We start from the raw sequence: 144,179 nt of genomic DNA on the forward strand, positions 1-144,179 counted from the left end.
TTCGCACGATGTCTTACAGATGTACCAAGTAATTCGTGATACAGAAATACATATGCAAAGATATAAATACACACACACACATCTGTATGACAAATCATTTGGTATATTTATCTATCATCCATACATATTAACAGAGAAGCTAACCAATCATGTTATTTTGTTTACATTCAAGTACAACTAATATCTTAAAAAAAGAATCCAACTTAATATTTGCCATAAAGGATTTATTGTTTTCAGTACCATTACAGTAGTACAAGCTAGCTAGACAAATCACTTGTCACCATAGAAACTGGTCTTTCTGGAACATATCTTCCCCAGAAGAAGGATTTTCTTGATGTTACTATGGAAACCCCTCATCATCTTCATCTGCCATTTCCTTTGCATACTCTAAATCCTGTTGCTCACGCTCTCGACGTTCCTAAACTCAAAGAAAAGCCCAGTTTATTCAAATTATAATACACTATAAAAAACAGCACTTGACGTAAAAATAAATAATAAAAATAACACCTCAAAAAGAAAACTAGCTCGTATACGCGAAATGAAAAGACCGTCTGTCGTTTCTGGGCTCGGCGAGACAACGCCATTTGATACCTGGCATTGTAGCTCTAGAATCTTAAGAATTTCCCAGGGTCGAAAGCAGCTTCTATCTTCAAGCTTTTAATACCGATAAAAACAAGAGGAATGAAACAGAGATGACTTAACACTGTCATGTCCGTGATTAATTATGTTGTAGCCCGTCAAGTTAACGAAAGCGTCTTTACCGATCGGAGGAACAAGCCCGTCCTTAGTTTTATCAACTTCTACAGTTACACTTAACCAAAGGTCCCATGACGCCACTAAAGTGGGACTAAAGAGATAACAGACAGGGCAGAGAAGTGCACGAGCAGAGTTTAATTGTCTGGCCTGATACACTTGTGGCTATGTTCAACGGAAATAACAACAAAAAGTGTTCACATTTGAACAAATAACGTATTGCATGACCAGTCTGAGAAAATGTATTTCAATATCTTAAAAAACAAAAATATTCTAAGTTCAATAGGTTTTCATCTAAAACGCACAAAAAAAATTTGCTTTATAAATTACGTAAGATCTACTTTCCACATATAAGTGGTATATTTTATTTTACGAATGACAGAGAAATACTTTATTCCCCAAAGGCGTTATCGCCTTAAACCGAGTTTAATACGAACACAAAATCCTGGATTAGAAGCTGTAATTCTCGATGTACACTCTCTTACCAAACATTATATAGAAGAGCATAACTTAAACTTGTATCTTATACCCACGGCGTATTATTAAATAACAGTCAGTGAGAATTGATTTATGGGAGAGGCGATCTATTCCACCAGACATGAAGCAAAAGTGGAGGTCATCAATAGCCTCAAGGAAAACCCTTTCCCTACTACAACAGACTTCTATACTCAGAAATATGAAAATTCTAATCAAGGTATACTGACCTAATAGTTTTACTGATTAGAATTTTTGTTTCAGTTTTGCTTATTATTCATACAGACCATACAAACTAGAACTTATCAGCATTACGTTCGAATGATAATAGTCTGAAACATTAATTATATATTGTATACACCTAAGGTTACTCAACAAAGCTAGTGAATACAAACTGAGAAACGCTGTCTTAAATGAGCAAATACAACACGAATGAAAATTCAATTATTCCTGTAGATAGTTATGACCACAATATTTTTTTTATCAACAACCCAACACTACCAAACACCCATCGCAAAACCTTTAATTCTAAGAGAGAGAAACCGCATTGTCTTGAGACGTCGTTCGAGCCAGTGAAATAAAATCAGTTTAGATTCCTCTTAACTCAGTATTTTATGGAATGTCTAGATAAGGTATGCTAAAAAAAGCATACAGCAGATATTACAAAGTTAAAGTTTATTCGTGAAGCAAATAGAATCGGGAGAATCAATATGTTGCTATAGAAACATAAAATTTCCATGAACAACAGGTCTGTATATAAAGCAAACAAAAATGCAACATGTTCTGTTCCATTAATACAAGTTATTTGTTTTTAACATGGAGGGAACGAGCATGGACTTTTAGTTTGTTTGTATGCAGTTACTATTGGCTTAAGAAAGAAACGAAAAGATGTTCGATACATACAGAATAAGCTATCAAGGCCCTTTCTATTATATTTTATTGAATAATAAAAATTGGAATTGAAATGTTACAATGTATTTATCACAACTTAAATCGAAGTACCGATTCCAACTGATGAAATAGCATACGATGTTTTGAGTCCGTTTTATTTCGTGAGCGTGAAGTAGATAAATGTTTCGGTTTAGGCAAAAAGCTATAGAATGGGCTATCTATGTTCTGTAAATCATGAGTATCGAAACCCGGATTCTAGCGGTATAGGTCCGCAGACATGGGACAACTTGAAGTAAAAAAGACTCAAAATCCCATAGATATTACATAAACTTCGCCATTTTAAGAGGCCTAATGTTATTTATTTGGTTTGTTAACCCAAGCTGTGTTGGTGAGCTTCGAACAGGCAAAACTGCAGTCCACAAGGGTACGGCCAATCAAAGACTACAATAAGTCTCTTCGTCACAATTTTTTTTTTTTTTTCACCGGAGGTTATTTTAACACATACAACAATATATTTTTCTATTCCAAATTCAAAACTCTGTTATTACATAAATGTAAGATCGTGAAGACAAGAGAGCATAGGTGTGTTTGTTTTGGATAGTCGTGGACTAGGCTGTTTGCGCTTGCCAGAAAGTTGCTAAACAGCACCTACTGTCAATTCTTGGGATACTGTATTCGATAAGTGGGACTTAATATTGTCACCAGTAATGAATCCATGACCACAAATTTCGGAGCGCAACTTTGCACCATCTGAAATATAGTTCGACATTCAATCCACTGGGCCACACCTGCCACAGCAAGAGAATATAACAAGCTTTGCTAAAGATATCTACAGAAAATAATAATTCTTTGTCTAACGTTATTGCCACTTTAAGACTTGTGGAGTTTGTTTTTTTAAATTTAAACTGGAGCCTATATTCGAAAAGTACTTATAAAGATTATCTCGCGATACAAACACTACTGCGATTAGCTGGTAGAATTAGTCAGACGAAAAGCCTAATGTGATTTTTCGGAGTTATAAGTGTAGAAGTTTACAATATTAAATGGACATACTTAAAAAGAAACCTCAGCATTCCCAACTTTTAGTTATACCAGTATCATCTCCTTCTGTTCTAGATAGGTGCTTTAAGTAATCTCAAGCTTTCTAGGGCCCGGCATGGCCAGGCGGGTTAAGGCGTGCGACTTGTAATCCGAGGGTCGCGAGTTCGCATCCCCGTCGCGCCAAACATGCTCACCTTTTCAGCCGTGGGGGCATTATAATGTGACGGTCAATCCCACTATTCGTTGGTAAAAGAGTAGCCCAAGAGTTGGCGGTGGGTGGTGATGACTAGTTGCCTTCCCTTTCGTCTTACACTGATAATTAGGGACGGCTAGTGCAGATAGCCCTCGAGTAGCTTTGCGCGAAATTCAAAACAAAACAAAATCAAGCTTTCCTTTCTTTTTTCTTTTTATTCAGGTAAATACTGCCTGTAGAGAAGGCAAATCATGAAACAAAAACGTACCGAGAGCTGATTCTTATATCTAGAGGTTCTATTACCAAATATTCAAAGAATATACACATCGCATCATTGCGATACAAAGGAAGCTAATTATGGTTTGCAGATGGTCCACTACTAACTTTTACTTCAGAGAATACAAGCATCATACCAATGAAAAATGGAGAAAGCTAATTCCTGTTTTTAAGAGGTTATTCCACTAGATTTTATCTTCAGAAAACAGAAGCATCACGCCACTGAAACATGGAGGAGGCTAATTCCTGATTTTAAGAGGTTCTACTACTAGACTTTATTTTCAGAGAATACAAGCATCATTCCAATGAAACATGGAGAAAGCTAATTTGTGTTTTTAAAAGGTTCTACTACTAAATTTTGTCTTCAGAAAAGACAAACATCACATGAGTGAAGCACATCAGAAATGTATTTACGTTTGTTATGGGTTTACTACTGACGTAATATGTTCAGTACGAACCACGCGACTGACAGATTCTTTGGTATTCACTGCTACAGATAATAAAAAAGTACATTTTCCATGGGCAGTTTTATTTTGTTTTACCCAGTATTTGTGTGTTTTAAAATATTGTTAAAGATGCATTGCATCATATTTAATGTATACAGCGAGTGTACATGAAGTTATCCTATTCCAGTGAAAGCCTGTCAGACTAGTCCTCATTTCTGTCCCTCAGCAACGTTGAAGGCGGGGCCTGTATTAATATACATACACATGTGTGACAAATAAGGCGATATTTCCGAAGATAGGAGGCTTCTTCAGAATGAAACGGGCCAATGAAACCACAAGAATGTTTTAGATTGATTAGCGGAAGAAAGTGTTCATTCATTGGAGGAATCTCTCGTAAATAAGAAACTGTTAAGTACGTCTTCACCCATGAACCGAGTACCATCCTTAATCAAATTGCACTTAAATATTTATACTTTTCGTTATTATTATTTTTGGTGAAATTAAGTTAGATCTCGAAAAACAATGTGTAAAGAATAAAAGACAACTTGGTTAATAGTTTGTTTGTTTTTTTAATTTCACGCAAAGGGCTACCTGCGCTAGCCGTCCCTAATTTAAGCAGTGTAAGACTAGAGGGAAGGCAGCTAGTCATCATCACCCACCGCCAACTCTTGGGCTACTCTTTTACCAACGAATAGTGAGATTGACCGTCACATTGTAATGCCCCCACGGCTGAAAAGGTGAGCATGTTTGGTGCAACGGGTATTCGAACTCGCGACCCTCAGATTACGAGTCGAACGCCTTAACCACCTGGCCATGCCGAGCCCCTCTATTTATAGAGCAGTGTAGTTTCTTACTATTAGGAATATAGAGTATTAATACATTTTAAACTGGTGTTTAACAAGAAACGTTTAACCATTGCTGACATTTGCAAAGTTTGGGTAACCTAGCCACATAAAGCATAATCTAAGTTGCATATAGTAATTAAAGTCTTTGTAGTCCTTGGAGAGTTAAAAAAAAATCTAAATTCTACAATGTAGGGCTAGCCCTAAACTGCAGCAAAGATTTTCAGTTTAGGTGTGCGAAAGGAGAAAAGGATCACGGTACGAACGTAATTTTATGTCATGTTCAAATGTAACAATGCATAACGTACAAGATCATGTGGCCAATGAAAATGGAACATTAAAGGTCGAAACACACACACACACACAAAATAACCTTTTGTGAAGTGATTTTCATGTCACGATTAAAAACAATTTTTCGTCCTCAAAATCTCAATTATTATTTAGTTTGTTTTGAATTTCACACAAAACTACACGAGGGCTATCTGCGTTAGTCATCACCATCCACCGCCAACTCTTGGGCTACTTACTTTCTTACCATTGGGATTGAACATCACATTATAACGTCCACACGGCTGAAAGGACGAGCTTGTTTGATGTGATGGGAATTCGAAACCACGACCCTCAGATTACGAGTCCAGTGTCTTAACCAGTTGGCCATGCCGAGCAGTACAATAAGTATTTATATTATAACTTTTAATACTGTGTGATTACAAGTCTTATTTATTTATTTCTCTTTTGCACACAAAATTTAGATTTTTTAACGAAATATTTTTACTAAAGATTTGCTTGGAAAATATCGAGTCTGTTAATACTCCGAGTGCGAAGTGATTTTCATGTCACGTTTAAAACATTATTTAATTATTTTTGTAATCTCACAAACCTCCTAAATAAATTTCAAACGTTTGTTTTCAGTACGACTTTATATTTGTCTGTTATTTTGTCTACCCTAAGTATAGGTGTCTATCAATCTGACTGAACCCATAACCACAATAAAAAGTTAAGAAATAATCATAAATTATCCCTTTCCAACAAGACTGAAGTTACAATGATGCGCACTCACGTTACCGTATTCCATAATATAAAACCGACCTTTAATCTTTACAAGTGACTGTTGTGGTTGTGCGTTTGTGGACTAGTATTTTGTAAAATACAGCCTCATTTAAATTATTATACATTTGTATATATGTATGTAGATTATTACTATTTACAAACAATTTCTTAAATTTATTTTTCTTAAAGCACAGAACAATAAATGTTATAAAGCAAATAATTATTTCTTTTTGTTATGACCCTTGTAGCTTAAAATTTCGCACGCGGAGGATGTGAAACGAAATTTTTTTGAAGGATTTATATATCTAAATAACCAAAAAAATTATAAATTTGGTACCATATAATTTTATTATAATTTATCAAGTTTGGTAACTAAGTTGTATTTCGGTCTAAACAATATGCAATTTCGAGCAATCTAAAGACACAACATACCTTCTTGAAGTCTTGTTACAAAAGAATGAGATGTCATCCTAACACATGAAAATGGTTGAGGAAGACACAAGGGGGAACACTGAACTTTCGATTGGTTATTCTTTTGTCATATACACAAGTGTATATAAAGGATTGTTTCACAAAAATGGAAAGATATAGGTCAAGCTACTGTGTTTGATTAAATACATGAGCGATATCCCAGCATATAGATAAGGCTGGAGGTTTTTATTTCATATTCTAGACAGTTAATATCAGTAATTTGAGTTCCTAATTCGTACGAAACAAAAAACATTGTATTTTGACATCACAAATATTTAATTCGAACCAGTGTTGCATCCAACATACCACGTGACACGCAAAAATTGGCGTTTAAGTGCTTTTAATACTCGCTTTTAAATTAATAAACTGAATAATGTATAGTACCAAAAATTTTAATCATAATTTACAATTTGATACCAAACGTATTGATATAAATCCATAAAATAGTGGTTTAATAAAATTTTGAATGCAAGTCAACAAACACAGCGACAAAGCCTTCGACCCCTGACCCGCAGCAATAGGGTTAAGGTAAAGATGTATGAAAAAATAATATAATTTAGATGTAACACCAATCGTTTTATGTTCAAAAATAATTTATGATTACACTCAAAACCTGCTCAAAATTATATATAACAGCTTATTTCCTTATTAAAACATATTATAAGTTCAAATTACATATCTGTGTTGGTTTTAAACGCAAACCTGTATAACAGGCTATCTGCGCTGTCCACAAAAAGGGAGTGAACCCAGAATTTTAGTGCTACCAGCCCTGCTGGCCCGACATGGCCAGATGATTAAGGCGTTCGACTCGTAATCTGAGAGTCGCGGTTCGTATCCCCAGTCACACCAAACATGCTCGCCCTTTCAGCCGTGGGGCATTATAATGTTACGGTCGATCCCACTATTCATTGGTAAAAGAGTAGCCCAAGAATTGGCGGTGGGTGGTGATGACTAGTTGCCTTCCATCTAGTCTTACAGTGCTAAATTAGGGACGGATAGTGCAGGTAGCTTTGAGTGAAATTCAAAACAAACAAACCCTGCTGAGATACCCGGGAACCCACATTTTTATAGCGTCGCACTATGCTGTATGTAGTACTGTAGTCTGGATACAAATGCAAACATCTTAAGTTTTAACTGAATGAATTATCTCGACCAAAGTAAACTGTTGAATACGTAATAGTGAAGAATTGGAAGAAAATAAGCGACCTACAGAGAAACCCTAGCAGAACTTCTAACTGAAACTGTTACAACCTTTAAGAAGAGTAGAAGGAACATTTGTAGATACGATATAGTAACATATAACAGCCGGAGAACATTCGCATGCAAATTCCAAAGCAAATATCATGTTCAAATGTTAACTACGCATAACAGAAAACAAAATCAGAGTTTTACTGGATATATTAAAAAGCGATATTGAAATAACTTTTATTATTATACATACTATAATTCTGAGAGCAAATAAATGTAGTGTTGGAACTCGGACGAATATACGCATGTCTCTTTTCACACACTTTAAACATGCAACTGCTTGAAATTCTCTCTTGTCTCATATCGTCTAATAATTATAGAAATATTCTGTGCACGTGAGAAGTGTCTAGATTTCCTGCCTATCTGTAAAACTAAAATATATTAAAAGAAAAGAGAAAAAAGAAGAACGTTGATACTACACGTGGAAAGATTGCAAAACGGTAGACAGCGATAAACAGTAAAAAAAACAAAAAGCAACGACAAAACTGAAAATATATTCCACAGCTTTTATATGCAAATGAAAGGAGGATCTGTGAAACGATATTAAAACTGGCATGCAGAAGGAGATTCGAAAGCGTCAATCCCATAACTCCACACCGTGCATACAAGAACAGTGAAATAATACCGAGATAAAAACTCAACTTACAGAGGAACGTGTCTGCATCACATTACGGTGCTTAAACTTTTTTCTTAATGTCTCGCAATTTAATTTATTTCTGTACATTTTGAGCGTACGTCTATACATAAACAGTGCACGTTTAAGGCGCCCCCTACCAACAGAGAGAACCGTATATTCACGAACCTTTCGGTGAAAACAAAAATAAACAGTAGCAGTATAAACTCCTTACTTACACAGATAACACATTCTTCACAGAACAAAGAGCGTATAGAATTTTGAATACACGTGCAAGACTAAACTACAGTTTTATTTAACCCTAAATACAGTAAATTGAACGCCACCTACAGATATTACAACAAACTGAAAACTCTGCCGTAACTACTCTTGCAGAACTGGTCAATATTTTGTGTTCTCAACATCTGGTGTTTTATTTGGCAAGAAGGAATATTTTTACAACCCAATGGAGTAAAATAAAAATTTCATGATTTTCACGACACAATTTAAAAGTAATTCATCAATTGGTCCTAAACGGTCGAAAAGTGTTCCAACTGTACGAGTCCACTTACGAATAAAAGTCGCGGGCGTAATCTCACTGAAGTGGGTAAATAACTGACAACTTGAAGCTTGACTATGTAACTGATACTGACTTCACTCTACCCAGTTTAAAATTGCAAGGAATCATTTCTAAATGTATGTATCATAATGCATTAAATAACAGTTTATTTCTTTGTCTTGCATTCATAACTTTAAGACAATATTTACATTTCTTGCAAAAGACATGATACGTTAGGAATGTTTGTATTAACCAGTCTAGATAAGTCACACCTCAATGGTTTAATTATCGCACCTGTTATTTAATACGAGTGGTAACACAAACACAACGTTAGCACGAATAGAGAAACAAAACAAATAAAATGCTAAGATATTATAAAACTAACATAGTGATATATATAAACCCCAGACTAATAATTGTAATTAAAATAAGTTATGTAAATTCGTTGTGCGCCTGGCACCGTTGCCTAGCGATCACAAAAAACCCACAAAAAACAACACAAACAAACAAAAACGAGATAGCAGATTTCGAGTTGGGTGGACGCATCACTACAGTGTTACAATTAATGGTTATTACAATAATTACATGGTTGCTGCTGACTATGGTAACAGTGAGTTAAAATTTGTTTAAATAATTTTTGACATTTTTTTAAGTTTCCCATAAAATTATGAATCAGTTACTTAAATGTAGCGTAATAACAAAGTGCGGCGAAGTGAGAACCCCCACTGAATCAGACTCAAAAGTTGGAAGTTTGGAGCACGAGTCAAAACATAAAAGATGTAGATAATGTGATGAACATTTTGGGTTTACCTTCCACTAATTCATTATGTTAGGAAAATGTAACATTTATCTGTAGTGAATGTTCAATTATTCAGTGTTTCCGGTAATATCACACGTTAGGAATACCTCTTGTTTATTTATCTATTAACGTTGATTTCTCAGTCTATCCACCAATACATTCTTTTCAGAATACTCTACATTTACAGTAATTTACACAACTGTCTTCAGACTTTCCACTAATACACTGATCTATAATTACAGCTAATTTATCCAGTCCTTCCTGTAGTTCGTTGTGCAAGTCATTATCATGACCTATGGTATATCATAACGTACCAAACAGTCTAACACAAAATTTACTGTGCCAAACCAAACACTTTGGACATATAGATATACTGTACGATAACAAAACTGATAACGACTTTAGCCCCATTTATCTTTACTTGTCCAAAAACGGTTTTCATTAATTGACAATTCTTTTCAATTGTCCCAGTAGAAAACTAAATGTGGTTAATCTGTTATCTGTCGTACTGTTTTGTTTACACAATATAAATCAAAAGGTGTTAGTGCTGAGGCATGTGTTTTAACTGTGGTGTAACTACAATACATGCCCATATAAAAAGTAACTCAATCTCAATCCACTTGTAGTTACAATTCAGGGTCCCTTTTGTTGTAACCACAAAGCCATGCCAGGCCTCAGACAGGTTGACAAAGGTAAAACATCTCTTCAAGTAATAACTGACACCACTTAATCATTTTCAAACAACTATCGCCTATATTACATTGCTGGGATATCAAAAATCTTATTTTTTTTTTTCGTAATTTGACGTAATAGTTTCTAACAAATTATTTTAAAATGTTATCAAAAAGACAAAAGTGGAAACGTTATATGCTATAGGCTGTTTACATGAAGTTTAATACAAGTTCTAAGCAAAAGGCAGTGAATAAAGTTTACAGGAAGCTTACTATACATACCAACATTACACTATATTTTTGGAAAACATTTTATTATGTATTAATTAATTCACCAATCCAATCAACATAGAAATGTAAATATTACTTGCCCTATTGACAGGAAGATATATATACATACATATACCCGACTAATTTTAGCGTAGGAAATGAAAATCGCGATAAAAACTAAAACATACCGAAAATGGATAACACCTTATAACAAATTCTGTTTTAGCGGTTAACAGTCTGTTTGTTTTTTAATTTTGCGCCAAGCTAATACGAGGGCTATCTGCGTTAGACGTCCCTAATTTAGCGGTGGAAGATTAAAGGAAAGGCAGTTAGTCATCACCACCCACAGCCAACTCTTGGGATACTCTTTTACCAACGAATAGTGGGATTAACCATAACATCATAACACATGTTTGGTGTGACGGGGATTCGAACCCGCGACCCTCAGATTACGAGTCGAGCTCCTTAACTAGCTGGCTATGCCAAACCCACCGGTTAATAGTATTTAATACTTGACTTCAAGAGTAGTATCTGTGTTTACAGTTTTAAGTCTGATTACAGTGGTATATTCACCTCAGGGTGGTGGAATCAAGTAACAATAATGGAAAGTCAACCCCCAGACATACGCACTAAACAAAATATTTCGAACAAACCGTATAAAAATACGTTTAATTATTTTATTTTTCACTTCACAGTTATACGGCTGTTGTCTTAGGAGAATTCTCTATAACCTGTCTCATAAAATATCAGCTTCCTTTGAACAAACATGTCGAATAATAACAAACAAATCACATTCCTTTTCTTAATACCAAACAGTTTCACGTCTCTGCTTAACCGATTCAGGTTGATAAGCTTTCGTTATCAGGTTCATAAAAAACACATATTAGGAATTACGCTGACATTACGTTTATTCGGTAGTCAGGGCCCTGGTTCTCACCATAGTATATTATATTCTAGTTTTAAAGTGATGTGTTGAGAAGAGTATCAATCAATAAAATTATGCAATTTTGTGTAGTGGTGCCCTCTATTGGTATGCAATCGTCTGGGAGAAATAATTCGTGTTCATGAAAATTTCTTACAAATGAGGCCATCTTCTGCTATCTTTTAGGGTAACAAAATTATTTCCATATTAATGTGGGATGGCTAAATACCTCACAGTTGTTTATGCCACTTTCCAAGTAAGTGGTCTAAATCTATAACAACGTACTGAATTGTAAAAGACCTATTAGATCGGATGCTAAATACGGTCCTACTATCATCTTATCCTTCAGTTTTTTTTAAAATCTATAATTTAAGATAAGTGAAGTAACGACAACTTGTATCATTATAATAGTTACAGTTTTGTTTATTATGCAGTGAAACGTTTTAGATCAAAGCTAGATAGGGCCATCTGTTGTGTACGCCGAGGGGTATCGAACCCTGGACTTCAGCATTGTAAGTCCGTAGACTTACCGCTGTCCCACAGCAAAAAAAAAAAAAAAAATAAAGGGAGGGGGTGATCATGCCTGCAAGAATAGGATACAGATAAGAAGTCATAAGAAAGTTTAATGTCAACACGTTAAATTACATGCACATTAACTGTCAGTTTATCCAGTTATAATATAATCTCGTTTGGTCATTGTCAAAAGCTGTTAGGTCACTTCGAACTTAGCACAGGATCCAATCTAATAAAAGAATCCTAAAAGAAAGCTCTAACATCTACTTAAAACACGTGTCCTTGGCACATTAAATAACAAACGGTTTAATATGTATAGGTTAATCATATGACAAAAACACTCATATTAATGTTTTTCATATACATTGCAAGTTCACAACGTTATACAAAAACGACAGACTACATTATATAGTAAATTTCATGCTCATAAACTGTAGTTTGGTTTGGAACTTCGCGCAAAGCTACTCGAGGGCTATCTGTGTTAGCTGTCCCTAATTTAGCAGTGTAAGACTAAAAGTGAGACAGCCAGCCATCATCACCCACCGTCAACTCTTTTTCTAATATTTTACTAACAAATAGTGGGATTGAGAGTATCATTATAGCGCCTGCCGCCTGGAAGGGCGAACATATTTGATGTGATGGTGATTCCACGACCTTCATACTGGCCTATTAAACACTACCTGAATATTGTTTTAGTGCTTTACTACCCTTTAAATTAAAACCACGTTGACTACGTAGGAATACAACATAAAGGCATCACAGGTATTTTCTCATAAATAAAATATGTAAAAAATGTCCTGGGTTAGCACTTTTTCATATTATCTTATAACTAATGAAAACGTCAATACAGGAAAAGTTTATTAATCTAAATTATCATTCGATTCTGAATCCTATGAGAATGTTTCTCTGATGTAAGAATCAGCTGGTGACACGAAACGTTTCTTTCTTGTCACTGGTTAATATATGATATAAACTGCTGGCATGATGAGTATGCTAATGTCATGGACAAATCTGATGTACAATGATATATTTCAAAAATCAACATGTTCCTGGCAAATCATCTGATATAACAATAATATACATTGAAAATTAGAATGTTCTAGAATACCATTTGGTGTAATAATGATAGTTGCCGTTTCAATAATATATACACAATTACAAATACAGTTTCCACCTACTCTATTAAAACGTCTGTAACACAAATAAAAACAACACAGATCGCTATTAACATCAAAATGGTGTGGACATATTTCAAGAAGCCCTTTTGTTGAATGAATCTTTACAATGTTCAGATTTCTAGTGGTTTCTACACAATACACATTCCACTTGTCCTATGTTCTGTACTACTACCATTTTAAATAATGAAAGTACACCGTGAAACATGGTCTTGAGAGCTTCATGTCACCACCACCACCAAAGGATCACGAGTAAAACTTCTACAAACAATTTTATTTTTACGCAAGACTATATAAGGCCATTTCTAAATGCATACTAACAACATTTTACTCTGAGATGTCCTGTTTTCGATACCTTACTCCACGCCGGGGGGAAATTATTGACTTCAAAAGATGTCACATTCTAACAGAATCTGTACAACTAACTCAAGAATGTCTTAGACACCTACGTACGCAACTCCAAAGTGTCTCAAAAACACCTGTGTATCTTGTAAAATAACATCTCAATGACCTCTGTGAATCTAACTCAAAGCTTATCAAAGACATCTGCCAAAATAGTTTTTGCACATCACCTACTTAACGAATCTCTTCATGACACAGGGAGGGCTAACTACTGTTTATCAGAACTATTTAAATATACTGACGCAGCGATATGTCGCCATGGTTGCGAGCTGTAGCACCACGGACGACTTGTTTATGGGCAGCTATACAGTTTCATACACACGCGTTTTAACTTTCACAGGCATCATCAGTACATTTGAAAACTGAAAATCTGATGTGTGGGTAAAAATATTAATATAAATTATAAGATACGCGATACACAGACGAACCAATACGCTAACTTCCAGATTAATACCATATCTTACCCTATAGTTCCTGAAACTCCTAATATCCAACGTCCTGCTGACACCCAGCTGTTTAAATCAATATAATAAGCAGATTTCTTTATCTGTTGTTGTCACAGAATGCACAACAGGGATCAGCCCCCAAGTTCACTACTGAGACATCGAGTATTGAAGAACATCCAGAATCGACTTTGCTTTCAAACCACTTAGGTTTCAACATATCGCTAGCTGCATAATAGCATCGTACGTTTTCAACTCGTTACAGTTGCTCACATCTATCTCTCTTATAATTCGTGGTTTTCAGTGCTTCGTGATCACCCTCACTTTTTATCTGTCTCTCTCTCTTACTGTTTCCTATTTTCTTATTGTTTCTAAATGTTTCCTGTTGACTCTGCTAGAATTGTGAGAGACAAATAAAAGGAATAGCGAAGCCAAACGCCTTGTTGTGTTTCAATTATTATGACTGTATATTTTCAAGACTTGAATCTGAGAACTCGCAGTCTTGTTGACAAAATCAGGATGAGTTCGATTATCATGAAATCAAACTTGAATTTGATCAAAGGGTTAATTAGTGCTGATTAAGTTAAGACCACTCCTTTAGATCTTCACACTCGGTTTGTACTTTTTTGTCGCACTTGTATTATTAAAATTAGGTAATCAAATATTATGAGTACACGCAATACGAAACAAGTTTTCATAACCAACAGTAATATTTTCTTTATATACAAAATTACAAATACAAGTGCTTTAATGTGAACACACAAAAGAGAGAGAGAGAGAAATCGATATGAAATAAAATTTTCCAATATAAAAAAATACACATCATGAAATTGCTGGATACAGAAAGGTTCGAACATAATTTATTAAATTTAATTTAGAAGAATAAGACAACAGAGGTCGTCTCGATCTCTGAACAACCAAACATAACGACTACAACAGCTGGACGCATTTCTACATTAATTTATGCTACTTAATAGACTATGCATTTTTTTTTTTTTTTGGAAATGTACAGTTTTTAGATACTTATTTTCAACTTGGAATGGTGGCCATTATGCGGGTTGTGCTGTCAAAAAAGAGACATCAAAGACTGGTTTTGTTAAATAATAATATATATTACATACAGCCATGAGTGTGTGTGTGTATATATATATCCTACAAATTTCAACCCGGTAATGAATAATGACAGCACCAGGTGCACAAACAATGGGGTCCTCACATTGATCCTTCTTTAAAAACAAAACAAAAACTAATGAGTGAGTCAGCATTATTCAAAAATACACATACACACATGCAAAGTGTTGCATGTGATGCATTTTAATTTAGAAATATGGTCTCAACTGATACATACATTATGGATCAACAACAGAAAATAAAGTTGTTGCGTTGTATACGTTGTAGTATTTCGTACCAACACGGATATACTAAATAAACACGAACGACTTTCTTGATTGTGTATAGCGTGACAGGATGAAACTTCGTGAAGGTTTTAAGTTTCATTTTATACAGGATCTCTGGATATTACTGTAAAACAGATCTGGTCCAGCGTTGCGAGTATAAACATCAAAATGATAGTAACGCCTAATTCTGGTGTAAAAATCTGGACTTTTGTGCGTCGTTATTTGAACAGTTTTGCTCGTCACGTTTTGAAGTTCAAACAACAAAGGAACAATTTTTACCCACCGTGTTAACATCAGCCGTTCTGAGGTTGGGCCAATAAGAACAAAACAAAAGTGTGTGACGTAGTTTTTCTTCCATGGCTGTTTAATTTGAGGTAGGAGGAGCTTTAATATCGACCAGAAGACAACGCTCTCCTCTTCGACCACTCACGGATTTCCAACAATTCCTTCCCATACTGCACGGACTGTTCACGCCTCGACCTTAATGAGCACGACCAGTTTAAGAACGCTAACTAACTACATTCCCTTGTGTAATGTGTGTAACAGCAAGTACAGACAACTAATCGATACAGAATTGAACATTTTCTTGTCTTGCTGGTAGTATAGTAATCAGCTTCAAGTCCAACGATAGAAATACGTGCCATTTATCCAATGGATGTGCCCATCATTGTGACATTAGTTTGCCATAATTTCAAAATTTCAATGCAAAAATATGCTTATTCGGTTACTCAAACTAATTTCCTAACATCCATAATCTTAACGAGTTTTATTGATTTCATGTAAACAACAGACTCAAGGAATATCGTAAATCATCATCATTGATTTAAACAAAGAGCCCTTCACCTCATCACACGAGCACCCCTACCGTTCACAATTTAACTTCCAAAAGATTCAAACTATGTAAACACGGACACAACAAACAGCAATATTTACACGAATAAAACAATAAAGTATCTATGAACAACAACTCTGGTCTCAAAAATTCTACTACTAAACATGATGCCTCCTGCTAAAGTACACAGCCCATGGCCAACACTACTTTGAGCTTTTAGAACGTATAAACCAGAGTTTTAACTCTGTGCATGTTTAGACATGCACATCTCTGTCACTTCTTCACTATTTCATCTGCAAACCTATTTTTTCTGGCATTTTAAACATATTATTTACTAGATAGTAAATAATTATAAACAAAATTATGTTACACTTTGACATTGTGACTAAATAAACATTAAACTGTATACACGTTTCAACTTCTAAAGGATGATTCCCTCAAACCATCATCTGAATCACGTTGTGTACTTCGACACAATTGTCAACTTCTGTTAACAGATAACCACCTCGTGTACAATAATAAAGGAAGGGAAGAAAAAACAAAAACGAACACTCCTTCCCTGAAACACTCAAACTCGTTTACAGTCACTTTCTTATGTGAATTACGTGGAGCAAAGAATTATTTTATTTTATTTTAAACAAAATATCTTGGTAAATCACTTGTTTATGTTATTCAAAACGTTTCGGTCAATTTTTCGTTTGATTTGAAACAGTTCCAATCGTTCGTTTGATCTGTGACAGAGTGCATCTTAATCATTTACCGTTTCTGTTACAGAAAGTATTTTAGTCAGTTGTTCTTTCATATTCCGGATTATATAGTCATCAATTATTCGTTTCTATTATAAAAATATCTTATTCAGTTGTTAGTTTCTGTCACAGACAATATCTTAGTCGGTTATTCCTTTATATCACAAGATATATCTTAGTCACTTCTTCCTTTATTTTACACAGAACATCTCAACTAGTTATACATTTATATTACAGCGAATATCTTATTCATTTATCTGTTACAGAATATTATGTAATTTATTCATTTAAGTAACAGAAAATTTAAAAGTAAATCATACGTTTAACTTGCTACAAAGAAAAAAAGCCTCAGAAAATCATGTAATTTATTTTACAGAACATTTCCAGTTAATAATTCATTTACATTAAAGAAATTTTTCCATCAATTACTCATTTGATTTATAGAATTTTCAATAATTGGATTACGTTTGGTAAAAAGGAAGCAACATATCCTTCGTTTAATTGTCAACTAATATCTTTAAATAATTCGTTTATTTTATGTAAAATTTTTCCACCAATCATTCGTTTGTTTTAAAGAAATTCATTTTCGTCAGCCATTTTTACAGCAAAATATTTTTCAGTTGTTATTCAGTCGTTTGATTTACGTTACACAAAACAGGATAGCTAATCACATGTTTAACTTGTGTGTTTTCTTAGAGCAAAACCATACTGGGCTATCTGCTGAGTCCACCGAGGGGAATCGAACCCCTGATTTAGCGTTGTATATCCGTGGACTCTCCGCTGTAGCAGCAGGGGACATATGTTTAATCTGTGACACTGAACGTATCAAATTGTATAACTAAATTTCACAATACTTGAAAAAAATACAACTTTGTCCATTACTTAATGCAACAACGTTTTTAAAAGTATGTGCTTTTTATGGTTGATATTATGCGATTTAAGTTCGAAGTCTTATTTTCAAGAGCTACAACCTCGACCACAGTTGAGCCATCTGTCCAAGAGGCGAGAACCATCTTGGTTTTAATAGCTCGCTACTGCTTCATTCAAGTAAGTATATGGATACCTGAATGGTGGTGTCGGAAAACCCTTATTTTTTAGCTCTAAGAGTTTTGGTAATAAAGAAACAGCAAGAGAGAGAGAGAGAAAAAATGTGTATGGGAAGAAAGCCACGTGTTGTAAGGGTTAGGACTAGTTTCCCGTCTGTCCCCTTAAGAACAGAAAGCAATGCATGACTGCCTGAGGCCTTCGCTCGTTATTGAGAATCGACTTTGGTGAAGAAAGGGTTAGGTCTCGTGGCTGTAACTTCTAGCAGGCGGCGTTGTATGAATCAATAAGTGTTTACCCCTTTCCTTCAGCGTCAACGATAAGCTCTTCTGAAAGAGCTAGTTTTATTTATATATGTTTTTTTTGTAAGAAGACGATGATATGTAATAATAGTAAACGTGCTGTAGTTTTATTCATATCTTGTACACACAGACGACAAATATAAAATCCAACACAGAAATAAATAATCCAAAAAACGTGAACCGATGACCGTAAAAATAAGACGCATATAAAGGTCAAAGTATAAACTATACAACTATTCTCGTTATTACTGTAAAGGGCTTTCCCACGGTAGGAGCCGTGAAGCTTTTACAGGGGGGCCGCCACAGAAATGGACCGAAAACAAAGATGCTGAATTAATTTTAAATAAACAATTAACCGATAAAATTACGTTGAGTTAATTAAATTACGGATCGCTTCGTATTTTAAAATGAAAATAAGATTGTTTGTTTGTTTTTTGAATTTCGCACAAAGCTACTCGAGGGCTATCTGTGCTAGCCGTCCCTAATTTAGCAGTGTAAGACTAGAGGGAAGGCAGCTAGTCACCACCACCCACCGCCAACTCTTGGGCTGCTCTTTTACCAACGAATAGTGGGAATAGCCGTAACATTATATTGCCCCCACGGCTGAAAGGGCGAGCATGTTTGGTGCGACCGAGATTCGAACCTGCGACCCTCAGATTATGAGTCGAACGCTTTAACCCACCTGTCCATGCCGGGCCAACGAAAATAAGATGACCCTTCATAAAATTAAGTGTATTTAATTTTTCTTCAGTCTAATTACAAAACATATAAAGTAACGAGAAAAAACCACGTTAAATTACAAACATACAATTTAACAGAAAAAGGATTTCATAGATGTCAATGAAGTTCATTAGAAATTATTTTTTTTTACGATGATAAATCACTTTTTAAGGCATTTTGAAAGGTTGGAAGGATTCGAACGTTTTTATCCACATCAAGAGAACTTCACACTAAAAGAGTTTTGGAACCACTAATTTAAAAGATGAACTCATCCACATTGTCGTGTAGTTCTCATAAACAAGAACGGGGTGAGACCGCTACAGTGACATCTTAAAATTAACATAAAAGAAAGCAATGACCAGGAGGCTAAACATTGTTTGTTTGTTTTGGAATCTCGCACAAAGCTACTCGAGGGCTATCTGTGCTAGCCGTCCCTAATTTAGCAGTGTAAGACTAGAGGGAAGGGAGCTAGTTATCACCTCCACCAACTCTTGGGCTACTCTTATCAACGCCCCTACAGCTGAAGGGAGCGAGCATGTTTGGTGTGACCCGTTTAATGTGACGGGGATTCGAACCCGTGACTCTTAGATTACGAGTCAAGCTCCTTAACCACCTGGCCATGCTGAACCACCCAAAAAATAGAGGAAAAGCAGCTGGTCAACACTGCCCATCGCCAACCTTTGACAATCTTTTACCAACGAATAACAGGATTGACCGTCATATTATAATTCCCTTACTGCTGAAAGAGCAAGCATGCTAGATAATAGGAATTCAAACTCGTAACCCGCAGGTTGCAATTCAATTACCGGGCCATGTCAGGCCTGAAAAAGAATAGGTTGGTTGGTTGTTTGAAATTAAGGACAAAGTTACATAACGGGCTATCTGTGCTTTGCCCGTCGCAGGTATTGTACTTTGTATTTAGCGTTATAAGACCGCAGACACTCCGCTGTGCTATAGGGGGGGGAGCAAAAATAATAGGATACGGCCTAGAAATTGAACAACGTTAATGTATCTCAGAACTTCTGGTATGGGTATTAGCACTTTTATTGATAAGGAGAGAACAACGTTTCGACCTTCCTAGGTCATCTTCAGGGAGAGACTTTACAAGAGACCGTTGCCGGACACTTTTTTTTTTATTTTACGCCAAACTACTCGAGGGCTATCTGCACTAGCCGTTCCTAACTTAGCAGTGTAAGACTACAAGGAAGGCAGCTAGTCTGGCATGTCCGGCAACAGTAACTTGCAAACTCTCTCTTTGTTAGTCTGAAGATGACCTAGGAAGGTCGAAATGTTGTTCTCTCCTTATCAATAAGTGTTAATAATCATACCAGCCGTTCTGAGATACATTTTTTATTTCAAGAGGGTTTTCTCATCATCAAAGAGGAACAATGTTAAGTACAAGTTTTATATAAAAGTATTCTCCTTCGTCTATACTATGTTCTTTCTTTCGTAAACCTATTTTATGAACACGAGTAATTATAAGTCGTTTTCATCACAAAAGCAGAAATACGGACAACGATACGTAATATGGTAATGTAACTGAATTCAACTTTTTTATATCCTCTCTCCGAAAGCACATGTGCATATACTACTTCCAGTAACAACTACTACGAGGTCCAATATATATTTATAGTTTACACAACACCATTTCTCGCAACAGCTGTTGAACGCGTATTTAATATGCAAGAAATAGGGGTACATTTCTATGATATATCCATTATCTACCTTCAAGAGTAAATTCATGTAATTCTCCAAAGATGAAGCCCAGAGGTCTGAAACTTCGGGAGTTAATAATAAACCCGCAAAGTGATAACTTAAATACTATATATTGTTTGGTTTGTTTAATTTCGCGAAAAGCTACGCAAGGGCCTGAATTTAAAAAAAGTGAAAGGCTTAGACATTTTTGTGCGACCGACTTGTGAGATTTGACTGTCACTATTACACCATACACATGGCCCCACATTGGGAGGGAGAACCAGAACTCCACAGTCTGACACTCTAACTAGACCGGACTGGCCTAAAATAACACTGAAGTAACCTCACACAAAATTTCAAATTAACAAAATTCCACATAACCCACTACAACCCTTAAAATAACGAATGCGGTAAACTTTTTTTTTCACATTCAATTTGTATAAGTTGTATTTTCAAAAATCTTTTTTTATAAATCGTCTTACAAAAATACCAGCTAGGAAAATTACATTGGTGATAAAGTGGACAATAGGTTAGTTTGTTTCTTTGTTTAGGTATTACGCACAAAACTAAAAAAGATCTGTGTTCTTCCCACCACGAGTATTGAAACCCTGTTTCTGGCTGTACAAGTCTGCAGTTGGGGGCCTGGATGGTTAGATAAGAAAAACAAAATGATGTTATTCATGGAAGTTCTGTAAAACTTTGTTGCTAGCTAAGTATTTCAGCGCTTGGACTTTAGCTTTTCATTATTTACATTTGAAAATAACACTAATTTGGACATAATGAGTAAATTAGTAAAGTACACTAACGAAATTAAACAGTTAGGTATTTCTAGCTGTTTCAGGGAACTGAAAAAATGTTAAAAATGACTAAGATTAATTTTGATATTGGACAAATAGCTGAAAAAAATATTTCTTAATTACAATAAGAGCAAGGTAGCACTTGAGCTATCTCAGTGTGGATGATGAAGTGTTTAATATAGACAAAAATCAACTTAACAGCGTGACTGAAAAAAAAGAACCTTGGCACAGTGGCAGATGACTCATTCTAGCTACCACGGTTAATAGAAATTCTGATATAAATTTGTAATATTTATTACAACTCAGAAGAATTAACTAGCTTTTCATACAAATAACTAATTAGGCTAAAATTGAAATACTTTCTATAGTTTTGGTTTCCTTATTTAAGAAATGATATCACCTCATTGAATGGGGTTCAGAGATAGGCATCTAGGATAATTCTGGGAATAGAAGTGTAAAGATCTCTTATTATATCTTGAGGATAGGCCAACTGTTGATCTTAATGAAGTTTACAAGATAATTTACGGAATGATAAGATAATCATTCTGATGCCATTGTGCAATGTTGCAAAGACAAATAAACGACATGGCATAAGTTTAAGATTCAGGAAAAACATTTTCATTTGTCTAACACCAATAGACTTGTAGATGAACTTACCACCGCCATTTTATAACAATTTAAAAGAGAAATCAACACTTTCCTGCTAAATAAATGGTAGGTTTCAGTTCTTACTTTTTTCTCTAAAAAACTGCCTTGATGACTCATATGGTTCCTTACTATCCATACGTTACATCAACTTTGGATGTGGATGGTTTGTGTAATATCACTGTGTTCAATGCAACATATCTCAGGATGTATTAAAGTGACAGCTCAGTTTTCTATATTAGAACATGAGGTATTATGATCGCTATACATGAAGACTAGAAACCAGAGATAACTATATACACCTACTTCACAAAACTTCATTACAATATCTTTGAACTTGTATTATAGAACGAATTTTTATGCGTAATATTACAGAACCTTTAGTTTGTTTGTTTTGAATTTCGCGCAAAGCTACTCGAGGGATATCTGCGCTAGCTGTCCCTAATTTAGCAGTGTAAGACTAGAGGGAAGGCAGCTTGTAATCATCACCCACCGCCAACACTTGGGCTACTCTTTTACCAACGAATAGTGGGATTGACCGTCATATTATAACGCCCCCATGTTTGGCGCGACCGTAATTCGAACCCGCGACCCTCGGATTACGAGTCCAACGCCTCAAAACGCTTGGCCATGCCGGGCCAGACCTTTAGTCTCAGTAAGTTAAAATAGAGGATATTTTCTATTTATCCACAACCACATAACAAAAAAAACAAAAAAACTGACTTCATCTATAATACATCGAAGCTTTAGTGCAATAATATTAAAGAGAGAGAAATAATATCGTGTTGGGGCAAATGCATTATGAAAATGAGAGCCAGTACACCTCGTGTTCATACCCCATCTCCCAAGTTTGGTTTTCCCATCAAACCAGTTCTCTTTCGGGTTTTCAATTATTCATGTACCTTTTGATCTACCCATATTTGAGGGGGGAGTCTGTTATCTCAAAACGAAATAACAATAACACTCATTTACTACAGTACTCCTATTTGACACTAATTAACTACAGTCCTCTTATTTAACACGCTTCAAATATTTTTACACGCCATTTTCAAAAATGTCGTACTCGAAATCAATTTTAACATGTTAAACATTTATTTACCTCAGATTGTTCAAGTACTATTTTAAAAATTAAATAACCCGCATACAAACTACTAGTTTCACAATTATATCTCTTTTTACTTTTTTACATCTTACACTGTTACCAGCAATTCACACAGTAATATTTTTTTCAAATGTTGTGGTACTTCATAATTACTTCCACAAGAAATTACTCCGTTTTATCGTTTAACAAAAACTAGTATACAACAGTGTCCATGTACAAAAATAGGGTATCTAATTAGACAACAGAGTACTGACAGGCAACAGCTTAAAAAAACAACCTACGTAGGGTACCCCTATCTACTGAAATTAAAAAACAACCTACGTAGGGTACCCCTATCTACTGAAATTACAATTCCTCTTAGCGTCTCTGGTTCTGTTAAAAATCATAACAGCTACAACAACCTTGTTATGATTGTCCTCATTCTTACACATCTCTGAGTAAAACTTTTCTTTACTACAGCGTTTAACTGGCTTATGGCAACTAATTTTGAGCTTTACCCTTTACTTTGTTTGTTTGGTTTTGAATTTGGCGCAAAGCTACACGAGGGCTATCTGCACCAGCCGTCTCTAATTTAGCAGTGTAAGACTTGGGAGAAGGCAGTACATTTGAAACCAAAAGTTTTAAAAAGATATCTAGTAATAATATATGGATTTTAATAGATAAGTAGTGGTAATCTAAGGATTTCAATAAATATTTGGTAATAATATAATGGTTTTAATAAATATATGGTTGTAAGCTACGTGTTTTAATATATCTATGTAGTAATAATATAAGTATTTAAGCAATAATAATCTAAGGCTTTTAATAGATAAGTAGTAATAACCTATGTGCTTTAATGAATATCTGTTAACAATTTATGGGTTTTAACAGATGTGTAGTAGCAATATAAGGGTTTTAATAGAACATCTAACATATTACTCAAAGAATAAGTAATATTATTAATTATTCCTACAACAGGTCTGCTTGAAACATCTTTAAACATAGACATTTAGCATTCTGCATACGAAAATACGTTTATAGCTGTCACTCAGTTTGGATACACCTAAAATATTGAAATAGAAAAATACCTGTAGGACATTTCAGAATACATTCATTGATTTATTTCATTTGGTTTAAATCTACGTATTATATCAGTTTACAATAACCTTATTATTTAAATATTTAATCATTCAATTATCATTTCTTTACACAAACCCAAATCAACGAAAACCATTTGTCTGTTTGTTCGAAGTTAAAGCATAAACCGCGAGAACGGAACATGATCGGCTTCCTGAATAAGCAGACCTACAGAATTACGAAATCTTGTAAATCCGTTCTTCTCTTTGTAAAGCTCATGCTTTTAACAGTTTCGAGACGTAGAGTATACATTAATCCTAGGATTATTCACGAAACCGGTATCCCACAGAAGCAAAGAAATCGCACAATAATGTTAAGTCCAAACCCCTTTTCTTCAACTTCACGGTTTCACTTGTTTGTTTGTTTTAAAGCAAAGCCACACTAGGCTATCTGCTGTATCCACCGCGGGAATTCGAATTCCAAAATTTAGACTTAGACTTACCGCTTTCTCCCCACCGGTTTCGTAGATACCGTCGCTACTCTTCAGTAAAGGATTCGTTCTACATTGGTAGAAATTAGTTTAATACAAAATATTCCCAATGAAACTTTAAGAAAACGTAGTTTTGAATAACGTACAAACAGAATGTATCAATCACAGAGGGTCCTAAATCACTAAACCTGGTTCATAAATGTGTAGAAAAACTACATACAATTTGTACCTGTTTCAAGACACGAATATACTAAAGACAGTAAAAACAATAACTTTTAAACTAAAAACAAAAAACGCATGCTCCCTTTTATAGGGCCCTGGCACGGCCAAGCGTGTTAAGACGTGCGACTCGTAATCTGAGGGTCGCGGGTTCGCATCCACGTCGCACCGAAAATGCTCGCCCTTTCAGCCGTGGGGGCGTTATAATGTTACGGTCAATCCCACTATTAGTTGGTAAAAGAGTAGCCCAAGAATTGGCGGTGAGTGGTGATGACTAGCTGCCTCCCTCTAGTCTTACACTGCTAAATTACTGACGGCTAGCACAGATAGCCCTCGAGTAGCTTTGTGCGAAATTCAAAACAAACAAACCCTTTTATAATCAGTGACGTCGAGATGCCTTTTATAGACCGCATGCGTGACGAAATGAAAGACTTGGTTGTATTTCACCTGTATGAAGTCGATTTAATCAAGAACAGCCATCCCTCAAAAACCAGTAACAAATACTAAAAACCCCAAAGTACTCCAATTCAATTAACATCGATAGGATGACATTTCTTACACAAACAGAAAATGTGCAAGAGAATAAAAAAAAAAAAACACGTTTTGTTTCTTGGCTTTTCTATCAACACTATGTACTATAAACAACTAATAGCTTTCCGGCTATTCACGGGAAACAAATATTCATGTTGCTGCAAGGTGGTCCTCAAATTAAAATCACACAAAGTACTGAACAACAAAGAAATGTTGCGTTTAATTGTTCACCCTTCTGTCCAACAGATTTATAGTATTTGTGCTCTAGGAAGTATTCTGCTTTACCGTATTTTAAAATAATAACAGGAACAGACGTATTTAAAACGTTAACCTCGTATAGATCAGTGTTTATGAATACGTCATTAACTGCAGAAAGTGTTCGTTTAGACGCGGTTATCTGACGTTAGTACATAGAAGTCTCGTCTAAAACTGTATACAGGTACACTGTTCTCATGCCCAACAGGTCTTGTTTGGTCCAAGGCGATAAAACATGTAAAATGTACACACACATACACTCATGTTGAAAAAAAAAAGAAAACTCTTCACCCTTTGTGCCCGAAAGTTGCTCGATTGGTAAAATAAGTGGCGCCACCTCCTGACAAAAGTCATAATAGCTTTCATCCTATTACGTCTAACAAAAGACATTTTGGGTAATGACGCTACAAGCTAAGTTTAATTTGGATGGTAGATCAAAAGAACCTGGTATTGTGACAGAAACAGTGGTGAAGGTTTTAGCCTAAACAATCCACAAACGCACATTCAAAATTAAATGACAGTGATACAAAGAAAAACAATTTTATTCTTTAGCTCCGAGTATCAAATACATTTTTCGCACGTACATTTACAAACCGTAAAGTAACTGACAAACTTCGTATATACTAAATGAGAATGGTGCGTATGTGACAACAGTGAAAAAGAAATAAATTAAAATTCACTTCTTTGTCACTTTCTCTCCAAAAAACGCGTGCGCGCGCATACACACACACAGTTGTTGACAATTTTAGACCAAAGCCACATTGAGCTATTTGATGTGTCTATCGCAGGGAACGGAACCGTGGGACACGCATACACAAGAATAATAATTTTGGCCTTCAAATGCTATACAATTACAAGATTGTTTGTTCTGAATTTCGCGCAAAGCTACACGAGAGCTATCTGTGCTAGCCGTCCCTAATTTAGCAGTATAAGACTAAAGGGAAGGCAGCTAGTCACCGCCACCCACCGCCAACTCTTGGGCTATTCTTTTACCAACGAATAGCGGGATTGACCGTCACATTATAACGCCCCCACGGCTGAAAGGGCGAGCACGTTTGGTGCGACCGGGATTCGAACCCGCGACCCTCAGATTACGAGTCGAGTGTCTTAATCATGCCAAGCCCAATTAGAAGGTTTTATAAAATTTAAATATTTTTTTGAGGGAAAAACACACACACATATATATAACCGTTCTTCGACATTAAACACTTTTTATCCAATTTAACTGTACAATGATGTATATTTTGTCAATTAAAGATTACTTTAAGTATTTGGGAAGACGTGCATCTTTTTATGGGTTTATATTTCCATCATTATTCTCTCTCTCTCTCAAATCATAATTGAAAAAAAAAATTATTCTGCAATGAACATTCGTTACAATATCCTAAAAACTCCTACGTTGAAGCCAACAATAAAGTCTTTCATTGCTAAATTAGAGGCGGCTAGTTCGAATTTCAGTCATATCAAACATACTCGCCCTTTCAACTGTGGGAGCGCTATAATGTTACGATCAATCCCACTATTCGTTGGTAAAATGAGTAGCCCAAGAGTTGGCGGTGGGTGCTGATGACTAGCTGTTTTTCCTCTTGTCTTATACTGTTAAATTAGGGGCGGCTAGCACAGATAGCCCTCGTGTAGCTCTGCGCGAAATTAAAAAAACAAAACAGAGACGGATAGCGCAGACAGAGCTCGCGTAAAATTCAGAACAAACAAAAACATAAGGGAAAACAGGGTTGTATCTGTGGTTTAAAAAGAAAAAAGTATTAATATCTTGATATTCGATCTTCGTTAAATGATTGTTGTTCTATCCACACGAGAACCATGACTGTCTAGAACCAGTTATGACCTTAAAATGTTATCAGTAGCTTAATCCGTTTAAATCCTCTTATTATCGTTATGTAAACCAGGAATTCATCACTTGATGAAACCTTGTTTATAACCTCCCTAGCTTGTCTTTCAGTAAAGAGTAACCCTAAAACCAGGTACGATCAGCCTACCCGGTAACTGATGATGCTGCATTAAACTATTAATCTTTAAGAAACACAGTAAAATGAAAACCAACGAGCTAATATAAACACACACGCTTAATTTTATCCTGCTATAGTAAGGGTCGACATTTTGTTTTGTTTTTCTGTCATTTGTCGACTAAACAGCTTGTTAAACTACTGTCGTTCAAGGCAAACAGGCCAATAGTCCTTGTACCCAAAGATGCCCTTCTTAATACAGCTTTGAATGTTTCCGGATAGAAAATTGAAGAAAAGCATAAATATCGTTTAGCTTCGTTCTTCTAATCTCGAGTAGAATATTTAACAAGCAATTCTCATGATGGCAACGCAATTTTACTCAAAGTATTAATGAAAGTACTCGACCGTCAGCTGATGAAAAAAAACCCTGGATATGACACGTGATATGGCGCTCGTGCTCTAGAACTTTTGCACGTGCATTTTGCAGTTAAAACACATTAATCATGATTTTTATTATCCTGAAATAACTGTGAACGTAAAATTTGGTAAGGTCTACTTTCGAAAAGGGCCCGGCCTGGCCAGATGGTCGGGGCGCTCGAGTCGTTATCTGGGGGTCGCGGGTTCTTATTCTCGTTACACCAAACATGCTTTTCAGCCGTGGGGGCTTTATGATGTTACGGTTAATCCCACTATTCGTTGGTAAAAGAGCAGCTCAAGAGTTAGCGGCGGGTAGTGATAACTGACTGCCTTCCTTCTAGTCTTACCCTGCTAAATTAGGGGTGACTAGCACAGATAGTCCTCGTACTAGCTTGGCACGAAAAACAAACAAAATTTCGAAAAGTATATCAAGAGAATAAAACCAGCATCAAATTTTCGTTTTCTTTTATGTGTTTGTGCATGTGTAGAGACAGTGTGCTATAGTGAAATATTTTCAATAAATACATCAACGTAAATAAACACATTAAAGACAGTGGTGGAAACTTAGAACGTTTGTAATTTTTAATTGACTCGCTGTGCATTGTAAATACAGCTTAACTGGGAAATTGTTTTGTTTGTTATTACTTGTCGTCGAACATTCTCAGTTGTAAGTCTGAGGCCTTATAACGCTTAAAACCGTGTTTTCGATACCTGTGGTGAGCACAGAGCAAATATCTCACTGTGAAGCGCTGCGCTTAACAATAAACTTGTGTTACTTGTAGTTTCGTTTTCCCGTATTTTTATTTGAAGGGGTCTTGTGGTCCACCCTGTATGTACAAGTCTTTATAATACTTTGTACTAAACATGTAGTCGAAGTAAATTTGAAAATCACACATCACCTAAATATGTCACAAATTTTGTCTTATTATTATCACGTGATACAAGTTTGAGAACCAAGACATTTCACGAAATATATCCTTTTAATAGTTAATAAAGCATGAAGCTTAGCTAATAATTCTGTGTGATATTGCATCATAATAATATCAATTGACAATAAATCACAACGTTCTTTATTCGTCTATTAAGGGTTCGCGGTAAGAACAGTGTAAAATAGCGTTTCAACTCGGACTTGTATGTTGTAGTCTAATCTGCACAAAGAAATCTGGTATTATGCGATTTGGTCTCCTCGGTAGTGGCATACAAAAAATAATGTATAATTAAGCTTGTTTTATACATTCTTTGTCTTGGGAATTTGTACTGCATCAATATGGTTTAATGTAATTTTGAAACTTGTACATGTCTTATGACAAATTACAACAAACAGTGATGCATATTATGTAAGCTTATGGCCAAAGTTTTTCACGTGGACATATCCTTTATGTTTTATACCAGAAATGTTTGTCTAATTCCTACTGCAGTTCATGCGTTTTGTTTATTGAATATGTTATAATTTATTTATTTAATTTTCAAGGCAAAAAAAGCTGTTGCTAGGTGACACTTTGTCAACTAAAGACCAAAATTGTGCACGTTTAGGTCGAACTTTATAGAGTTTTCTCAGAAGAGTTTATCTTCTGTGAAATACACAGAAAGTCCTTTTTTTTTTGCTATTGTTCTGTGTACTCAAAGATATTTATATAAATATCACTGAAATAACACAGCAAAAGAAAAGTTGGAACAAAACAATGACTTCAATTTACTCACCAGCTCAAAATGCTTATTTTTAAGTGTACAGTTAAATATAAGTATGTGAAAATATAACTATAGATATTAACTTATATTTCTGCCCAATTGTCAATCTGTTACTAGAAGTGGAAATAATAAATTCTGGATTCGTTGTCTGGGGGGACTGAATCATACATATGGCATACTAGTATAACACTTGCATGGAAATATACAAAATACAACCTAATGTCATGTGCTATATAGCATACTAAAAGCTGAACCTGTTTGACTTTGCTAAGAATTTGTATTTTTCAATGACTTTACCAAAACTTCAATTTATATATACGTCACATCTTTATGGTTTCATTAAGTTTGTTTTGAATTTCGTGCAAACTACACAACAGCTACCTGCACTAACTGTCTCTACTTTAACAGTGACAGACTAGATGGAAGACAGCTAATCAACACCACCAATCCACCACAAACACTTGGGTTGCTATTTTACCAACAAATAGTGGGATTGACCATCACATTATAATACCACCATGGCTGAAAGGGGCAAGCTTTTCTGGAGGAACAGAGATTCAAACCTGCATCCGACCCTCTGATTGTGAGTCAAGTGTCCTAACCACCTGATCATGGCAGGTCATTCTCCTTATGCACACAATGGTTTAAACGAACAGGACAAAAAACCTTATGGTCCAGGATGAGTCACCCTGACTTTTGATCAGCGACTCAGATGAAAAGGCAACGCCTATGCTAGAAGCAGCCATTCTTAACCTAATATTAGGATTGATTGTCATTGTTATATTGTGCTCACAGATGAATGTGTGAGATATCAAATCCCAAACCCGACACCTTTGGAAATCAAGTTCGATACTCTAACCCTCATGCCAGGTTCAGAGACCTGCCTTGCATCTAATTCTTGGAAGTGTTTACTTGAAGTAGGTTTTGTTATTTGCTTAGTTTTATTATCGTGGGTATTTAAAAAAGAATATTTCACCTAAACCCTTCAGAAGTGCACAGTTTGAGAGAAAAACAACAATTTCATTAGTTTAGCACAACAGGCTTTTTCTTACTGCTTTCAATAGCATAAACTATGAATTGCAAAATGATTTTAGCATGTAGTTATTTTGGCTAAACTATTATACTAAAATACATGAACAAATTTCACTGTCAAAAATTTTTTATCTTTCATTGTCCATTCCATCAGTTGGAATTTCTTATCCAGCAAATAAACCACATTTTTTTTGGCAGCGACTTCTATATTTATTCTTGCTATCTTGTTAATTATAGAAATATTCTTCAAAATGTTTTTTTGAAAAAACGATATTATATATGTGTGTACATACACACTTATACAAAATTCACAAATCTACAAATATTTCCACTACAAGTTCTCAAAACTGCTTGATCTTTAAATAAATTTTAGGCTTACAGGTGATTTTCTTCGAATAAAGTAAAAAAAAAAAGAAAAAGATGGCTGAAGTTGGAAAGCTGCAGTGCCGGTAATGAAAAAAACAACACTGGTTGAAATTGACACATTATGAACACGTGCTTTGGCTGTTAGCCAACCATCATTTCTTTTCGTAATAACACCTAACACACAGAAAGCTCATACCATACTTAAACCTCTAGTTAGAAGTATACCAACCATAAATTCGTTTTACAAAAAATGTCAGGGGGTAAGAATTTTTTTACTACAGACAGTTCAGATTCTAAATAATCATAAAATAAAATTACTATCTTTTAAAGTGGCAGGATAGGGCTGTAAAATAAAATTGAACAAAAGAGAGAGAAAAATAGAAATATAACTGAGACCAGACAGACATTTTGTTTCCCTTGGTGTGTGTTCATATATAACTCCTCCAGCCAACTATAGTAAAAAATTTAGAAAAATTACAACTTACATAACAATCCATACATTTACAAAAAAATTAAAACACATTAATTATAGGACCTCCAACATTCAAACACTTCAAAATTAAATGTGTATATGCTTAAGAATTTTTATTTTTTCTAAAACCGAGTCCACTTACTACGGTTGGGGTATCTTAGATGTTAACCTATCATCGATGATTTTGGAAAATTACATTTTCTCTCCAGGTAGCTGTCCATAATTTAGCAGCTAGTCAGCATACACCATAACACTTGGGATACTTTTACCAACAGTTGAATTGACAGTTATATTATAATGACCCCATGGCTAAAATTCAAGCATATTCAAATCCACAACCAAGCCATATCAGGCCACCTGAGACATTTATTATTATTAAATTTAGAATTCTATCTTTTTTACCCAATTTTTATCAAATAAAATTTCATAATTCATATACTTTATTGCTCACCACATAATAAAGCTTTCATTATCTTTTCAAATATTCCAGCCCTACGTTTTATGAAAGGTAACGTTTTGAACTATATGCTCAAACTTTCTTTCTTTTTTTTATGAATAATATATATATCAATATATATTTATGAATGCCACATACCAATCTTAGACAAGTCTAAAGAACAAACCTTAGATACAACCTTTAAAAAACAATATAATGCTCACAGCACGCTGGTATTTACTAAACAGGTTTAGAATTACAGACTGCAGTGAACCTGACTAAAATAATTGTAAAAACTGTCCACTGTGCTTGTTATAACATCAATTCTAAAAGTTCTCAACCTGCTTAGTTTTCTGTATACATTCTTGTGAAAACATACAGATGCATAAAGAGCTATTTGCACTATGCCTTTCACAGGGATCAAGTCAGAAAATTTTGTGTTGTAAAAATAACCCTCAATAGCCACTGATCTATCAGGAAGGAATTTGTAGAAGTGAACTTGTGAAATACTTTTATCAAAATTGAATTTAAGTGTTTTTATTACACCCAGAGAGAATTAAAATCCAATATTATTCTGTTGAAATACGTGCCTAACTTTAACAGTACCACCTTAATTTAAAAAGAAAAAAAATGTGTCAGTGGGGGGGAGAGAATCAAGGAACAAGTTCATTCATGCTGACATTACCACCATGAAAATTCATGCACCATCTGTAATATATATGTCATTTAACAATACGAAATATGGATAAATGAGGAAGGCAAATAATTTGAATACTTGCTTTAAAAGAAAGCAAACTGTTCTGTAAACTAGTATAAAACTTGGTAATTCACTTGTATGGGAGTTACAGTAATATATTTTGCATTACACATTTGACTGAATAAGTCCTTGGTTAATTAACTGGGTAGGCTAAATACAGATTTCTGTTAACTGTAAATTTTGTACAATTAAACATACATGTATAAAAAGCCACTACCATCTGAAGAACTAATGAATGGAACTAATGTTACTGGTAGGCTATATATACATTACAGATTACATGTACATTTTATTGAAATACCTATAAGTAGACATTTTCCAGCTAGTCTTGGAGTTAAAATCTTGAATTTGTCTAACAGTGTTTTCTCTTCTTGATGAAACATTTTTAGAATACTGAAAATATTATTTAAATTTTTAAAGACTATAAAATATTATTCACTACTTCTAGCTCTTATTACATAATAAGATAACTAGTCTTTAGTCCCAGTGGGATGGAACATTAATTACAATCTAAATATTAACATAGTATTTAATATGAACCTGTTACTTTAGAGCAAAGTTGTGTTGGACTATCTATTGTGTCCATTACAGGGAATCATATCGTGAATTTTATCACTGCAAGTCCATTAATTTACTGTTGTCCCAACAGGGGACATTTATTTGAAATGAGCAAGACTAGACTCAGTGGCAAGGTGCTTGCAAAAACAATGTACAAAATGCTGCAAAAAAGGCAGTACCATCTTCACTGAAACACAAACACAGTTACACAAGTTAAAAATTAATGTAAGTTGTTGTTTAAATAAAAAAGAAAAGAATAAATTAGCATCCAAAGAGGATATTAGGATTTGACGTTACCTTTAATACTTGATCTTACAAATATATATATATATATGGATTTCTTAATTATCTTTATGCACTCATATAAACTTGAATATTACATACTACACACTCAAGATTTCTGAATACCATACAATACTGGTACATACAATTATACAGATTAACCTGTATGGACTGTATGTCTATATATGTATACACACACACATTTTTTTTGTCAACTCTCTGCACCAGCTGACCTCTTTCAGCCTGTAACAAAATGACAAATTTCATTGTGATTTATTTTGTTTCTCTCCTTCCTGTAGTTAACCTAAAAGAAACACTAAATTAGGGACAGCTTTCACACAGTGATAAAACTCAAATTTTACTGGATATGGAGAGTCAGATGTACATCTGAAGCTTTGTTTTTGTGGGGAGGGGGGTTAATGTAGAAGTAATAACTCAATTATGACTAAATTCCTAAGGCTCTTTAAGAGCTTAACAGTTTACAGAGACTTTTAATTAGGTGATTTAATTAGGTGACTAAATTCCTAAGGCTCTTTAAGAGCTTAACAGTTTACAGAGACTTTTAATAAGGTGATTTGATAAGTGTAAAATCATTTTGATGCCACTTATCACTTCCATTTCTCACAATGGAGGTTTCTTATTTATCATCTTGGCTGTCAAAGTATCTGGAATCACTTTCACCAATACTACCTTTCCATTCTACCTAAGCTACCTGCCAACATAGATTTTTCTCATTACCAGCTGTTTGTTTTACAGCAAAGCCACATTGAGCTATCTGCTCTGTTCATCGTGAGGGGATCAAATCCTGGATTTCATCAACATTACAAGTCCATAAATTTAATGCTATTTCAAGGGTGGGAAGCATGACCACTTGAAACACTATTACATTTCATCCTTCTTATAAGGCTTAATACTACAGTTTCTGTAAAAGCTTCAAACAGAAACCCAGATGAGAGAAAATTTCATATTATCCACAGCCTGGAATCCTCTATTGTTATATTAGATCATAGTTTGCAGTGTATCATCCCTGGTGACATTGTGAACATACATTTAACCCATCTTTGATATATCAGATTAGGTGTGAGCAACTAATAAGTGTTCAATAAATAGAAAAGTAAACTGAAAATAGTAAAAACAAAACAAAACAAAACAGTATTTTTACGGTATTTTACTTTTAACTCTATAACCAGTAAAAGTGTAAAACTCGCCAAAGAATGCTGTTCCCTAATAGCATTTGTATGGATCATTATTAGTTTACTGAGAAATTAGAAACATTTAGAAAGCAAAAAAACAAGCAGTGAGGACATGAATAAAGCTTGTGAGACACCAGTATGGTCGCCCCTGTAATGTATCACTAATAACTTAGGCCCTGTAATACATCACCAATGAGACAGATCATAACCCCTGTAATACATCATTAACAGTATAGGTCATAAACATCTGTAATACATCATTAATGGGTTACATCATAAAATGAAAATTTGTTGCACAAAGATAAACTGAAACATTGGTATCAAAGCTTTCCTCATTCATGTGACAGTTAAAAATCATAAGCTGACAGTTTAAATACAACATTTTAAACCTTACATACAGACACAACACAAAGGGTAGAAATGAGAAGACTGAAACCAGTTATAAACCACATTAGAAATTTACCAGGAGAGGGATAGAAAACAGAAGTTCAAAGTTTTATTACCAGATTCAAAACCTTTTAACAATATTAATTTATGTTTACTTAGCAGCCCTACATGGATCTACATATTATCTATGTCTCTTTTCATTATGCTTTGTACACTCCTTTGCAGGGTACCAAAGTATAATAAGTGATTTTTAGTTATCATAAGACAATGGACTAGACTGCACTCATGAAAGAATGTGACTTCATGCAAAAATTATGGGTACTTAATGAACCTATGTTCAGCATGTTGGTAAAAAATTGTGAACATAATAAGTTAGAAGCAAAAAGCTCATAATTATTATTTTATTTTAATACAGTACAAAATAGTAACACACTAATAACGCTGGAATGAAATATTAATGTGTAATATTCAAATAGTTTCAGCACTCTCAACATGTCAAAATACTTTTAGAATACATGTTAGTACGTTAAAACAGCATGACCTATACAATACACGTGGTCTGGTATGTCTGATTTTAATCACATCACCCGTTGACTCAACATATTAGAATACTCCAGGCAATAAGGTAAAATAGAATTAATTCATAGGAATGTTTTCTGCATAGGTTCGTGCATACATTTAACACGTAAACATGAGATTGTTATTCTGAAAAAAAAAAAGTATCCACATTTGCTTATGAACGTAAATTCACAGCAAATAAAATGTTAGCTTATTTGCGATAGATTATATTTCATTTTCAGCGTGTTTTGTTTTTCATATCTGTCTCAATGAGAAAATGAAATATTTACGACAGACTGTCTGACCTTGGGTTTCAACACCGCCGTGCACGCGAGACGCGTACACAGACATACGACTGTAGCTTTCCCTACCCACAGACACTTATGACTTTTCAACCAACTTCATTTTCGCCTTTACCACTATACTAAAGCTGATAAATTACTGTCACTTGCGGAAGTCTTTAAGCATCACTACAACGTACCGATACTTTTAATATCATGCACATAGAAACAAGTTAGTTTCTTTTTTTTCTTGTCCAGCCAACCACCTCACTTCGAGTTAAGTGAAGTAAACAAACGTGTTTTAACAGCTGTCAAACACTTAATTATATATGATGAAATATTCAACGCACGTGACTTATTCGAGAACCACTGACGATAGGCTTCACGACGGCATTAAGAAGAAAGAAACAAGATGGCAATTCTGACGAGATATTTGCAGAATATTATTATTGGATAAGGAATGAAACAAGAGACCAATCCGAAAGCTCATTGCTGTTACTACTTTCTTAACCTTGCATAGCACAAAAACAAATGATAAAAGTAAAGAAATCACAGAATTGAAAAATTAACAACATTACCATCAATATTGTAATTAAATTATATTAATTGCTTTAAGGTCTTACGTTCATTTTTACGTATAAAATAAGTTATTTAACTCAATGATTTTGGTGAGTTTTTCACGATGAATGTTGTATTGTAAAGTTTTATTATACGATACGACACGTAGGTTTCAAAGGTAGTAAATGGTACGAAAACAAATCGGAAATTTGAAGAGTAAACATTGTATTCGTGGAAGCTTCAACAGGCGCTAGGCTACGTGCAGCGCACAATAAATCAGTTTTAATGCACAACCACTGTTTTAGATGTTTAATCATCGAATACAAAATAACTAAAAATTAAGACCATAAAGCACATTAAACCAACAACTAAACTGTAACCCTGCTTAAATTGAACATTATATGAATTATAATGGGTTAAAAAATTCATAAACACAAAGCTTTTCACACAATAACATTTCACACCATAAGAGTTACAGGATAATTTGTTGTCAGTAAAAGTTGAAATCAAATATATTTTAATCAATAAACTGATTAAAAAACTCAAACTTCTGCACTTACAATAGCAATAAACTATAAAAACAGAGGATTAGAGGATAGGGATTATTATCAAGATAAGCTAAGAGTATCTTAACCGATAGATGATTATATGATATTCCCCATCAACCTTGAAGAAATTTAAAATATGCCCATCCATCTATCCACCATCTCTCTTTCTTCTAATATCCATCTATATATTTATTTACCTACCTACATTTTTTTTTCTCCTGTTGATAGAAGAATAGCAGTGTGGTGGCTTAAATGACATGTAATTCTTTCCCATCACTTAGTTTTGAAAGTTTTTATTTTCACAAATTAAAACCAGTAGTAATTTTTTTTCTACCTAAAGTTTATAAGGCTATTATTTCAAAGCTAATACTCTTCAACATTCCACACTTGGTTGCAAGAAATACACTAATTTCTCAAGTAATGCAAAATGTTATCTGTGTTGTTACATTATTTTTTTAGTAAGTGCCAATTGTTATATCTCAGAGTTCACATCCACTTAAAAGTTTCTCTCCTATTTGTAGACTACCTGTTTAAGTAAAAAGACATCAGTAATTTGATATAGCATTCTTTAAAGAAATGCCAACCAATTTTTATATTTTCAATAACCACATTAATTTTGTGTAACAGTTACTTGATCTTATCAGTGACTTTTCAAAAACAATAAGTTTCACAAAACAAGCCTATGAATTGTGAACTCAGCTTAATAGTGGACAGACATGGTAAGATGATCCCTGCATAGAAAATATGGCTGTGTGTAATAAACCACTGTGTTGTGTCATAAATTTGCTGAATTTTATGAGGAAAAGCATAATCTTTTTCACTTATTAGTTAGGGCTAGCCCTGTAAGTTATACACATTTTTTTTTCTAAATTAAGAATGATTGTTTACAAGGATTAAATTCACAATCCTAGATAATTTATGTTAGTTTACATTTGACAGCTCTCTGTTTAATACACCTGAAACACAGAAATAACATTTTCATATATTTTGAGAAATAAAATATTGCTAAAAAAAACAATCTCACCTCAGCAGATTCCAGATCTTTGTTGTAAGACTTTGGAGGGAACCTCATTGCCTAAAACGAATGTAATGAAATTTAACATTAAAGAAAAACAAACCAGTTATTAAGTAAAACTACCTAAACATCTGATTTCTGTAAATACAAACAGTCTGATTTATGATAGCACAAGTTATATACAGAATAGCAACAAATCAAAATATATCTATTATCCTAAATATCAAAATTCAAAACCAATGTAATAAACTAATGTACAGAGTAGTGAGTACATTATAGCAAAATTATTCTGGAGCCTTGCCACATCGTAACAGTTCATGTTTCAATACCTGGTCATGCTTTCCTTGACAACAGTGACTCTTTGACAAGATCTGCTGCATAATTTCCATTGCAAAAGACTCTGTTGCAAATATTTTTGTCTAAAGCAAACCGTTCTTACTTGCAGGCTTTCCATAATCCATCTAATAGGATGACAGAACCTTTCCAGCTCTTGTTTCAAAAGTCTAATGTCACAGAAATCAATAGGAGGTGTGTTTAACAATGTCACTGGTATATCTTCATATGTAATAGCACAAACAATAAAAATTTCCTAAAAGGAAAATGTATTGCTAATAAAACTTATCTCCCCTGACACTATAGCTATTCCTTAAACTACAGGGTTTTCATTCTTTGTCCATCTATGCATTGAGAATCCTTGCTCCAATCTTTCATACCTCACTTGAACGCCTAAGGAAAATTCTAATTCACAACTTTCTCCATCAACTTCAATTAGCTCTCTATCTAAGTACTGTATATAAAGACCTCATTTCAGTCATATAAACACTTTTTCAAGACATACCTCAACTTTCAGTGGGAAGGTACGGAGAAAGAGCATCAGCAGTTTGTTTGGTTTGTATTTATTGGTGCAAAGTAACTAGACTAGCTCTGCCAAACAACTGGTAAGAAAAATAAAAGTAAATTATTAAAATATGTAAAAAGGAATTGTGTTAAAAGAGTGTTGGCAGAGGAAGGTATTATTGAAAATGCATTTTCAGTTTAGAAAAATGATAATTTCCAAAACATACACACCATCCACTAAAACTATAGCTAGAACCCTAAACTGAGACAGTAGAGGGTCCAATGCAGGCATGGTCCATCCAGAAGACATCTGTATAGAACAGGAATGTACCAAGAGAAAAGCAGTACATGAGTGCGAGAACCACATAACATCCAGAACAGATATGCACTTCACCTGGAACTTAGTTTCTGTATCAAAAAGTAGAGCAGAATATGAGTAATCATCAGTACAGGCCAGCCCCAACCAGGCAGCCAAGGTTCCACAGCTTGGGGTTGGAACATATATCCCATGTTGGTGGCTAGGGCTTTGGGGCTGCAATGTTTTGTGTGTTTACATGTACATATACACTTTGATTAGATTCCAACCTGCATCCATAGAGTGATACATTTCACAGAATCATGACAAGAAAGAAATTGGACAAACTTTCCTCCCCATCTGAGGAAGTCCAAAAAGCCACACCCCAGGTTTAGAATGATGGGATCATATATGCTGTACTCAACCAAAGGAACAGAATTCATCTAGTCGGGAATTATAAACATTCATCCTCACTCTCCAATCATGTGAATGAAGAGTATTCTGCTTGCCTCTTGAATTATTGGGAGGACATGAAACCTGTGCTCAACCAGATTTATGATGTGACCACATTGCATATGGAATTATGAGAAGATAATGGACCATCTCCATGAACAATTTACTAAACCAACGATGATCAAAGATAAGGGTCATACACTCCACAGACAGATAGCTACATGTCAAATCTAAACTGGAAGAATGAATAGGCTTCTGCAGAGACTGGTGTTACTCCTACTGACATCCAGGGAAAATATTCAAAGACTCTAGTAAGAGGGCCCCAACTTTCCTCTCTTCTGCAAGAGTGGAGAAACATACTTGAACACTTTGGAGGAAAGGCCTCTGTCCTCCACCCCAGCAACTGGAAAGTAAGGATGTAGGGGCTCCTGAGCTCATCTTGTAGTCAGGGAATGGGGTACAAAATGCACTGAGGAGCCCTGAAGAACAGTGCTCTGGAAACTGTGCAATAGATGAACTAAGTCCTCTACATTTTTAAAAGCAAACTAATCTTGATTTATCCAACTTGAAGATCAGCAGGGAAGGGTGGCATCCCCTTTAGTTTTACTCATGACTGTCTACGAGTAGCAGTCCTAATATGGAATGTTCTACCTTGACAGAGTCTGTTACAACCTGTATTAATTATAGCAAAAGTGGTTGCTAGTGCAGAATTGAAAAAGAAAGCATACCTGTCTGGGAAACACTCACCACAGAATGAGATCCAGTGAGAAACTGGAAATAAAAGAGTATATGATTAAGGATAATAGTGTTAAAGTTACAAATGTAGAAGAATAGTCACAAGGGGTAGGCAAGCCCTCAGAAGAGGACTCTGTCAGACCCCACAAGTAATGAGATAGGAAAGTATTAGTAGTAGTCCAAGTGTCAGCCCAAACAAGATCTTCTAGAGAGCAATTCAACTGAGCAGTTAATGGCATAGAGATACAACAACTTTGGTTAAATGTGGCATGCAAAAGATTCCTCTCCTATAATAATAATCCTTTACATGCCATGGAAACCAACTTGTGAAGGAAACAGAAGATATTTCACAGGAAATATAAGCATCACAATGAATGAACAATCAGTTCCTAATACTTTGAAATGAGTTTGTACAAACCACATAAAACTTGAAAGCCCTGACAACATAACAGATGACTAGGATTGGAGTGGTCAAAAAGGTGAGAAATTGCTGGCAAATTGACTGGACAGAAGAATCCTCCCCCTTCCCTGGCTGCCAGTCCTGAGAAAAAAGACTGACATATTGGGGTAAAGCAGATTAAATGTGAAATTATAAAGCATTCTTTGCATATGGATTTCAAACAACTCTGACTTATGACATTCACAGGCCAACAACAACAAAAAATACAATTTAAGAGAAACATGAGACAAACAACATAAAGTTAAGGGCTCAAAAGTAGGATGAGACAATGCACATAAAACAAATGTAAAATCAATTTGGTAACTGAAAAGATAATCTGTTCTGAAGAAAATAAAGGGACTTCAGTAGACCTGACAGAACTGGGGATTCTAAAAACCTTCCAATATTTAGAATACCTTAAAATAGTGGATAAATATGTCTTATATAAAGCCACTGTATATGAAGCAAGACCCTGCTCAAATACCTAAGTTAGAAAACAGGATATGACAGATACTTTTGGATGAAAATGGTTTACATTCTTTTTAATACACTACTGATGATAAATATCCCATTTCTGTTAATAAATGATCATGGTTGGCCTGTGGAGAGATTTATAGAAACCACAGAAGTTAAATCCTCACATCAGGCAAAGCAGAAGACTGAGTTTGGAACATCTGGGTAGAGAATATCTGATTAAGGTTGACTCAGACTTTCAATATGGAAGAGGTAGAGGTGGACATTTCTGCAGATACCACACTATAACTGGCCAATGAGGTGTAACCCAGAGAACTCAATAGAGAGTAGAATAGTTGAATTTGGAAAAAAGCATACAGATATAAACCTGCACACACCTGACTGAATGTATTTACTCCCAACAACTGAGGATGAGATACAGGAGACCAAAACAAATGCAATTAAGAATTCCAATGAGAGTTGCAAAGGCATCAATCATAGACCCAAAATGAGAAAAAATCCACTGAAAAACCTTGTGAAGTGGCTTCTGTTACATCAGAAAAATCCAGATGAATTGAGACAAGTGTCCTGCAATTAAATTCATCACTACTTAAACACACAACACGTTAAAAGACTGATACAATGAGAATGAACTCAGTTGAGAAGATCTAAAGTAAGAAAACAAAGGTCTAAAGAATGTGTGCCTCCTTGATAAGAAACCTGAGATACAATGGACTTGTCAGAATGTATCATGACAATTTTTTCCCTCAAGAGAGACAGACTTTGAACCATTGCCTGATGTACTGCAAGACGTTTGTGAATGTTGGGACGGAGGGTAGACTTGTCTTCTGTCCAAGTACCTTGGAACTCCTAAACCTTGAAGATAGCTCCTCATCCCTAAAGAGATATGTCTGGGAGCAGATGGTAGAATAGATAACCCAATACTAGTGTTGCTCCAAAGTAATGAGACAGAATGATCCAAAGGATCTGAATGCATGAACCATTGGTTGTGTAGTGACCACTGAAGGGATATAAAATGTGCTCATCCTAAAAGAATAAGAGACTTGAGGAATGCCAACATCCCAAAAGAGATAGACCCATCTGCTCAGTAGGAGAAGGAGACATGTTGATAATAAACCAAAAGGAAGATCTCAGAACTGTGGCACCTGAACCTTTTGCAGAAACCTGTAAAACCTCTGTGAAAATTATGTGATAAGAATATGGAGATATAAGCATTGGTAACATTGAACTTGGTCATCTAGAGCCCTGATGCAAAGTGCCATTGTAGGGTGAGAAAAATTCCATTGTGAAGTAAGGAGGATCTAAAAATTGGTTGAATCAAGATAGAACAATAATTCGATGCTAATCTCCTGTCTTCTTGGGTACCATGAATAAATCAGAATAAGATCCCAGAAGAATGGATAAACCCTCTTTATTGCCTTTTTGACTAACAACTCTCTTTTAGACTGAAAACAACTCTACTCATGGTGGATCTGTTGGAGGTGAAAATACAATGATACAGGTGATGTAAATTGAATAACCAACTCAAACCAGAACATGAAGTACCTATGAATCCCTGATTAAAGAACTCTAGATGTCCAGGAAGTTATGTAAACATGCTCCCACTGCTCTCCCACCACCAGGATAGTCACTAATGCCAATTTCATTAGTCTGTCCAAGCTAAAAATCCTCAAGAATATTGATGGACTCTACTTACTAATGGGAACCAAACCTGGGAACCAAAGTAGTCAAGAAACCCTACATGCAGATAATCCCAAATCAAGGTCAAGAGTACCCAAAGCCAATGATGATAAAGAATAATGTAAATAGGCAGTATCAATTCAGGATTCTAACATCTCTGGACCTTAAGCAACTAATGTGGGATGGAGAAAAGAAGCTTCCCATAACTCCCTGAAGACAGAAGAAGTAAACAAACACTTTCTAACAAAGCATCTCCACCCAATAAATTCCAACAGCAAACCAGAAAGGAAGCTAAAGAAAGAATAGAAAGAAGACAATCTGACTGATATACATAAACAAAATCTCCAACTTGTCCTCAAATTGCTGAGAGAAACATTGATAATCTTCCAACAAAAGTTAAATTAAAGAGAAATACTTCAGGAAAATTGTGAGAATAAGAATAATTCATGAAAACTGATCTGCTTATAGTGATCACAGGTTTCAATCTAGACCCCCCACAGGGCCAAAAGGGGAGTCTCCTCCATAGAGAATCTTAACAGACCTCCTCCTGGCTAAGACATAGCTAACCCATCATGTAACTAAGCTGCAAATCTCCCACCATGAACATCAATATCAGGAAAAAGAAGAAAAATCAAGTAGAAACTTGCTGTCCTTTATACTAACAAGGAAAAAGTAGGGTCAAATCCAATAGAAGAGATCTTGCAAACCTCATGAACCTGATTAAGCAACTGAAGAAAGGAGGCTGAAGATGGATGCCCAAAATGATGCTCTGTGAAGGCTTACCTAGTAAAAGAAGGAGATGGACAAAGTGAGTCTATATTCTTAGCTCTCATTCCTGGTTCATATGCCTCCACATAAACAAGTTATATCTTGCTAATTTTCTCATGATAGTTTAAAAATGTACCTTAGAGAATTTAAGGCACAGTTATTTATAGCAAAAGTTACTTCTTTAGTTTTAGTAGTTCTGAAATTAAACTACAAATCATCCATACCATTCAGCTCTGGATTATCTCACACTTTTTTTGTCATAAAATACTTCACAGAAGGTACTAATAAAAGTTTCTCCTGTAATTCAAATAGGTTGTATTTCCATTACTTTACTTCAATGATATTTTATTAAACTTTATCTGACTATATTATAAATAATTTAGTTTCTATCTACTTCAACAGCTAATTAGAAAACAAATGGAATGTCTCAGCAATTCTCAACTTGCTAAATTGGAATCTTTAGTAGTGGTCAAGATCCTGTTACTTAATGTTGAATTATGTATTGTTTCCATCAACCTCTGAAGCAGCTGATTAGCCAACAAATGGCGTGTTTTAACCATTCTCTAATTTTACTCGTTGCTCGGTGTGAACTTATGAATTGAAGATAAAATTAAATGAAGTCATAAAATACAATTTTGTTTTTTAACTAATTTGCACTTTCATTTAAAAATATAGTAAGTAAGTTTATTCTAAATATAGCTCGCAAAGTTCTGTGTATTGTACTCAGGAAAACAAAGATGAAATTTTAACCTAATATGAAAAAAGTTACACTTGATATTATAATGATGATTTGGATATCTAATCTTTCATAAAATAAATTGGTGTAGTGGATTTACCTTAACAGAATGGTTATGAATGTCTAAGCAAAAACTGATTCTTTGATGAAATGCAGCTTGAGGTTCACGAGTACAATAAATATCAATGTTTTCTTTGGACTGCATACATCCTTTTTCATGGTCAATTGTTGCTTCAATAACACCATCCCTGATGGCCTATAAAATTAAAATCTTCATCTTAGTTCAAAGATAGGTAGCATAAAATTGTTAAAAATTTGTTTTCTATATGACACTTCTTACTAATAATCACAGTGCATTAAATGAAACACTTCTTACTAATAATCACAGTACATTAAATGAAACTAAATAAAAATCTTCTTAGTTTACTTCAAGAATAATTAGCATAAAATTATTCAAAATTTGTTTCATGTAAGACACTTCTTAGTACTAATAACAATACATTATATGAGACATAATATTACAATATTCTTAGTTCAATTCAAGGATAGTTAGCACAGAATTATTCTTGAATTAAACCATGAAAATTTCGATTAGCATAAAATTATTCAAAATTTTTTTTATGTAAGACACTTAGTACTAATCACAATATATTAAATGAGACACACATCATATATTATTCCAACAATTTTCATATCAAACCTTTATTATAAAAATGGAGAGCATGAAAACAACAGTTCAACAATATCATTAACAAAACTGAGCATTATGGAAAATATATATTTATTACCTCTAACACAAAAAAATTACTGAGTACCAGCTTCAGAAAACTAATTTACTAAACTGATTCATACATATTCTTCTTTCTCTAAAAATCTAAGAAAAGTTTTAACAAGTAAATTATTGTCATAATACATTATGAATTATCATGTATCATAAAATTACTTTCAACAGACTCTGCTGTATGTAAATATGTCTCCAAGACCACAAATATGCAAATCAGAAGAAAAAAATATATTTCCATTGTATCTAAGGTTGAATAAAATTGCCAGGAAGTGTTCATGTTAGGAAAAATGTTTTTACAGTCCTGATGATGAAAGAATTTGGAAAAAAAAGTATTCCTTTATATTTTAACACAAAATATGAGAAAATCAGAATTTATATATATTTTTTCACTCGTTTGTTACTTACTAACTATATTAAATTTTGAACATGTTTCACAATGCATTTGTCTGAAAATGATGCTTTCCTTGCTTTTCCGCTATGAATTCTCCCTTTTTAGTTAGAAAATAATTTGAAAGACAGATGGTGCTAAATTCACTTCAAATTTCACAGAACATTTCTACCCACAATACCACAAAAAATAGCATGGATGTTGCAGTGTCAAATAAAAGCAAAATGCAGACCAAAGATTTCATTGAAAACTATACACTGGTGAATAAAATTTAAATAACAACATTAACGTAATTCAGCCTGTGGCTCCAAAATGCATTATAAGGCACTTTCATGATCTCCAATGTTCAAATTTGTACATTTAGATGTAAAAAAGTCCGTTCATGCAAACAACACTAGTGTCGAAGTATGGCTGGAAACTTGTGAGCCATTATCAAATTAAAATCCTTGTTATAATCCTGTTAACCCTATCACTATGGGTCATGTGGTCATGTTTGTTCACTTGCATTCAAAATTTAATTGAACTACTATTTTATGAATTTATGTCCATAAGTTTGGTATAAAAATGTAGATTATAATTCAAATTTTTGTATTATACATTATTCAGTTTCTGAATATCAAAGTAAATATTAAGAAAGACACTAAAACATCGATATTTGTGTGTTGCATAGTATGATAAATGCAGCACTATTTCAGATTAGATGTCTGTGATGTCAAAAAACAAAGTCTATAGTTTCATATGAATTACTGACATTAATACAAGCTAGAATATAAAATAAGAACCTCCAATTTTTTCTATTTGCTGAATCAACTACAGAAGCCTCACACCATCTCTTCCATTTCAGGAAACAGTCCCTTATACACACTTATTTGTGTACATGACATGTGAATAACCAATTGAAAGCTCAGAATGTCTTCTTTGTGGCTTCCTCAGCCATTTTTAGATGTTAGGATGACATCTTATTCTTTTGAAACAAGACTTCAAGGAGATATGTTGTGTCTTTAGACTGCTCCAAAATTTCATATTTTATTAAACTGAAATACAGATTAGTTACTCAACTTGATAAATTACAATGAAATTCTATGGAATCAATACAGCAATTTATTGATTTCTGGTCATTCAAAAGTATAGATATAAAACCTAAAAGAAATTATTTTGTTTCACATCCTCCACTTGTGAAACTTCTTAAAGCTTAGCAAGCTACAAGAAGCAGCAATCAAGTACAAAGGTCATAACCAGAAGAGATAACTGTCTGCTATACTTCTTCATTTACTGTTCTATGTTTTAAGAAAAATAAATTTAAGAAACTGTTTGTAAATAGTAATAACTTATATATGTAAATGTATAATAATTGAAACATGTTTGTATTTCACAAAGTACTAGTCCACAAAAACAAAGCCAATACAAGTAACTTCATAAACACTAAGAGCCAGTTTTATATTACTGAATACACAAGTGCATGTGCACCATGTCATTCTAACTTCTGTATTGTTAGCCAGGCATGGTTGAAAAGTCAATATAATAAATTTGAATACATGTATAATTTTATGAGATTTGAGCCATTTAGACAAAACATTTGTTTTTGTGTTATAATTTATAGTTATTGTGGAAGAAAATAAGCATAATTTATATTTATTCCCTAATTTTTTATGGTGGTTATGAGGTCTGTCAGAGTGATGGACCCCCTAAATTTAGGGTAGAAAAATGAACAGACAAAATATAAAGTTTCATTTGAAACAAACATTTGAAATTATTTTGAAGGTTTTACAGATTATACAAATAATATTTGAGCTTTCTGAGGCAAAGAACTATTATTTAATCATGACCAATAACAAAACAGACTTAATATTTTCAGAAACAAATCTTTAGTAGAAATACTTCATTAAAAAATCTAAATTTTTGTGTTCAAAAGACTTGGAATAATTAATAAACGTCTACCACATTTTGTGAAGATACACGTTACACATACTTAATCTGTGCAAATGTGTATACGAACTAGTGTATTTTATTCCAAGCCAGTTGTGAAAGAATTATTGACACCAGAAGACATGCATAATTTTATTGCATTGGCTAATAATAATCTTCATTTATTTTATGCAGGTGCTACTGAAGATTGCTTTTGGGGGAGGGGTGATTAGAAATTCATTTATTTCCCAAATGCTTTGCTGTGCTTCCATGGAAAATAAGGAAAGCTACCTTCATATTTACATCATTTAACAATCTGATTAAAGATATATCCTTCTCTGAAAAAGGACTGTCACATATTATTCTACCACAAGTATAATCATGGTGTCATTATAAATTGAATTGCTAAACTCATTATGAATCAAATATATATATATACACAGACACACAAAAGTTTACACTGGTGATGTGCCATGTACACAAATTGTTTATAAGGGCAATTGACTCTCTTCGCTGTCATGAAAAAAAATCCTGCAAAAAAACAAACAAACAAAACAACAACACAAATTTAAGTTATAATTTTATACTAAAATTTCTGTGCAAACTGATACCTGAAATGTACAATATTTGACAATTGTCCAATATGAAAATATAAAGAATCTCTTTTTGTTTTACTTAGTATAGAAATTAGTAAATTGTATTGATTATCAGTAATAATACAATATATATCATTTAACAATTTTTCAAGTGTTATTTTTTGTTTAGGACCATCAGAATTGTTTTTTTCTATCTCAAAAGAAAAAATGGGATCTATACATTATGTTGCTTCTTCCTTTCCACAGACCACTTTGCCCCAAACTGAGAATCACTAACATATCATTTAATGCTACTTAGTAATGGATGATACACAAAAAATATTTTTCATAAATGTTACCACACACAAATCTTACCTTGGCAACAATAAATTCAGCATCTTCTGAGCTATCCAGCTCTAACTTTTGTGCTATGTCAGCCAAGGAGATACGCGAGTAGGAGAGGTTAATCATTCGCACTCCAGTTTTAATGACATTGTGACGAAGTCGAATTATAAGTGTATAAGTATGGTCTGCTTGAAACTTTGCTCCAAAGTTTTCCAGAACCTCATTGAATCTACCCAAGTTGCCCGTACGTACAGCTGAATGTATAAAGAATTATCTGTAAGTTATATTTTATTCAAGTTAAATTATAATTTAAGATGATGTGGTAAATCAAATTTCATCCTAAAGATACACTAATGAAGATATCTGGTAATTTATTTTCTTATCTGCCTATTTTCTGTCTTAGTCTTACAATTAAACAGAGAAATATTCACCCATAAACAAAACATATTTTGCAATAAAATATAAAAAACTGCAAAGCCTAAATTCTGTCACATTCACAAATATTAGTGACTTTACCTTGGGTCAACTGAAAATATGGAGCCAAAGTTCGACGGAGGGTGGGTTGGCGAAAAATTGAGCGATCTGGTATGTCTCCAAGCAAAAGTTCTACAGTAATTGCCAACTTGTTTACCTGAAAGACAATATTCCAAACAATATCTGTTATGAAGCAAAAATATATATAAATTTTCAATGAAATATTTGTAACTTAATGACTGCATGATTATCATTAAAAATTTATTTAATTAATAAGAATTACAGATTAAAAACAAGCAAATAAAATCACCATAAAAATTTAAGGTGATGAAATAATTAAAACAGTAATCCTAATTAATTAATAGGATTTACTCTTTATTATAAACAAAACTCAATATAAATGTACATTTACTAACAGTTATTTACCATAGATAATAGTACATGAAGCAACATTTTAATAACATATAGTAGATATGTTTTATTCTACATGGAATAGAGTGAATGATGCCAAATTAATTACCAACCATGAGGTAGATATGTCTTTACTAAGTATAATAAAACTCTATAAAAAAAAAAAGAACTGTCAGACATAATAAAAGAGTAGAGTGGTGGCTGATAAGTCTGTTTACACTAAAGCTTGTTGTATCTAAGATATCTCAAGACTGCATGGTCTACCAAACTCAAGACAACAAAGATGTAGGCAACTGAATATTAAAGTTACTTGTGACTTTTTTACAGAACCTGTATGTTTGTGTGGTGTTGGGAAAAATGTCACAATAGAAATTGAATAAGCCAACACTTAAAAAACACTGTAATGATACTAGCTAACTGAAAAAAAAGACAATGCTTTGAGAAAGTTCGTTATATTATGCAAACTTCAGCCAGACTTTAATACAATTAATGATTAGCACAACTGATTGAATAAGCAATTATTTAATAATCACATGTGATAAAGTCCTTGCTCGATTTAACAGGTGAGTTAATGTTCATATATTACCAATTTTCTACTAAGAGTATAATGAATACAAAATTATTTTAGTGTAACAAATACAAGATAATTGAAAGTCTTCTTATATAGAAAGTGAGACTTAAGTAGCTGTACACATATTTCTAATTGTGTTTTAATGCTTAGAAGAAAGGAAACTATCAAACTGTCCAAATACACAAAATCATTAAGGTTCTAAATTATCTGTTAATCTTAAAAATATGTTATTTAAAGTAAAATATATAATAGCTCTTTCAACATGGGCTTGGTCAATTTGACCAATCACATGACTTCTTTGTACTCATTTAAAGTTGTCATAGAATGAATGCTTCTAACTTTCAGTATAGCATGTGTATCTTCACAAAATTTGGCAGTCTTTCACATACAATCCCATATTTTCAGTGAAGTATTATTAATAAAATTAAAAAAATATATATTCGTCCATTAGCATATTGAATACTTGTTTTGAATAGTCTGTGTGAAAAGTAATTTTCATGTTAAGATTAAACATACTTTTTCTAATCCACATTTCCTTTTAGTCCCTAAAACCTCCTAAATACATTTCAAACATGTTTTTTTTTTCAGTAAAACTTTATATCTGATGTGCTATTTTCCAAAGATGATTGATCAATTTGACCAATTTCGTAACCACAAATAAGAAAATCTAAATAAACCTAAATTAGATTTTCTTATTTGTCTAGCATGACTTCAAATTGTAACATGAAACTTAAGTAGATTTAAGCTTGTAATAATATACATCTGTTTATAATTACATTTTATGCCTCTTTTGATTGCCTTTGAACCATGTCTAACTGCTATCCATACTAGTTTTGATACTTGGGACACGTGCAGCTCATGTTACATGGTTGAATTAGATTACCAACTTGCTTGCTTCATGAAACATTTTTCATCATATTATTTATCTAACCTAATCTTAACTAGCCTAAAAACATTCTTATTTTTACATATGAGTTACTTTTATAATAATTAATAAACAATAAAGATGAAAAATAAAAAGTAAAGTACTTACCAAATCTTTTTTCTTGTCATTGTTTGTTGAGGACATTTAAGCCTATTGTTTTTTTATAACAACTGTAATAATGCACTAAATAATTTTTGCTTAATTAAATAATGCACCAAACAATACAGACTAACAAAAAGCAAAAACATACAATTTCTCCTACCTCTCACAATTTTTCTGGCTTTCTAACTATATGACAAGAGGCATTATAAAGTCATTCAATGTAGTCATTAAATTTCCCAATAGAACATTGCTTGTACTCCAAGTGAAACTGACCATTATCTGTTCAGAATACATTGTTATGCAATATGTCAGTTGACAGGCGAAAACCTTGGCTTTCTGTCAGTTTTAGATAATGTATAATTAAACATAAGAGAGAACTAAAACAAGCTCTGAAAGAGATATGGCAGGAAATGTTTGATTTTCTATTGATAGCTCTAGAAACAAATTAAACTGAAGGCTATAAAATTATGGTTTGTATGAACAATAAAGATTCTGTAATGAGTAATTTACATTTAATTTCTTACTCTTTCAAAGGTTGGTGGAAAAAATATAGGAAACAAGATGCCTAGAGAAAATATTTCACGTGTTAAAATAGAGGAAATTTAAGATATTTCCTTGTAAAATTAGAAACTTAAAACTTATATACTATTAAAATATGGATTGTTAACTGCTATACTAATTGGCAAAACATAAACAAAAAGTACTTTAATTAAAATTTGAATGTAAGACACTACAACTATCTGTCATGCATAGTAAAGCATACCCAGGTTGAAAGAGATAATGCTTCAACATTAAGTATTAGATTATGTAATGTTGATAAACAGCAGGTCAACACTAAACCTAACTATATGTAAAACAATACAAATTTTAAGTAAAGGCTTTTACACAGTTAGAAGTTTGTTCCAATGAAGTTAATGTTCATAAATTATAACTTATACTTTTGAAATGGTCGGAGGATACAAGGTTTCAAAATGTTGTGGTTATAATGTTCTTAAGAATACAAGTTGATTTTAAAAAAAACACATTAATATTAATAAATTGTGAAGAACTAATGGTCTGCAGTTTTGTTTTGAACTCAACATAATTGTTTATACATAAAAGGGAAAACATTGTTAACCCATCAAAATAACCTATGTAGGTCAGTAAAACACCAGAAAATGTAGATTATGATTCAGAGGTGAAAGGACAGATAAACTGTTTACAATTATTTTCAAATTGTTCAGATTATTAAATACAGAGAATATTCATTATCTCAAAAGTGAAATTTAAAAATGCACTTCCCTACCATAAGTCTCCACATACCAGTAAGAAATGGCTCACCCAGTATATACAGAAATCCTGAATTACATTAATTTGATATGGAAGAAATATATGTACAGAAATGTGAAAATCAGTGAATGGAAGTTGTAATACTTGGTTCTACCCAAGTTGACTGTGTGTGAAACAATTCAGACTAGAAGAGCAGTCAGATATTAACACATATTCATTTGTTAAGCTCACAAACACATACCAGATATAACATTTAAAAAATATTTCAAGCAACTCTTCTAACCCTAATGAGATTTAGTACAGCATGCTCTTCACAAGAGAAATACTTAAAAAGGGCTGGGATATAGAGCTTGCACATTTCACTAAGGATGCTTAACAACATCTTGCTTGTTGTAAAATCCCATCAGCATTAGGTTCTTGAAGACTGGTCATCAATTCTGGCAAGTGGAGTCAGGCAAACAAATAATTTAACCATGACTATGTTGTGGCAGTTGTAAGAATATGGATGGATTTTATAGAAACCTAAACAATTTGTGTATTGGGTATCGAGTACATCTGTGCAGTACCTGCATGTCTAGATGACCACTATATTAACCCTTTCATGAAAGGTCAGGGGTTAAATGCCATGTCATTATATTCATTGACTTGTATTCAAAATTGTATTAAAAACTATTTTATAGATTTATGTTAATAAGTTTCAAATCAAATTGTAGATATTATTTCAAACTTTAATATTGTACATGAGCTAACTTCTCAATTTAAAATTAACTATTAAAAAACATTTAAATTTAGATTTCAGTGAGTCTCATGGTATTTTTGATGCAGCACTGTCTAAAATTAGATTTTTGTGATGTCAAAATACTAAATCTATAGTTCCCTACAAATTAGGAACTCAAATTACTAATATTTACAAGCTAGAATATAAAATGAGAACCTTATATATTTTTGTTATTTTGCTGAAATATGACTTGTGTACTAAATCAAACACAGTGGCTCCCCCTTCAACTCTTTCCATTTTTTTGAAAAGGTCCTTTATATATTCTTACTACAGTATATGACTTGTGAATAACCAATCAACAGCTTAGAATATCTCCAGAGTGGTTTTCCAAGTCATTTTAATTTGTGAAAAGGCTACCACATTCTTTCAATCCATGTTTTCAAGAAGATAGTTTGTGCCTTTAGTCTGCTAGAAGTTTCATATTTTTTTTTAAATCTAAATACATCTTACTAAATTCAATGAATTATAGTGCAATTCTGTGGAATAAGTGTAGTTATTTATTATTTTTTTCGTTATTCAACTTTATGTATAAAACCTAAAAAAATTTTGTTTGATATCCTTCATGTGCAAAATTTTAAAAGGCTAGCAACCTATGTCCAGCAACAACTAAGTACAAAAGTTATAGTGAGAAGAGATAATTGCTTGCTTTACTTCTTGATTTATTGTTCTATATTTTAAGAAAAATAAGTTCAATAACTTATTTCTAAATAGCAATAATCTACATACATACACTACATGGCCAAAAGTATGTGAACACCTGACCATCACACCCACATGTGCTTGTTGAACTTCTCATTCCAAAACCATAGACATTAATATGGAGTTGGTCTCCCCTTTGCTGCTATAACAGCCTCCACTCTTCTGGGAAGGCTTCTCACTAGATTTTGGAACATGGCTGCAGGGATTCACTCCTATTCAGCCACAGAAGCATCAGTGAGGTTGGGCACTGATGTCGGGCGAGAAAAGCTAGGTCGCAGTTAGTATTCCAATTCATCCCAAAGATGTTTGATGGGGTTGACCATCTGTGCAGACCAGTAAAGTTCTTCCACACCAACATCGGCAAACCATGTCTTTATGGACCTTGCTTTGTGCATGGGGGCATTGTCATGCTGAAACAAAAAAGGGCCTTCCCCAAACTACTACCACAAAGTTGGAAGTACACAATTCTCTAGAATGTCATTGTATGCTGTAGCATTAAGATTTCCCTTCACTGCAACTAAATAGCCTACCTCAAACCATGAAAAACAGCCCCAGACCATTATTTCTCCTCCACAAAACTTTACAGTTGGAACAAGGCATTCAAGCAAGTAGTGTTCTCCTGGCACCTGCCAAACCTACACCCTTGTGCAAATTAATTAAAACAAATGGTCATTTTACAATACTTTCAGAATGGCAGCCGGTGTAGGCTCACTGGACCTGCTGATTTCCTTTAATAGTCATTTTTTCACACAAATGGCATCATTAGCTGTGTTTTGCAGTACAGTCAATATAGTTTTGGGATATATGATGAAATTTTGAGGAATATTACATCATTCGAAATTGTGTTAGAAGGGCAAGAAGACCAGTCAAAAAACAACTTCTTACCAACTCAATGAAGAAAAAACGGTATCAATGGGGTCTGACATACAAGAACTGGATGCAAGAACAATGGAGGAAGGTGTTATTCAGTGATGAGACTCGTTTTCGTACAGGGTCAAAGTCTGTATGTTCACAGATCTCCAGGTGAGAAACTTCAAGAACCTCACATCAATCAGTTCATGAAACATCCCTTGAAGAAGATGTTTTGGGGCTTTTTCAGCTACTGTGGCATCGGAGGCTTACATATCTTAGAAGGTATGATGCAAGGACCACAGAACATTGAAGTTTTGCAGAAAAGAGTCGTTCCAGAATTGAAAAAGAGATTTCCAGATGGATCTGGCATTTTTCAGCAAGATCTGGCTCCGTGCCACACATCGAAACTTGTGAAGAATTTTATGACTACAACGAGAATAAAGGTGCTGGACTGGCCTGGAAACTCTCCACACTTAAATCCTATTGAAAATCTTTGGGCGATTTGTAAAGAAAGACTTCTGGAAAAAGACTGTACTATAAAAGATAAGCTAATTGAGGCCATAATTGAGGTGTGGTACCACGATCCAAAAATTAATAAAGATTGCAGTCAACTCGTGGACTCGATGCCAAAGCAGATTAATGATCTTCTGAAAAATAAAGGTGGTCATATCATGTTTTAATTTGTGAGTAATTTTTTAATTCTGAGAAATAAAATTCAAAAAATTGAAAAAATCATAATTTTCCTTCTTGTTTCAATTAATTTGCACAAGAGTGTAGATTCATCCTTCAGACTGCCAGATAATGAAGTGTGATTCATCATTCCAGAGATTGAGTTGCTACTGTTCCAGAGTAAAATGGCAGTGTGCTTTACACCACTCCAGCCAACACTTGACATTGCACATGGTGATTTTAGGATTGTGTGCACCTGCTCACCATGCACACCCCTTCCATGAAACTCCCGACAAATAGTGCTTGAGCTGACATTGCTTCCAAAGGCAGTTTATAACTCGGTAGTTGCAACTATGGGCAAATGATTTTTATGCACTAAGTGCTTCAGCACTTGGCTGTCCCATTCTGTGAGCTTGTGTGGCATACCACTTCATGGCTGAGTTGTTATTGCTCCTAAATATTTCCCTTCACAATAACAGCACTTACAGTTGACATGGGCAGCTCTAGCAGGGCAGAAATTTGATGAACTGACTTGTTGGAAAGGTGGCATTCTATGACAGTGCCACGTTGAAAGTCACTGAGCTCTTCAGTAGACCCATTCTACTACCATTGTTTGCCTATGAAGATTGTATGGCTGTATGCTTGAGTTTATGCACCTGTTAGCAATGGGTGTAGCTGAAATAGCTGAACCCACTAATTAGAAGAGGTGTCCACATACTTTTGGTCATGTAGTGTATATATAATGTATAATAATTGAAATGTGACTGTATATTACAAAATATTAGTTCAATAAAACACAGCCAAGATAGAAAAGGCTGAAGGTCAATTTTATATTACTGGATACATAATATGAATGCATGTACATCATGACAATGCAAGTTATGTAATGTTTAGCTAAGCACTGATGGAAAGACAATATAATAATAAATATACAGCACTATGTTACTTAAGCTGCTTAAACATTTTTATTTTTGTGTAATAATATGTAATAATTCTAGCACAAAAAGTATAATTTATATCAGTATTTCCTACTTGTTTTTATGATAGTTACAAGGTTGGTTAAGTAACATACTCCACATAGTTGTAGAAAATAACAAAATATAAAGTCTTACTGAAAACAAATATTTGAAATATATTTAGGAGGTTTTAGGGGTTAGGCAAATAATATTTGAGATTTTTGGGACAAAGAATAGTTTTTTTTTTAATCATAACATGAAATCACTTCACACTCTGTCTAGTAACTTTTCAGACTCAATTTTCACAAACAAAACATTAATAAAAATATTTCATTGAACAATCTGATTCTTTTTTATACAAAATATTCAATCTTTATAAAAAATCTACCAATTTTTGTGAAGATACACATACTGCATCAAAAGATATAGTGCAAATACTTAACACGTGCAAACGTATAAACAAACTTGTATATATTATAATGAGCCTATAACGAAAGGGTAAAATCAACATGCTCCAGAAATAAAGGGAGAATTTTCTGATCAAGAGATTAATATGTTATTCCAGTGTGATAATACTCACTGCCACAAAGTACGCACAATCCAGGAATCAGATATTAGTCTTATACCACTAAGAGCATCTAAAAAGAATACGTTATAAGGTCAGACTATGGCCTTTCAACTGTCTTAAACAAAATGTTAAGACTTTGCACAAACCACATGTCAAAACCTTGTTTGAAGCATTATACCAACTTACTCTCTTAATATAGTGGCCACTAAGATACTTCTTTCTCTATGACTACTTATCCTTATTTTGGTGATGTAAAAAAACTATGCTTATATAGTTACAACACAGCTACCTGTGATAAAATTTTGTGCATGGTCTACCTTTTTCTGATAAAACATCAACATTTTTGGTTTGAAACAATCACATTCCCCCATATCCTTAAATTATTAGCACTCTTGGGCATGCTGATCATGTTGGATTTTTAATCTCTTAAATTACAACTCCCCCCTTCTTTTAAACATTCTTCTTGTAAACCTGATAAGTATTTAACCTTTTTCAGTCACAACCATGTAAACAGTGATTTTGCAAGGTGAAAAAATAACTTCCATTTCCACATTCTTGTAACAATAAGCCCTCCATATAATTCATGTTGCAAACTGCCCCAGTGAAAATGTTGCTGATTAAAGAATCAAAACATCTGAAGTAAGATTAGGCTTAGAGAAATTAATGGGTTAAATACATATACTCAGGTTCTCAAGAACATGGCAGTCAATTAGGAGATGCTAGTTTTAAGAGAATATGGAAGGAAAGATTTGTTCAAGCATAATATGACCATCTTCAAAATGTTATTATTTTAAGTATATTAACTGCACTTCCACTGTATATATTTGTTTCTCTTACCGTTTGTTTAAAACCTACAGCAGTGTGCTGTGGAGCTTTCCTGATTGCTTGCAAAAGGTTTTTATGAGCTTCTGAGTACTCCAGCTGGATGGCTTTAATACATCCTGAAAAATTACTTCAAAATTAAGATGTATGAAACAAATTTTCCTCAAAATGTACCAACATTTTGGTTTTGTATACTTTAAATGTATTAAGTCTTTAAAAATCTATGGAAAAAACTTTATGTTTTTTTTTTTTTTAAAAAACAGAATTCTTGTAGTTGAAAATATTCTGAACACAAAAACCTTTTTAACAGAGACTACAGTGAAATGAGAAAGACCATCACAAACTCTATATGTAGCTAAATCATATCAAACACAAGTTACTCAATCTTCTACAGACAACTTCTAAATACTGATGAACCATTTTTGCTTTCCTTACAGATTTTATTTACAAAACATAGAAAATATTCTATTAATGGGTAAAATTATGGACCTCTATACATAACAAAATTTTTAAATTAAAAATATTCTTTTCAACAATATTTCAAAAGTTAATATTAATTTAAAAAAAAATTGAATTACCTACCACCTAAAAATCACTGTTACAGCAACTTCGATAAATACTGCTGGGAAATACTGTCGACAAATTTAATAATTGTGATTTATGTATAAATATCTACTTTTTTCAGTAGCAGTAATATCACAAACAAAGCATTGCCTTTTTAAATGTATCCCATATTAAAAATAACAAGTACTGCAACCTTTTATAGAACATAGCAGGGGTTTTGCTAAGGAAAATATGTGAAAAATAAAGTGTTTACCAAATTTCTAAATAACTGATCTATTAAAACTGTTACATGCCAAGACAACATCTGAGAAATCATAGCAAGTAAAAAGAAAAAAAATGCAATAATTATTTACAAATAATATCTTATTAATCCAACTTAAGTCAGTTTGATTGTTGGATTTTCTTTGTGAGAACCTGTTTATTCAAAAATGACTTTCTCAGAAAATACATGTTAATTACGAGTGAGAAATTTGACAATTTTTTAAATTCACTGAAATTATGCAGTACTGAAAGTCGAGTTGTCAATAGAGTATTCATTAATAACAGTCACTGCATAATCAGTAAGTTTACATACACTGTTTCTAGTTGCCATTCACATTTATTACAGCTAAAATATAATCCACTCTTAAAACTTGTGATACAGGCTGCTGAAAGGATATTGTTTTCTATTGGTCAATTGTACCTACACAGTTCTTATGTGGGTATATTTTGACTTACTATTCTTATGATAAGTTCAGAAAGTTGTTGCAAAATTCTTTAGAAAGAACATCTTTTACAAGCATTAAGAGTAAAGCTAATACAGTGAATATCCTTCAGTCATTATACTTCTGAACTTCAATAACACTAACTGTCAACTCTGATTTAGTTAATAGCCATTTTATAGCACAAAGCAATGAGGGCAATCTGCACCAAACAACTGGTAAAAATTTCAAAAGTAAGAGTATAAACTGTAAAAAGATAAAGTTAAAAATTAAACAAAGTTTAAAAATCAGTTAAAATAGATTTAAATAAAATTAAAAAGACTTAAAACATGTAAAAATATAACAACACAGTCAAGTTGGGCAATGTCACCATTGCCAATGACACTATATAATGTCAGGGGTAAACCCATAAAAAGTGTATGTCAAAAATTGTGCCCCTGCTCACATTCATAATAACAGCACAACAGTAAAACATAGGCTACTGTAACTTGAGTGTTACAAAAGCTCAGTCTGATTTATAACTGAAAAATGGCCACAACATAAAACGTCTTTCACACATCATAACTTTATTACTTTAAAAAAAAGACTCACCAAGATAGTATAAAAACCTTGCCCATTCATTATTGGAGGCTACGTCTGGAAACACAGATTTAGATACTAGTTTGGCTGCTTGTTCATAAAGGTTGTAATGAAGATAATTTCTCAGCAAACAGTTCAGCAAAACTGCCTGCCCTTCATAATCATTTCTTAAAGTTGCTGTTCTAAGACGGCTATGTAAAAAGCTATGTAAAATAAGAAGAACCGAAATGAGGTAATTTCTATTAAATCTAAGAATTAATTAGATGAATTTTTAATTATCTTTCTAACCGAATAAATTTTTTCTTTAATCTGAAATAAACAGCATTCCTTCTTGTTTAGGTACATAATTTTACGCACTTGAAAAAATCACAATCTAATGCTATCATGACCATAACATTTGTTGTATCAAATACGTAATAATTATATATATGTATGTTTATTACTGCAATAATATATATCACTAGTTTTAATAAAGATAAATTAAACATAAAACAAGCAACATTACCTTCTTATGTCTTTAAGGTGGTCAGCGAGTTCATAACAGCGTGAGTGGTAGAAATAGCATTTTGAAGCAAGTAAGTCCAAGGAACGCCTGTTGTTGCCTTGTACTTTCTGCATTAGTAGATTTGAGCATTTAACAGCCTAAAGGAAAATAAAATACACAATACAAATTACAAGCTTGAATGCACTACATCACAACTTTTACATCCTACATAAAAGTTCAGTGGAAAAAGTCAAACTACAGATGCCTTTATGACAGGTAAGCTCATCAGAGCTCCCATGCTATTACCATATTTTAATCATTATTTTAAAATTCTATGAAAAACTACAGGAAAATAAACATCCCAAATTCTTTCATTTTCACACCAGCAATGAAAATAAACATTCTATACATTTTTTTCACACTAGCAATGAAAAAAAACATTTATACATTTTCATTTTCACACTAGCAATGAAAAACTAACTCAAAATTATTTTTTTGTGACAATACCGATAAAAAAATAAATATTCTAAGTCTAAGAATTGGAAAATTTCAAGGAACATTTATGAAATAATAGGTTTTAGTAAAAATGAAAGAACTATCTTGTGCTATCAAATTGTGCATTTCTTTATTATTTTTATTATTACTGTTACTACTATTGTAAACATGATCCATGTTAACCAGTAGTATAAAGAAACACACATTAGATTAATAAAGCAGTGTATGCATTTTACTTTTTTACAGTAATGTTTATAATATTTCATAAGTTGAATATAATTGCCAATTAATTGCACATTATGTCAAAATTTTTTACTTATTTATTTTTGTATAAGAATTGATAAAAACAGAATTAAGGTAAAAAATATTAGTAATGAATGTGCCAATCTGATGATGCAGTGGTTTATAAAAAAAAAGTCTGTAGAGGAAATGTTTTCCAATAATTTTTGGGTGGATAAATAACAAGGTGATCATGTTATATTACTGATAAGAAATTTCATTTCAAACTATCTCTTTTTTTTCAAATAATAAAAATGTTAGTAATAAAATTAGAGAAAAATAAATATAATTTCTCTTTAACTCTGTCAGAAATTCAAAAAGGCAGTCAGTGTTCAAGTGATGTTATCTTATTTTCTACAAAATTCTGAATAAACAGAAACTCATTTCAAAAGTTATGGAAATTTTTAAACTTCAAAGAATGTGTAATAACTTAAGAGTATCTCTTACTTATAAAAGTTTAAATAAAAACACAATCATGATTTATTTTTTTATTTCATACTATCTTAGATTGTACTGATTAAAAAACAAACAGTTAAAGAAAACTTTATCATTGTGAGTGTTTTAAAGTAATTACATTTTATTTTTCTCGGGAAGACAATGATGGCTAAGCCTAATCTGACAATTTCATTTTTCATAATTTTAATCTGTCAAATAATTTTTTCTAAGGTTTTCTTAAATGCAATAAATTCTGTCTCCAACACTGTTCATAACCTGGAAAATCCTTGAAACAAAAAAGTTGTTCATTGCGACTGACAGGGATTAGCTAGATTTGACAAGATGTTACATACAAGTTTGATTTTAAAACTGTTAAGAGCCATTTCTTTTATTTTTGCTGCTCTGAGCTATAACTAATTTGTTTATAATAATGATATATACAAAGGTTGTCAAAAATGTTTGTGGCCTGACCTAAAAATAAATGGAATATATGATTTTTTCTGATAAACATTAAATTTGAACCTTTTTATGATTAAACAACACATAACATATAACTTAAGTTTATTTTATCTGTTATTGAGTTTTGAAGGAAAGAAATTGGTCAGTGTTAACTTCATGGAGAAATTCATGCTGTGATCAAATATTTCATTTAAAAAAAGTGACACTACGAGAAATTCACCAGGACATCAAAGCAACATTAGGAGTATGTGTTCTGGTACATTCAACAATAAAAAAAGTAGTGTGCTGAGTTTAAGTATGACAGAGAATCATGTGAAGATGATCCAAGGTCAGGTCAGCCCTTGACAATGCCCACAACAGAAACTGCATATGAAGTTCATAATATAGTTATACGTGGTAAAACAATTACCATTACAAAGATGATACAGGAAGTGGAAATTGGTGAAAATACTGTGGTAAAGATTTTGAATAACAATTTGTGCCTGAGTAAGGTCAGTACAAGCTGGGTTCCAAATATGTTGTCACATTAGCAAAAATAAATTTGAGTTGTTGAGAGTTGTTTACTCAAAAGATTTCAATAGATTCATAACTATGGATGACAAGCATGTTACCACCATGACCTAGAGACAAAAATACAAAGTTTGCATTGGAAGCACTCATGTTCACCCACTACAAAGAAGTTCAAGTCACAACTCTCTGCTGGAAAGGTTATGGCATTAATATATTGGGATGAGTTTTTTTACCAGATGATTCTTTGAAAAGGGGTCAAACCATTAAAAGAGATAACTATGCATCCATAAAAAGCAATTTACATCAAAAAATGATGTAAAAAATAGGGATTATTCAAATAAATGTGCTGTTTCTTAAGGACATTGCTCAATTTACTTTGAATGTTATTCATGATACAAGCTTTGAATTACTCAATTGACCTGTTTACTCAACAGATTTAGCTCCAAGTAACTTTTTTTCTTCACCAACTTTAATAAATATCAGAACATATCAAAGTTTATCTTGAGATATGATGATCTTGTACATATCACCCATTCATGGATGAAAGACCGAAAAGAATTATTTCAGAAGAGCCTGAGAGTATTTCACTGCAAGCACAACTATATAGACTCTGGAGGAAACTGTGTTGAGAGATAAATCATAGTTGAATCCACATCTTTTCAGATGTACCTCATATCATCTCCAATTGTGTTTACAAGGAACAATGTAATTTGCAAAACAGATTTTATGGCAAATATGTCCAAATACTTGAAAATACTGCTACCAAAATGAGTAGAACTGTTAATTTTTTCTCCACATAAAGTTATTTTAACTCTGCCTTATTGAGGTCACTTTAGGTTCTTATGTGGTCAACATTGATTAATCCAAAATACTATACTATTATAATGGAAGTTTCTTTCATGTAAAAACTACTGAAAATTTGGTTACCATGTTATACAATGTCCAATGTGCCAGGTTTTTTACATCTATCCATTTGCATAATAAATAAAATGACTTATTACTACTTGTTTCCCTTTGTGAGTAAAAAAATCGCTTAAGCAACTGGACAATTATAAATACAACACTTACAAAATTATAAAACAATATTGAAACATTCTAGAATAAACCTTCTGGAAAAATGTGCATATTATCATCACAACATTTCACTTATAAATAAATATATCTTTTGTTGTTTCTGAATATTCAATAATAATAAAACTTAATATATAGCTTGAGATATTCATTATTCCAATTATTCTTGTATGTGTATGCTGTTCAAGCATTAAGCACTGTAGGTAGCACATTACATTTTGCATGTTAAGTAAATTAATCTAATGTTGAACCAGAAATTAACTAGTTTGACATAATATGTTAACCAGTATGTGCATTATAGTTTAAAATAAAATTTTTATAAAACATGTTTAAAATATGCCAATTTTAAAAGCTGACACATTTCATTTGGTGATACTATACGAATGTGTAAAATACAAGCACTACCCTAAAAATTTGAATATGATCAGAAACATTTAGTGTTGGAATTTACCAGATAGGAAGATAATTATTTTATTATTTTGTATTCATGTTTAAGCAATATATATTTCAAGTGCTACATGACTGTCTTAGAATTATAATGGTAATGACACAGTAATTTCAAAAATTGTTTAACAGACAAAGTACAGTGATAAAAGCTGTTGCCTCATGAGTTTAGAAAACTAGCCATCCCTACACCATATGTTTATATTTACGTCAAAATTAAAAATTACAAACTTTAACATAGATTTGACCTTCGTGAAAATAAGAGCAACTGTGTACAACTATTCACAATTATAAACAAACATTACCAAACAAGATGACAAACTTAAATACTGAACAAAACATAATTTTTTAACTTTGTCAACTGACAGTGTCTCATTTAAAGTTTAACACTGTACAAGAGTTTATCAAATGACTACTTTGACATTACTATTCATGTCTACTTGTAGAAGTAAATTTTAACAAATTCCAAAAATTCTAAACACTTTCTGATATCCAAAATCATTTTATTACATATATGACAACATATACCTGATCAATTCGCTGCAAGTCAATCAAGTGTAACAAGACGAGCAAGTGGAAGTACACATCCAATTCAGGAAGCAGTGGCAACTGAGCTGCTTTTCCAGTACGAGCCTTAAAAGTAATGGCTTGCCCCTCAGTGTCCATAGGCTTGAAAAAAGTATGTAAAACATTTAGGAAAAATTTAAAATAAAGTTCTGAAATTCTTCTATCTTATTATGAACATGGAGCAATATGCGAGATTGTTTGTTTGTTTTGGAATTTCGCACAAAGCTACTCGAGGGCTATCTGTGCTAGCCGTCCCTAATTTAGCAGTGTAAGACTAGAGGGAAGGCAGCTAGTAATCACCACCCACCGCCAACTCTTGGGCTACTCTTTTACCAACGAATAGTGGGATTGACCGTCACATTATATCGCCCCCACGGCTAGAAGGGCAAACATGTTTGGCGCGACTTGGGCGCGAACCCACGACCCTCGGATTACGAAGTGCATGCCTTAACGCGCTAGGCCAAAATATGCGAGATATTCAGTTTGCTACGTTGACAACAAATATCACACAATAAGTTGCAAGAGTTAAGTTGGAGAGACTATCATACGAAAAATAAAAAATACTAACTGTGTAGAACATTCTAACAACAAAACACTTAAACTGATGTTCTTTCAAAATGAAACATTACACATATTAATGTTTAATTTTAGTGATACTATATAAATGTGTAAAATATAAAAGCTGCCCTAAAAATCTGAATCTGATCAGAAAAATGGGGATTACTTAATTTATGTAGTTGCTTTCCTGGCACGAGCAATGCTGAAATACACAGAATAAAGTGTACAAAATGTATGGCCTTTACTTATTTTGAAAGTGAACAAAAAGTTAAAACAATATAAAAACAAAACTTGGCCAAGCGTGTTAAGGCGTGCAACTAGTAATCTGAGGGTCGCGGGTTTGCATCCCCTTTGTGCCAAACATGCTCGTCCTTTAAGCCGTGGGGGCATTACATAATGTGACGGTCAATCCCACTATTTGTTGGTAAAAGAGTAGCCCAAGAGTTGGCGGTGGGTGGTGATGACTAGCTGCCATCCCTCTAGTCTAACACTGCTAAATTAGGGATGGCTAGCACAGATAGCCATTCAACTAGCTTTGTGAAAAATTCAAAAAACAAAACAAAACTTATCCATCTTTTGTTTACTTCATTGGTATCATTTAGCTATTAAACTTAACCCTCGTATTTGTTCTTTTGTAATACTTTCTTTTCTTTGTGTTCCTGAATTTTATGGTATTTTGGCATTACGATTGTGTCTTGATATACTATAGTTCCACATCAGGATACAATCTACTCTTATATTGTAACTATTATACTTTCCTCCTATTTCTCATTTTGAACATCATTTTACTTTACAGATATTTTTTTTGTACATCAGTTCTTTGCTATAAGGGTAACATTCTGATATATAACTTTTTTTCCTTGAGTTTTTTTCGATAAAAATTCTTGGCTAGATGGCTTACATTTTGGTATCTTTCCAATGTAAAACGAATATAGCTGTTCCAACATCTGATTGGCCAACATTCTACTCAGTGTTAGCAAAGCTTAAGAGCACAGTTGCAGAAGAACAAACACTTAAATAACTATGATACTGACAGTGTTATTACTTTATTTCACCATACATCAAAGCTACCACTGTTTTTTTTGTGAAGTTTGCACAAGATAAAAAAATAAAACTCAGAATTTGAAGGATGTGATGCTAAAGTGTGATCTAATGTTACAAAATGGAATGATTCCATGAGAACAGACATGGTTAGCATCATTGTATACATTTATATTACAAACAATGTGAATAAATTCAATAATTAAAGTTTCCATTTTTAATATGTATATACACATATACAAATTTATAAACAAATATTTTTATTCAACAACATATACAACTTGTAGTTTGTTTTCCACTGTAAGTCCTAAAATACTCATCTGAGAAAAACAAATCTCTTACTTCATCAACAAATGTCAACAAGCTATCTCGCTGCTCGACAGAATGGGTATAGAAACCACAGATGATCTTCCTTAGAACTTTAGCATTTAATTTTTTTCTTGTTGTCACTAAAGCACGAAGTACTCGAAATATGAAGCGAGGTTCCTTGGAGCTGACTGACTTTTCAATATGCCGAGCATGTTCCTTTAGGTCTACAAAAACAAAGTTTAAAGCTAAATATTTAGATCAACAACACAGATAAAGTGCTTTGGAAAGAAAACTAATATTCACTGTGTTCAAGAAGAGATAGAAAAAGTAATCACAAGTAAACAACAATAAAAGTTTAGATAAAAACACAAAACAGATACTTCCAAGAGGAGTTTTTCTTAACAAGACATGTTACTGTGAAATATAAATCATTACATGTCAGAGTGAGAAATAAATTTAATAACATACAACTGTTCTTTCTATCTATCTTTTTGGTACCCCTCAGCAGCTTAGCAGTCAGCTTTAATTTTATGTTTATAAATAAATATTGTCATAAAGAATAACCAACAATTCTAAATTAGGACTAAATTGATTAAAATCATAAAAGTGATCAACTAATCAAAATCAGTGTTTCAGTTTATTACAGATATACAGGTAATCAAAATAATATCACAGTGGTTTCACATTATTATTTCCAATTAATTCAAAGTTGTTCAGTTAATTGAGGAAAATAACCAACTAATCAAAATTAATGTTTCCATTTATTATTTTTTATTATTTCAACTATCCACATCTTGTGAGAATAATTGGTTAGTTGAACATAATGGATAAATGAACCTGAATATAAACCAAGTAGGAAAATTTCATTAACTTCCCAACTCAAGGAGGAGGAACTACCTCACTAAGATACAGATATCCATGTAGGAAAATGAATTCTGTGAATAACTTTGCATAAATTATATTTATCATTAACCTAACAGCCAAAACCCAATCCAATGATAATCTGTTGTCATTCACCTCTGAACAAAGCTCAATCTCTCATATTTTGGTTGTAGATATAAAAATTCCTCTTACACCATGTCTTTTGACTGGTATAAAGTCCAAACAACTTCAAAGAAAGAGGCATATCTTTCCTACTTCCAACAGAATGACAATTACTTTTGGTCTAATATGACAATATAAAATATCTTCAGAAAGTGTTCAAAAGAAAATACAAAAATAATCATATTAGATTATAAAAGCTAAAATGTTTTTTTTTCAGCTACTGCTAATTAAAAAAATATAGTAAATATCAAAATCTAAGTAGAAACTAGATGGATATGAATATCAAAATCCAAGTAGAAACTAGATGGATATGAATATCAAAATCCAAGTAGAAACAAGATGGATATGAATATCAAAATCCAAGTAGAAACTAGATGGATATGAATATCAAAATCTAAGTAGAAACTATATGGATATGAATATCAAAATCTATGTAAAACCTAGATGGATACAATCCTGTTCCTAACTTTTCATAACATTTTAATTTTCACAATCAGTTGATACTTTCTTCTGCACTTTTTGTATTGTGCTCTGTTTTAATATTTCATATTTTTTCCAACATCTGCTACTGCCACATCAAATGGTCTGAACATACTACATAATTCTTCTCATGGATGAAATAGAATAAAAAGCATCAGTTTCTTCCAAGTAAATACTTATATACCAACTTTTTCTTGAAAGATTGATGATAAAATTCTAAAGGTTACATTTAAGTCTTATCAATCAAAGTAAGTCACAAATTTTGGAGAATGTTATCATTATTGTTTAAGATTGACCAAATACAAAAAAAAAATACTGCCAAAATACAGTGCAAGTGAGAAGAAACTTTCACATTTTTCATGTACGTTTAAACCAAATTTATGGCATTTAGTAGATACGAAATTGTTTGTTTGTTTGTTCTGAATTTTGTGCAAAGCTACGTGGGGAATATCTGCACTAGCCGTCCCTAATTTAGCAATGTAAAACTAGAGGGAAGGCAGCTAGTCATCACCACCCACCACCAACTCATGGGCTACTCTTTTACTAATGAATAGCGGGATTGATCATAACATTATAACACCCCCACAGCTGAAAGGGTGAAAATGTTTGGTACGACGGAGATTCAAACCCCTGACCCTCGGATTATGAGTTGAATGCCTTAATCCACTTGGTCATGCTGGGCCTAAATATGAAATGCATGCCACAAATGGTAAGCTGGACAGAACTGTGTGATTTAATTGACTAACTTATTACCTACGAGCAGCAATCACATCATACAGTTCATGAAAACTGTTTGATTAAGACAAATTATAATTAAATCTATTGATCAAATTTAGTGATTCTGATTATTATAGTATTAAATTATTCCAGTAACTCATTAATTGTAATTACAATTAAATGAATTGTCAGAAAAAAATTAACTAATCAAAATTAGGGCTTCTAAATATTCCAACTATCCAAGTAATCAAAATATTCCAATTACATTTATTACTAATAAAACAACATAATGTGCTCTACCTATTGTAGCCTTGTAATTTGTTGTGTTTTTACATTTCAAGTTAATTAAGCTTTGATGATTCAGAAAGGAAACTTCATAATTTGAGGGTCTTGGGTGCAATATTCATTGCCACCAGAATTTCCACCATCTTTAGTACAAGCTACAAAAGTTATTGTTACCATAACTAATTTTGAAGTTTAACTACATGGAATATAACTGCCTGGTGTCACTGCACATTTTTTGTTTTAAAGCTCTGAAACCCATTTCACAGGTACAGCAAGGCTTGTTTATGAGAAGTTATGCTGCATATAGATGTTAATAACCTATGTTTGTATTTTCTCACAAAAAACTGTTACTTCCCTCTCAGCTGGGTAGTATATCAGAAAATAAGCTTCTAATTATAAACAAAAGTTTACCTTTCATATGTCTTCATTATTTTAATGTCTGGTAATTATTTCTATGGGTTTCTATTACACAGTGAAAACAGAAGCCCTCCCCTTAAACTCATTTCCACTAAAATGTTTTGAAAGTTTGAGCCAGAGCAGATTTAAAATACATTAAAAGTTACAGTTGTGTTTTTATTTAATTTGGCAACAACATCTGTTCAATAAGAAAAGGTTAGCTGCGATAATAAAACCAAAAGAAATGTGCTAAACATGGGATTTATTTTTCTGACTTTTAAAACACCTTCAGCATGAAATGAGCTCTATCTAAAAACCTTCAAGAGCACACTTCCTGAATGCCAATGAAGAAACACTATTGTAAACATTCCTCTTCTAACCATTCTTTGGACCAGTGTCACAATAAGTGTAAAAAGGCATGAAGTGAACAGAAGTTATATTAAATCAAGTGTGGTTTTGGTTTATGAACTTCTAGATAAAGTTAAAGCAATAACATATACTTAACTCAAATTGCTTCCTCTAGACTAATGATAAGAGGATATTTATTATGTAGAGGTAACTGATTGTTACCGGTAGGTTACAACATTATATACTGTACAGATGACAGCTGCTTCCCTGTTAGTTTCTGTACTGAATTGAAAAACAAAGTTGGATTACTTCTTGGTACAGTACTTCTATTTCATTCACCATCTCTGATAACAAATGCAATGTAAGAGTTTTGTCTTTGATTGACCACATTTTGATTTTTTTGGTCTGATAAGGTTAGTAATGGTGCATTTGATACTAGCAATACTAAACAAACACTTTAGTTAACTTTATGAAGCAGTTTGCCTGACAATGAAAAGTGCCAGAAAATTGGATTTCTTTAGGTTTTTGCTTTTTAGTCACGTGGAGTTCAAAGGATAAATTTATTGGAACTGATCATTTACGGATCAGGAGTAATCTCAATAGGCCAAATGACCAGCTTTACTTTGAATATTCTTAAGAATCTGATAAAGTTTCATAGATTTAATACATATCAAATATAAAGTTGTTAAATGTACCAGATGAATACAAACACCTTTCACTAATATTTGGAAATGAACCCATATATTCTTTCCAGGATTATAAAAACTGTAATAAAACACATATTGAATTACTCAGAGCTTGAAAACATGACTTTCTCCTCTTCCATGGTTAGTGGCTTTGGTGTAGATTAGATAAATGAACAAGAAACTACATATTTGTATAACCTTCACAATAGAAACTGTGATGAACTTTCAAAACATCTTGGTTTATACCTTAGAAAATTCATATTTTTCAGCCATACATTTCATTAACCTGGTCATTACATTAATCACCTTACTAAAATGTAGCCAAAAAAAACACAACATTAAATGTTAAACATAGAACCAATTATGTATTGACCTTCTATCGTCAAAATATCTGTGTCTTGTTTTACATTCTCTCCTTCAGCACTAGAATTGCCAGGTTGTTGGTCTTCAGCATTTTTCATTTCAACATCAGTTCCTTGTTGGATAATCATAATTTAAACTTCAGTCTATCTGAAAATACAGTTACTGGTTTCATTATTTTATTCATACATATAAACTTAGAGAAAATAACAAAATTAATCTGAATATATACTTTACTAAATGCATTTCTGACTAACCACATTTTTTGTACATTATTTTTACTGTTTATTTGTAAAAATAAAACAAAATCAAAATACTGAAAAGGATTTCTCTTAATAATTCCAAAAGGCTGACTTATAAATGTTTTGGAACTTTAAAAAAAATTTTACAAAAATGTAAGAGCAATATTCATGTTTTAAATGTATAATCTCTCATACTTAATTTGTGGAGATAAGCTTATTTTCTTAAGAACAAAGAACCTGAGATGGCAAATACTACTGTCCAAGGGTTTTTTATAATTTTTAAAGTATCTAATTCACTTATAAATATATTTAAATAGAGGTGGACATTCTTACAGACAAAAAGTTAAGCTTTCTTCTGGTTTAACTTTTGTTTTTGAAACTGGACTGCAAACAATGGTAAAATGTCATTCTTTGTTCAAATTTGAAGTGACATTACAATAACACATTCATGTTTCAACTTTATGATGGCCATTAAATCATTCTGATGCAAAATATAAAATTTTCACATGCCTTTTTAAAGATGTTAGATGTTGTCTGTCAAGTACTCTATGATACATAACTGTATTTATATATCCTCCATTATCAAATATCAAGTGGACCATCTTACAGCATGATGCTGTTTTGAATATTAGACAGTTTTGTTCTATTATCTATCAAGTTATACCATGGATGAAGACCATCATTTATACAAATGTTGACCATACTGATAAAGACATTCTTTTCCTTCAGAGTCTCATATGTACACCCCAAAGACTTTTGCACTATAACATTGATGCGTGCCCATGTCAAGAAACTGTGAAAAAAAAACCTATTTATAGAAGATGGACAAGTTTTCTATTAGAATGTATACAAATCTCAAAAGATGAGGTAGTAACAAATGTTTGAAGTTATAGTTTCTGGCATATGTTTAAGGCTGTGTTTTCATGATAAGACAGGGTATCTGCCAACTCTCCCTTCTAGAAGATTCAACACTTTCAAAGCAAGACATAGTGGTAAGTTTTGTAAACCAGCATGCATACTCTTTATTATTAGTAATACTTCTCTTTCTATGATTGATTTATCAACTAGTCTGTTATAAAATTATTATAAATATAGTTTGTTTCTCATTAGCATGTTACATATCACTTTGTTAAATGAGCATTATGAAAATATTACTTAAAGAAGGTTTGAAGATTTTACATAGAGAGTCTGTAATTAAAGCTTAAAGAGTAGAAGTTTCATTGTTAATAAGTGGACTAAAGCTTAAACAAGGGTTGTAAAAATGTAGTACATGCACAGGATTAAAAAAAAAAACATTACTATTGGAACTTTCTGCAGGCTTAGTGATAAAGGTCACTGACACTTAGACAAGTATTTTCAAGGTAAGAAAATTCCTGAGGACAAGACAAAAAATGTGATCCCTTGTTTTTTCTTTCTTAATTGATTTAGAAAGGATCACACAAATTAATAGTGTAAAGCTTATTCACTTAAAAACAAGTCACAACTTATTTTTACTAAGTGAAACTTTCATTCAGAAATGGCATTGTGTTATTCTGAAATAATATTATAATACTAACACTGCAATGTTAAAATATGCCAGGATAACACAGGTAAAAAACAAAAATATGGTAACTATATTTCTTCTAATTTTTGATAAACGTGTGAAGCTCTACCAGTTAAATTAAATACACTCTTGAACACCTTAAGTTATTCTCACCATTATTTAACAATTACAGTAATGTACCTATTACACTTTATACTATCACAGTAAGAATAAATCACATAAAATGTGAATCACGATTTATCCCTTTAAAATACTGAACTATATTCTTCTATAAATGATTTCCTCTACTAAAACTATTACAAAGTTCGCAATGTATTCTATTCAAACATTTTACGTGTAATGAATTAACGTTATTTTCAGAAGAGGGCACGATATGAAAAACAGTAACAGTATATACTATGCAGTTTATATTCTTCAAAATTATTGAATGGTTAATTTCAAGAATTCATTATTGATATTAATAATGTATACCATGAAGCATAAAGTGAACATCACTCTACATGTTATTTACAACTCGTCACTTAGATATTCATAACTGTTTTAAAATTAAATATGTAGAAATGAATAATCAAAACTTTAAAATTTTTTCTTCGCTTTAAGGTTTTGCCTTCTTTACGAAGTGTAATATAAATTATAATGCCATATTAATTGCATTGTCCTGCAGTAAAAATACTAAAATGACTAAACACTCACAATAGAAACCAACTTTTACATCGTGAATACTCACATAAATTGTAGTTTAATTAATCACAGTACAAAATTAAATGTTATACTAATTTCACACAACTAAATACTCACCTGAAGATTTTAAACTTTTTGATAAATCACACCGTACAGAACACAATTACAATATCAAACAGTATTTACAGTAAGTTAGGCCTAATTATAGATAAAAGGTTTCTCTCATAACAAGTTCATATGTGCATCGTCATACATAACCTGTAGGTGGAGTCAATTACTAAAAGGAAAAAAAAAAAATCTTAACTGCGATTAGGAGTCATAATAATTCCTGATTACAGAAAACTATAACTTTAAAAAAAAAAAACAGTATAAAATCACGTAGAATCTTAGTTATTGCTTATTTCCATTCAAAACAGCGAACTGCAATTCGATATTCATCCCGGCAAATGATATATATTCTTCATGCAAGTATTATTGTGAAAAAATAATAACTGATCTTAAAAACACAATTATTACGAATCAAACATTTTTTTTTCTACTTTTATAAAATAATTATAATAATCGAAAACCGGATATCAGTTATATTATAAAACAAAAAATATTCTTACGGTAATCACATAGATGCTACGTTTTAAACTTTGTAAATCGATACAGTAGTCGTACTGTAGTGATCACAGATACACCAATGCGCTTTGTTACAAAGCTTTTATGTTTGGGCACAATATTTCAATCAATTACTATAAATTGGAACTGTGGCAGAAGTTATTCAGAGACAGCCGTCACGTTTTAATATCAAAAACACTTTTACATCGGTGCACACTGAGTGATAGATTCAGAAAATATCGATATATATATGGAAGAATGGTTAAATTACTCAAGTTTGCAGATGATATTAAAGTCTTGGATGTTGCTAGCTGTGTAGAAGATGCAGCTGATTTGCAAATGAATTCAGATAATTTAGTTGTTTTGGAATTTCGCACAAAGCTACTCGAGGGCTATCTGTGCTAGCCGTCCCTAATTTAGCAGTGTAAGACTAGAGGGAAGGCAGCTAGTCATCACCACCCACCGCCAACTCTTGGGCTACTCTTTTACCAACGAATAGTGGGATTGACCGTCACATTATACACCCCCACGGCTGGGAGGGCGAGCATGTTTAGCGCGACGGGGGCGCGAACCCGCGACCCTCGGATTACGAGTCGCACGCCTTACGCGCTAGGCCATGCCGGGCCAGATAATTTAGTGATTTGGACTAATAAATAGCAAACGTATTTTAATTTAAATAAATGCTAGATAATGTATGTGAGTTAGCGTAATTTGAATTATAAGTATAATATGGATGGGAATAATCTTAACAGGGTCCTGAAAGAAAAAAATTTGGTGCAATACTTGATCAGTCTATAAAGTCAACTAAGCAATGTGCTATTAATAGTGCTAGAGCAAATAGGATTTGGGGTTGTAACTAAAGAAATATTAAATCTAAATATAAAGACGTTATAATTTCATTGTATAAGTAGCTGGTTAGGCCATATTTAGAACATTGTGCTCAGTCTTGAGCTCCTCACCTTAGAAAAGACACTAAGTTAATGGAAAGGGTCCATAGAATGGGTACTAGATTGGTGTCTTGGATATAGGAGTTGTCATACGAAGAAAGGTTGAAATCTCTTAATTTGTTTTCTCTGGAAAAAAGAAGAGTTAGGGGGAATCTGACTAATGTGTTTAATATTGTAAAAGGAACTGATAGTGTTGATGCATCGTATCTTTTCATACTTAACAATAAGAATATTAGGACCAGGGGACATAAATAAAAATTTTGTCAGAGTAGAAGTAATTTTTAGCTAAGGCAGCTGTATTTTTCTAACAGGATGGTTAACCTTTGGAATTGGTTGCCTTCACTATAATACTTGTAGAAGCAATACATTTAAGTACGTTTAAGATAAACCTTGATAATTATCTGAATTATAAGGGCTGGATTTTACATTTTTAAACGTACTTATTAATAGTTTCAGCTTAGTTTAAAGGATGGAAAATCCGAGATGGACCAATAGGTCATGTTCTATGTTATGTTATGAGAAAGCTAAAAAGAGATATATTAATATGTGCCTCAGATTTTCTTGAAGTAGTAGGGAAAATATTGAGGTGTAGTACACAGAAGCATATCTGGTGATTCTTATCTTTTTCATGTTAAAAACCATATTTGTAATGTATAACGCTTCTTTGTTGGAGGGAGATACGAGGTGTAATGGCGATGCTAAGATTGAAAAGCTTAATAACGCGGGCCTAGAATACGTAGGAAGTTCTAAGTGATTTTGATGTCATACTTTTAGTAACTTTGAGGTTCAACGAAGATAGATAGAAAATTATTCAATGTGTTTTAATTTCATCCAGTGTTTTGTTTGTTTGTTTTTGTACTTCGCGCAAAGCTACTCGAGGGCTATCTGTGCTAGCCTTCCCTAATTTAGAAGTGTAAGACTAGAGGGAAGGCAGCTAGTCATCACCACCTACCGCCAACTCTTTGGCTACTCTTCTACCAAAGAATAGTTGGATTGAACGCCATATTACAACGCCCCTACGGCTGAAAGGGCGAGCATGTTTGATGTGGCGGGAATTCGAGCTTGCGACTCTCAGATTACGAATCGAGCTCCCTAACCGCCTGCCCATGCTGGGCATTTTTTTAAGGGGAATATTGTTAGTCATTTCGATGCACGTAAAACCTAAAATAATTTTCCCTAAGTTGGAATTCAATATCCTGTCTCATTGGAAGTTAACTCGATATTGCAAGTAAGAGCGCAAGACTTAAAATAAAGGAACAAGATGGAGTGTATAGATACGAACAGAAAAGACGAAGGCTCAAACAGGAATATTATGCCCGTTTATACAGACATAACTTAACTTTAAAATAATTCACTGTAAAATAATTCAAAGTAATGCACCGTAAACATATCACAAAGCTAAAACAAATCAAAAGGAAGTCGCCCTTGAAATTAAAGTGAAGAAATTACAGAAAGACGAGTCTTTGATTAGCTTGTTGGATTTGAGAATTTTACACTAAGTTATATACGAGTTATCTGTAATTTTGAACTAGCAGACTAGGGCAAGGGCAGCTATTTAACAGAATGCGAAGCACAACTATTACGATATGATTGTCTAAACGAATGATGTATGTATTTTTGCAGCAGTGTGCCACGAAGCATAAGCTTTCACATTCACATTCTGAGCATGCTAACAATGAAGTCACACTTAGCCTCATCTTCAGATTGTTAGTTATTCTGTAACAAAAGTCGTTTTTCTTTATAAACAACTACCAGAACGAAGCAACTTCTAACAATAGTTGCTTATTTTGTGTTCACTTTAATAATGACGTTCGTTTACTGATATTTCTTCTCTTTAGCATCAAAAATGACTAGTTAAAATTATGAATACAAATTTGGACTTTCAGTTGCTTTTAAAAACTTCTTTTAACTGTTTATTCTTCCCATTAGCACATTTGGGGCGTGTGCTTGAACTTTCGTTTGATTTTTTTTTGGATAAAGTTATGCGGTAACAGTATTTGACACTTACTGAGTTCTGATTTAATATGTATGAATACAAAGAGGTAAAGAAGCGATACTCTCAATGTTTTTATTAAAAACATTTTATTTTACTGTTGTTGAAAGTATTTCCCATTTTCCATCTCAGTTTAATTAAGTGTCTTCTGACTAATTAAGAATACCAAACTACATCTTTCTTCACAGTATTTTATAATGCCCCCAACCCAGTGGTACAGCGGTATGTCTGTGATCTTACAACTCTTGAATCGGGTTTCTATACTCATAATGGGCAGAGCACAGATATCCCACTGTTTAGCATTGTGTTCAACTTCAAACAGACAATTTTTTAAGAGGCAGAATATGAGTAAATTATCTGCGAGTCGAGGGATCAAAACCAGTGATGGAGCATGCTCGCCATTTCGATAGTGGAAGTGTTATGATAAAGCAGTCAATCTCACTATACGTTGGAAAAGAATGGTGCAAGAGTTGGCGACGGATCTTGTTGACTAGCAATATTTTTCTAATTTATCATTGCGTGATTAGAGAAGTATAGTGCAGGAAACCTTGAATAGTTTTGCGCGAAATTCAATAAACAAACAAACACATCAACGATAAAGAAACAACAACCTTGGTACAACAACGTAGAAACAACTCAAAAACCTTGCACTGTCCGGAGGTATAAACAACTTTTGCACAACACAAACCACATACAAGTTAATCCACGTGACAAGTCTTACTATATCTTACATTTAAAATCCTCGTAGTCTAATCTGACTTATCAAGGACAAAATCAGGTGTTTTTTCCTTTTGTTATTCTACCTCTTGTCACGCTACAAATATGAGTAACTTGCAAACGTTATCACGAATCAAGACATCCTTGAACTAAACATAGCGAGTCTAAATAACAAACATAAATGGACGTATGTGTAATAAAAACAAGTTATACTTCATTATAATTTCTGATTAAAAGCCAAAATATAAAACAATTAAACTAATGAGATGTTGAAATAAATAACTTGCAACCATATTAAGCTTAAAATTATTTATTTCTTCACAAACTTTAAACAGCCTTGAATTATTAGAAATGAGAATTTAGACCTACATTTAATTCAGAACAAAATATTGAATTGATCTCAAACCGCAGATGCGACTGCAGTTTTGATATTATTTTACAATTATCCGCGAAAAACTAAACGCAAAGTATACTCATTTCTGAATTTGAAGACAAATAATCAACAACATTTGTCACTAACTTTTGCGCTGCTTTTGCTTAACCGAATAGTAGGATTTTACTATAACCCATAACCTCAAAAAGTAGATCGAGATTTTTGTGACTACGGGATGTGAACCATGAGTCTTCAGATTCACATTTTGAGCCTTTTAACCTTTGTTTTACCTAGATCTTTTCGAGTGACAGAATTAAACCAAGAAAATCAGTCACGCTAAACTTTTTCGTTTATTATAGTTAGAAACAGACAATTATTTTGTTATAGGATAAGTTTGTGAACTGGACGTTTTATAAGTTTGTTCGTTTATAATTAAGCATAAAGCTTCACAATTGACTATCTGTGCTCTGCCCACCATGGGTATAGAAACACGGATTTTAGCGGTATGAGTCCGCAGACATAGCGCTAAAATCCGTGTTTCTATACCCATGGTGGGCAGAGCACAGATAGTCAACTGTGAAGCTTCACGCCCCATTGGGGGCATTTTACAAGAGAAAGTTTTAGTATGTGGCATTTCGACACTTGCAAAGCGTGAGAATAAAAGCACAAGCCAGGAAAAAGTATCTGAAGTTGAACAAACCTTATATTCAGTTTATTAATACCTATAATAAAAAGGTCCGTTGCAGAAGTAAGAAGAAAAATAATATTTAAATGTTAAATAAAATGAGAGTAGATACCATCGTTTTCCAGTAAAACAAATACTTCAAGACCAATTAAAATTATAAATTAAAAATTGTCCTGCTTTAAATTAAAAATTAAAAATGACAAAGCATACTTTTCACACAAGTTTTTATCTATTGTAAAGAATAAAATATTTATGTAAAAATGGCTGGATTGGGTTGAGAAAAAAATTTTTATGTAGAGGAGCGATGAACGTTTCAACCTTCTTCGGTCATCGTCAGGTTCACAAAGAAAGAAAGAGGTAACTGACCGATCGCTGACCACATATTTGAAGGGGGTTGTGTAACTGAGTGTAGGAATGTAGACGTTGTTCGCTCATAAAATTTTTTTCTCAACCCAAATCAGCCGTTTTTACATATATATTTTTCTCTACAAGTGGATTTTCTCGTCATCACTGAATAAGATATTTATTTATTTTGTCCATTGAGTTTCACCAGATTTAACTGGCATCATCGAGTGAAATAGAAAAAGGAACCACGTGAGAATCTATGACAATACTAATCTACAATCGTATGACTAAGCGATTGCAAAACAATTAATAAAGTAACTTGTCAATAAACTACCAAATTTTGAAATATATATTTAGAGTTTTTAAGCAATTTTTATACAACGCTAGAAACCGGGTTTAGATACCCGTGGCGGGCAGAGCACAGATAGACCATTGTGCTTAATTTTAAACAAATAAACAAACAAACGTTTAATGCTTTACGTTCTTGTGGAGAAACAATCGCTTTTTAGAGTCTAGGCTTGTCTAGAAAATGCGAAATTTGTGAACAGTTGGCATGAAAAACAAATAAAATTTGAGGAAAAGACAGAAGAGGCAACTGTAGGTTTCGGGAAGAGAGTAGTTTGGTTATTTAACGATAGATCTCGATTCATTATACTTTCATGAATTGTGTGAATTTTAACATAGTTCCTACCAATATTTATAACACTTTTTTGTTGTTCCTGCAGGCTTCATTTATTTTGCTTACTTATACAATATTTGTTTCAGGTTGTGAATCAATGGATAAAAGGAAACAAAATTATATTATTTCGTTATTTCAGCATATACATTAGTCAAAATTATTTCACACTTGTACTCTCTCTTATTTCAGTTACATAGATCAACACTATAATATATATTGACTGCTTCATTATTAAGTTTAAAAGAATTATCTCCTCAGTAATTTAAAATAAAAACAACCAGCTATTATTGCTGTTACAATTAGATGCCCCCTACCCTCAGTGACACAGTTAGTATACTCTAAAAACTTCTGAAAGTGTTTGAGTTACGGTATTCTTATGGAGTAATATCCAAAGCTGCCAAAAGTTTCCAAAATAGTGGGGTTAAGGCTGTTTAAAGCAATTAATAAATCGAACAACAAAGAAAAAATACATCATCGACTATTCCAAATAACATGCACAAAGGAGAAAATCACTCAGCTTATACTAATGTGTTAAATGCCCGGCATGACCAGGTGATTAAGGCTCTCGACTTCTAATTCGAGGGTCGCGGGTTCGAATCCTCCTCATACCAAACATGCTCGCCCTTTCAGACGTGGGAACGTCATAAAGTGACGTTCAATGTCACTATTCGCTGGTAAAAGAGTAGCTCAACAGTTGGCAGTGGGTGGTAATGATCCTCTGCCTTCCCTCTAGTCTTATTACACTGCTATATTAGGGACGGCTAGTGCAGATAATCCTCGTGTAGCTTTGCGCGAAATTCAAAAACAAACCAATGTGTAAAAACATTTGTGCCATCCCTTTGAGGTAACTTCGTTCCCCACATCCTAGGACGTGAACTCAGATATAATGCCATAATGATGCATGCATCTAACTGCTGCCGTATGAAACCGTTAACTAAAACAAATAGGTTTGTTTGTTTTTCGAATTTCGCGCAAAGCTACTCGAGGGCTATCTGCGCTAGCCATCCCTAGTTTAGCAGTGTAAGACTAGAGAGAAGACGGGGGTTTGGAATTTCGCACAAAGCTACTCGAGGGCTATCTGTGCTAGCTGTCCCTAATTTAGCAGTGTAAGACTAGAGAGAAGACAGCTAATCATCACTACCCACCGTCAACTCTTGAGTTACTCTTTTACCAACGAATAGTGTGATTGACCGTCACATTATAACGCCCCCACGGCTGAAAGGGCGACATGTTTGATGCGACCGGGATTCGAACCCGTGACCCTCAGATTACGAGTCGAAAACTCACCTGGCCATACTGGGCCAAAACAAATAGGTTAACAGGTTTGCGATTTTTGGACATGAGGTTGAAGAGAATGTCATAATTAGGTAAGTAAAAATGATTGTATTTGTTCATTTCATATGAACTACTTGTTTATGTCATTCATTTGCTTATCCGAATTATTTATTTATATTAATCTAAACTTTCTCATTGTTATAGATTTAAATAATGTTAAGTCTGTCGAAAACCAATGCTTGTTGTATCTTTGTATCTCAGAACGGCTGGTATGGGTATTAACACTTTTATTGGTAATCAGAGAACAACGTTTCGATCTTCAGGTTGTGTTGTTGTGCACTTGTCCCACGCGATATATTTGCAGTGAAATTTTCTAGATGGCTGCTTTATTGTTTGTAGTAGAGAATATTTCGAAATCATCTGATGGAAATGAAATTTTGTGGTCGTTCTCTCCTACAAATACCCTAATATTAGTTTTATTGAAAGTAATAATTGGACTGTGTCATATTTTTAATACTTCTATAATGTTCAAGTACGTGTAATATGTAAGCAACATTTCAATGTTGAAATGTATTTATAACACTACACTGTATTCGTAAAAGTGAATAAATTATTTCTAATGCATATAAACTGTACTTCGGTTGATGTATGAACAGATTTATTTAAAAACATTATTTCACCATAAATACAAATTCAAGAGTTTGAGATATAAATTGTCGGGATGACGTCATGGAAATAAGACGTCTGTCTTCGAAAATAGCACAATATTGTAATGATATGGCGAGAAGATAAGGTTCGTATTGTCAATTCATGTTAAATTGTATTTGTTCAAACATCGTTCTAATATTAAAGTTAATGAAAGTTATGCGTAGTCATAAAGAAATTGAACATTGTGTTGTTGATATTAGTTAACTTTGAAGAAATGGTTGATTTTTCATGCAGACTGTAACTCCGCAAAGCTCCAAGGCTAAGCCTAACTAACAACAGGACAGGGAGAAAGATGGCTGATAAGGCAGGTTCGTTTACGAAAGCAGTTCAAAAACATGCTGGGCGTGCTAAAGAACGTGTAAGTTATTTATTTTTCTTTTAACTTTTACAGTTCGTTACTTAATTCTCAAAACATTTTACTTCAGTTGAAATGTGGATGAGATAGAGTATTACTACTACTACTAGGCTATTCTTGACATTCAAGTTGAGTATATCCCACTGCAAATTCAATTAGTACTAGCGCTGAGTTATAATTTTAAGGTTTAGTACAAAATGTATTTTGCTATATAGTATACTTGATACTGTTACTAGTAGTACTCAGTAATATTATCTACAAGGATGCGAGTTCATAATATATACACACATACACACACACTAGAACAACATGAATAATTCTAATATTAGAAGTAGTAATAGAGTATTGTTATCAACATCATTACACATTATCAGTCATGATCATTAGGCCTGTATCTTTTTGAAACCATTTGTTCAATTAATTAATACTGAAAAAAATAAGAGCATCTCCAGTTTACTTCAAGAAAGCAAGAAATAAAAATAAGAAACAAAGATAGTTATTAATTATGAAAACATGAAAAAATTATGAAAATTAATGAAGCATGGAAAGCTTATACTTGTATTACAGCAGTTAGGGAAGCCAGAAGGAGCATTTTTGTTTAACAATTAAATTACAATGTTTTACCTTTTATTAATCCCACAATTATACATAAAACTAGTAATAAGTGACAAGCCATTTTTACCAAGTTGTTTTAAAATGTTTTAATTTCTATTTTTACATGTCTAACATTGTGCAGAAAACATTTTTATAAAGCATTATAAATGAGCTTGTTATGTTGTAGTGGTATTGTTTGGGTGTAGAACATTTAATTACAAAGTAAAATTATCTTAAAACCCTTTCTCTCAAAAACATATACCTGAGGCTTTATGATGAGTGTAGAGCTAAATTGTACATGTGCCAACTATTTGGTACTTGTTTCCTACAGATATGCAGGGAGTGATATATTGTTACTATAAGAAATTGACAGAGTAAGATGGTGAATAGTAGGGTGTAGGTGCAAGTCTCCACACCTTTTGTAAAGTTAACCTTTTATTATATCTATCTGTTGATCTGTCTTATAATGAATTGAGTGAAATTTACAGTTAATTGATTTTTCAAATTATAAACATGTATAATGTGCTCTTATGCTTCTTATAACAGCAGTAATAATATTTTAATATGTAATTGTAACATTTATTTCACTGTTTCCAACTGTATTATGGTATGCAAACTGTTTATTTCCTGTATTACAATTTTTGCAATATTTAAGTTGTGTTTTCTTTGTATATCTCATTTGCAGTATTACATAATTTTTGGACATTGTTGAAGAAATAGCATATCTTGTATCGAGTCAGTAAAATTGATTAATAGAAAATTGCAAGTACTTTGCTAAATTTTGAGAAATTATTATATTTCTAAGTTTTAAGGGACCAGTCTTGTGATCAAATTTGTTAAATTATGTTTCAACCAAAGACAATTTTCTTAATAAATAGGTCGGGGAATTAAATAAAAACTGCAAGCTTTAAAAATGTTAAATATATTAAGTAATTAGCAAGATTATGAGGTGTGTTAAAAACTACAACAAAAGATTTTGGGACATTGGTTGTTCATAATTTGAGCAGTAATTTCTTTTGCAAAGTTTGCTTTTGATGTTAACATACTGGTAAGAATTTATTAAATTATAAATATTTGTTATACCATATCATCTGGAATGTATAAAAAGGAGAAATACTAGATTTAGTTGTGCTTTATAAATCTGGATATTGTTTCTGTTGTTGGTTTGTTTATTTGCTTATTAGAAATATGAATATATAAGAAGAAATTTGAAAACTCAAATCTAGATTTATGCTTTGAAAACTATTTCTGTTTTAAGTTATGGTTTTGTGTGTATAGTTGAATTCAAATTTTAACTTTTATTACATAAACAATCAGATGTGAAGGACCATGTAGTTTAATTTGGACATTTTGATCAGTTGTTCTTGGTGTATAAGGAGTAATCTTGATTATGTGAATGGCTTGTGTCATTTTCCTCTTTCTCTTCAGTTATTCTGTTAACATGATTTATTAGTATCAAAGTGAAATTAATTTACTTAAATTTTAAATAGCTGTAGAAGTGTTGATGTAACATGCTAGAAATTATATATATTATAATGCTCTTGACATCCATAAGTGATTTTCAGGACAAATTTTGTGTTGTAAAGACCCTTATACTGCAGAACATTATGTTAAATTGATTACTTTGTATCATATCAGTGACTACATGTCCATGAAAAATAAAGGAAAATGGAGGTTGTTTCCAGTGATACCTGTATACATATTGTATTAAGTGAGAAAGAATCTTTCTTATATGTATTTCTATTTAGATGTTTTTTTTTGTTATTTTTCTCTTTACGTAATCAACTGATGAAGTAAAGCTGTTTAACCAAAAATTGTGGGATGATTTCAAAATTATGAACATTTGTCACTTGTTTCTTTTCTGTAAAATGACTTCACCCAACAAGAATCAGTTTAATCTTTCAAAACTATTTTTACACATCTATCATTAAGAAAAATAATGTAAATGATGTTTCAGTGGCTTGAGTATTTTATCTAAATGCATTAACTTATATTTACTTCAGTTAAAGCTAATTTGAAGTTGTGTTTCCAACTTACCAACTGATCCATGTTGTGCTTTAATAAATCAGTCTCCTAATACAGCTAGAAATATTCCAGTTTAATGCCATCAGCAAACTTTATTAATTTACTAATGCTCCTGTCAGTATTATTAATGTAAATAAGAAAAAGCAGAGGCCTAAGCATTGACTCTTCAGCACTTATTTTCTAATCCCTACAAACATGATTGTCTTAGCAACTTTTTTGTGTGAAAATCTCAGTATGTTAAACCTTTATTCTTTTATTTCATCCAGGGTATAAGTAACTTCCTCAAAAAATACTTTTCCAAGACAAGAATTCTTTTTAGTGAATCCATGTTGGCCATCACTTAATAACAACCTCTGTTCACATGATATATGAAGGATTTTTTAAAAATTATTTATTCATATAACTTAAATAACAATTTTCTATTTGGAAGACTCCTCACACTTCCTACACAGGGTCATTACACCATTAAGTTGAAGTATCCATTGTTACTCCTCTAAGACTTAATCAAGTGGGACTAAGAGAAATGAAGTTTCTGAGTGCCTCTATAAAACCAAAACTACTGCCAAGATAAACTAAATTGACTGGACAGTTTTTTATAATCATTTTAAGTTTTTTTTCTTAATTTATTTTGGTAAGTACAGATGAAATATGCAATGCAATATAATACATTTAGTTGAGATTGGAATAAGCTTTTAAAAACAGTATTGAGCTTTTTGCACAATTAAATTTTTTGTTAAAACTGCATTTAACTTGTACACTATTATTGGTCTTTTTTAAGCTAAAATAATTTTATAACCTCTTAAAAATACTTATTCAGTATTTTGCTGGTCAACAGTGCAATATTACAACAACTTTGTCTTATTATAAGAAATTGCAAAAAAATGTACTCAGTTATACTAACTTTTTTAATCTTAATTTATAAATTTTATGAAATGTATTCAACAATTTTAAATGTTTTTTTACAGTAAAAAATGCTATATATAATAATCATAGGTAAAAAATAGGTATGTTACATATTAATAATTTTATGAAAAAAATGTGTGACCTCTTACATGTATGAATTTCATGGGGCATTTAATCTTTCTTTTTACTTGTGCCGTATCTATATGTAGTTGGCCTAGATCTCAGAATAGTCCTGCAACTGCAAAGTTGGCACTATGCCTGAGTATTTCTTAGTTAAGTCTTTATTAGGTTCACTGTGCTCTCATTGGGATTATTTTTGTAGGAAGTTGTTTATAATATACAAGTTAATGTTTTTTTAGCTTATTGGGTTAATCATATATTTAGTATATTCATTCATATGATTTTTTGTCATAGGTTTTGTACAAATTAAACATTTGCTGAAACTGTAAAGGTGATTTTTTATTTAGACGAGCAAATTGAACTAAACCAAGTTATCAACATTGGTCATGAAATTTATTTTCAGCCAGTGTATTACCCCTATAGTGTTTTATTGTTTGGTACTGTATGCTTTGACAACCATTTGTGTAGAAGAGATATTTTTTTAATTTAAACTTTGAATTCAGGTTATAGTTTTAGACACTTTGAGAATAATGTTTATAACTTCACATGATACTGATGTATTCAGTACAGAGCTTTAGGGTATAGTGTTATTCTGTAAACACTGAAAATACATTCCTTATATGTTTATATAGCATTTACTTTGTAGATATTCTGTACTTAGTGCATGCTTGGGACAAACCTTGAGGCTTCTGTGAGGTGTTTAAGTGGGAAACCCATTGTACAAATGAAAGCATAGATAATCCAATTTTTCCCTTCATAATATACAGCTGCAGAAAGTAATGCAGTGAATGTCAGAGAAGATCCCTGATTTACCCCTAAACTTGTGTGAAAAACTATCTTCTTGTAGATATAGATAGTCATAAGATCCACACTATATATATATATAACCACCAGAAAAATTTGGGATTTCTAAGTGATGCAGATAAAGAAGGTTAATATGATATAGATTGTATGACACAATGCCATCAAGATACCATCATGAAAGATGTTATATTTGTTTACATCTGTTTACTGATTATCACAGTGCTTCACAACATTTTTAATTTCATGAAAAATATTTCTGTATAATGCCATAATGACATTTGAGAATTATGTCACTGGTAACATTTGATCCTCATTAATTATGAGACCTGCATTTTTTTTAAATCCATTTATTAAATGTTTGACATGTTGAGTCAGTATGGAATAAAATAAGTTATTTGTTAGATTTCACTTTTGACATGATTTAGATCACACATGATATCAGTTTTCAAGCAAGTTTGAAAAGTTCTCATAAGTTATTGTTAACACAAAGTATTTTCACAGTGTTTGTTAGTCTACAGTCAGTCAATTGACATTGAAGACTTTTTGTTGTTTTTTTCTCTTTGCAGTAGGTAAAAGAAAAGTTATATAGTCATATGACACTAGTGGTCTCTTTCTAAATATGATAAACCATGTTCTAACACAAATAAGCATTTGTTAGGTTTCATTAATTTTTATTGCACTGTTTATGAATAAGAGAAAATCTGCTTTTTATTTTTGTTATTGCCAACACAGAGCACCTAAGTAAGGAAAGATTCCACTTTTAATACTGTAATTTTTTTTATTCCTTTTAAATTAGTGTTAGTTTAAGTATTAGAGCCAAGAAATTGTTGGTGTTTATTGATTTGAGAGTAATTTTACGATTTATTATTAGCCAATCTGATCATTTTGGAAACTTGTACTAAAAGTATTATCTCTTAATTTAAGTTAGGGACACCACAATGACTAAGATAACAAATTATGATTCTGTTCAAGTTTGTGTCTACTTCAAAATATTCCTGTCCCCTACTTGAAACTATCTTTTCTTATTTTATACATATTTTTTACAGAGTGGTTGAGTGCGTTATATTAAAACAAGTCTGAATATGCCAACTGAGAAGTTGCATAACAGCTACAGTCACAACTGAGTTGAGATGGAAGGGAATGTATCAGAACTACATTTTGACATTGCTTGATGTTTAGTATTCAAACATTGTTTTTGAAATAAATGTAACAGTCTTAATTTTAGAGAATGTTAATTCTGCCAATAGAGTTGACACTTTTTGATATTTATGCTTTTCTGAGCTTGTCATCTTCCTCATTTAGCTATAGATATGCATAGCTTGACACATTCATCTAGATTATGGGTTTATCATGCAGTTGTTTTACTTTTGGCATCTGTCTGGGACCATTTACTCTGAATTTTACACAGTTACTACCTGTGAATCAGTCAAATATGATATTGGTGGCATTTTGTATTTGCATTTCATTTATGACTTCCAACTTCATCCCTGTGCTGCCTTAGGGAGTTTGAATTATATTGATCCTTAAATTAAATGTTCTTACTCTACAAATTGATGAATTCTGAACAAGCTGTTTAATTATCCATGGTGTAAGAACCATCTGTGGCTATGGTGAAAGGTAATTATCCACATTAATCTGTATAAATAACCATAGAACTATCTGTGGCTATGGTGACAGATAATTGTTCACATTAATCTTTAAATAACCATAGAACCATCTGTGGTTATGGTGACAGGTAATTGTCCACATTTGTCTCTATAAATAACCATAGAATCATCTGTGGTTGTGGTGACAGGTAATTGTTCACATTAATTTTTTCATGCTTCACCTTCTGCCACCATATCAATGTTTTCTGACTAGACTAATTTTCACAGAACTTGTTGGTGCCAGCGTATCATGAGATTTCTAAGATCTGATAGTGACTAGTTATCTCAATGTTGACTGTATTTTGCTTGTTTCTTGAGGTGTTAGTTAGGCAAACTTCTGCCTTATTAATATCCTTGGAGCCATTGTGAGACTAGAAAGTCCTATTTGAAGAGAGAAGTTACTCATTTGTAGAATGCATAGTCTTTATAATGTAAAACTCTAGTTTAGAATTTTGGTTATAAGTGCTTTTAGTATTCTGCAATACTTCTGAGGATTATGAAGCATGATAGAACCTTGATTGGGATGGCAGAAGTTCATCTTGTGAGTAATCTTAAACAGGGGTTTTGTATCAATGTTGCTACTTCTCTAACACATTTGATCATCAGTAATACACAATGTGGGATGGAGAAAATATGACTGGTAGAACACAAGCAGACAATGTTCTTCAGCCTGTTTTCTTACTGCAACTTGTACATTGATGTCTTTGGTGGTAACATACAGTGTTAATTAGTTACTTAACAAGGCTACAGTTTTACTGTATTAATTACCATTCCTGTGTTATTGTATCATTTGTTCACCGTGTTGAGAGATATCTTGCTTTTGATTTCAGCTTTCAAAAGACACCACCAAGTGATCAGTAAAGGTTAACACATGGCATCTAATAGGACTTTCAAGGTAGGCTAGATCCATGATGAAGATGCTTAAAAAAGACTATCAAGAGTGCTGATGATCAAGGTAGACTGGTATTGATAGTGATCTTGTTGTGATGCTAGTTTCCATGATTTATGATGCATCTTCTGGTAGTAATGCAGCTATGACCAAATTTACATGGTCACTATTACCTATTTTAAGCATTTTGTCAGCAAGAATGGGAAGCCAAGCTGGACTCAGTTATAGGCGTATTTCAGACATAAAGCTACTTTCAATGTTTTCTGATAGGTTTCAGAGCCTTGTGTCACAATATGCAGCTGAGTTGATATTCTGATGCTAACTTTAACAAATTAGTTTCTTTAAGCTTTTTATGACTAGTTTTAATCACAGTAATGTAGTATATTGCTCAAAAAATATGTTGGTTTAGTAAAGTTTCTGAAGATTTTTCTTTGTCATAGTTTCTGTGTTAACCTAATAATGCAATCTACCTACATTTATCAGAACTAAAATTGTATACCTTGTAATTAACTTAGCTAATGAAATATAATGCTTAAAATATTTTATTTGTATCAGTTACCTTTCTTTAGCTGGCATTATTTAATCAGTTCTGTACCCTCACTGTTAAGTGTATTTTTGTTCATGAACCAAATAATTTGTAAGCATTCAACTATCCATCAGGTTTAGGTTAACACTAAATCTATATACTAAATTAACAATGCAAAATGAGTAATCATTATTATAAAATAATAAACATAAAATAAGAAATAATAAAATATAAAAGTGGATATATTAAACATTCTAACCAAGACTATCTGTGGTAAATCTTTTGTATGTTAGCTTAGTAAATTTGGGTTAAGTCTAAATTCATAAACTAAAGTGAAGGCATAATGATAATAAATAATAATAATTAATATTTGTTATAAGTACAATAACCAACATTGTTGAGGAAGAAGATACTATAATTTAAATATTTTTGTTGGAAAGTGGATAGTAGCCAGTGCCTGGAAAATACGAGACAGAGCTGTCCACTGTTCTAATAGCAGCAGCATCTTTTGAGAATATGTGCAAAACTTAAGTCACTATTTCCCTGTTGATCATTCCATTTTGTTGTCTCTCTATTCATCATATTTTTATACAAGTTATATACATATTTTTGGACTCTTAGATTTTGTGGAAAAAAAATGTTTTGGTGTATTTTATTATAATGTACAAAAAATGGTATACAGAAGCTGATAAATAATAATTTGACATTATTGATGACTTGTACTTTTTAATAAATTTAAAGATAACTGCTGTAGAAATATGTTGGTTCATACTACAGTCTAAATTATTTTATCTTTAGCTCTTGCAGAACTTGGGAAAAGCTGACAAGACCTCTGATGAACTTCTTGAAATCTATATTCATAATTTCAAAAAACAACAAGTGAGTGAAATTGTATATCTGTAGTAAACAATATAATTTAGTAAAGTTAAAGTTAAATCTAAGTTAATCTGAATAACAACTTATTTCTGTTATTGTTTGAAATTAGTAATCTGTTTGATAAAATAACATAGTTAACATGTAGTTTGGTGTTTAAAAAGTGAAGGTACAGTGGATAAAGCAGGCCTGCATAGGTTTATTTTCTTGAAATATTTGTATGTTCTATAGTAATTCCTGCATGCTGGATATGAAAATATCCATTTTTCTTTGTCATGTACAGATTTGGGGCAAAACATCATATGTACTTTTACACAAGAGAATAATTTGGAATGAAATCGGGTCACATTTTGTTGTGCTTTAAATGTTGATAGCCATTCTACAACCCAAACATAATAATAAAAATTGTTCATTGTGGTAAACAAAATAATAATTTGATCTAAATAGTTTTTCTTCATAAGTTGTAAAAACATCCTCACACCACAGGAAAAAATGAATATTAATTTCAAAATCTCTGTAGCTGAATTATGGAAAATTCTGTATTAAAACCAAAGCAACTTTTATGAATTTTAAATTTGCAGGTCTGTGTAATCTGATAGTTGACAGAACTAGCTATAGCAGATATTTAAGGTGTAATCTGATTAATTACCTGTTGTACCTCAGCTTTTTTGTATTGTAGTCTGGTGTTTAACAACAGCAGCAAACAAGTGACATGTAGTCTGGTTTTTAACAAAACCAAGATATTAGATAATTTAGCCAACTTCTTTTGGTAACAGTTACCATCATCAGGGCTGTGGTTGAAGTATTTAATAAATATTTTATTTTACCAAAAATAGCTTTTTGTTTTTACATTTAATGTAGTAGTACAATGTGCTTGAGAAGAGATTATACAACAAACAAGTAAGATGTGGTCTAGTGTTTTACAAAACCAGGATACAACAGAGTAATACATTTTTGTCTTGTTTGTTTAAGTTAATGGTGATTAGAAATTCCAAGTCTGTAAAGTTAAGTGCCAGAGAGTTTATTTTTCAATGTGTTGATTTTGTATAAATCTAATTTGAATAGACTAGCATAAACATGGCCTTTTTAAATTTTAGAATGGGACACACAAGCTTAACAAAGAACTCAAGAACTATCTCTCCTGTGTTCGAGGTAAGGCTCTTTGATCTTTTATTCTCCATACAGAGTAACTTATAAATAATTCATCAAGTGGAAGATGATATTTTTATGTTAAATACCAGAAACATGAAAATACCAAAAAGAGTCGTCCTTAGTTATGGATGTTTCAGAATTATTTGAACTCCATTATCAGTTTGCAAACCTTGAAAGTTAATTCAAGTAAAAAACCTGGAATATTTGGATCATTTAGGTCTTGTGATGTTAGTATTAATATGTTAGCAAAACTTAAATAATGTATAAACAATTATGAACATTTTTTACACAGAAGTCAATCATGTGCAAGATATCATAATTTATTAAGCTTAATCTGTTTTTATTGTAATAAAGATTGGATGATGTGCAATAAATTATGGAAACAGTGAAACCAAAATTATGCATTGTTCTCTGTGTTTAGTAATGATACTTAGTGAATTCCAGGTATATGGTACTTCTGTTTCACATAACATTTATTTAGTGTATATGTATTCTGTCAGTGATTTCAACTGACAGAAAGTAAACTGAAAGTTTACCAACTTTAACATTCTGTGTGTGTTAATGGTAGGTGCTTTCCAAATTGAATAGAAAGTAAAATATAAATTCATTTTCTATACAAAGTGAATTTTCTGCAAATTAAAAGAGTTGCTCAATCTTAAGTATATCTGCTTCCATCATTATAAATTAAAACTGTACATATATATGCTGTGTTTAGTATAATCACTGATGGTTGTGTGGAAAACAAAATAAACATACAAGTCTTCAAGTAGCAAGATTATGGAACTTGATGTGACATTTTAAAAATTTTTCATTTAGCTAGGGTAAGGAATTTAACTTCTTTTTTTTTTTATTATTCATGTCAGCCATGCAAGCTGCCAGCAAGAGTCTTTTGGATACACTCAATGATATCTATGAACAAGAGTGGATAGGACATGAACAAATTGCTGTCAAAGCTCAGGTACTATCATTACGAAGGTTGTAGTTATTAAAGTGTAAAATTCATTCTCTGCAGTAATTGTGATACATTTTTCTTCCTTTGTGTATGAATCAAAGTTGGGTGAGGTTACTGTGAATCTTATGGTCCTCCTTTCTTATGGGTAGAAAAATGAATTAGGACTTTGAAGTTATTTGTGCCTCTCCATGAACAACATAGTTAATTTTATTATGGAAATAATGAAATTTGGTTTACATTAGTTATAATACTTGAAGAAAGTTCATTATCTTTGGTGACCTTTAGGTTTAAGGCTAAGGTTTTGGTTTAATTAATGGTGTAAAAGAAATGCATGTTTAAATATATCATGTTTTTTTTTATTAAAACCAACAAACCTGAGCAAAACTCTCAGATTAACATTAAGTATATTTAATAAGAGAATTTATAAGTGACACAGCTTATCACTTTTTGTATAAAATACCTGAATGTAAGCTAATGGGTTTTTAATATACACAACAATTTTTGTTGTTGTAAGACTCGTGAGGAAGCTTATCCAAATAGATATTTTAAAATACCAATTTGACTTAAAATTCATTACATTTCCTGAGACTTTGATAGACAATCATTATGACCAAAGCCTGGAACAAGACACTAAATGAAAGTATGGAATAGAATAATATTTTAGTAAGTTTTTGAAAGTTTACTAAAATTAGCTACAAGTTGGATTAGTGTCTCACATGAAAGTTGAGCTGGATAAGTATTTTACTTCCCATATTATGTTGAAGCTGTAAAACAGTTCCAAAATGTTAACAGTGATATTTAAAAGAAATAATACATGAAGATTAATAACATTTTATTTTATAGTAACACACTAATTGGAAGAAGAAAGAACACTTTTGTACCTTTCTATTTTTCTGATGCAGTTTTTTTTTTTTTGTTTCATAGTAAATTACACTCTTAAAACATTCTTGTAAATTAATCAGAATTGTACAGGAGTGTCATATTAAGGTAGCTATTACATAATATTCTTACTAGTATTTGTGCAGTGATATTATTCTAAAGAATGTGTTTGAGATCTCATGAAAAACTTTGTTTGCAAATAAATTATACCAATGAGTATTCTTCTGTCAGAGTTGAGTTCCATTTACCAAAATATTTGTTAAGATAAGTTTATGAGATAGAAATAAAATAAACAGTATGTAACACCTCTTAGCATTTAACATTTTTTTCCACATGAAATTTTAGTCAAAGTTTTTCTCTAGCAAGTGATTTTGAATATTTATAACTTCATTTTTGTTTATTGAATAGAAGTTTTATTAGAATTGCACAGTGTATGTTGATGATGCATATACAATGATTAAGTTATAAATATTACAGATGTTTTCATCTTCTAGATTTTGTGAAGAATATGTGCTCTTAAGCTCTTAAAACATTCTTGTAAATTAATCAGAATTGTACAGGAGTGTCATATTAAGGTAGCTATTACATAATATTCTTACTAGTATTTGTGCAGTGATATTATTCTAAAGAATGTGTTTGAGATCTCATGAAAAACTTTGTTTGCAAATAAATTATACCAATGAGTATTCTTCTGTCAGAGTTGAGTTCCATTTACCAAAATATTTGTTAAGATAAGTTTATGAGATAGAAATAAAATAAACAGTATGTAACACCTCTTAGCATTTAACATTTTTTTTCCACATGAAATTTTAGTCAAAGTTTTTCTCTAGCAAGTGATTTTGAATATTTATAACTTCATTTTTGTTTATTGAATAGAAGTTTTATTAGAATTGCACAGTGTATGTTGATGATGCATATACAATGATTAAGTTATAAATATTACAGATGTTTTCATCTTCTAGATTTTGTGAAGAATATGTGCTCTTAAGCTCAAATACTTGTCTTGTTTGAATTATGAAGAATATACTTAATAACCATCTTGCAGTAAAAAGTAAAGTTTATATACATAATTATAATATCTTTAAAATTTACTTGTAACTTAAAATATTTAAAGAAAAACACTATGAACAAGGTGTTGAATGTTTCAGCTACATCCATATGAATAAAGAGTGATTTAACTCAAAGTTTGTTACTCTTTCTTTCAAAACAATGCAGTTGAATTATATCCTAATAACCAGTGTTGGTATTTAATGACTCAGACTCTAGAATTAAAAGTTGTATTAGGTTTGAAAAATATTGGCAGATATTAAATTTTAACTTTAATAAGAAATAAAAAAAAATCCAAAAGCAACTTTAATTAATTAAAATAGGAACCTAGTGAATCTACATACTTTTGCCAACAAGAAACGATTATTTATGTCATGACAATAAAACTTTGAAGTCGTAGAATTCAAAAGTTCTTTAAAGCCATTCTTTGCTGCTGCTCTGTTGTTGAATATTTTGTCCTGTAAAGTTGTCCAAATGCTTTAAAAAGTCTGGGGAGTAAGGAGGATGAGCAGTGTTTTACAGCCCAGTTTGTTGGGCTTCTGCAACATCATTTGAGCAACGTGTGGCTGAATATTATCATGAAGCAGGATTGGTCCTCTTCAGTTGACTAGTGTTGGCATTTTGTTGATGCAACTTTCTGTGCATATCTTCCAATTCTTGACAATAAACATCAGTAGTGATATTCTGGCCCTGGTTGAGCAAGCTGTAATGGATGATACCAGCCACAGACCACCATACAGTAACCATAATCTTCTGTTGGTGCAACTTTGGGTTTGGGAAGTGTTTTTGAGCTTCATCATGATTGAGCCACTATGCAGATCTTTCTGTTGTTGTAAAGGATCCACTTTTCATCATGGGTGACAATTTGGTCAAGAAATGGATCATTGCTGTTGCACAAAATCAGCATAGAGCACAATTCAAAATGGTGCTTTTTCTGATTTTTCACTGAGTTAGTGTGGAACCCACTTGTTGAGCTTCTTCACTTTTCCAGTTTGCTTGAGATGGTCCAAAATTATGGAAATGCCAACACCCAGTTCTTGTGTCAGTTCTTGAACAGTTTGGCATGTTTTTTTTCTGTTAATGTTCTCATTTGGTTGATTCCAACAACAGAAGAACATCTTCTGCTCTTTTATTTTCAAGACTCATGTCTCTATTACATAAATTTTGGAACCAATGCTGCACTGTATGTTCTGAGAGGGTTCCTTCGCCCTATTCTTGGTTTGATATTGCAAGCTGCTTGTAATGCATTATGACCAAGTTTGAATTTGTGCAAAAAAATGATGCACTTTTTTTTTTCCCCTATCATTTATTGTGAGGGTCAGAAATATTAGAAATAAAGTTTTAGAAATGAATAAAATCTAATGAATAGATGAAATCTAGTTTTTCAATGGTAAATATCAAGTCATAAAAAAAGACAGGTTTCTTATCCCTATAAATGATTAAAAGTTGGATATAAAAATGCCATTGTTTTTTGAAAAATCTAATAACCATTAATATTAAAGAGTTGAAGACTTGTGCTTTTATTCCCTGAAATTTTACTGTGATTTGGCCCTAACCTTATAAATGCATGAAGGGGAATTTAAAGACACACAAAAATATAACAGTAGAGTTTTGTTTGTATTGTACTATAACTTTCACTTCTTTTACAAATTCAAAATATCAAAGAAAAACTTTGAAATGCTTTACCTAGTAACTAAAACAGAAACAAATGTAACTGTGTGTGGTTATTTATCTGTAGTTGGTAAACTTGGAACTACGTTAATTGTAAGTGAAGTATGTTATTTTTCACGTTGCTTAAATACAATCTCTCTCATACTTACAAATTGCATACCAAAAGGTTTGTTTAAATAGATAGTTATGGTGTAGGAATATTTCACTATGTATAATATTTGAATTAGTATTTACTATTCTGGTTTATTATAGTTTAGTGGTGTATTAAACCTTGTATATCTTAGTGATATTTCAAGTTTTTAAGTTGGGTGAAATAGTTTCTAACAACTGAATTCACTATGACACCATATATGTTTTTAAGCAGTCACCATTTTGCTAGTGGCAAGTACTTGTTTGAGACATTAAACTAGTGGTTTCCACACTTTTCACTGTAAGTACCCTAACCCATTTAACTTAATTACATATGTCCCTACTGCCACATGAAATTATTTTTTTGTATTCTGTTGTTATTACCTTAATTATTCTTCATTTGGTGAAACTATTGTAACACCTCTAGCAACCTACCATGACACAGTTTGGAAACGACTGCATTAAAGTTAGTGTTTGTGTGTGTGTAATTTTATTGTTCTAATCTGCTTCACTTGTGCAAAGTTATTTGAAAAATTCATGTGGATGCAAAGTAAATGATTGTTGCTCAAAGTAAAAAGTAAATTTTATTTTCATTATTTGACCTTATAAATCCAGTTATTATCACAATAATACTAGAATTGTCAGTTTACATAAACTTTTTAAGGAAATTGTTACCTCATTTCAGAATTTGGACCTGCTTACTGAAGACTTTTGTACAAAACTTAATGATCAGGTGTCCATGCCACTCAACTCTTACATGAACCAGTTCCCTGAAATGCGAGTGAGTTTTTTCTGTGAAACAGAATTAATTTGCTGTAAATAAATTGAGATTGTTATTACTTTATTTATGATTTTTATTTTAGAATTTGTAGATTACTGATTATTTTTTTATTACCTATTTTATTAGCTGTTATTACCTTAGTTGTAATTTTTATTTTAGAATTTATAGATTACCAATTGTTTAGTGATATTTTTGTTACCTGTTTTATTATCTGTCATTACCTTAGTTGTAATTTTTATTTAAAAATTTGTAGTGTGCTAATTATTTCATGAAATTTATTACCTGTTTTAGTATCTGTTATTGCCTCAGTTGTAATTTTTATTTTAGAATTTGTAGACTACTAATTATTTTATGAAATTTATTATCTGTTTTATTATCTGTTATTACCTTAGTTGTATTTTTTATTTTAGAATTTGTAGTGTATTAGTTATTTTGTGAAATTTTTTATTACATGTTTTATTATTTGTTATTACTTTACTTGTAATTCTTATTTTAGAATTTGTAGATTACTAATTATTTTGTGAAATTTTTATTACTTATTATCTGTTATTACCTTAGTTGTAATTTTTATTTTAGAATTTATAGGGTGCTAATTATTTTGTGATATTTTTGTTTTTAATCTTTACTTCAAATGTTACAATGTTCAAAGTTACTTGGGTTATTTATGAAACATAGTTATGTTTTTATATAAAGATTATATTTTAACAAACATATTTTAATTTCTCAGTCGAAAATAGCCAAACGGAATAGGAAAGTGATTGATTACGATAGCAGCAGGCACAATTTAGAAGCTATAATTCACTCTTCTAAGAAAAGAGATGAAATGAAAATAGCAAAGGTGGGTTAATCATTTAGATCATTAATTAAAAACGTTATTGAGGAATTATTTCACTGTTAATGTATTTGTATGCTCTGTTTTTGGACAGAACTGGTATCTTATAGATTTTGCAAAAATTTGTTTTATAATATTAAGTAGTTATTTGTAGTTACAGTTGAATTATTTGTTTTGAGAATTTCATTCTTGGCATTCCACGAGTTTTAGCCTCTCTTCTTATATGTTAGTTTTTATTGTGTGCTTACTGCTTGAGGAAATTGTATGTTTTCATACAATAGTTTAAAAAGCTATATATGATTTGTCTGTTCCTATTCCATCTCGACAGCTCTTGGTGGATGTTAGTTTTCATCTTATGCTTACTGTTGAAGGTAATTGTGTTCTTTCATACAATAGTTTATAAAGCCTCTTAACTACATTTGTATATTTTGTCTTGAATATCTTAGATAAATTATTGTTTACTTAAGTCACTTGTATGTGTTTTTCAGAAGTGTAAGCCTCTACATTCCAGAAGGCAGGTTCAGTCCATGTATGAAGCAGTGTGTCAGAGTTAAAATTTGATGTTTAAACCATTAAATGTAATTCTCTTCCCAAGTTTTTTTTTATATATTTATTTGTTCTTCAAAGTATTAGTTATTTTATTACTTTTGTTCTTGGAAGTCAGGCTGGCTTCACATGTACGGGGACAGTTAGCAATTGGATGTTTAGAGTTTGATACAGTTTTTTTCCTACATTGAAATACTTTTCTGTTTTAGCATGTTAGAACAAAAACTATTTCATAGTATTTCCAAAAATTGATTTATTTAGGCAAGAGAGCACCTAGATGAGGCTAAGCGTTTATATGAAGTTCTGAATAAAGAACTACACGATGAGCTACCAGCATTGTATGACAGGTGAGCCTTAAGTTTAGCATAAATTTCATATCACAGTTAGAAAGTAATGAGTGACAAAGAATTTCACAATTTGTCCTGGATCCAAAAGTATGTTTTTTAATTATATAGTTGGAAATTTTATTTTTGAACTACTGGTTTTAGTTTCATTTCCATGAGAAAATATTAAGCATTGCTGCACTAGAATATTTAATTATCAAACTTTTTTGTATCATAAGTTTTGTCAGATAAGTTCCATAAAAACTGTTGTGTAGGTACCATTAAACTAATAAATGTGGCACCAAAATGTAATAGAAAACCATTAAGTTTTTCACAAGTTCTAAACTGTATTACACTATGTAACATTTTTCCTACTATATTATATTATATGGCATTTGTTAGGTAAACCCCAGCAAAAATAATTTTTTAATTTGACATATTATTTCAAATGCTCATAAATTTCCTCAATTTGTATTTAAAATTTATCATAAAAAGGATTTCAATCTTTTTCAGTAACAGTGTTTTCTTTGACTGCAGTGAAAATAAAACATCTGTGAATTAAATTCCCAAAGTCTGGAATCTTGGACATAAAGTAGAACTAACAGTTGTATAAATTAATGTTAGTTAGCCCCATCAAGAAGCAAAACTGACAATTATTTGAAAAACTGTTAGTTGCTCCTTGTCAGAGTATTTTTATATATCACCAAACATCTTGATTCCAAAGAAAGCTGTACTTCTGTTTTTACTGCCGTGTCAGTTCTTTATCACATAGGTTTTTCATATTTTACCATATTGTGCAGCATTTCAACATGGATTCATTTGTAAGATTCATGTCTGTTTAGAAAATCCTTGCACATGCTTGATAATTTATCAGTTTTGTTTTTTATTCTTTTTGTGGCCTGTTTCTCCATAATCTCTGTGAACTTCTAGTTTGGTGTTTGTGCTTATGTTACTTTTCTTTCTCATCATTCCTGATTATTAACTTTTTGTTTGTCACGGAAATTTATCTTTTAAGAGCACTGTTTCAATTCAGAGCCTAATTTTATTTTTGTATTGCAACTATCAGGTGATGTGACAAATGTAAATCCAAAAACTAGATTATTGTTGGATATTTGTCATGTACATCTGACCCAGGATTTTGTTGGATATGCTATCTCATTATTATGACTTTTTAAGGTATTGTTTTGGTAATTTTTATTTTGAGTGCTAATTATTTTATAAATCATCTTTGTTAGGTGTTTTTTTTATCAGTTAATATATACATTGGTTCACTGTATATATACTAGTTAGGAAAATAATAGTTTTTATGTTATTTCTTGTTCTCAATTATGCCTATATGGTGTAAAATTTTTAAACCATAACATTACACTATCTAAGGTTAAAAAACTCAGTTATTGGATATTCAAATGAACTACAAGCATGAAAATTCATATATGTGATATTCATTACAGAATTTGCAAAAATAGCATACAGATAATTTGTTTTTCAAACCCACTGAATCAGCTGATCTTGTAACATGGATGTGTATTAGTTAGAGAGGTCTCCAAACTGTGATCACATATAGTTTATAATGGGTTCCATGAAACTATAGTATTGGCTACAAAGTATAAAGTAAATTTTACCTATCTAGATCTTGGTACAGAAAAATAGCATGTTTTCTATAATTATAGGTCAGGTAAGCTAAAGTGTGCAATTTCATTATGCTTGCATGTTTTAAAAACATAAACTGTTGTGAAAAGTATTATTTGACAACTAGAACACATTATGATTGGGTGAGTAAAACCTTTAGACTTGTGAAACAATCTTTGAAATACTAAATTGGTTTGGCTTCATATGTAAGTGTTTTTTTCATTTCTGCTCTTTGATTTAAAAAAAAAAAATGTACACCCCAAAATTGTAAATAAAATTTAAATTGGTGTATAACATCAGGTTTTCTCAAAATATTCCTGTTATATAAAGCACAAATATTGAAACCAGACTTTTAGTATTATAAATCTTAATGCTTGACCACTTAAGGGATCCATATTGTGAGGGGGAGATAAATGGATATTCATTACCTGTTTTGTCCGATTCAGCCAGTTTTCAATGAAATATTATCTTTTGTAGTTAGGTTACCTATTTTCACTGTTATTTAACTACATTTGAAATGTATCCTATTTTATATTGTGGTGTAAATGGATATGCAGATTCTTACCTTGTTATGATAATTATTTACAAACAGTAACATTTTGTATCTTAAATAGCAAGTATTAAACTATCTAAACTACAAATAAAACCTTAAGTTGGTCAAGTGCAAGAAATATAGGAATATATGATGGAGTTTTTGTAACTGTGCATGTTAAGCAAAACCTTGCTATCTTCATCTCTTTTTTTAAATCCTTTGTCTTTGATTACCTTTTTTCTCCAGCCGTATCGCATTCTTAGTATCAAACCTTCAGTCTTTATTCTCAGCCGAAGCTGCCTTCCATGGAGAGTGTACGAAGGTGCAAACACAGCTCAGTGATTTGATGGAGAGGCTGGGGACAGAATATCATAAGGGTAGTTACAAATCACACAAGTCTAGGAAGGTACACACTGTTAAAAAGTAAGGAACTTTTGTTGTTTTTTTATTTGTGATATGTGTTCTTTGTTTTGTTTATATGCCAGTAAGCTTTTAAAGAAGTTTGTGTTAAAACATTTTTTTGCTCTTTTGAGAAATGGGTAAAGTTATCAAAAAAAAAGATGTGAATATGAGGGACATTTATTAACTTTCTGTATGAAATGGGTAAATTGATCTATCTTGCAAATGTGAAATTTTATGTATTGTAACTTGAAACTCTTGACTCTGGGTATCTTTTCTATGTCGCTTACAGCAGTGACTTTTTACTGAACACCCAACAAGCTTTTCTTGCAAACTATTGTCTTTAACCACCAAATATAATCATACAGTAATAAGATACCTGTACACTAAAATATGCTCTTTGTATTGATTATAAACATGTCTATCAGGCAAGTAGACATGATGTTGATAATTGATTTGAAGTATATGAAAATGTGGGACGGTGTTCTCTAGTAGATTTAAAAAAATTAATGGTATGTTGGTAAATCAGTAAGCTAGAAGATTCAAATTATGTATTGTCATTGTGTATAATTTATGTTTCTGGTTGGTTTTGAACTTCCATACTGATGTTGGAAAGTTCTGAAAGGAAAAAAATCGAAGCTCAGATGTGTTATATGACACAGGAAGGTGAAGAAAAATGGCAGTTAAGACTTTTGTAATATTAAGATTTTAATTATAAGCCATGTTTTGTTGTCAAATGTTAATATGGATACAAAACCAAATGAATATACTATCACCCAAAAATCCAGAAGCAAGTTTTAAATATTACTGTAAGATTGGTTCCAGGTAGTTCAGAATCTTACAAAAAATTACTTGATTCAAAAGGCAAAGAATAAAAGTTATCTGCATTAACTCTCTGTGTATGAGCTAGGTCATTTTGACTGAACTTATCACCATGTTCATCGACTGTAACTCTGAATGTACTAAGTGTATCTTTGTGGAATTTGTAAAGTTTCATCAAATATTACTTACAACTCTGTTACATGCAAGAAATAATCTTTTGATAAAGTATTTGTACTAGAGATTTATATATAAATTTATAGTCATAATAAAAATGGTTTTTGTACTAAGATTAAAAATACTTCTCTTCATCCTACAGTTTTCATATTACATTATCTGTGGAACATTTTTTTCAATAAAACTTTGTATTTATCCTTAATTTTTTACCCTAACACTAATTGTATAGAAAAAGAAAGAAAAAAACAGAATTAAAATCATTACTTTATTTATTACTAATATTACCTTTATGTGCATTTTATAATGCAAATATGAAATCTCTAAATTACTAAAATTTAAACTTCCTGGTATGGGTAAGAAAAGGTGTGCATTTCATGATGTTTTACAAAATTACATTTAAGACGTAATTAAACTGCCATGTTATCAGTTTATATGCTTATAAATGTGCAATCAAAGTATAGTTAATAAAATAGATTATGATATACAAGTTTTAATATTTTCTTTTAAAAGGAAACATTTAAAAAACTGTCTGTGTAAAGTGATTTTTTTCCCTCTGTAATGCCAATTTTCTATTTTTTCTTCACCCCTCAATGATGTCCTGAGTTTAACATAAATTACTGATTATATTATAGATTTTACTAAGGTATAGTATTACAATTATAATGCTCAATCTTTGTTTACATAAATATAAACCAGAAAGTTAAACTTCCTTGCTGTACCTTCCTGTTACATCTTTTCACAAATTATCAGTAATACTCTCTGTTGTTTGTTATCACATCATTCGTAATGAACAGAAAAACAAAGTTTTAATTCAGCAAATGATGTATAATGCTAGCTTATTCATAGTATAGATTTTTAATTATTTTATCTTAAATTTAAAGTTGCTACCACTAAGCTCAGAACCATTTTAAGGCACATATGCCTTGGTTAGAAAGCCATTTAAATTACAGAAGTTGTAGGTTATTGTTTGTTTTACACAGTATGTTCTTAAATGTGTATTTCAAATATAGATGTTTTAATTGTATGTAATATTTTCACAAAGAACTAAGGTTTCGTCAGAAAGAAACAACAAAAACCAAGAGGACAAATGTAATTATATACCTCACTCAGTTTTGAATGTAAGCCAGTAAAACCTCATAACATACACAGTAAATGATGCCTGAGCAGATAGATTTAACTTTGAATTTTTTATACAAAAGACTTCTAATGTTTATTAAAAGCTAGCCAAATTTTGTGAATGTGCAGATAATGCATTAATCACTTCAATATGTATATTTTTATGGTTGCAATGCTGTAATAAAGACAGTCTGTTTAAGAGAGACACCAGACTTTCTAACTTAAGTTATAAATAGGCCTAAAAAATTCTCATAGCAGAAAAATTCAATAAAACTGAAGTTAAATGGCTACTTTAAAGGTGGCAAAACAAACTCACCACATAAAATAATCTTGTAAATAGTTTTATCTCAGGAAAGCAAGAATGGAGGTTCTAGATTTATATTCTTGCTACACATGAAAAAACTATAAAAGTCAAAATTATTTTTGAACAAAATAACCCTGATTGGAACCTTGTACATTCTAAAAAGTAGTTATATTTATTTTTGCCAATTTGTATTTTTCAATCTTCAATTTCACAATTTGATATAACTGCTTGTATCTCAGCTTTGAGAAACCACAGACTAGTGACTTAAACTGATGATGTGAGTTCTTTTTCTGTTATTTTCAACTGTATAGGCCAGTGTAGCTTTCAGTCTAGTGAGACCTGTGCTGTATTGAAATTGAATATAGGTAAATTTGATGATATGCTGCTAAAAGAAAGGAGCTTGTGAACAAATTCTTCCACAGTTACAGTTCTGATATTTTTAAAGCTTGCTTTATCATTTTGTACTTCCTACCAGCTATGATGCTGTAGTATGATAGGAAAAGATGTGTTCACATAGAACAAAATACTTAATTTTTTTAATTGCAAATTTGATTTGATTTCAATGTAGTTAGATCATTTGAAAATTGGCCATTTCAAGTTCTGTTTCACTGGCAAGGCTGTTTATTTGATGGGTCACAGTTAAACTAAGCTGTATAATAGGCTTAAGTGTGAGTAGCTGTTTGTATAGGCAAAAACTAATCATTGACATGTAAAAAGAGATGTATAAATAACCAGTTCAAAATAAAGTTGAAATTTACAGTGTTATAGATACAAACTTTACTGGTAAGTTTTACAATGAAGGTACTCATTTCTCAGTTCTTAAAAAAAAAGAAGCATGTTACAGTGACAATTTTTGATGTCTCAAAAATGTGAATTCATGCAAATACCACATTTTAGTTAGTGAAAGTTACAGAAGTAATTATTCTTTATAAACATGCAAACTATTTGCTGTTAATTATCAAATACAGCTAATCTTTTCATTTTAATTCAAGTGTGAATGTCCTTCGTGAATTTCAATACATCAGATCTGTAAGCTTCAACTAGCATAGTGGATTTATAATTATTTAACTCATGAAAATATTGTCTTAGATTTCATATGTTCTGTACAATAAGTGAAAATGATATCTAGTAATACAAATTTTTCACAGCGAAATTGATGCAAGACAGTATGAAGAAATAGAATTCAAGAGAAATTCTTTAGAAAAGCAAAAAAATGCTTCCTTGAATGCCCCAGTTTCATCTGAGAAGAAAGGTAGTTTAACCACAATCTGTTGTAACCTTTTGTTTTATGTTTGTATGTTGTAGATGTATCCTTTTTGTGTGTGTTGTGTATCCATACACCCATATGCATACATATTTATGTAGTATCTTTCACAATTTCTTTTCTGTTTTTAATGTTGAATACTTTTGAAGAGGAGTCTTATGTGCAAAGACATGTTTGAATTTTTGAAGAATGCTTGTTTTTGACTTTTGAAGAACAATTTGATGAGTTTGTATGAATTTTGACATTTCTGATGTGTCTACTCAACAGTTTTGATGGTTTTGTTTTTAATATAAATTTGCTATATGAGTTGTGATTGAAGTATGTGAGTGATCTCATGTTGTTATTCCTCTGCAGGAAGTGACAGAACATGTTATATCACAACTAATCCATCATATTTGTTTTTTTGTTGCTTTTTTCACGAATGGATTTACTTTCAATGACAGTTTAGCAGGTCATTATAGTTCTGCAACATGACAAAATGTGTCCAGCTTGGACAATTTATGACATAACTTGTCATTGAATATAACAAATGACAATAACTTTCACTAATCTCTTTAGGGCCAAGCAACGTCTCTAAATCTGAAAATTCATAGTTCATGACTCATTACTAACAAAAATAAGTTTTACAATTTGGGACCATGTATGTGTTGGAACAATAATGGTCATAAGAATATTTAAGAGGATATGGTGAAATGTAGAAAAAAATCATAAGAAATGGTGTATGTTAAAACTAAATGTATCAGCCATTACTGAAGTGAATAAAAGTTTCATTAATGTTAGCTACTGACCTGAAAGTATTAACGACTTGAATAACTCTAGAAGGTTGTACCTAAATCAGTTAAATCATATTACTCACTAAAGTTTTTAGTTAAAGTGATGTATTACAAGATTTGTTTCTTTATTACTGCAGTTATAGAGTATTCATTCATGCTTTCAAAGTTTTGTTAGCATTTGTGTTATTGTATTCTTTTGGCTGGTGCCAAGTGTGCTTTGGTGCTAGACCTTCTGAAGATTTTGTAATAATATTAAAATAATAAAATAATAATGTAATTACTCCATTTTGTTATACCTTAAGAAGGTGTCAGTCTAAGGAATTAGTAGTTTTTATTTTTGTTTTTTCCAATGCTAATTAGCTAAACACACCATGAAAAAAATAAGTCCTAGTTACACTGTCTTGCCGTCATAGAATGGTTTAAGAAAGCATTTGTTTAATCAATAGAACACAGCCGTGGAGATGTGCCAGTGGCTTCAAAAAATTCTCTCTCTGATGAAATAGTATCTCCACCTTACAGGGAGACAGACAAAGAATATGAACCAGTTGGTCCAGAGGTTAGAGTTTTTCTGTGTATGTTGTGAAAGATTTTATTTTTAGAATTGTAGCTAATTTCTTAGTTGCCTTAAGGATGTTACTATGTGGAAAATGCATATGAAGTTTAAGAATATATATATATAAAATATATTAATTAAATAAATTAGATTAATTATATATTATGTTAAATATAATTTATAAATACATATATTTATTTATTTAGCATTCCGTCACCTATGAACTCTTGTGTTAACCATTGAGGTTGGTACATCTGTATTGATATCGTGTACTTAAAGGCATGTGTTCAAGGCTGTGAAGGCCCAGCATTGCCAAGAGGTTAAGGCATTTCTCAGCATTTTAAGTAGACCCCCCGCTAGTACAGCGGTAAGTCTACAGATTTACAACACTAAAATTAGGAGTTTGATTCCTCTTGGTGGGCTCAGCAGATAGCCTGATGTGGCTTTGCTATAAGAAAAAACACACACCCTACCAGTAGCATAAAGTCATCTATTTAGGCTCGGCATGGCCATATGGGTAAGGCGTTCCACTCGTAATCTGAGGGTCGCGGGTTCAAATCCCTGTCACACCAAACATGCTTGCTCTTTCAGCTGTGGGGGTGTTATAATGTTACAGTCAATCCCACTATTCATTGGCAAAAGAGTAGCCCAAGAGTTGGCAGTGGGTGGTGATGACTAGTTGCCTTCCCTCTTGTCTTACACTGCTTTCTTTGGGATGGCTAGTGCAGATAGCCCTGGAGAAGCTTTGTATGAAATTCAAAACAAACCAAGGCTGAGAAAAGTGTTGTTCAAATGTAAAATCATAGGAAATATTTTGAAATGCTTCCTTGCATATTTAAGTGTCCATTATGTTGATAAGTGTCGAGTGTTGGAGAATTGGGATCGCTGAATAAATTCTTAATTGCTTGATAATTTCTGTAGCTTCGTGCCTGTGGATTTAAAGAATCGTTAATGAAATGTAATGAACATTGCATTTGTATTGGAGAATGCTTGGCTTGGCACTTGATCATTTTCAAGAAGAAGAAATATCAAATTTTGTTTTTGAAAGACATATAATGAATGTATATAGGTTAAGTACCTTATATTAAAATGATTTTGGGTCTTTATAACATAATTAACAGACCATGTTGCTCTATATGATGAATGAGCATCTTGACACTAGTGTTGCAGCATAGATTTCATTGCCATAGGCTTCTTTTTGAGGCTTTTATGTTCTAAGCCTACTCTCAGATGTTTTCCATAATCTATCTTGTTTAAAAGGATGATGGTTTCCCAGCAGCATGTTTAATAACCTGATTGCACACAAGTGCATGGGTATGTCTTTGTGTAGAGTAGCATGAATATACCTGTTTGTTACTGCAGGTTTTTCAGGTGTGTGTTTAACAATTATGTCATAGAAACAACTTGTGACATGTGTTGATTATGTATATGAAATAGTTTTGTAGTCATTTGATGTCTGTGTAACAAATGAAAATGTTCAGGTTGATTGTTTTAAGGGAATTTTTATTTTATTACTAGATATTTTATTCTTAGTATTTTTTCACAGTGCAGTAAAGATGAAGCTTCATATTGAAATTTATATAATTTATCTGACCAAGCATAACCTTGTGGTCAGTATGTTGGACTGTGAATCTGTAGGTCAATGGTGTAGTTGTATTGCAGTTTCATTTGCTATCCAAACATTTTTTACGTTATTGGTTTGGCAATATTTGGAGCATTGTGCTCAGGCTTGAGCTCCTTACTTTAAGAAGAACATTGAAGTGTTCTAAAGGGTTCAGAAGAGGGTTTCTAGGATGATACCTGAATGGAAAGGTTGTCATATGAGGATAGGTTAAGAACTCTGGAATTATTTCTCCTTGATAAAAGAAGAGTTAGAGGGATATAATTGTTTAAGATCAATAAGAGAATTGATAGTATTAATGCATCATGTTTTTTTTCATATTTAAGGGTGAGAATGATAAGACTAGGAGACAGGGTAAGGGTCATCTTCAACTAAGAAAGCTTAGTTTTTCTAATTGGGTGGTTGGTCATATTTGTTGGATGTAGTTAACTTAAAGGATAATTTGATAAATATTTGATTGATAAGGGCTGGCTTTGAGTGTTTCATTTTCATTTTAAAGTTACGTTAATTGGATAGGAAGGCCTAGATTGACCAACAGGTCCCTTGTCGTCTATATATATATATATGTATATATATATATACACATGGATGTTCCATTGCTGCAAAACCACACTCCTTGCTTTGTGGGCATGGTGTGTTAAATTTCACTATTCAGTTACAGTAGCCCAAAGGCTTGGTGTTGTTGGCTAGTTGTCTTCCTTCTAATCTATGAGATTAAAATTAGGGACAGCTACTATATATATATAAAAGTTCTGTGTAGCATTGTATGATTATCTGTAACAGGCAAAATGTTTTAGTATTCATAGTCTTTTATAATTACTGTTCAGAATAAGGTTGTATCTTTTGTCTAATATTACTTCAGTGTATTACATTCTTTTAAGATATTTAATACATGCTACATTTTTTTTCCTCATTGTAAATCAAATGTTTTAGATACAGATATTAGTGTGTATAATAAGTGTAATAGTTTTGCTTTTTTGGCTGAACAGAACAACAGTGATGAACCAGTGAGGTCTATTGATCCCAAGAAGCTTGAAGAGCTATACGATATCCCTGTGGGAGCAACAACAACAGGCCTTCCACCTGGTGTTTTTTATCGGGTAAAACTTGATATTTGTTATTCGAGTTTTCAAAAACTGTCTTCAATCTATATTTAAGATGTTTTTATGTATTTAACCTTATGACATATTAGCTGTAAACAGTGCTTAGGAAAAACTGGACCTTTCTTGAAAACAGTTTTGGTTGAAAAAGAAACTACATTTATGAAGTTAACTATCGCCTTACGTGATATTTTAATGTGCTTATTAGATGAAAAATCTGAAGTGTTGAACATGACATGTACTTGATTTGTTTTGGATTAATGTAATACAACATTAAAAGTATGTTAACCCTTTTGAGATAGGTTATGGGTAAAAAGCTGTCTTTCAATCTGTTGACTTGCATTCAAAATTTTATTGAACTACTATTTTATTATAATGAATTTATCTCCTTAAGTGTGGTATCAAGCTGTAGATTATAATTAAAATTTTCATATTATACATTATTTAATTTTTTTTAATTTAAAAGTATATATTAAACAACACCTAAAAACATTGATTTTTGTGTGTCACGTGGTATGTTTAATGTAGCACTGGTTCAGATTAGATGTTTGTGTTGTCAAAATACAAAGTCTGTAGTTTTGTATGAAATAGGAACTCAAATTACCAATATTGACAACCTAGAATATAATATAAAAATTATTTTATCTTGTCTGTTTGCTGAGCTATATTTAGTGAATCAAACACAGTGACCCCCACTTGCCTTTATCCGTTTTTGTAAACTTCCCTTATATACACTTCCATATATGACATGCATAAACAATTGGAAGCTCAGAATGTCCTTTTAGTGATTTTCTTAGCTATTTTTAAATATAATGGTGTCCTTTCTTTCGTTAGATACAAACCTTTGAGCTGGTAAGTTGAATTTTTAGTCTGTTTGTGATTTTGTAATTTTTTTAGATGCAAATACAGCTAAATTAGTAAACTTGATAAATTGTAATGGAATTCTGTGGTACTGATGAAATAATTTATTATTCTTTGGTTATCCAAATTTTAAAAATGATTTCATTGCACTTTCTCCATGTGCAAAACTTTTTTAAGGCTTAGAAAGCTAAGACAAGTAACAGTTGAGTGTAGGGTTGTAACGAAAGAGATAATTGTGTTTTTTATACTTTTAGTACTCTTCTGTGTTTTAAGAAAAGTTTAGGAATTTGTTTGTAAATATTAATAATCTTGTATACTTATATAAGTTATAATAATTGAAATGCAACCATATTTTATTGTATACAACTCCACTAAATCAAAGCCAGTCACTATGTAAAAATTAAAGGTTAGTTTTATATTATTGGATATAGAAATATAAATGCATAAAAGTCAGTATAATAAAAATCTATATAAATGTATAATATGAGATTTAAGCTATATATTCTAAACATTTATGTTTTTGTGTTATTATTTGTTGTTTTCTAAAAGGAAAAGGGGATAATTTATATTGACTTCCAAATTTTATATAGTGGGTACAAGATCAGTCAAATTGACTGAACTGACACAGATTTATTAGTGAAAATAACACAAAATATAGTTTTTTCTTAACAAATGTTTGATAAAACTATTTGGACATTATAAGGTTTTTGGATATGAAATTAAGAAATTTTCTGATGCACAAAAAGTATTTTTAATCTCAAAAAGAAAATGATTTTGCACGATATGCGACACGCTAAAATAAAATAGGCACGAGGAAAACATTCTTAACAAACCTTAAAACATAATTTTAAAAAATCTTATGTTTTATATATGAAAGTATTGTATTGTCTACTGATAATTTGCCAGATTTTATGAACTTGCACTTACTAATATAAAAGTAATAGAATGAAAACTATAAAAAGCACAAAATAGTTTTTTGGTTGGCCCCATGGATTGAGCTGTTCTGAAAGAGTTAGATAGGTAAAGTGTGACAATAGTGTAACATACAGAATTAATAATTTACATTTTTTCTTTTTGTCTGTGTTAGATTGTTGTTCCATTTCATTTTAAGCGTCTGAATGACCTTGTTATTTCCTTGTATTATTCTTGTGACAAAATTATCTCAGTTTCATCAGAATAAAAAACTTTTAAAGATCTGTAATTGAAGATTTTTCCAAATGAAAACTATGGGATTTTTGTAACACTAAAGTTTAAATTATTTATATTTCACTTCTGTAACATCAGAACCTGATTAATTTAACTATTAGGTTCGAGCCACATACAAGTATACAGCAGAAGATGAAGATGAATTAGACTTTGATTCTGGGGAGATCATTCAAGTGGTAGAATATGACGATCCTGATGAACAGGTGATTCAAGTACTCATACTGATATGATTGGTTGATTAAGATTGCTACTACAAATTTATCAGTACAATTTAATTGGAATATTTTAGAAGCTGATTAAGTAAAGTTTGAAGTGATAATTTTATTATTATAAAGTTTGAAGTGATAATTTTATTATTATAAAGTTTGAAGTGATAATTTTATTATTATAAAGTTTGAAGTGATAATTTTATTATTATAAAGTTTGAAGTGATAATTTTATCATTATAAAGTTTGAAGTGATAATTTTATCATTATAAAGTTTGAAGTGATTATTTTATCATTATTGCATTAATTTTGTCTCCTTTCTCCATGTGTTAGATTGTGTTTTTGTGAAATAAAAACTTCTTTGCTCACTTGCATCTGTAATTACTGTTAGGAATCTGTATAGATCCCTCAGGTTTTAGAACTTTATTTTTCAAACAACTGATTTACCAACTTGTGTAATTATGGGTTTATTTTTAAGGGTCCTTAGTAATGGAGTCACGTGAAGAAAATAAACATAAATATCATTGGTATTTCAGTTAATTCCACTAATTATTAAAACAGTGAATAATTTCATCCATTTTCTGTTTGTCAGTTCTGTACATTAAGTGTTTAGGAGATAAAACACAAATCATTCAGTATGATGCAGCATGTAACAAACTTACTACAATAAGTATTGGTTAGTGGCATATATATAAAACAAGTTGGTAACTTGAAGTTTAAAATAACAATTGGATATCTCTAGTGTTTCAAGCCCATTTTACTTCACTAAATAGCAATCTGAATTAAAGCTACTGATGCCGTTAAGCAGAAAGTACGACCAATCAAGGAAGGTATTAGGCCACTATGTCTCTCATTTCCTTTTCAGTTTCATCTCTGCTGAAAAATAAGTCTTTAACAGAAAGCAGGATAATTTTATGTAAACCCTGATCCAGCTATTATATAACATGATTGGGAACAGTGTTACTTTCAGCTAGAGATAAACTGAAAATCTTTGATTTATTTCAGATATTTGTTTTATATTGAAACTTGGATAAAAAGGAAGTGTTTATATTATTTCAAAGTGACCATAATAACAATAATAGTTCAATTAATAGGTTTATTACTAAAATTTACAAGAGATACTGATGAACAAAAAATTTCATTGTAGGAAGAAGGGTGGCTCATGGGCATCAAAGAATCAACCAACCAAAAGGGTCTCTTCCCAGCAAATTTCACTCGTCCCATTTAAAGTTTCCTGCAAAATGTTGTCTCAGGTCAAAGTTTATGGATACCTTGTTATTAAGGTTATCTGTACAATAGTACATGGAGTGTTCAAAAGTAACAAAAGAATCTGTGTTTGTGTGTGTATGTATGTGAAAAAACATAGGCTGAAAATATGCAGAAATTTATTGTTAGAAGTCATACATTGAAACATATATTCTGTTAACACTTTTTTTTTTACCTGCTACATTTTAGGATGGACATACCATGGTTTTAAAATTATGTTTCTCTATTTAACTGACAAAAATGGTTTAAATCATGGCTTTAATAGTATATATATATAAATATATATATATCTGTATTTTAAATTTATTTATTGTTGCTTAGTCTTGTTTGCTGTTATTAAAATGTATTATAAAATTTGTATGGTGTTCTAACCAAGTAAATTTTGTTATATAAAGCACAACTATTAAAACTCGTGATGATATGACTTAAGTTCTTGAGTTATATGATCATGCCATTGAACTAGCTTATATGTACTTAACACACTTTTGTGTGCTTCAAAAAATTATCATTTCTTGTTATAAAAAAACAAAAAACTAAAATCATAAGTAGTTCATAATTTGATATACCACCAGAATTTTTTTTTCACTTGTTATATCTTAAATTATTATCTGTAAGTGTCTTTAAATAATATAAGTAACCAAGATACACAAAACTTGGTAATTTTATGCCTAAAGACCGATTTACACAAAATAGGTTTGTTTGTTTTTGTTTTAATTTTATTGGTGCTATTGTTATTAATTATGGGTAGAAAATGTACCCTCAGGAAAAGGGTACTTAAACTGAAGTACTTTATTACACGTAATTGCACCTACCTACTGTTATTTGTTAACTTTATATGCCTTAAGTAACTCAACCAACCTTTTATACAAGGTCTTAAAATAAAAAAATTTGCGTGACAAAATGAGTAGTAACCATATATATAGTACAAAGATTTCTACAAAGATTTATTGTTATACAAAACAGTTTTTAGAAACAAAATATTGGTTAGGAAGATGTGTTAATACAATAATAAATTTAACTGTTTGTAAGATGTAACATAAAATGTTTTTTGTATGTCTATATCTCATCTAGACTGTTTCATAATTGTACTTCTATAATATTTTTTTAAGTGTTGGTATTGTATGAAGGATCACACAAATACCTTGTAACATCTGTGATTGCTATACACTAGAGGTTATATAACTACAAGCTGTTTTTAAGTTTGCAGACTGTATTAATGACAGACATTTGTTAAAAGGCAATAATTAAGATTCATTTAAAAAGAAGCATCTTAAAAGTAAATATTTCAAGAAGTCCTGTGATACTGTTGACATAAAATAAGGATTTAAAATAACACAATTATAACTGTGGAAAAGTGATTTGTTTGAATGTTATGAAGAAACATCTAGAAGTCTTATCTTTGGCTGTAGAACAGAACTGCTGTTTGTGGTAGTGAGATAATAGTTCTCCATCCCATATTTTTATTAGAAACCATCTTCAAACTGACCACTGGTACTAGTGTACTTATGTTCTATGGAGTTAATGGTCAGCTATCTCAAGTTTCAAATTAAAATGTGTGAGAGCTAATGGTGCATCCATCCCATGTTTTTTGTTGTAAGTAATCTTCATAAGACTGGTCATTAGCAGTAGTGTAATTTATGTACCAGGGAATTCATTGTTTGATATCCCAAGCATGTGGAAAGAAGTCCTAAGTGATTGACCATCATCACATATTTCAAATTCATGAATTAAGTTTCATATCAGTATCATGTATCTGCCCATTAATGTTAAAACAACACACATTAACTTTAAGATGTGGAATATTTTCATCTGTTATTTATGTTCTCATTAGTAATGACCTATGTTTGTGTTGTTGTTTTTTTTGTATAAATTATGTTGTTAGCCTTCATGGCTTGTTTGTTGCTTTATGTTTATGATGCTAAATTTTTTGTTTTCATACATAATAGGTAATGGGTAAACCTGACTGCTTGAAAAATTGAAACTTTTTAGTTGGGAATTTTAATAAATACCACAAGTGGTTTTCAGTGTAGCTTACCTTGTTAAATTTATTTTGTGTTAAGTCCTTATCAGAATAAAGGTTATTTTTTACACTTTAGGTATTGGGTAAGTTGAAAAATAGAAACTTTTTTAGATGTTGAAAAGTCTGTTGTATTTATAAATTTCATGTATAACTTTCAAGATGGCTATACCATTGCAGTTTACTTTGTTTCAAGTCCCTGTTATTGGAAGTGATGCTACTTTTATCCCTTATCTGAGATAAGTTATTGATTTTATATTTTAAAAACCAAATAAAACCTTATTTACACTGTTTGCTGTGGTACTGAAGTAATAAAAAAAATATTTCGTAGCTTAATTTTAGGTGTGCTGTAGTGTGATTGGTTAATGGTATTTACTTATTTTGTAACCTCATTTGACATTGAGAATGTTCTTGTTAAATGATTTTTTTTTTTTTTTACAATTTATTATTTTGAAATATTAATTTTGAAAGCATCTATAAATCAGTATTTGTGGTTTTGTTTTTATATTCAAACATTAATGTAACATTAATGATACATAAGGCTCTATAGTAAAGTTAGTATTATATCTATAGAACAAATAACAAATGTGTGTTTCTGAAATTTTGCCAGGACTGTAGTAATAAAACAAAATTTTATAAAGTGAATCAGTATTGAAATTTACTTGGAGGAGATCTGTTAATATTTATTTTCCTTAATCTGCAAAATGTAATAAGCAGCTTTAATGTAGGATATTTTTCCTTTTTGATAACCACAAACATTTTAACCTGAACATAACTTGGCTGTCAGTTGTTATATTAAGTGAAATATTTTTGTCATCTATGGCTGTTTATAATACTTAATGTAGGTTTTTAAATCATTAGTGTATGTGTGGGTTTGTCAGTCCTCTTGCTATAATCAACAAACATGCACAGTGAAAATTATTTAAAATAACATTTCTGACTGAGACAATTTAGGTTTCTAGAATTAACCAATAGAAATAAACCTGTATTTTCCTCACGTTTGTGTCTGAAATCCTTGTTATGACTTTGGTTACTCAAGAAAAATGTTACTTATTTGACATCTGTGGTACATTTCTGGGTTTTGAAGCTGGAAGGGAGGGTTTCAATCCATGCTATGCCACTAAATATTTCCTGAATTTAAACTATGGTAACATTGTAAGAATGACATTCAAATCCTTAGTGTAGATGCTGCTGTCTTTTTCTCTTGTCAGCTTTCCAAAATGGCATTAAGTTTACAACATTGATTCACTAAAACAGTTTAAACATTTGAGTTACTGTATTAATATATGTTAGTTATGTAGTAAATGTTACAAATTATTATAGTTTATGTACTTTTCTTTTAATAATTAATGCTTTTTTCTTATTTTTGTTAATTAATTCCTATTACATAATGAATTGAAGATACTGGGAAAAATCATTGTGAAGGTAAATGTTCTAGTCATGCTGTTTATCTGACAAAGTTGCAATATAATTTTGTGATGAGTCCCTTAAGGTGGTCCTATTTGAATTTTTAGTAGTGGTACATTTATGTTGGTTGTTTAATATAACAGTAGTAAAATCTTATCTATAATTTAAATAATGTGTTTTTACAGTTGACACTTAGCACAGAGTTGTGTAAGTCGGTTTTGTTTGAATGACACTCCCTGGGTAATACAGTTTTATCAGATCAGCATCTATGAAAATACAGAGAAGTTATTTACTACTGCGAGAAAACACGTCCAAGTATTTCCTTTATTAGAAGTTTCTTTATTTAAAATGTTTTTTGAGTGGTAAACTGAAGACATTTTCTATAAAGGTAAAGTAAACTAATAAATGAATTATTCTGTTGTTTTTGTGAGCATTTCTGATTAATATGTGTACCTGAAGGTTAGTGTTTAAGGTGACTTAACAAAATTCAGAGACTAATTTCCTTTGTTGTTATTTTTAACAATGTGACCACATTTGAAACAACAAAGCATCCACCATTTTTTGTGACATTAGGGCAGACTAAAATGTCTTGGCTGGAACTTTTCAATCATTGAAAATAACATTTTGGCAGTGTTGCTAATTTTAAAACTGCAAATAACTATTTATTCTCAATCCAGGGTCTTTCAGAAGTCTGGAGCCTTAGACATTATATACTTAAACCCATTTCTTATGTCAGTTATACATATTTCAGGAGAGATACCTTGCTGGCACAGTATACCAACAATTAATATGTGTATGTTTGCTAACTTCATGCAGTTTGAAAAATAAATTATGTTGTGTATTTTTCCCTATGTGTCCAGACTTCAGCAACACCATGTGTTACTCTATGAAATAGTTATCCTAGACTTTTGTACTGGTTAGAAAATCTCCAATATTCACAATAATAATTGCCATTTTTTGAATATATATTTCTGAAAATAAAGTGACTCTTCTACCTTATATAGTACTACCTTCAAATGCTTTAGCATTTTAAGAATGAATGAATTTTTGTAGATCATTTTAGGTCTTGGAATCTAATAAAAGTGTAGAACAGGAATATAATAAACTGATTTAATGATGGAAGTTACTGTTCACATATCAGTTGTAATTGAATTGAAAATTACTTCAAGGAAATGTTTCCTCTTCATGATGATAAAAACAGTGGGAAACTAATTATATAACTTAAGTTTTGGTGTAAGGGGTGTACAAGATTACAGCAGGGAAGGGGGAAACAAATACATAAGTTATTGATTAAAGCCCTTAAGAGTTTCGACATAAAAAAACGTGTGGAAGTGTTTGTCATTACGAGTGTTCATTAAATTGTGTATTTCAATAATTTTAATTCATAATTACACAACCTCATTTTTTATATAGTTAGGTAGTGCTACCTTAAGTTTTGGACTTTTTATCAGGAAATATATTGGCATATTCCAGTACATTTCGTAACAAAACTACAGCTAATTTGAATCGTAGAGAAGTAAAAAATACAAAAGAAATGTCTTGTGTTCCCGATAAGTACTACAAACATGATTAAATGCTCATGAAAATGGGTCCAGACTTTGATGGGAATGTGAAGAATTACTTTGAATTAACATAAGGAAAACTAAATTAATTAGAAGTAAAATTACAGTACAAATTATTATACCCAAAGTAGGACACACCACACTGACACACTAATAGTCATTGAATAAAAACCAAATCTCTTATTTTTATATGCAAAAACGGCTCGTTTGGGCTGAGAAAACACTTTTACATAGAAGAGCAAACAACGTTTTGACCTTCTTCGGTCATCGTCAGGTTCACAAAGAAAGAGGTAACTGACCGGAAGCCGACCACGTCTGAAAGGGGTTGTGTAACTGTGTGTCGAAATGTAGAGGGCGGTATTAGATGTTTGAATATATAATTTTATTTATTTTATTTTCTCAGCCCAAACGAGCCATTTCTGCATATAAATTTCTCAACATGTGGGTTTCTCGTCATCACTGATTATCAAATCTCTTATTAACTTTACATCAGTACACATTATAAGTAACACCAATCATGCATTAAGATGCCAACTGTGCAGTTTAGAGTAGGAACAGGCCTGAAGTTAAAAGTTAAAAACCACTATGCTTTTCCTTATTTTTGTTAATTCCTATTAACTAATGAAAGTTCTTAGAAAAAGCATGGTGAAGGTAAATGTTCTTGTCCTGCTATTTATCCAGCAGAAAGTTGCAATATAATTTTATGAAGTCCCTTAACGTGGTCCTATTCCAGTAGGAACAGTGCATATTAGTGAATTGATGTTAATGTGTTCAAAGGTAGGTATTTAAAGGGAAGAATCTTTTATTTTTCATATTTTTTAAGGATGTATAGTATAGCTGATATTTTTTTTGCACTGGTCATTCAAAGTAAAGTTTTTAAAACATGCATCACAGTTTTTGTTTACGTTTAGATGACTGTACTTACTGATTAAAATAGAACTACCACCTGATCAGCCTAATAGATGTGATTGAAAACATTATACAAATGGTGCTTGTTTGTTAGGAATAGGCTAGAGCTCAGAGTTAGTGTCATTTCCTACTTTTTGTAAAGTTTAATTTCTGTTATCAATTTATGTACTGAAGGTCTTAACAGTTAGGTTAACATTCAGTATAACTCCAATTTATAATCATAGTTGTGAAGTAGTTGATATAATCTAAAGAAGAGCAGACAGTTACAGTGAAATAAGAAGGATAAATCTGATAAAAGATACATGCAATGCTTAGTTTGGATAATACACTTCTATTAATAACTAACACATTAAAGCTCTGTAAATTTAAAAGCTCAGTGTTCAAATATGTTGTGAGAAATCATCTCGCACTTGCTTTTGTTTGCATTCATTCTGAAGGGTGGAAGTACTTAAATTTCTAGTGTGGACGAAGCACACATCCAGGATGTTTTCCCAAACTTGGAATTGGTAGAATTCTCCAAAGCACTCAAATTCATGGTGTATAACATTTTGGGACAACATGGGATCCACTGGTTCATCTTGGCTGTTCCACACGTTTTCTTTGTCTAAACTCGAAAGCAGTAGAAAGCTGTGGTCAAAATACTCCAAGTACTCTAAAAGCTGATCTGTACAAAGTACAAGTTCATGATGTATTTTTTAATTCAATACCCGAGCAACAGCATTCTTGTGTAATTCAGTCACGTAAGACGAATTTTTTACAAAACATGGAAATATCAAAAGCAGTGTCTACTGTTATATTTCTGAAAATACAACACTGTAGAAAGATTATTGACACTCCTTTATGCTAGTAAGATATTTTTACTTGTAATGATGTGTGATTTACTAAAAGTGCCATAAGGTTAAAAGAAAAACTTCACCCTACTCACTGGAAGGGCATTTGAAAAATAGTTAGGAAAACTGTTAGGTAGCTACTGCTTTGGTAATACAAATTTTTGTTTGTCATAAATATTAAATAATCCTACATCAGTTATCACAGATGGATGTATATAAACAAACCTTCTATATTCACCTTACTGATAACACACTTTAACATAGCAACAAGTCAGCAAAACTGTGTACTTTTCCTTATAAAACATCAAAACAAGTTAGCTAATTAAAGTTATGGGGAGAATTGCAAACGGATGGATAACACATTAACCTCTGTCAAGACTAAGGTTCAAAGTCTAGTCACACCATAGAAATAGTACCTTCTCTGGACTTTCCTGAGATTGTATTAGATTAGCAGACAAAATGCAGAACATAATCAATAATAAAGATACTTATAACTAAATATTTACACTTCAATGTTTGCAATAACTTTTTACAAATGCCTTTTTCTTTATTGCAACCAATAAAAAAAATATTTGAAGTGTTTTCTCTTCTGCCACTAATACAAAATCTTAACAAACAAGAGGTGTAACCTATCTCACTGTCTTCAGAGTTTGGAAAGTCTGAGCAAAAACAAGTTAAAGTGCACATCAAGGTCGTGCACTGTTTAATTAAAAAAAAAGTGTTCTTCAACAAAGATTTCCTCTTGATTGTGAATAATAAATTTAAAATCTTTATTACTGTGCATCTTCATTTTTATTAATATTCTGTATTACAGGTGGGTTGAATGTTGTCTTAAAATTAATTTGTATTTCATTCAAAGCTCTGAGAGACATCTTTGCTAGCCATCTGTATTGTTGAACTGGTAAATTTGAAGGACACCTTGACAATAGCATCAATTACCAATTCTTGGACTAGTATAATACAAAAAAAGAGGGGATTTGAACATCACCATTATACTAACAAAGGTATGATTAGAAGTTGGACAAACTAATTACTGGGTCTTACCCAATCTATGTTTTTAGAAAAATATAAAGTAAAAACAAAATACCAATTATACAGGACAAATTTGCCATTCTGCAGTCTTAAGGTAATGAATTTGTTCCACATCTCCCATTAGAAAAGTAAATTTTTTATTTGAGAAGTATAGAGTGAAGGATTGAACACAAGAGTTTGTCAGTTATCTTGAGACAGTAAACCTGATTCTGTCATATATTACATCTTAATATCTTATACTAACATGATACAAATTACATTTACTTTCAATCCCTTCTATTAAAAAGCAGAATGCATTAGAATCCCAAGAGAAGTAGTTAAACATTTCTTTACTAGTTCAAGTTTCTAACAACAAAATGTAACTTAGATGATATTAATGTTTCTTGCATACCACCAAAGAGTAAAGGAACATTTTAATTTTTTGTTCAATAATTTGGCCATTAGATATAAAGAGTCAGTCAAGTTGGTATTAACATTCAATAACCTGGTCATCAGATGCAGGAAGCAAGTCAGGCCAAGTCTGTGTTAACATTTAATAACTTGGCCATTAGATACAAGAAACAAGCCAGTAACAAGTCAAATTTTAGATTCGTGTTTAACAGCTTTGCCTCAGAGACAGCAAACATATCAGGACTTAGTCTGGATTGACAATAACACAGTCATAGTTTGGTACATATATAACTCATCAAAATGCTATATAAAAAAACATTAATATTTCCACAAATGTGTCAAAAACTAAAAGTATTTCAAGTAGGCAATAGTCATTTATTGTTTGATATAATGAAAAAGTAGTATCAGTAAGTGCATCTTTTAAACACCTGTATTGTGCTTTCCAACACGTGTGAATGAATATCATATACAATCATTTTTCCTTATTCTGCAACTAGGTGGCACTACATAAAAAAAATAGCTTGAATTAGGATATTGTACAAAAATGATTAACTGACATTCTTTCAAAACTATTTTATTTTAGCATACCATAACTACTTGACAATAAGCTTAAAAGAATTTATTTCTTACTTAGCACAAAACTACACAATGGGCTATCTATACTGTGCCCACAACAGGTATAAAAACCTGATTTTTAAGTGTTATAAGCTTTCATACTTATTGCTGAGCTACTGAGCATTTAGAATTACATCTTTAATATTAATATATTTAAGCATCCCAAAAGCAAGTATGAACACTTTCTTCAGCACAGATTACAAAACATCTGCTCCTCAGATTATTACCAAAAGTATATAGTGAACACTGTATGGCTTAACTGACATTCTTGTGTTCTCAAATGGTTTTATGATTAGTGCTTTATACAATTTAGCCACGATAACTAAAAAGCAAATAATTTAACTGTACAATCATGCTGTCAGCAAAAATTCTGTAAATGTAAATAAGCTCTTGCTTAGAATCTGCCTTAGTTAGTGTTCCTAGAAATGTCTGATTTTGTGATTCTTTTCTACAGTGTTAACCATTTATACATAATATTTTTCTTGTTTTATTTAATTATGTGGATCGTAACAACAGATTGAGACTCGGAAGTGACATAATTTAACATATTAATTTATTTTTCTTCCAACATCACTGATTCTTACCAAAACAGTGGAAAAAAAGAACAACAACTGCATTTCTGGTTATCATTCAACAAACCATATTAGCTTCCAGGTTCTGTACGAAATCCATCATACTGCTGCAGTGAAACAACACCACCAACAGATGGGTCAGAGTCGCAGAAACTAAACCTCTGTTACAACACAGGAGGCTGCAGCAAATGATGAATATGGGCCTTCGGCCAGTGACACGTTTCAAGTTTCTGCTCCCTGAATAATTGAGAAACAAAACTTTTTTTTTCTTCTTGGAGAAGACAAGAAAATTCAAAACTGCTTTATGAAACATGATGGATAGAGAACAGAAGTTTCATATTCTACCACTATGTAGGTATCAAATGGTTCACTTAAAAAAATAGTTTGTGTGGAATATTATAAACATAATTCCAGGGTTAACTTAAAGTCTTGAAGCTGCTTCCCTTCTCACGTTGCTGAGAAGGCCGCAACTGAAACTTGCTTGTTTTGATTTTTAAAAGGGCAGTTTGGGCTGCTGCAATAGATTCAAATATTGCCAACACCCGATATTTGGTCTTGGTTATATTATCATTCCCCACTGGCCTTGATTTACTACTGTCAGTACAAATAAACTCTATCTTGGCCCCAAGTGCAGTCACTGGCTCTAAATATCTTTCTATATCATAACGTTTCATTCCATCTGGCAGACCCTCCACTTCAAGAAACTGCGAGTCTTGATAAAAAAAAAAAGAATATATATATATATATATATATACACACACACACACATAGATATATAAAACACAGCATTATATAAATAAATCAAAAACATAATTAACAAAACTCTTACAGATTTAAAATTAGCTTAACTCCTTTATATCTGTTAGTGAATATACATTTTAACTAGGCCTGGCATTTGACTTGTAATTCAAGGGTCACTGGTTTAAATCCCCATCACACCAAACATTCTTGCACTTTCAGCCATTAGGCTGTTATAACGTGATAGTCAATCTCACTCTTCATTGGTAAAAGAGTAGCATAGTGATGACTAGCTGCCTTCCCTCTAGTCTTACACAGCAAACTTAGGGATGATTAGCAAAGATAGCCTCATGTAGCTTTGCATGAAATCCAAAAACAAACATCTTTAAATATTTTATGGTTTTCTACTATTATCTGTTATATCATTGTAGTTTATGGTGTTATTACTTCAGCTTGTTGTTTCAGATGCCTTAATGTATTGGTAAACTAGAAACTACAGGTCAGCCTTCAAAATGTTAAAACACATCTACTATAAACTTACTATGTTTGTTTTCATAAAACCAAGTTTAAAAATTTTCACTTACTAGGATTTTGTAGAAATTAATATTTATTTGTATATAAACAAATGTTTTGTTTTCACAATCCTACAGTTATAAGAATAACTTAAGAAAAAGCAAAGAAGAATATATTAAATCAATCATATTACAACTGCCATGTCCAATCCCAGCAAAGCCTTTTACTAAACACTAGGTCTCATCAAGTTGCCTAGGACATGACACAGTGGCATAGGTGCATATCATATTACAAACTTTCATATGATTACTGTAGAGTGGACCAGACTAAATAAGTAAATAGTAATTATTATCAAGTCATTAGCAAATCAGGTCTTTAAGGTAAGGATTAATATCTTATTTTGTTATACAAGCACCTTTTCAGATGTATTTACATATTTAGGCATTTTACTGCTTTTCAGTTAAAAAATTTGTATTTCATAAACGTTTCTCACTAGAATTTAAGTTCTCTGTACATAAATATAAGTATGACAGCTTTAAGTACATGTTACACTAAATTTAGTTTCTCTATAACACTAGTTATCAATGTGGGACTCCCTAAGTCAAATTTATAAAAATACATCAACTCCATTTCTTAGTAGTTTATGATTTGTGAGATTACATCAGAAACCCATGAGGCATAAGTATGTTAGGTTGTTAACAAATGCCACCTGACAATATAAACAACAGTTATTTATAGTATTTCTCAATCACCACACCTTTCTTAAAAGCAAAGCTGATGAGCAACTTTCACTTCTTGCCTCACAGTTTGAAAACCAATGCTCTATAGTTAAAGCATTGCTGAAAACTATGTAAGCTATCTGCTCTTTTTTAGTTAAAGGGTAGCTTAAAACTACCCAAGTAACCAAAGTGAAAACTAGGAAGTTATCTGCTCTTTTTAGTTAAAGGGTTACTACAAACTAGGTAAGCTATCTTCTCTTTTTTTAGTTAAAGGGTTGCTGAAAACTAAATAAGCTATCTGCTCTTTTTCTGAGTAAAGGACTATTATTTAAGCTTACTTCCATTGTCAATAAAAGACTGTGGATTCTCACTAGAGCCAACACTTCTGTTTGAAGAGACATTTCCACCTCGACTCCTCTGCCTGTGAACTTTGGGTTGTCTGCTCCCTGTAGATGCGTGGCTTGAAGTGATGTGAGGAAATCTTACTATAGGGTGAGCTGACTGAAACATCAGGGGATTGACTTGGTGATGCAGAGGCAGTCCTATAAGAAAGAGTGAATGAAGTGTTTACAGAAGGCAGTCCTACAAGAGGGAAAAGACAAATTGTTTACAGAAGGGAGTCCTATGAGAGAGAATGGATGAATTGTTTACAGAGAGTTTAACTTTTCTAGTATCTATAAGATATAGATATAAGAAGGTTATTACATTTCCAGGCAACCTTAGGGAAGAATAACAAATGCATATATTGGAAACACTAACACTTTAACTCATCTGATGTTAGTTACCAAATCAACATATTTTTTTATTTTATTGTAGGCAGTGACTTTTTATGCACCCAAAAGTGTATGATCTGACGTAAACAAATAAGTTTCCAGGTTTATCCAATATGCCACTTCTGTGAAAAAGATAAAAGCATTGAAACACAATTTGTTTTAGCATTCAAATACCATTTTTAATTTAATTTTTTCCATATTAAGTTGCACAAGGTCTGTTTTATCTACATAACCTCTTCAATAACCAGACAATTTATCAAATAATCTTAAAATACTGGAAAATGACACTAAGATGTAAAAAAGTCAATATATCCTTGCTGGGATTTAAGAACAGCGATAAAAGATATTGGGATTTACCAAGTTAATGAATCAGTACCTCCTACCTATAAATTTCAATACCTAAGTGCAATCACTAACAAAGAGAAAATGAAAAAAAAGAGTGAGGGAAAATTATATCCCTTTGTTAAAATGTCACCTGAAACGTCACTGGACCCTTTTCGAAGAGGGAATAAAAGAAATTACATCAATGTACATCTGAATGAGTAATAATTAATAAGTACATAAAGAATTCAGCAGTAACATTATTCATATTAATGTCTATTCAACTCTGGAATTCATTATTTGCTGCTAACGTTAAATATATGATTCAATAATGGTGATCTTCTTCTCTGTAACAAATGTTTCATTTAAAAGGTAATTTATCCCCATAAGTGTGATCAAAAGATAAATTTTAAATTGTTTTTCAGGTCAGTTGCAGCATGCTACATTGGACTGTTGTGTCACAGACTTGGTCCTCCCATCATAGACCAAGTAATATTTTCAAGCACATAAACTAATTTCAAGAAGTCTTGTACTTAACAACTAATTTTTATGATTTTTTTTCAAATTTAAAACAAAAAACAAGAAGTTATCCTGGTAAAGAATGCTTTATGCAGATGAAGTGTATCTACAGGTTGTAATTTGTGTGGCATTGTATCACATTCCATCAGTTAACTTAACAAATCTTTCTTTCCTGATCCTATACAATTTCCAGTAAGAATAAACATAACACCTCAAACTGCACCCCTTGTGATGAGATATTTTTTTCCCAATACCAGTACTCACCAGGTTGACTGGTAAAGGAACAAACAGTCTTCTTTGAAACTATTTATAACAACCATCTGTACGACATCAACTACCATGGAATATAACACAACTTATGCCTTTAAAGCATGATTTATAGATTAGTAACCTAAAATCTCTGCAAAACATTTTGTTGATAGTAAAATGAGCACAGAAGATGGATGGTTGAAAACAAAGCTACAAACCAACAGTTTGATGAGTTACAAACAAACATTCTATAACTATTAAATTTTATAAAAAGAACGAACTTAAGTCAGACCAAATGATGAATTCAGCAATTATGTTTCAAGTTTTAAAACTCCAAAATTAAGAAAGGAAAAATATGTAAGAATACATAAGTACAAAGTCAGACAGATTTTTAATGGGAAAACTACAATGCAGCATTTGTAAAAATTAGTCTTTTTGTGATACTAATTATGACCACTCCCCCCTGAAAAAAATAGAAATATTTTGTAAGATGTGTATAAAAAACAAATTGTGATTCAAAACTGATGCAAGTTTTATAGGAATTGGTAGCCACATTCAAAGGTTCATCAAACTGCATTACACTTATTTACAATCAACAGATAAATAAAAACAGAAAAAAAAGCAGGATATTAAAAACACATACCCTGTACAAGTGGAGCTCCTTTTTAAAACAAAACACATACCCTGTACAAGTGGAGCTCCTTTTAAAACAAAAACACATACCCTGTACAAGTGGAGCTCCTTTTAAAACAAAAACACATACCCTGTACAAGTGGAGCTCCTTTTAAAACAAAAACACATACCCTGTACAAGTGGAGCTCCTTTTAAAACAAAAACACATACCCTGTACAAGTGGAGCTCCTTTTAAAACAGAGCTCCTTTTAAACAAAACACATACCCTGTACAAGTGGAGCTCCTTTTAAAAACAAAACACATACCCTGTACAAGTGGACTCCTTTAAAACAGAAACACATACCCTGTACAAGTGGACTCCTTTTACAAACTTTTAAAACAAAACACATAACACACACCCTGTACAAGTGGAGCTCCTTTTAAAACAAAACAAGTGGAGCTCCTTTTAAAACAAAAAAACACATACCCTGTACACATACCCTGGAGTCCTTAAAACAAAACACATACCCTGTACAAGTGGAGCTCCTTTAAAACAAAACACATACCCTGTACAAGTGGAGCTCCTTTTAAAAAACAAAACACATACCCTGTACAAGTGGACAAGTCTTTTAAAAAAAAACACATACCCTGTACAAGTGGAGCTCCTTTAAAACAAAACAAAACAAAAAAACACATACCCTGTACAAGTGGAGCTCCTTTAAAACAAAAAACATACCCTGTACAAGTGGACTCCTTTAAAACTTGTACAAGTAAAAAAAACACAACATACCCTGTACAAGTGGAGCTCCTTTTAAAAAAAAAAAACACAAAACACATACCCTGTACAAGTGGAGCTCCTTTAAAACAAAAACACATACCCTGTACAAGTGGAGCTCCTTTTAAAACAAAACACAACCCTGTACAAGTGGAGCTCCTTTAAAACAAAAAACACATACCCTGTACAAGTGGAGCTCCTTTAAAACAAAACACATACCCTGTACAAGTGGAGCTCCTTTAAAACAAAACACATACCCTGTACAAGTGGAGCTCCTTTTAAAACAGAAACACATACCCTGTACAAGTGGAGCTCCTTTTAAAACAAAAACACATACCCTGTACAAGTGGAGCTCCTTTTAAAACAAAAACACATACCCTGTACAAGTGGAGCTCCTTTTAAAACAAAAACACATACCCTGTACAAGTGGAGCTCCTTTTAAAACAAAAACACATAGTGGAGTGGAGCTCCTTTAAAACAAAACACATACCCTGTACAAGTGGACTCCTTTTAAAACAAAACACATACCCTGTACAAGTGGAGCTCCTTTTAAAACAAAAACACATACCCTGTACAAGTGGAGCTCCTTTAAAAAAAACAAAACACATACCTGTACAAGTGGAGCTCCTTTAAAACAAAACACATACCCTGTACAAGTGGAGCTCCTTTTAAAACAAAAACAAAACACATACCCTGGACTCCTTTTAAAACAAAAACACATACCCAAGTGGAGCTCCTTTTAAAACAAAAACACATACCCTGTACAAGTGGAGCTCCTTTTAAAACAAAAACACATACCCTGTACAAGTGGAGCTCCTTTAAAACACAAAACACATACCCTGTACAAGTGGAGCTCCTTTTAAAAAAAAAAAAACACATACCCTGTACAAGTGGAGCTCCTTTTAAAACAGAAACACATACCCTGTACAAGTGGAGCTCCTTTTAAAACAAAACACATACCCTGTACAAGTGGAGCTCCTTTTAAAACAAAAACACATACCCTGTACAAGTGGAGCTCCTTTAAAAAAAAAAACACATACCCTGTACAAGTGGAGCTCCTTTTAAAAACAAAACACATACCCTGTACAAGTGGACTCCTTTTAAAACAAAACAAAACACATACCCTGTACAAGTGGAGCTCCTTTAAAACAAAAACACATACCCAAGTGGAGCTCCTTTTAAAAAAAAAAAACACATACCCTGTACAAGTGGAGCTCTTTTAAAACAAAAAACACATACCCTGTACAAGTGGAGCTCCTTTTAAAAAAAAACACACATACCCTGTACAAGTGGACTCCTTTTAAAAAAACAAAACACATACCCTGTACAAGTGGAGCTCCTTTTAAAACAAAACACATACCCTGTACAAGTGGAGCTCCTTTTAAAACAAAACACATACCCTGTACAAGTGGAGCTCCTTTTAAAACAAAACACATACCCTGTACAAGTGGAGCTCCTTTTAAAACAAAACACATACCCTGTACAAGTGGAGCTCCTTTTAAAACAAAAACACATACCCTGTACAAGTGGAGCTCCTTTTAAAACAAAAACACATACCCTGTACAAGTGGAGCTCTTTAAAACAAAAACACATACCCTGTACAAGTGGAGCTCCTTTTAAAACAAAAACACATACCCTGTACAAGTGGAGCTCCTTTTAAAACAAAAACACATACCCTGTACAAGTGGAGCTCCTTTTAAAACAAAAACACATACCCTGTACAAGTGGAGCTCCTTTTCTATAAACTGAGCTACAAGACATCATTTCTTGTTGAAACGGAATCGTCTTATTTATTGAATTTCGATCATGCTGAAGTGGACCTGGAAAAGGAATGAAAATGTCATACAAGATTACTTATATGGAGAAATTATGAGAACTTTCATTTTTCATAAATGATGATATACAATATTTACTCTACTTTTAAACAGTTTTCATTCGTTCGGACGTTTGATGTTTAATTTATTACATATTTTCAAAAGTAAACTAAACCATTGTTACCTTTTAGTTAGACATACTAAGCTACAATTGCAAGAATAAAAAAACATTTCTAGCAAACAGTAAGACTGGAATGAATCAGGTACTGTTATATTTTTAAACTTACATCAGATGATTGTACTGTCAACCGAAGTTACAAAAATGGTTCAATTTCACTTAAAAAATCACCTACTCGGCTATCATTTGAAGTTAACCAGTAATAAATCAAGAAGAAATATCTTATTTGCACTGTGCCCTTAGATAAGAAAGCTATTAATATGGTTAAACAAGTGTATACAGAATTAGTTATGCATAATTCCAGGAAAAAAAGCTACATTAATAATTATTCCAAACTTTGGATATTTAAAATATTTATGTTTCTAAACTGTTTATGATAATAAAGTTGACAGTTATGATAGGTTTTTCACTACTAAAACAATACCTATTTATATATAGAAATACAAGTTCATTATTTTGAAATGATCTTAAAGACTTTACAGTGTGTACAACAAACTAAGAGGTGACTAAAATTAAAATATAGTTACATCTCAGGCAGTTATAATCTTCTAAACTTTAGATTTATCAATAAAGTTATCTTTTCATCTTATTTTAACACTATTACTTTTCTTCTACAAGTGTATACTTCCCATAAAATTGAACTAGTTCAGGCAACAAATCTTAAAGCTGTAGAGTCACCAGGTGCTCATATTTTAGGTAACATATTATTATAAACATTATTTTTTCACCTCACTTTAACCCTACTTTATTTTTATACTACACACATAATTTTGTTACTACTGAGATAATCCAGGTAAGGAGTGTTATAACTGTAAGAAGTCAGCAGGTGTTATTAGATTAAGTAATATTAAACACTTATTTTTCACTTTAACTCATCCTTCTTTCTTTTACTACAACTATAAACCTTCCTCACTAGTGAACCGAATCATGTAACAAGTCCTGGCTCTTTGAAGATGTACAAAGTCAAATGGTATAGAGAAAATGTTTATTATACAGTAGAGTAAGTTGTTTATAAAACCTGAACTGAAAAATTCCTATTAGCTTTTGTACTATCAAGTGTGTGGGATTCTGGGATTTAGCGATCTTGAATATACTTTAACTCTTTAAAGACACCTTCATTTACCATGACTAGTGTATTACAAATGTACCTTCAGATTTCCCTGCCCATTTTTAATTAAAAACAGGAGTGTAATGTGAAATTATACAGGGCATCAGAAAACGAGTACAATAAAAACAAAGTTGAATAACTTTTTTTGAATTTCATGCAAAGCTACTCGAGGGCTATCTGCACTAGCCGTCCCTAATTTTGCAGTGTAAGACTAGAGGAAAGGCAGCTAGTCATCACCACCCACTGCCAACTCTTGAGCTACTCTTTTACCAACGAATAGTGGGACTGACCATAACATTATAACATCCCCATGGCTGAAAGAGCAGGATTGTTTGGTGTGACAGGGATTCGAACCCACAACCCTCAGATTATGAATCAAGTACCTTAACCACCTGGTCATGCCAAGTTGTTTCTTTGATGAACAAACAGTTACTGGAACTTTGCATCTACATGGACAACAAGAGTTCTTTACTTTACAATTCCAAGAAACTCCTGGCTTGTTACACAGAGCTATCTTCCAACAGTATAGAGCACCACCCTACATTGCACAAATTTTTAAAGTATTTTTAAACCAAACTTTTCAAGAGTGTTGGATTGGTAGCAAAGGAACATTTAAATGGCCCGTGCATTTACCCAACTTAACACCCTCAGATTTTCATCTCTGGAACATTTTGAAAATAAAATTCTACCATAACAAACTGGAAGATCTTGAAGAATTGAAACATTCAATTCTCAATGGTATCTTATCCATCCCTAGAGCTGTGATGAAATTTGAACACAGATTATTTAAACTGGATGATGAAAAAGATGTAGATGTTTATTAGTTATTAACACTAAAATTTACAAGACTACCACCTGTACTTATATTTAATTTTTGTTTTCACCTCAAATAACAATATAGTTATTTAACTTTATTTTTGGTATTGTCGTTTTTGGAGACCCTATACATTTTTTTATAAGCTAAATGGCCAGAAAAATTTTTTAACCAATTTCTTTGGTAAACAACCAAATTTCTGAACCTCAATCACTCATAACATCAAAAACACGTTTCGGTCTATTCGGCTTTTGTTACAGGTGTTGTTTACCATTACAGTAAATAGCATTATTCTTTTTCTCCAAAGTCCTATCTTTAACAAATTTTTAAAAACAAACCCATATAAACATTTGGATCAGATTTGAAAGATCACTTTCACAATACATACTTTAATAGGTTCATTAGGAGGCTGTACTTACTTAATCCAACTGTATTTATTAAATTCAAACTGCATGCACATGTATTTGAATGTATGTAGCTTAATGTGATAGTTTGCTGTAACTTCACTTCAAGACAATAAGTGAGCCAGTATATGGTAACTTAAATATTTTTTTCTACACCACATCACAAAAAAACAACTTAATTAAGTCCAGTAGTTCTTGTCTCACATAATTTTAAAGCCTGGCTTTACAGCACTATATAAAGTAATACAGAATGTCTTTTATACCTAAGTTTTGCTCTGACTGCTCCCTGAAACCAGTTTCCACAGATTTGCTATTTAGTGTGTTGGAGAGGCCTTTACCAAAATTTGGATGACAAGTTGGATATTGAAGAGGAAAAACTCCTTGAGTGGGTGGGGTATTATTCCTAGCATTCCTGCCAACAGGAAATCCTGGGCGAAATGATGCAAAAGTAGACATAAAGCTGGAAGCAAACCCTGCACAAGAAGTAAGATTAGATGGGTTTGGAGTGGAGCCTGTGGGAGTAGAAGGATGAATTTGTGATTGTGGAGACAAAACTGTATATCCCATGAGAGGAACAGAGGGAACTGGAGTCCCTTGAGACCCATTTTGAGAAGGCAAAGTTTGAGGACAAAAATTTGAAAATTGTGAAAAACCACCCCCACCTGAAAACTGGGGCAATGGAGATTGGCTAACCGGAGTAGCAGATCCATTAGGTGTTACCATACAGAAAGGCATGGCACCAACAGGAGAAGGAACTGCCAAAGGAGTCATCAACTCTGGGCCCGGACTAGCTTGAGTTGTGGTCCCGCTTGGCATACTAGTAACAAGCATACTACCATATGGATATATATAACAAGGATGAGTAGTAGAAGGACAAGAGGCAGCGGCAGTGGTGATGGTCACTGTTGAACTGACACTATGTCCAGATGTGAAGTTTGAAGATCCACCAACACCAGCACTGTTGCAAGTGATGTTGAAACCTGGGTATTGCCCAACAAAATGCTGGCCTAAAAAATAAGAAAAATTTATAGATATACAAACCCTTCTCACAAAACAAAATTTTACCACAATTAGTATCAAAACAAGTAACACAGCTAGGCTCTAAAATGCAGTGAATATCAATATAGAAATAGCAAATTTACAGATAATATTTAGAAGAAAAGATAACATGTAATCAACATAAATAATGTTGATCACAGATTTCAATCTTATATTTAAAGTACTTTTACTTGACATTAATATCAAATTAACAACGAGTGAGTTAAGTGACGGAATATTGACACAAGATGTAACCACAAAATATAAAAATGTTAGAATACCCAAAATTAGCACATTTTGTTGAATATTTAAAAACATTTTGAAATACTCGTACCAACTATCTCTTTTGGTTTTTCTTCAGAAGATAAAAACAAGTCTATTTTAGAGTAACTACGTTCCACAATTCACAGTTTCTATGTGAAGAACAACTGTATGTTAAGTTTTTTCTGGATAGCTTGAAAAAAATAAAAACAAACAAACAAGGGCTTATGTTTTCTTGCAGGAAAACTACTTTGTATAGGTCAGATAACTACAGTAATCATTTTTACTGATATACCAGGTATCAGTGAACCTGCAGTCTGATGCCCCATCACGTCTCCAAATGGCTGGTGAGCGTTTCCCATACTCTCAATACCTGGTGACAAAGTCTGTTGTGGACCAGATGGAATCATGGATGGTGAAGCACAAACATATTTAGCTGAGGCTCCTGATGGTTGCTGCACAAAGTACAAAGGTGCTGGAAACTGAAGTAGAAATGTTATAATTATCCTAGTTCTGCTACATCACTAGGAACTAGAACTACTGAAACAGTTTCCTATTATCTTTAACTGCAAATTAAAAAAATTATCAAATTTAATTGTGATATCTCAGTTGAGCTATACATTACATTTTTAATAAAGGCCAACAAGTTATTGGAATATTCAGAGGTACAATATTGATACTCTGTAAGATTGCGGTATTTAAATGAATACAATTATCAAATTAATGTTACATCTATTAGCAATGCAATAGTGTGTACAACAGAGAGAACTTCTATCATTAATTGTGAAAGACAACCACAATATTTTACTAGCTAAAGTATGAATTTAAAACCAGTTGACCAATTGAAATTTCAAACCATTCATTACAAACCAATTCAAAGAAAAAAACAAAACACACTAAATAATATTACTACTGTGTACAAGTATTGCCTTATCCAATATACTTTAATATAAGAATAAGTTTCTAAAATTAAACAAATACCTCCTTTTAAATCCAGTAAAAAAACACAAGTCTAAAAATTACTGATGGTATATCTATTAAGGCTTTCACTATAAGAGTAAATTTCAGTAAAAGTTAAAGTAACGCAACAGTTTATAAAAAACTATTGTTAGATGTATTGGTAACAAAGTGTACATAGCCCCTTAGCTTTGTAGAAATACTACGACATTAGAAAAATATATTTTATGTATAATTTGATGTATTTAAACAAAATATAAAAAACAACAACATTAACTGGATTTATCATTTTAACCAAAAGAATTTTTCAGGATTTGCTTTAAAATGATGTTGAAATGGATATAAACACGTGAAATTTGGCTAAATTGTTCAATATAAATTACTCAATATATTCAAGTGTCATGCCTGTAAGTAACTATGAAGAATTGAAACATTAAAAAAACCCTAGATTTTAAGAGGACAATATAACTGCTCTGTTAAATGTACAAAGAAAATGAGAGACAGATATATGTATTACACACAGTCTTAGACCTACCTGTTGTTGTTGGTTTTGTAAATTTATAGGGTTTGGAAGTTTGGAAGCTTGAAGAAGGTAACTCTGTAGACCTAAAGAAGTTGCTGGTGGTGCATCTATTCCAGGGTTTCCACTAAGTGGATTTGCAGGGCTTGCTTCAGACACGTGCATCTGACTTGGTGGCCGAAAATGGGCAAAACTTAGATTTGACATTTGTGCTGTTAAGTCTTGTATCTTGATAGCACCAAAGTCTTGAGACTTTTGAAGATAACAGAAAAAACAAGACTTAATATCACACAACCTCAAGGTGCTATAATACTGACATATTCTTACTAAAAAGTTGCAGATGCCATTCAGTAATATCCTACTAATAATATATATTTTTAAGTTATGACTGTAACATAAAATGATTATACGAGTTCAATATTAGTTTTTTTTCTGCAACCAAGACGTTTTGCATGTTAGGTCACTAAAGCACAATTAACTGAGCTCCTACAATCTGTTCCTGTTGAACATCAGTTATGTTACAATAACATGGAATAGAGCTCACCTATGATTACATAATACAGATCACTTGTTAAGTAGGTTATTGTAATAACAAATTGCCCAGTCATCTGAAGATCTAGCCAATTTAACAGCTGAGGAATAAAAGGCACATCTTTAAACAGATGTTTCTACATAATTGTCCAAACCCTGTATGTTTGCATGACTTGCAAGAAAGTTTAGGTTTTTTTTCTTCTTAATTGCATTAATAATACCAACATTTCTTAATTGCATTAATAATACCAACATACATGGAGACTACAGATGTAGGTCACAAAAGTGAAGAACATTTCTTATTCTCTTAACATGAAAATATACTTGAATGAGGTACAAAAAATTTAAAACTTCATATATAACTACAAAGATTAAAGAAAATTCTTCCAAGCTTCTATATGAGGGAAAGATGTTTGTTATTTGTAGAAGCACATTCCTACCAAATAGAAAAGTTGAATTAAAAAAACAACAACTTTATTTTAAAAATCACACTAACTAGAAGATCTGCAACACAAAAATCCTTGAATGTGTGGTGTTTAATTCAACATTCAGTGTCCTTTTTAACATTACTTTAAACATCAGAGTCATAACTTATTTGCAGATATATGATTTAACTTAGTAATTCCATAACATCACCATCATCATTCTAACCACACTGCATCTTCATCTATCTTAGTAAAGAGACTATTGTTAAATAGTAAATTTATTATCATTTTAGAAAACTGGATTATTTCATTCTGTTTATCAAACAAACCAAATATTATTCCAATCTTTTTCTTTTTTTTTTTGGTTTTAAAATAACATACAAACCAAAATAATCTAAAAAAAACTTTATAAATAAATTTTCTCTAACAACTTAAATTTTATAGTGGCTGATTAGCGAAGCAAATCAGCCACAAAATACCAAAAGATTACCATATTTAGAGGCCTATGGTCTGGAATCATCTGTCCTGCAGATGGTGGAGGTTGATGCATTTGTTGAGGAATATAAGGTATGTACACAAAGGCAGGGCTTGGAGAAAACACTGTCACTTGTTGCTGTACATGTGACAAGGTTGAGGATGGATGTGATGGTCCATGCTGATTGCTAGGATTCACTGGTGTTACCGACAAGTGCTGACTCCCTGGTAGAGAAGTTGAATCAAATCTGTACATGGATCCATCAGGATTGACATAGGGAGTTCCTGAAATGTCACTGTGTGTTAGAAACTAATGTCTTAGTTGACAAAAATTCAAATATAAATTGACAAGTTCAGAAGTACTTAGTACCAGAAAAGTCACTTATTGAATGGGCTTTTGTAATGGGAAAAAAACAGTTAAAGAACAGTGTACGAAATGCTTTAAGAAACAGATTAAAAATGTTTGATAAGAATTTAAGTCGCACATTCAGGTTAAATTTTACATCCTAAGAAAACAACAAAACCAAAGAAAGCTAACATAAATCTTAATGCAAGATTTTCCAGTCATCAAATCTTGCCAAGTTAGCTGTAATAATTTGTTTAACTAGAAAAATTTACAAGTTTTAGGACTTTCCCTTTCTTAAATCACTGTAAAAGTCCAACAAACAGCACAAGTTAATGGATATAAACAAAACACTACCAGTTAAAACTGTTTGGTACTTTGAATGAAAATTGTATAGAAAATGTAGCTTCTACAAAATTTTTAATATTTATATAAATTCTCATGTTCAGAACATTTCTTTTATGAAATAGTTAATAGTTCTTGCTTTTGTTATAGAGTTCAATTACTAACTTTTGCCTTCCTACATTTTTGTATTAATAGCTTTCCAGTCATGTCCTAAAACTAATTTTTTTATTTAAAAAAACACTGCCTGCAGTTAACTGTACTTATAATCAATGATGTACAATAATATTTTTCATTATATCAGAACAGAAACCAAATTGTTTGAATTGTCAACTAAGTCTTAAACCTGTTTCATATTCATCTCTACATAATTTTTCTTTGCTCATTCAAGAAGTTAATTTGGCCTATAAAAAGTAATATAAATATAGCATAAGAAACAGTGACATTGAGAACAAAACAAAACTTGGTATGGTCAAATGCAAAATTATCTAACAAACCCTAACTAGTTTTAGTACAATCTTGTTCCACGAGAGAACACATCCTTTACACTCATACAGCAACATTACAATTCAAATGAAATATAAATTATCACAAATAATGATTATTACAAGTTTTAGAAAAAAATATCATGTGTATTCGGATTTGTTGATAAACATCTCTTCTTCAGGCAACAAATCACCAAGCTAAGCTTTTCTCACTTTTACCATCTCTATATAAGCCTTTAATGAATGGGTTTATCCAGATGAAGAGAAATAGAACTTCATTAGATGTTTAAATCACTAATCTAGTGATCCAAGGGAGATTTCAGCCAGTTCACAAGATGTTTGAAAACGTGCTTTAAAATACAGTTACTGACGAATTTTGTTTTATGATGTAATACACAAGTAATTTAAAAAGTTAATATTCTACACAGTTGTTAAGACATTTTGGGACTGAAATTAGTTGAGCCTCAGTTGAAAAAAGGTTGGGAACTTCTTAAAGTTTATACATAGGTCATTTATATAATACCATAACAACTGAGGTTATGAAACTGTCTTACTACAATAATAAAACTACACCTGTACTGAAGTTACAAGTTTCAAATTGATAATGTTTTGATCAAACTTATTTTATCCTTCTTTTAGGAACCATGAGTGTCATACTACACTCAGAAGAATTCATGAAATTAAAAAAATCTAACATGTTTATTCAAAATGCGTTGAATTATCCCAAAATCTAAAATGATGTATAAATTACATGGATAAATCCCTTTTTTTCTTTCCCCACTGATTAAATTTCAAATGTAGAATATTTTTTTAAATGTGGAAAAATTACTAAGCTTAGTTTCCATACATTCTTCAGTCCTGTGGTGCAATTTTAACTTTGAGAAACAAATACAGAATACCAGAGATCACAGGATTAAGCATACTGATTAAAAATATGTACAGATATTAGGCTTACTGACTAAGATGATGAACATTCATTAACCATACTAAGTAAGAACCAGCTGAGAACACCAACTGATCTACCATTTATCAGCTCATTTTTTCACTTATGTTAAAAGCATTCTTTTTTTTATGTTTTTACATATCTTTCTAAAGCACTGTTGAACCCTTGTAACTAGTAGAATAGAACAGGTACTTAAAGAGTAAGAATTGTGTGTGTTTTCATATAGCAAAGCCACATCTGCTGAGTCCATGAGGAGAAGTAAGAATAGTGTTTTCATGTGTTTATTCCAGCCCTACCAAGATAGGTCAGGTATTTAAAAAGTGAGAATGACTTTGAAGATAGAAAGTGAGATTTCTGATTTGTAATGTTTGGAAGTAAGCACACTGAAATTTGAAAACTTTACAAATGTTACTGTGATGAAACACTTACCAAGTTGTGGGTTTATAATCACAGAGCCAAGAGGTAAAGTGTCAACACTAGGTATTGCCCACATGGTAGGCTGACTAGGATATGGCACAATGGAGTCAGAAGGTCCATTGGGATTGGTCCAATTTAAGTGACTGGAAATCTAAGAACAGTAAAATAACTACAATATAAATAAATCTACCAAATTTATATCTATCATTGACCTTGCAATAACCCTCACTTGTAAAAGTTTCTGTTCACTTCAAACATTCTTTCTGCTTCAGCACCAGACATTTATAGGATACCCAACCCTAGTACATGCTTTTATTGGGTTGAGGAATAATTCCCAAGCGTTTTTTCAAGTTAAAAAATATATTCATAAATGAAACGCTTTCGCAAAATATTTCATGTCATTTGGTAGATAATTGTTTGCTCTAATAGATAATGTGTTTGATTTTCATATGTCTTTACTTTTTGCTTTCATTTTCAGCTCATTAAATGGAATGTCAAGTGGTCAAAATCGAGCATTTTCGACACCATCTGCTTTTCGCATTTAATTTCTTGCAATTTCGTTTAAAACAATGCATACTATATACCTAGGTATTACATGAAATAAAGTATCATAATAAATGTTTTGGGTGTAATGTGTTCATGCATTGAAGTATTGTATAGTCTTGCATGTAATGCTTGAATGAAATTATTTAAAAACGCTCACGAATTATTCCTCAACCTAATATTTTAGAACAGGAAGAAATGTATGAACCTTATTTTGGCCTTTCACTTTTTTAAAAATGCTATTTATCTTCTTTTCATCACATTCATTTTTATTTTAAATTAGGTAGAGTTTTATCTGTAGTTTAAAAATGCCAAACATCACACTACCACAAACAGCAAAACTATAATCTTAAATACAAGTTCTTATATCTTATGGACAAATTTTATATGCTGATTAGAGAGATACACAGGAGAGAGTGATTTTTTGTGCCTTTGACATCAGTTTCTGGGTGAAAGGACCTAATGGAGGACATATCTTTGGTGCTTTTAATTTTATAACATTTACAATATTGAAAATATAACTGGCTCTTCAAAATGTAAACATCTAGTTGATATGATGATAGAAAACAAGTACTGATAGATACTTCTAGTTCAATGTAATACACATGCAGTTATAATACATAAAAGTTTAGATTGTGTGTATAACTAATATGTAATCCATAGTATTAACAATCAATCATAAGAAGACTGCACATTCAGTTACTGTTCTTCAGGTGAGTGTGTAAAACAGGATTTTTAAATATATTTTTCTGGAGAACAACCAATCTAACATTAAGAGCATTTTAACATTTTTTTTTTATAATGAATCATAAATTAGCAAAAACTAAATGAGCAAATTTATTTACCTGGTTTGTAGGAGATGTAGTAGTTTGTACAGTTACATATGGAAGAGTTAGGCTGACTTGGCTAGGAAAAACTGACTTTGAAGTAACTGGTACATTTACAGATTCTACAATGTTAAAAACAAATCATTAATACTTTTAAACTACATAGAATATGATGATTAATGCTACCTCATGGTTATTTGAATATTTTTAAGAAAGTAAAATAATTATCAGCATAGTGGACAAACATACCTAAAATTAATGTGCATACAAAATGTCACTTCTCTGTTACCAATATTTTGGGACATTTTTCAGAAATACTGAGTGTTAAGATACTTAACTTTCAAAACAAATCTTACAATTTTATATTACTGATCTAAACAGTACCCATCATATCTAAAAATAAAAGATGTCAGAACACTGTGACTTTTCTAATATTGTAAATCTGCTACCAATATATTAATCCTACAAGACGTGGAAGAGAGAAACCACCACAAGGGAAATAAAATTAGAATAATAATTTAAGATTGCCACCAATAAATAAATATTAAAAGATATGGAAAAAGAAAATAAAGTAACACTAGAAAAAAGAAAACCAATGATTTACAAAACACATGCTAATTCTAAATCAAACAGTTTATTAAGCTTATCTGTTCAACAGTAAAGAGCAACAAACAAGTACTACTGAAAATCCTATGAAATGTGAGAAAACTAAAGTGGAAGCATAAATCAGGAAATAATTAAAATGTTAAATAAAATGATGCTTTACTACACACTTCTTAAAAAGAACAACTTCATTTTATTATTTTTGCTTTGATTCAGGCCTACATCAATCATTAGGCTTAACTGCTGGAAATACAGTAAAAAGCATTAACTAAACAAAAGTTTTTGTTGCTTTTCAAAGATGTGTGCAAAAATTTATTATTATTATAATTACTTACTGCTTGGTGCCACCAGTAATTAAAAACAGGAACAACAGTAGCACTTTTATAATGTACGCTATTTTCATTCTGATTAGGCCACTTTACCGTTTCTAAGCAACTAGTTTTAGCTGATATATATTATTTGTAAAAAGATTTTGGATTAACTCTTGTACATTTCTAAATTATATTCTCATTCTTCAAAAGTTGTGTCACAATCTAATTCTCACATTAGTTGTTGTGAACCTTTTCAATGATATAACAAATTTTTGTTATTAGTACAAACAAAACCTCAATTAGAAAACCATACTGTGTAAACTGCTACAATCTTTGTGAATATTAATATAACACTAATATTAATAAACAAGCAGTTCCATGTCTCTTACGAGGTCTGTTCAAAAAAAATACGTGGACTGACGTCATAAAACAAAATGTACTTTATTTAGAAGTTACAGGTCTGGGACCCCTTCAAAGTACTCTCCTCCCCAATGCACACACTTATCCCAACGGTGTTTCCACTTGTTGAAACAGTCCTGGTACGCTTCTTTTGTAATGTCCTCCAGCTCCTTCGTCGCATTTGCTTTTATCTCGGGAATCGTCCCAAATCTTCTTCCTTTCAAGGGTCTTTTGAGTTTGGGGAACAAGAAAAAATCGCAAGGAGCAAGGTCAGGTGAGTAGGGGGGGTTGGGAAGAACAGTGATCGAGTGTTTGGCCAAAAACTCACGGGTTCTGAGGGCTGAATTTCACAGCAATGCGGTGCATCTTCAATTTTTCGGTCAAAATCTCGTAACAAGATCCAACTGATATCCCACACTCTTCAGCAAACTCCCTGACAGTCAGACGTCGATTTGCCCTCACCAGGGTGTTGATTTTGTCGACAAGTGGGTAGTCAGTTGACGTGGAAGGACGTCCATCTTCAATGGACTGTCGACCATCCTTAAAACGTTCATGCCACTTGAAACATGCCGTACGCTTCATAGCAACATCACCGTAAGTCGTGTTAAGCATAGCAAAAGTTTCAGTCGCAGATTTTCCAAGTTTCACACAAAATTTCACAGCAAGTCGTTGCTCCTTCAGGTTATTCATTCTGAAATTCGCCAAACGAAAAAATCGCACTTCACTTAAAACCGCGTGGCTAATACACAAATGAAGATATCTGCAATCGGGAAATGGCGTCGTATCTGCTGATCTGTGCGAACCTAGCGACACCAAGCGGATTCCCCTGGAACCAACTGAAGCCGCGCAATTCAAACAGTCCGTGTATTTTTTGAACAGACCTCGTAAATGGACAGCACACAGTCCACTTGTTTTAAAATAATATATTTAAAATAAATCTAATCTATGGACAAATATTATTTACATTATAGGATATTGCATATGTTTCTAAAACTAAATAATTCTCTTTTTCTTCTGTTATCACAATATAATCAGTGATAAGTACATTTAGGTTACTCTGCAAGTTAATACAATTGTATATAAAGCTTTCAGTTGTTCTCTTTTCCATCAAAAGTTCACACAAGCTAGTTCAACTGCATTAAAACTTGGTTGTTGTTATTTTCTCTAATCTGTTTCTTATTGCACAATCTGCAGTAGATTAATTTATGTTACACTGTGGGTTACCACAGTTACATCAAGAACTCTATATAACTCTCCTTTAAATTGAAGTCATTGCTTGCAGGTTCAGTTACTTTAGAATGTACTTTGACAATACAAATTATTATTGTTATTTCTGTTATACTGTGAAAAGCATTTGAAAGTGTAGCCTGTTATGGCTAAGCTAACAATCACACAGTCTGACTTCACTTTTACTACCTTAACCTTTGCATTCATTTGGTTGCCTGTATACATATTTACCAACTGAAGCCTAGAATTTTCTGCAGACAATTAGGTACTATGATACAATAATATTCACTTAAGGAAATGAGAAAATACAGCAGGTTCAACTACCATAACATCAATTTATTATGCTATTGTAAAACAGTTGAACAACAGACACAACATGATTTGTACCAAGTAACATTAATTTTGTCATAACTATCACTTTTATGAAAATAATTAAGTTTAAACAGTTATAAAAACTAAATAATTATTAAATATTAAATAAATTAATAAATATTACACAACATTAAAATAGTTAAACAATTAAAAACAAAAAAATAGTGTACGTATGTTAACATTATGCATTATTTTTACATTATACATAAGTGCCAAGAACTAAGACTTGGTTACTTAAACATCTGTACTGATGGAGCCACATTAATAACAGGGAAGTATATCAAATTTACTGTATAAATTCTGTATAAAGTATAAATTCTTTGCAGTATATATAAACATGCTTTTGAGGTGTAATGCATGCCTGAAGGAATGCTGGACAATACAGTGGAAATGGCAAATTTCATAAAATCACAATCAACAAATTCCAGTTTATTTCAAGCCTTTTTGAAGAATGATCAGTGCACACAATTGTCCTTTGATCCTTACTGAAATTAGACAGCTTTCACAGGGCAAAATCCTTGTGTATTTGTCAGCCAAGAGTGGAAATCCTAGTTACTTCAACAGTCTCTTTCCACCTTATTAGATGTATGGATTTATAATCTAGCTTATGTAGCAGACATTTTTCTCAAATATCAGTAACCTAATTTATGTCTCTAAAAGCTCAGTATAACAATTTTCAACCAGCAAGATTTAGTTGGATCTATTACAAAAAGTTCTGGGATAAGTCTTTGAAAACAACCAAACTGAATCTTTCAGTACTCCATGATTTCCTGGCAGAAAATTAATTTTGAGTGGATCAGTGCACTAAAACCAACATAACTGCACATCTAAAAGGACATTGCACAACATTTAGGAAATAATTTCCAATGATGTCATGATAATGACTGGATACACAACCTCTTTCATAGTACCAATATGTCATTGCAAATATTATGTATACAATGAGACACTAACTGGAGTCTCTTGTGATTATGAACTGAAAATAAGTTTGAGAAATGTCACTGATCAATATTTGGCTCAGTTTAAGAAAATAAGTACCTTCTGCTGGCAGGAAAAGCTAATGCAGTTTCATTACTATTTTCCACAACATACTTGTGTATGATAGCATTTTCCTCATGTGTACATCTGAAAACCAAAATTAGAAGTAGACTGAATGCCAAACCAAACCTGAGACTCTCTCTCTGTCTTCATTAGTTTTGGACTTCCAAGAGATGTAATGATCAATGCAACTTCATCCATCATAGTGTGAATTATAACTTCACGACTCATCATGAGAAATGGAAAGGTGATGGGGAATATATTTTTGTTTTTAAAATTAAATAGTTTGTTGGTCTATTTAATTTAAATAAATTAAATCAAAGTGATGCAAGTTATGAAAGCAAAATCTTGGAATAGTGTTGTTTTCATAGTTTAATAATAAAAGTGTTGTAAGAAAAACTAATTTCATATCTCTAAGATTACTGTTTTTATAACTTGTACTCAAGTAAGATAGAAAATCACTGGAAAACATTAATTTTTAGGAGGGAAGGTGAAAGATTTGGCATTTTAATGTAAGGCGTTCTCAAGATATTAAAGTTTGTGAACCACTAGTATAAGAGAAACTATGCCTGAAGGAATTTTTTATATTACTTCAACAGATAACCTGTTCAGTATAGTGAATACAATGTCTTATTAATGAAATTATTAGTATGCAGAACAAAGAGTTTTAATAGTTTTCAATTTTGATTATTTCAAGATTTGGAATCTTTTTAGACGAATTGCTCAGTAATTTAAAATATGGTTTGTTGTATTACGACTACCTTTTAATAAGGTTCTTTACTCTGCACACAAATTTTTTTGATTTTGTGACTTGTATGCTTAACCCACAACTGCATAACCTGGATTTGAAATAAATTAACATGTAACTTA

General features: G+C 32.0%; 3 protein-coding genes and 1 long non-coding RNA gene across 7 annotated transcripts in view; 2 read left to right on the forward strand and 2 right to left on the reverse strand.

Moving 5' to 3' along the window:
- Positions 1 to 209: 209 nt before the first annotated feature.
- Positions 210 to 73,482, reverse strand: Rpn3 (regulatory particle non-ATPase 3). 3 transcript variants are annotated; one of them, XM_076453614.1, is made up of 13 exons: positions 73,302 to 73,481; positions 70,732 to 70,868; positions 66,436 to 66,626; positions 64,456 to 64,596; positions 60,256 to 60,392; positions 59,763 to 59,953; positions 57,922 to 58,025; positions 49,327 to 49,441; positions 48,841 to 49,064; positions 44,914 to 45,069; positions 38,406 to 38,456; positions 24,891 to 24,948; positions 210 to 418 (listed from the first exon to the last, which is right to left on the reverse strand). In XM_076453614.1, the coding sequence occupies exons 2-12, from the start codon at positions 70,847 to 70,849 to the stop codon at positions 24,925 to 24,927; spliced, it is 1,452 nt and encodes a 483-aa protein (XP_076309729.1). In that variant the 5' UTR covers positions 70,850 to 70,868; positions 73,302 to 73,481; the 3' UTR covers positions 210 to 418; positions 24,891 to 24,924. The 3 variants fall into 3 exon arrangements, with proteins under 3 accessions (XP_076309729.1, XP_076309727.1, XP_076309728.1); XM_076453612.1 differs by lacking the exon at positions 24,891 to 24,948 and having other exon boundaries at positions 73,302 to 73,482; XM_076453613.1 differs by lacking the exon at positions 24,891 to 24,948 and having other exon boundaries at positions 70,732 to 70,864; positions 73,302 to 73,437.
- Positions 73,483 to 81,454: 7,972 nt separating this feature from the next.
- LOC143225007 (myc box-dependent-interacting protein 1-like) lies at positions 81,455 to 115,396 on the forward strand. The gene is made up of 14 exons (XM_076453621.1): positions 81,455 to 81,594; positions 81,744 to 81,867; positions 90,170 to 90,250; positions 91,342 to 91,396; positions 92,260 to 92,354; positions 96,760 to 96,855; positions 97,583 to 97,693; positions 98,495 to 98,580; positions 100,964 to 101,140; positions 104,681 to 104,784; positions 106,016 to 106,125; positions 108,733 to 108,843; positions 111,012 to 111,113; positions 112,264 to 115,396. Exons 2-14 carry the CDS (start codon positions 81,802 to 81,804, stop codon positions 112,342 to 112,344), a joined length of 1,275 nt encoding a protein of 424 aa, XP_076309736.1. The 5' UTR covers positions 81,455 to 81,594; positions 81,744 to 81,801; the 3' UTR covers positions 112,345 to 115,396.
- A 6,284-nt stretch (positions 115,397 to 121,680) lies between these two features.
- On the reverse strand, positions 121,681 to 140,400 carry LOC143225006 (uncharacterized). 2 transcript variants are annotated; one of them, XM_076453620.1, is made up of 10 exons: positions 140,298 to 140,400; positions 139,378 to 139,481; positions 138,002 to 138,140; positions 135,476 to 135,744; positions 134,045 to 134,281; positions 132,848 to 133,034; positions 131,517 to 132,260; positions 128,651 to 128,755; positions 124,025 to 124,228; positions 121,681 to 122,428 (listed from the first exon to the last, which is right to left on the reverse strand). In XM_076453620.1, exons 3-10 carry the CDS (start codon positions 138,063 to 138,065, stop codon positions 122,133 to 122,135), a joined length of 2,106 nt encoding a protein of 701 aa, XP_076309735.1. In that variant the 5' UTR covers positions 138,066 to 138,140; positions 139,378 to 139,481; positions 140,298 to 140,400; the 3' UTR covers positions 121,681 to 122,132. The 2 variants fall into 2 exon arrangements, with proteins under 2 accessions (XP_076309735.1, XP_076309734.1); XM_076453619.1 differs by lacking the exon at positions 140,298 to 140,400 and adding an exon at positions 140,133 to 140,169.
- Positions 140,401 to 143,008: 2,608 nt separating this feature from the next.
- LOC143225004 (uncharacterized) overlaps positions 143,009 to 144,179 on the forward strand; it is a 3,793-nt gene continuing 2,622 nt past the window's right edge. The window contains exon 1 of the long non-coding RNA XR_013013560.1: positions 143,009 to 143,556. This is a non-coding gene — a long non-coding RNA (uncharacterized LOC143225004). The remainder of the gene's footprint in view (positions 143,557 to 144,179) is intronic.

This window comes from Tachypleus tridentatus, chromosome 9 (assembly GCF_004210375.1).
Source record: "Tachypleus tridentatus isolate NWPU-2018 chromosome 9, ASM421037v1, whole genome shotgun sequence".
Classification (NCBI taxonomy): domain Eukaryota; kingdom Metazoa; phylum Arthropoda; class Merostomata; order Xiphosura; family Limulidae; genus Tachypleus; species Tachypleus tridentatus.

What these genes read in the sequence shown, in the direction of transcription:
- Rpn3 (XM_076453612.1), bottom strand. Translation starts at nt 70,849, where the DNA reads ATGATTATCCAACAAGGAACTGATGTTGAAATGAAAAATGCTGAAGAC. An exon ending in ACTTGCAGCGAATTGATCAG is followed by an intron (nt 60,393 to 64,455) that starts GTATATGTTGTC and finishes ATTTTCCTTTAG; the next exon opens with GCTGTTAAATGCTCAAATCT. An exon ending in ATATTTTCAGTTGACCCAAG is followed by an intron (nt 49,065 to 49,326) that starts GTAAAGTCACTA and finishes TTATACATTCAG; the next exon opens with CTGTACGTACGGGCAACTTG.
- LOC143225007 (XM_076453621.1), top strand. Translation starts at nt 81,802, where the DNA reads ATGGCTGATAAGGCAGGTTCGTTTACGAAAGCAGTTCAAAAACATGCT. An exon ending in CTATCTCTCCTGTGTTCGAG is followed by an intron (nt 91,397 to 92,259) that starts GTAAGGCTCTTT and finishes TATTCATGTCAG; the next exon opens with CCATGCAAGCTGCCAGCAAG. An exon ending in ATGAACCAGTTGGTCCAGAG is followed by an intron (nt 106,126 to 108,732) that starts GTTAGAGTTTTT and finishes TTGGCTGAACAG; the next exon opens with AACAACAGTGATGAACCAGT.
- LOC143225006 (XM_076453619.1), bottom strand. Translation starts at nt 140,154, where the DNA reads ATGAAGTTGTTCTTTTTAAGAA. An exon ending in CTACATCTCCTACAAACCAG is followed by an intron (nt 138,141 to 139,377) that starts GTAAATAAATTT and finishes TACTGTTCTTAG; the next exon opens with ATTTCCAGTCACTTAAATTG. An exon ending in TACAAAACCAACAACAACAG is followed by an intron (nt 133,035 to 134,044) that starts GTAGGTCTAAGA and finishes TTTCTACTTCAG; the next exon opens with TTTCCAGCACCTTTGTACTT.